This window comes from Corylus avellana, chromosome 8 (genome assembly GCF_965113065.1).
Source record: "Corylus avellana chromosome 8, dhCorAvel1.hap1.2, whole genome shotgun sequence".
Taxonomy (NCBI): domain Eukaryota; kingdom Viridiplantae; phylum Streptophyta; class Magnoliopsida; order Fagales; family Betulaceae; genus Corylus; species Corylus avellana.
Genome location: NC_142497.1, coordinates 22,182,541 through 22,291,349, shown reverse-complemented (window position 1 = coordinate 22,291,349; position 108,809 = coordinate 22,182,541). Strand labels below are relative to the sequence as shown.

The window sequence follows — 108,809 nt, the reverse complement described above, 5'->3', positions numbered from 1 at the left end:
GAAGTTACTAGTGAAAGAATTTTCTATTTACATTGTTATAATATAATTAAATTGTCATATTTACACATTTCTATTATTTTAAGTTTTGGAATAAGTGGTGATATAATTTGGTATCTATGGTATTGTAACTAGGGATCTTTGTGCCCCTAATTGATTGATGATTTATCAATAAATTTATTGATAAATTTGTTCAAAAAAAAAAAAAAAATTGGTATCAAAACAAAGGTCTCGAGTTTGAACATTGTATTCGTCAATACATGTATGTCTACAAAGTCTAGATTTACTTGTAAATATACATATATGCTCGAACATAATACATAAGGAACACATGTCTCGATTTTAACTGAAATATATTGGACCTAAACCGAATCCCAAATTAAAGATAGTAATCACCTATGACATTTGCCTACTAGCATGGAATAAACTCTAATGGTTTCTCCTTGCATAATATAATGATATCATGAATTGTTGCTCAGATAGTGTTGAATCTAAATAAAAATAAGGGAAAAATATAAAATGGTCCCCTAAATTACCAGTTAGTTGCAATTTGACATCTGAAAGTTCAAAATGTAATAAAGTAGCCCTCTAAACTACCAATCAATTGTAATTTGGTCACTCTGTTAGTCATCACCGTCAAATAAGATAGAAAATGCAATATGACGTCGTTTTGGCAATATAAAGTTACTAAAACGCCATTTTGGAAAAATGACCTCGTATTGCTTGAGGAAAAAATTCCTTACACTTACCAAAACGACGCCGTTTTGGTAAGTTTTAAAACCCTAGTCCCTAAACACGCAGCAACTTCGTTTCTTCGTGTTCTTCCCCATTTTCTTCACTTCCCTTCTTCACGCGGCAGTGTATAATTCCGTGTGAAAGAAAATAGTGGAAGACAATTGGTTATCCCTCGCTCCGTGGCAAAAACCAGTTGTTTTCCATGTCGTTTTAATTAATGATCAACTTATGGAACATAGAACGAGTGCAATATTGGCATATTGCCCTCTCAGATTAAATGGTAAATTCTGATCAATTTGTATTAATCAACAAAAGACCGACGCAGAAGCACATGTACTAGTATTTCTCATTTGACCAGAAATAACTTCAATAATTACAAACAAAAACCTGAAATTTTCCATTTTAGTCAAGTGGATGCTTACTTGTTTATTAAGCCCTCTTCTATTTAAATCATTTCTCATTCTCTCTAAAGTCTCTGATTTTCCTTCGATCATTGTCTGATGTTTACAAAGTGGGTTTCTCATGGAGTTCTCCTAAATGATATCGAGGTGAGATTGATCACTTCCTTTCACCATGAATCTCTTTTCTTCTTTTGATCTTTAGCATGTCTTCTTCTCTTTTGGTTGCATGCAACTTGTTCGATCTTCCAAGGTTTCTTGTTTCTTCCCACAAAATATACACAAAGTGTTTCTTTACTTTTCGAATGGAGTTATACACTGCTGCGTGGAGAAGGGAAGTGAAGAAAATGGGGTAGAACACGAAGGAACGAAGCGGCTGCGTGTTTAGGGACAAGGGTTTTAAAACTTACCAAAACGGTGCCGTTTTGGTAAGTGCAAGAAATTTTTTTCTCGAGCAATATGACGTCATTTGGGGGGCCTTAGGGCATTTTAGTAACTTAACCTTGCCAAAAAGACGTCGTATTGCATTTTTCATCCTATTTGATATTGATGACTAATAGAGTGGTTAAATTGCAATTGGTTGGTAACTAGTTTGGGGGGCCATTTTATATTTTTCCCAAAAACTAAATATACTGATTAACCTCAAAAATGTGATGCCATTTGTAGGAAATTAATGAAGGGAGGACAATGAATAATGATATCCCCTTTCTCCCAAAAGAGGGTGGCGGTATTGGCCAACAAGACTCATTTCACTTGTCAACTAAAGTGTATACGGTATATCGATAGATGATGCGCACTTGTGCTCTAGGTTTAGTCTGTTTTGAATAAGCTGGTGGGTTATGGTGATGTAAGAACGCTTATTATAATCAATGAATGAATGGGAATTATTCTAGTTTTTTTTGAAGTTTTAAGTATAGACGAGATTTCTTTTTTTTGAGCTGTGATTCCTATTTTTTTGGGACTCTGCCAAATTGGCCAGTAAGACTCTGATCAACATGAAATTTATTTTTACTTCCTTTTGTTCTTTCTTTGTCGTGTGTTAGTTTACTGAAGACCCCTATTTTTATCCTTCATGCCCTCCTAATCTGATGAATTTTTCCAATTCAATTTGAAGTATGTTTGATAATTTTTACATTCATTGTTTGGCTCATTGATCGCTTTTGAATACATAGTTAATTGAGAGATGTTTTAAATTTTTAGGTCATGAATTAAGCCCGTAAGTAATAAGCTAATTCCGCCCCTGAGTATTATAAGAAGTTAGTTGTGAAGAATGAAATTTCTTATTTACTTGTTGTCTTACCAACATATATACTTTGTTTAGATTTAGGTTAAAGGCTATTCTATGCTCGGACAATGACCCTTTTGCCTGAAATTCTTAAATTATTTATTGAGTATATTTTTTTAGATCTCAACCACTATTTTAAACTAAATATTAATATTTTACTATATTATAAATTATCATTTTCAAAATATGGATAAATATAATGAGTGTTAAAAGGATAAATGTTAACTATATTAACAATCGTTAATATGACAAAATTCCAAGCTGTTTGTTCGAACACTTAAAAATAGATAATACAAGTTTTAAGTCGTTTGTCAGAAGAGTTAAAAAAAGAAAAGAAAAGATAATCCAAGTTGGTTATTAAATCTGTTATGGTCTTATCATTAATGAATTTATGTTGACTTCCAAGTGGCATTTCACAGATTCCAAATTTCACCATCTGGGCAATCACTGTTTGCCATTTGTCATGCTCCATTCATAATGGGTGACGTGGATCTAGCATTACATGTAAAATTACTTTTTAGTCATCCTGGTCACCCATTTATGGATGGATTAAGGATTTTTTTTTTTGTTTCTTCCTAACATTACTCGCAGCCAATAATTAACCATCTTTCCTATGCAAATAGTGGATGCACATGAGCACATTTTCGCATAGTTTCTGCAAGAGAAATAAAGAAGAAAGGAAGAAATTAGAAAGAGAGAGATGAGTTTTCAAGCTCGGCTGTGCTTCTTCTTCTTCCTCATCACCTTTGCCATAACATGCTTTGCTCGCGAAACCCCTTTAGGTATGTTAATTTTTTATTTATTATTTTTTTTTATGATGAAACATTTTCGAGACACATGGCTGCTTCATGTGTGATAGTTATTGTTGGAATTAGTAGCTCATATTAATTTCAATAGAAGGCCAAGTAGACGGGAGCGTTATCGCGACGTTCACGGAGCTGGAGTATTTTGGGGATTCCCTTAATACGTCCATACAAGTAGGGTTTAGAGTTTTTCCTATATATATGTTATGATGTAATCCTGAATCATTAAGAGAAAAATATAGCTGTTTCTCTGCAGACGTAGGCACATTGCCGAATCACGTTAAATCTGTGCTTCGAATCTCTCTCTCAATCTTTCTTTCTTTTCGATTTTATACTGTTCATCAATTATTGTACACAGTAACAACAGTTATTGTATGTTTATAGAGATTGAAAAGAATTTGGGCGTCGAAGACTACGATGAACCAGGAGCTAATCATAAGCATGATCCACCCCATCCTCCTTCGGGTATATTGTTTGATAATGTTTTTATGTCCATATATTCTGTAACATGTAGATCATTTTAGATTATTATACATGTTTTTTGGTAGAGGAAATCCATAAGTTTAATGCATGAAGGCAAGTAAATACGAATTTGGTTTTAGTAAACTTCGCAAGGATAATGTTTATATTCATTTTGTTGACTCATGGATCACCGTTGAATACATATTTTATAGTATATAAAAATATTTTATAATAAATGATGGTTTAATATGATATTCAAACCTGTTGCGCAGAAAACAAGAGGACTTTGTTTTATGCAGACTATGGCGAACCCCATCCACCCGATTCTAGTCATCCAGAGAATGAAAGGACTTTGTTTAGCTTGGACCACGAAAGCACCCATACTCGTCCGCATCCTCCACCCCCTCATTTAGTCCGATGAATGTGCCCGCTTCGCTTTGGAGTATGTTTGATGATCTTTATTACATCCATTTTTTTGGATACATAGTTTATAGGGGAAAATAATTGAAGGGTATAACATTATGTTGATAAGAATTGATTTGAATTTTGAATTCAATCAACAAAATTGTCTCACGTTATACGAAGTTAATTTAGAGGGAATTAATACTGTTGACAGGGGATTATGAGAAGTTACTAGTGAAAGAATTTCCTATTTATGTTGCTAGAATATAAATTAAATTCTCATAGTTACACTTTTTTTATGAGTTCAAGTTTTTAAGATAAAATTGTAATTTAACATGATATCAGAGCAAATGTCAAATATTGTCCATCTCAATTCTAACTAAAATACCGAATTCCAAATTAGAGACAGTAATCACCTATGACAAATGTTGATTAATGTGGTGCCATTTTGCAGGGAATTAAGTAATGAAGGGAGGACAACGAATAACGATCCTCTTCCTCGGGTGGCGGCATCGACTAGAAAGACTAATTAAGATATTCATGATTTTTTTTTATTTTTTTTTCCTTTATTTATTTATTTTTGTCAACTAAAGTGCACACCCGTAGAAGATGTGCAATTGTATTTTGTCATTATAATAAATTTTGTGATTCTCCTATATAATTAAATAAATGTTCTGTTATCCCTTTGTGCATGCTCATGTCCCTATATTGCTAGACCATATAATTTGGATAATTTAAATGTTCTACAGGAAAAGAAAGGCAATTCTCTCCAATAAATGTTAAGCATAATTTCTTAATAATTCAAAACTAAAGCGTTTAAGATATGAAGCAAAATTCAAAACCTAAGAAACTAAAGATTAAAAACTTAATCTATATTTATTGGATTTAGGGAGCACAATATATATATATATATATATATATATATATATATATATATATATATATATATATATGACAAAAAACTTTAATAAATATATGTGAAATAATTGAAAAATAAATAAAAATAAATGCAAATTATCCAATAAAAATGATGTGCTAATGAAATTCAATCATTAGTTTTTTTAACATATATTATTTTATCATATAATAGTATACCAAAATAGAATTACTTACAAAAGAAAAGGAAAGGCATACTCCAGAAACGTGGATGACTAATTCTTAAAATTGTAATTATAAGAAGAAAAAAAAAAAGGAGAAAATGAGAGTAAAAAAAAAAAAAAAAAACAACTGGATCCCTTTCAAATAAAATCAACTGAATCCCTCCACTTCATTTGAACCGGAGAAAATCCTTGTCAACTTTTCATACATTTACCTTATTTACACATGTGGATGGACCATTTATTGCATCACACACTTAAACTCAATAACACAATCAAAAATTAATGAGGAGTTAGTATCTTAATTAATTACATTCGTACATTTACCTTATTAATTAATGTAGGAGTTATAATTTTGTCAAGTACTAACTCCTCATTAATCTATGAAACTCCCATATTTATCCATTCAATTAACCAATATATTCTCATTATTAGTAACACATTTTAATAAATATTTTTAGTAACACATTTTAATTAAAATATGGACCAATACTTACCTATGGTGTGGTTGGAATTCGTTTAGTTTATAAAAACCGCTTGATCTTTCAAAACCCCAGTTCAATAGACATGTATGATGGGCAAGCTTCTCTCTGAACCATTTCAACCGTTTGGGCTTAATTAATCGCTCAAGCCGAATACTTCACAACAATATGGAGATGATATACTTAAAATATGTCACCTAAGTTGGTGTGAAGAATTCATGGTTTGGTTATTAATTCTAATTAAATTCACATTATTGAAGAAAAAATTATCATAAAATCAGGTTTGATGCAGTAAATTCTCAACATTGATTAGATTCTCATCATTCATGGATAGCAAATATCAGCCTTAAATGCTAATTAATCATGTGGGGCGACAACTACAATTTTTCCTGTACAAATAGTGAATAGATTTTCAGTGTTTCTCCAAGATTGAGAAGTGAGTGAGAGAGATAGAGAGAAAGAGAGAGCTATGGGTTTTCAAGCACGGCTGTGTTTGTTCTTCTTGCTTACCTTTCTCATAACATGCTTTGCTCGCAAAATCCCTTATGGTATGTTACTTTTTTCTTTACCAACTACGTTGAAAATATGATCTTTTCATGTCATTTTCTATCGATGGAGTAGGGAGTACAGAAAATAACAAGAAATTGTGAGAGGGCCCTGCTCAGATGGACCCCTTGCCCGAGCAGGAAGTCCCTCCCTGCTCGGGTGCCGGGTAGAGAAACCCCTCTAATAGACAACTACCCAAAAAAGAGGGTTAAAAGTGATAACATAAATCCTCAATTATATTGAATTTTGGTCCACAACAACCATTAGATTCATTTTCTTTGTATTATTTGAATTGACAGCATAAGTTATTACCCGTTTGTGCAGGGAATGCAAGGAGCTTAACAAGTGAGAAGTATGATGATTTCTCAAGGCTGCGATTTCGTTCTCCCCTTCCTCCTACAACAAATGTGAACGATGTCCCAATTGTGCTATATCCTCCTCCCATTTATAATGTAACAGGTCGCGTTCCCCTCCCAATGGTGCGATATTCTCCTCCCCCCCCTCTAACAAATGTGGCCACTTCACTTTTGGGTATGTTTGATAATGTTCATATTCATTTATCGACTCATATATGGATCACTTTTGAATACATATTTTATAGTATCGATTTTGATAAATTATAATTTAATATGGTATTCGAACCTTGTCGTGCAGGGAATGAAGGGACTCATTGACAAAGTCATGTCCTACATCACCAATAGTGTTTCAGTTTAATCACCAGCAATAAGTTCCATGTCAACAAGAGTTCGAATTGCCATCAACAATCCAAACATATTACAAAGTGTATTGGGAGAAAGGGATTCTTGTAATTTTTTCTTTCTCTTTAACCTTTGTCATGCTCACAATTACTTTGCATTCTAGGTCTAGTCTGTTTTGAATAAGTTGGTGGGTTATATAAGGTGATGTAAGGATGCTTATTATAATTAATGAATGAATGGGAAGCTTTAAGTAGAGTTCTGTTTGTGCGCTATGAGTCGTCTTTCTTTTCTTGGGCATTTTACTTTTTAGAAGAAAAAAATTGCATTAACAAAAAAACTTCTAACATAACACACTTATATATAATACACTTAAAATTATTTTTACATTTACCTTACGCCAGATAATTTTTTTAACCAAAAAAAAAAAAAGTACTGTTTAAAATTTTTTATCAAACAAATAAAATTGTTGTTAAATGTTTTAATCATGCAGCAAAGTCAGACCCTTGGGAGACATGTACCTACACTTAAAAAAAAAACTACAATACATTTGTTATATATAGTTTTTAACGGTTCATTTTTAATTTTTTTTTTTTTTTTTTTTTTTATGAGAAAGAGAAAAAAGGTAAAATTAAATTTTGACCGTTGAAAAAACTATAGGACATATGATGATTAGCACCTAACTAAGCCAAATCCTAGGATAATAACATGGCAAAGAATATATGGTTGATAGACTGCAATATTTCGTAAAGTAAGCAACGAAAATCAGTTAAAAAGTTTGCTCTGGTTAAAAAATAGCCCTCTTGAAAGATATTAATTATCTTGTACAGGAAATTATTTTTATAAGATAGAGATTCCCATTTGTTTGTCCTTTTTTTTTTTTTTTTTTTTTAATATTTCATTAACATTTTGAAATCACGACAAAATGTTTGATGATCAAACGATCATATAGCTGATCAAGATTAAAGTTTATGCAATGGAATTATATAAGTCCCTATATGTTCCTTAATCATGTATCAATAAGTTATAAAATAATTATAGGGAAATACTAGGTGTTTTTCTCGTGTCCTACTGGTCCGAAGTAGATATTATTATCTAAAAAATTGATAAGAGAAATGAAGGTCACTTTGTTTTTCTTTTTTTTTTTTTTTAAATTTACTTTTTTAGAAAATAATATACATTAAGACTATAAGAAGTAAGAACACTAGGAGAACACTTAGCATTTTCCATAATTATAGGTGTAGCATTACTCATGAATTTAACCAAAACTTTCTTATAAAATCTGATAAATAAAGAGCAATCAAATGAATTGGGTTAGCAAAATGTTGGTACGTGATCACGGCGGCGAATTGGTGGCAGTAAAATGTATCACACGTTCCTGTATCTCGGACCCTACTGTGGCGGAAGCTTTAGGCGCAAAAGTTTAAATTAATATAAAATAATTAATTTAACTATTTAATTAATATTTTAACGTCATCTCTCAAATAAGAATTTTAGCTTGTATGATGAAATTGAATTTGTGTTGTTATCTTTAATGAAATGTGAGAATATGTTATATATATAGAGGGCATGAAATGGCATTGGTCATGGAAATTGATAAATAACTATCCATCTACGTTTTTGGGGTTAATTGGTGGATGAGATTTAGTGGCAACAAATTTTGTTGAAATATGATATTATGTTGACGTTTGTGAAGAAAACTAAAATACGAAAATAATAATAGATTAATAGATTTGATCCTAGTAACTCATTTCTATTTTAGTAATACCTAATAGCTAGTAAATACATCTACTATCTTAAAACTCCTAGCTATTTTATAGTTTAACGGGCCTCGTTTGCCATAATAAATTTCAGATCCAGCTAAGATACGATAGTGCAAAAGTACTGCTGCACCATGCGATAGCTCAAAACGACTCAGTTTTGGGTCGTTTTTGGCAATAAAAAATTAATATTTTTAAAGGAAAAAACAATATTAAAAAATTTAAACTATTAAACAAATAAAGAAAAAGAAAAAGAAAAGGGGTGGCTCCAGCTTTTCTCGCTGGAGATCCTTGGGGAAATCCTCCAAAAACCATGGATCCGCTTTTCTCGCTTCTTCACCACCATATCCCACAAGCTTTTTAGCTTTTTGCTCTGGGAACTTGTCTATCTCTTTCTGTGAGATAAGAGTGTTGTTGTACTTCATCTTCCAGCCATTTTCATTCTGATTTTGTATTCTAAGGGAAGTCTCTAAAGAAAAGTAATGGGCAGGCCGTAGGGAATGGTATTGCGGTGGTGGAAAATTCTCCAAGCGAGGCGGTGCTGGCCATGGAGGAGAGAAAGACACCTCCTGAATTACACAAAACCCATAAATCAAAGTTTAAGAGAGAGAGAACCATTGGGAATGGTGGGTTTTTCAGGGAGCTGGTAGAGGAGGAAAAGAGGGTTGTTGATGGTGTAAAGGAAACTAAAAGTGGTGGAAATGGGTTTAGGAGGTGGCCGAAACCCAGGGGGTAGTTCCTCCACCCCTTTTGATTTTTCTTTTTCTTTTTTTCTTTTTTTAATAATTTTAATTTTTTAATATTTTAATTGTTGATTTTTTTAATATTTAATTAATTTTACATTAATACTTTAAAAAATAAATTTTGTATTGCCTAGGTCGTTTTGGGCTACCGCATGGTGCTGTAGTTTTGCACTACCGCACCTAAGCCGGATCCATAAATTACCCATCATGCAATTAATTAGGTCATTAAATCACAAACATATAATCAACTTTTCATATGTTTACAGTTTACCTTATCAATTTATATATATAAAAAATAAATAAATCCTTATTATTGTAGGAGTTATATTTTAGTCAAGATACTAGCTCCTCTTTAATCTATGAAAATCCCATATTTTCTCATTAAATTAACCAATATATTTTCATTAATTATTATTAACACATTATAATTAAATAATATTAGTAACACTTTTTTTTTTTTTGACATGTCCACACAAGGGAAGGGGGAGGGGCAGGAAATTCGAGTTAGTGACTTCCGCTTCATAAAACGTAGTCTACTATTGATTAAACTACTTCTTTGAAACATTAGTAACACATTTTAATTTATCTATGGTGCATGTGGCTGGAATTCGTTTAATTACTTGGTCGATCTTTCAAAACCCTAGCTCAATAGACATGTATAATGGGCAAGCTTCTCTCCCAACCATTTCAACCAATTTGGGCTTAATTGCTAAAGTTCAATAGTGAATAATTCACAACAATATGGAGATATGCATTTAAAACACGTCATGTGGGTTGGTGTGAAAAGTAGCATTATAGACAATCCATAGTTTGATTATTAACTCTGATTAGATTCTCACCATTGATGAAAACACCTCATAAAATCCAATTTGATGTGCTGGATTCTTATCATTCAAGGATAGCATATCAGCCTTATATGGTAATTAATTAATCATGGTGGGCGAATTTGTTGTAGGGGCAACTACAATTTTCCCTATACAAATAGTGAACGGTCATGAACAGATTTTCACATTGTTTCTCCAAGAGCAAGAGAGAAAGAGAGAGAGCTATGGGTTTTCAAGCACGATTGTGTTTCTTCTTCTTGCTTACCTTTTCCATAACGTGCCTTGCTCGCAAAATTCCTTATGGTATGTTACTTTTTTCTTTACTCCTACCGTTCTCTATTCGAAGAGGCGAGAGTAAGGGCAATACTAACAAAGGATTGTGAGAGAGGTTCTGCTCGAACGAGCCCTTTGCTTGGGCAGGAAGTTCCTGCTCCGGTAGTGAAGCCTCTCTCACATACCCTTATCACAAAAATAAGGTTGGGAGTAATAATATGGATTTTCAATTGTAAGGGAAATCAGTCCATGAGATCCCTTTTATTATTATTATTATTATTTTTTATTTTTTTTATTTTTTATAACCATGAGATCCATTAGATTCATGTTATTTGTATTATTTGAATCGACTGCATAAGTTAACACCCCCTTGTGCAGGAAATGAAAGGACTTTAGCAAGTGAGGACTTTGATGAAATGCCAAAGGCGCGTCCTTTTCCCCCTCCTCCTGCCAAGGACTTTGATAATATGCTAAGGGTGCTTCCTTTTCCCCCTCCTCCTGTAACAAATGTGGCCACTTTACTTTCAGGTATGTTTGATAATGTTTATATTCATTTTTTTGACTTATGGGATTACCTTTTTGAATACATATTTTATAGTATTCTTTGATAAGGATAGAAATCATTTATGATAAAATAGTAATTTAACAGGATACTTGAACATCGTCGTGCAGAAAACGAGAGGAGTTTGTTCAATATAGACTACGAAGGCCCCCATACACATCCTTCACGGCCACCTCATAATTAATCTGATGAATGTGCCCCCCTTCACTTTGAAGTATGTTTGATGATCTTTACATCCATTTTTTTACTCATTGACCACTTTGGAATACATCGTTTATAGAATCATTTGTTTTTTGTTTTCGTTATTTCTATTCTTATCCTTAATTTGTCCTCTCATGCAGGACACCAAAGGACTTTATAACAAGTGAGGGGAATAAGGGTCTAACATTACACTCATAAGAATTGATTTGAATTTTGAATTCAATCAAAAAAACATTGTCTCATGTAATTCGAAGTGAATTTAGAGGGAATTAAAAATTGTTGATGGGAGATTATGAGAAGTTACTAGTGAAAGTATTTTCTATTTACATTGTTAGAATATAAATTAAATTGTTATATTTATACTTTTCTATCAGCTTAAGTTTTTAGAAAAAATTGTGATTTAATTGGTATCAAAGCAAAGGTCTTGAATTCGAATATTATCTCCGTCAATACATGTATGTCTACGAAGTCTAGATTTACTTGTAAATATACATGGTCGTTACTACATGGAATAAACTCTAATGGTTTCTCTTTGATAATATAATGATATCAAGAATTGTTGGTCGGATAGTGTTGAATCTAAATAAAAATAAATATATTGATTAACCTCACTTGTGATGCCATTTTGCAGGAAATTAATAAAGGGAGGACAATGAATAATGATCCCCTTCCCCCCAAAAGAGGGTGGCAGCATTGGCCAACAAGACTCAGATATTCACTTGTCAACTGCACACTTGTGTTCTAGGTCTAGTCTCTTTTGAATAAGTTGATGAGTTAAGGTGATGTAAGGACACTTATTATAATCAATGAATGAATAAGAATTATTCTAGCTTTTTTCAAGTTTTAAATAGAGATGAGATTTCTCATTTTGAGCTGCAACTTTTTTTTTTTTTTTTTTTTTGGGATTCTGTCAAATTGGCTAGTAAGACTCTGGTCAACATGAATTTGATCTTTACTTCCTTTTGTTCTTTCTTTTTCGTGTGTTACTTTGTTGAAGATCCCCATTTTCATCTTTCACCCCTCCTAATATGATGAATTTTCCCGCTTCAATTTGAAGTATGTTTGATAATTTTTACATCCCTTGTTTGACTCATTGACCACTTTTGAATACATAATTAATTGAGAGATTTTTTAAAGTTTTGGGACAGAAAGCCCCCTAAGTAATAAGCTAGTTCCGCCCCTACCGACTATTATAAGAAGTTAGTACTTGTGAAGAATGAAATTTCCTATTTACATGTTGTCTTACCAACATAAATATATATGCACTCGTCATCCATGTATATCTACAAGTTCTAGATTTACTTTGCTTAGATTTAAGTTAAAGGCTTTTCTATGCTCGGACAATGACCCTTTTGCCTGAAATTTTTAAATTATTTATTGAGTATATTTTTTTAGATCTCAACCATTATTTTAAATTAAATATTAATATTTTACTATATTATAAATTATCATTTTCAAAATATGGATAATTATGATGAGTGTTAAAAGGATAAATGTTAACTATTTTTTTTTTTAAAAGGAAAAACATTTCGGTCTCATTAATAGAAGAAGGATCACGAGCAGAAACGCTCTAACATTACAGAGCAAAAGTTCTGAGAAAATCATAACCGAAGTTACGAGGTTACAAGTCATAGATACATACATAACAATTTAACATTTAATACCTATCCATGACTAATCTTCACTTGTAACAACAAATCTATTCCAGATAGACTCGATTCAATGCATATGTAACTCATATTCCTCGGTCATGGTAGCAGAAACCTCATGCCGAAACTCATCCTCCTCGACTCGCAACACTACAAAAAAAAAGGTCATTAGCAGCGACTCAAAGTCGCCGCTAATAAGCAAAAAGTCGCCACTATTTACTAATAGCAGAAACATGTGGCCGCTACTAATCTGACGGTAATGCTAAATCGCGGTGACTTTTACGGTCACCACTACTGACTTTTTTTTCTACCGCAAAAATAGTTCGAAATGGGCCTTGGGTCGCCGCTATTCGTATATCATTAGCGGCGACTGGTCGCCGCTAATGATATGAGAAAATAAGAAAAAAAAAAAAAAAAAAAGGGTTAAAAAGCTCAATAGCGGCGACCTGGAAGCCGCCGCTATTCCTCTATCATTAACGACGATGATATGAGAAAATTTTAAAAAAAAAAAATTTTAAAAAGATCAATAGCGGTATTGACTTTTTTTAATTTTTTTTTTTTTAATTTTCTTATATCATTAGCGGCAACTTAAAGTCGCCGCTAATGACATACAATTAGCGGCAACTTAGTGGTCGCCGCTAATGATATATAATAGCGGCAACCGTGGAACCATTTTGAACCATTTTTTCTGGCAAAAAAAAAAAAAGTATTAGCGACGACTTAAAGTGGTCGCTATTTTCTTGACAATAGCGGCAACTTTGAAAGTCGCCGGTATTTAGCTTTACTGTCGACTTACTACCAACCACCAAATAGCGGCCGCGTGTCGCCGGTATTTGTAAATAGCGGCAACTTTTTGCTCATTAGCGGCAACTTTGGGTCGCCGCTAATGACCATAATTTTTGTAGTGAGGGGGGAGGGGTGTGGCACTCTGCTAGGGTTTTTTCCATAAATGTTAACTATTAACAACCATACAAAATTCAAAGTTGTTTGCTCGAACACTTAAAAATATTAGTAATACTATAAGTTTTCTTAGAGTCATTTCAAATATGATGTGGCTTTTAAAATCACCGTTGAATTTGAGATGTAATTTATTAACTTTTGATTTATTGATAATTTTAAAAGCCATATTACATTTAGAATGACTCTAAAAAGACTTATAGCATTACTCTAAAAATAGATAATAAAGGTTTTAAGTCGTTTGTCAGAAGAGTTAAAAAAAGATAATCTAAGGTCTTTTCATCATTAATGAATTTATGTTGACTTCCATGGCATTCACAGATTCCAAATTTTACCATCTGGGCAATCACTATTTGCCATTTGTCATGCTCCATTCATAATGGGTGACGTGGACCTAGCATTACTCGGTAATTTTCATTAGATGCTAAAATTCCTTTTTAGTCATCCGTGTCACCCATTTATGGATGAGAAATGCTAAAGGCCCAACTTTTTTGCCCAACAAAAGTCCAACTTTTACCCTTTATTTTTTTTTTCTGAAAAAAACAAAATGAAAAATGGAAAAAATGTCTGAGGCAACCCTATCTATTTTTGGCCTTTCTTTTATTAAGTATTTTTTTTAAAATGAAAAATAGTATTTTTCTTCATAATAATGACATTTTCTTGAAAAAAATGACATCATTATGAAAAAAATACAATTTTTCATTTTAAAAAAAATACCAAATAAAAGAAAGACAAAAAATAGATAGGGTTGCTTCAAACATTTTTTCCATTTTTATTTTATTTTATTTTTTAAAAATAAATAAGGCAAAAGTTTGACTTTTGTTGGGCAAAAAAGTTGGGTCCCTATCATTCCTCTTTATGGATGCATTACGGATTTTTTTGTTGCTTCCTAACATTAGTCCCAGCCAATAATTAACCATCTTTCCCTATACAAATAGTGGATGCTCATGAGCAGATTTTCAGATAGTTTCTGCAAGAGAAAAAAAGAAGAAGAAAGATTGAAAGAGATGAGTTTTCAAGCTCGGTTGTACTTCTTCTTCCTCTTCACCTTTGCCATAATGTGCTTTGCTCGCGAAACCCCTTTAATTATGTTAATTTTTTTTTTTGTTTTTTTTTTTATATGAGGGAAAATCTCTAAGATATAGTTGCTTTGTGTATCCACCTACCTGTGTGTGATAATTGTTGTATGTTTACATAGAGTGAAAAGAATTTGGGCATTGAAGAGTACTATGATGATCTTTATTACATCCTTTTTTTTTTTTAGAATCAACAGTTTATAGTATCCTCCTCTCATGTAGAAAATAAAAGGAATTTATAACAAGTGAGGGGAAAATAATTGAAGGGTATAACATTATGTTAATAAGAATAGATTTGAATTTTGAATTCAATCAACAAAACTGTCTCACGTAATTCGAAGTTAGTTTAGAGGGAATTAAAAAATGTTGACGGGGATTATGAAAAGTTACTAGTGAAAGAATTTCCTATTTACGTTGCTAGAATATAAATTAAATTATCATATTTATACTTTTCTATGAGCTTAAGTTTTTAGATAAATGGTAATTTAACGTGGAATTAAAGCAAAAGTTCTGAATTCGAACATTGTGTTTGTCAATACAGGCATGTCCACAAGGTTTAGATTTTCTTGTAGATACACATATATGCTCGAACATAGTATATAAAGAATACATGTCTCAATTTCAATTGAAATACCGAATCCCAAATTAGAGACCGTAATCACTTATGACATTTGCCTATTTGCAAGGTAGTTACTACATGGAATAAACCCTAATGGTTTCTCTTTGTTAACGTAATGATATTGAATTATTGGTCAAATACTGTTGAATCTAATTAATAAATAAAAGCAATATATTGATTAATCTCACAAATGTGGTGCCATTTTTGCAGGAAATTAATGAAGGGAGGACAACGAATAACGATCCCCTTCCTCCCAAAAGAGGGTGGCGGCATCCACCAGAAATACTCAAATATTCCATAATTTTTTTTTTTCCTTTTTGTGTCAGCTAAAGTGCATACCCATACCCATACCCTTGTATTATGTATGATTTACACTTGTATTATGTCATTAATTATAAGGAATCTTATGATTCTCCTATGTAATTAAATAAATGTTCTGTTTTCCCTTTATGCATGCTCATGTCCCTATATTGCTAGACCATATAATTTGGATAATTTAAATGTTATACAAGAAAAGAAAGGCAATTCTCTCCAATAATTGTTTAGCATAATTTCTAAATAATTCAAAACTAAAGCCTTTAAGATATGAAGCAAAATTAATAACTTAAGAAACTAAAGATTAAAATCTTAATCTATCTTTATTGGATTTAGGGAGCACAAAATAATGGTTTTTTATTTTTTGTACAAATTACATTTATAAGAAAAACCTTTAATAAATATATGTGAAATAATTGAAAACCAAAAAAAAGAAAAGAAAGATAAATGCTATTTTTTTTTTTTTTTGACATGTCAACACAAGACATGGGGGAAGGGAATTCGAACTAGTGACTTCCGTTTCATTAAGCGTGGTCCCAGCCAATTGAGCTAGCTACCTCTTGAGGACGATAAATGTTATTTATACAATTGGATTGACGTGCAAATTCAATCATTAGTTTATATATATATATACCAAAATAGCATTACTTACAAAAGAAAAGGAAAGGCATACTCCAGAAACGTGTATGGCTAATTCTTAAAATTGTAATTATAAGAAGAAAAAAAAAAAACAACTGGATTCCCTTCAAATAAAACCAACTAGATCCCCTCTATTTACCTTATTTACACATGTGGATGGACCATTTACCAACGGATCTAGATGCTCTCCAGTCCATTTGGGGTTGAAGAGTATCCAGTTCATAGTTATGATTTCTTCTCAGAAATCTTAGGGCCACAAATGGCCACATGTCCCACTAATTAAAAATAATAATAAAATATTATTTAGAATTAAAATAAAAAATAAAAAAATAATAATGGGGTGGCCACTTGGCCATAGGGGGTGGTTGGCCGGCCACCCCATTTTTGCCCTAGGGGTGGCTTCGACCTCTCCAGATTGGCCGGTCTGGGGGGCCGTAGCCACCCCATGGCCCTTGGGGGTGGCCGAACTACCCCCATGGCCCTTGAGGGTGGCCGAGTCACCCCCTATGGCCAAGATGGGGTGGCTATTTTTTTTTAATTTCAAATAATATTTATTATTATTTTTAATTAGTGGGACACGTGTCCCATTTGTGGACCTAAAATTCATGAGAAGTAATCCTAGCCATGAATTAATATTCTCTTGTCCATTTTGGCCTGAAGAGGATCCGAATCCCTCAATAACACAATCAAAAATTAATGAGTTAGTATCTTAATTACATTCATACATTTACCTTACTAATTAATATAGGAGTTATAATTTTGTCAAGATACTAACTCCTCATTAATGTATGAAACTCCCATATTTATCTATTCAATTAACCAATATATATTCATTATTATTAACACATTTTAACTAAATATTATTAGTAAAAAATTTTAATTAAAGGACAGAAATTTCATTCAAACTAGTTTGGAGGAAATATTCTTAAATCCATATAAATTAGTGCCAAGTGTCTATAAACATTTAAAAGACACATTAAATTTAGTCTAAGTTAGTAAACTGCTATTAATGAGGTTACGAATTTAATATACATTTTAAATGTTTATAGACACTTGGCACTATTTTACATGGGTTGAAAGATATTTCCTCCATACTGGTTTGGAAGAAATTTTTGTCCCTAATTAAAATGGACCAACACTTATATATGGTGTGGTTGGAATTCGCTTAATTTACAAACACCACTCGATCTTTCAAAACCCTAGTTCAATAGACATGTATAATGGGCAAGCTTCTCTCTGAACCTGCATTTCAACCATTTGGGCTTAATTGCTCAAGCCGAATACTTCATAACAATATGGAGATGATATACTTAAAACATGTCACGTAAGGTGGTGTCAAGAATTCATCGTTTGGTTATTAATTCTGATTAGATTCACATTATTGATGAAAAAATATCATAAAATCAGGTTTGATGCACTAAATGCTCAACATTGATTAGATTCTCATCATTCATGAATAGCAAATATCAACCTTAACTGCTAATTAATCATGTGGGGGCGACAACTACAATTTTTCCTGTATTAATAGTGAATAGATTTTCAGTGTTTCTCCAGGATTGAGACAGTGAGTAAGTGAGAGAGAGAGAGAGAGCTATGGGTTTTCAAGCACGGCTGTGTTTGTTCTTCTTACTTACCTTTCTCATAACATGCTTTGCTCGCAAAATCCCTTATGGTATGTTACTTTTTTCTTTACTAACAACGTTGAAAAGATGATCTTTTCATGTCATTTCCTACCGGAGGATCGAGTAGAAAGTAAGGAAAATAACAAGAAATTGTGAGAGGGCCTTGCTCAAATGGACCCCTTGCTCGAGCAGGAAGTCTGGCCTCCATGCTCGGGTAGAGAAACCCTTTGATAGACAACTACCCAAAAAGGAGGATTAAAAATAATAACATAAATCCTAATTATAGTGAATTTCGGTCCACAACTACCATTAGATTCGTTTTCTTTGTATTATTTGAATTGACTGCATAAGTTATTACCCGTTTGTTCAGGGAATGGAAGGAGTTTAGCAAGTGAGAAATATGATGATTTCTCAAGGCTGCGATTTCGTTCTCCCCTTCCTCCTACAACAAATGTGAAGCATGTCCCAATTGTGCTATATCCTCCTCCCATTTATAATGTAACAGGTCGTGTTCCCCTCCCAATGGTGCGATATTCTCCTCCCCCTCCTGCAACAAATGTGGCCACTTCACTTTTGGGTATGTTTGATATTGTTCATATTCATTTATCGACTCATGGATCACTTAATTTGAATGCATATTTTATAGTATCTTTTTTGATAAACTGTAATTTAAAATGGTATTCGAACCTTGTCATGTAGGGAATGAAGGGACTCATTGACAAAATTGTGTCCTACATCACCAATCGTGTTTCAGCTTAATCACCAGCAATAAGTTCCATGTCAACAAGAGTTCGAGTTGCCATCAACAATCCAAACATATTACAAAGTGTATTGGGATAAAGGGATTCTTGTAATTGTCATGTTCACAATTAGTTTGTTATTCTGTTTTAAGTCTAGTCTGTTTTGAATAAGCTGGTGGGTTATATAAGGTGATGTAAGGATGCTTATTAATTTTAATCAGTGAATGAATGAGAATTATTCTAGCTTTTTTCAAGCTTTAAGTAGAGACGATATTTCTCTTTTTGAGCCGTTACTTTCTTTTTTTTTTTTTTTTTTGGGAATATGTCAAGTTGGCCCGTAAGATTCTGATCAACATAAAATTTATCTTTACTTCATTTTGTTCTTTCTTTGCTGCGTTTCATTTTATTCGATATGGACTACAAAAACCCCCATTTGTATCCTTCACCCCCTCTGGCCTCCTAATCTGATGAATTTTCCAAAGTGAAGTGTGTTTGATAATCTTTACATCCATTGTTTGACTTGATCACTTTTGAATACGTAGTTAATTTATAGTATCAATGGCCGTCTCATGCAGGAAACCGACGAACTTGAATAAGTAAGGGGAAATAAATAAATGGTTTAATAGTACACTAATAAGAATTGATTTGAATTTTGAATTCAATTAACAGAAATTTTATTGTGGAGAGGCAAAACTAAAAGGATGTAAGAACTTAAAATTTCTTGAGAGACTTTATCTATGTGATTGTTTAAAAATTAACCAGTTATCAGAGAAATTGGAAAATATAATAGCTTTAAAAGAGCTGTTTATAGAGAGAATTGCTATTAAGCAATAAAAAATGCTATATTTATCAAATTGTTTTCTGATAAATTAATTTACAAGTGATATATCACTGTACTATAAAATGGTGGCACATTATTATTGCAAACCACCATAACATGTTAATAGATCATAAGTGATCCTCCTTTGATCTCTTAAAGAAATGCTGCATGCTAACGTGTCTCTCTCCCATTCGAAGGACTAAAGTCCCTTGCTCTTGCAGCATCGTATTAGATAACACCTTCCTGAATCAAACATATTTCACAGCTTTCCAGAGAGCAACAGTGCTCTACTCGTAGCCTATAATCGATGACAATAAAAAGGCTTACTTTTTCTAAAAGTAAAATTGATCATAGGACTATTATTATTATTTTTTAAAGATTTTTATTTATTATTTTTTTAAAGTATTTTTTATTTTTAATTTTTTTTGAATTGAATTGAAGCTTGCTGATACACTCGAAAGTCAGAGTAGAGGGTGTCAAAAATAAAACAAAGAATGTTATATTGAATATAATATTACAAAAAATAGCGAATAATGGTGAAAGATGATAACTTCTATATATATATATATATATATATATATATATAATGTCTTAACACAGACCAAATTTTGTCACGTTTTAATGACTAGAGATGACACATCAGCATATAAGATAATAAGAGTGAGTGTTAAAAAAATACACAAGATATTATAAAATAATTTCTACACTACAAAAAAAAAGGCATTTTCTGACGTGTGCTACAGTGTAAAATTTTTGCCACCTCAACAATTTTCTGTCGTTTTATATATAAAACGTCAGTGAAATTTTTCCTGACGTGTGAATAGTAACACGTCAGAAAATTCTGATGTGTTACTGTTCACACGTCAGGAAAAATTTCACGTGGCAAACACACCAACGTCGGGAGGTTCATTCATTTTCTTAAAAATAAAAATTGAGAAAATTGCTAACGTGTAAGGACTTACCACGTCAGAATTTTCTGACGTGGCACAACGCCACGTCAGACTACTCATATATATTGTATAGATAATTGTAATTGGTTTTATATCATTATAATTGCTTTTATCAGATATTTTAAATCATAATATCTAAAATTATTATATATATCAGATATTTATATATAATTATAATTTTATAAATAAAATTATATTAAAATTATCAGATATTTAAATTTATATATATATATATATATATATATATATATAATTTTATATTTATTTCTGACGTGCTAGGTGTTGCACGTCAGAAAATTATATATATATATATTTATATATATAATATATTAATATATATAACTATATAAATATATATATATAATTTTCTGACGTGCCAGGTGTCGCACGTCAGGAAATTACCTCGATTGGCCCCCTTTAGGCGGGATTTTGAACTTCTTTCTCTCTTTTTATTTCCCTCCTCAACTTTTTCCCACTTATTATTTTTTACCTCTTCATTTTTTTTTCCCAGCACATTCTCTCTCCTATCTCAATCTCCCTGCAGCACTTTTTTTTTTCCCAGCTGCTTCTCTGCAGTCTGCACGGCACCTCTAGAGGATGAAGAGAAACAAAAGGTGAAGGGGAAAAATTGAGAAGCATGCAGCAGATCGAAGAAAAAAGAAGAAGAAAAAGAAAAGGAGAAGAGAAGAAGAAGAAAAAAAAAGAAAAAAAAGGAGAAGAGAAGAAGAAGAAGAAGAAGAAGAAGAAGAGGAGAAGATCGATAAGAAGATTTTCTGGGTTTTTCAGATTGATTTTTTGATTTCTTGATGGTTGGTTTTAATTTTTTGAAGATGTTTTCGGTTTGAGTTTTTGAAAATATTTTCAAAAACTCAAACCATGGTGCAGATCTGCACCATGGAGATGGAAAAGAAGAGGGAGAGAGTGAGAAAATTAAATGGAGAAATGGGAGCTAGAGCTGGAGAAAAGAAGAGAGAGAGAGAGAATTGAGAAAAGAAGAAAGGGTGGCCGGCCATGGTGCAGAGAAATGTGTTTCTCTGCACGCGTGAGGGAGCTGCTGTGCAGAGGAATGCCCAAAAAAATGGAAAATTAAAATTTAATTAATAAATTTTTTAATTAAAAAAAAATTCAGAAAAAATTTAAGAAAAGAAAAATTAATATTTTATTTAATTTTTCAATTTTCTGACATGGTAGAATCACCACGTTATAAAATTTTCTGACGTGGTAGAAATACCACGTTAGAAAATTTTCTGACGTTTTACCCACTCACACGTCAGGAAATTTTTTTTCCTGACATCTATGTTTCTGACACTCGACACGCGTCAGAAACGACCCGTCAGAAAAATTTCCTGACGTGTCAGACACTAAAAAACGTCAAAAATCTCCTGTCATAAAAAAATTGTTTTTTTGTAGTGCTACCTAGAATGAGGACACAAGAAAAGCACCTATCATTTATCTTTTCATTTGTTACTCCCTTAATTTTTCCTTTATCATTCCCTCATTGGCAAAGAAAATAACTCGTGAAATTAAAAACAAATAAAAAATTAGATTCTAAACAGTTTGGTTTGAAAAGCGCGTTTCTTGTTTTAAATTTGACATTTTTTTTTTAGGATGTCACCACGCCACCACGGTGTTCATTTGTCAATTAAGAACGGTCTTAAATTAGAAGATAAAATAAAATTGAAAATGCATTATAGTGAGAAACGTTTCTATAAATAGCATTGCCTTACCAAAAAAAAAGAAAAAAAACTTAATTTGTTAGAGGATCCGAAGTCTCTTCACTGGGAAAGAAAAAAGGATTTCTATCGTTTTCATTAATCATCTCAGTCAGACTTAATTTACAGATTATACAATAATAAATTATATAGCAGATTAGTTTTTGCCGACAAAGACACTAAAAAAAACCGAACAAAAGCTAATTAATGTGGACAAACCCGTAAGATTCCAATTAAGATGTAAAAAAATAAATAAATAAAGCGCACTGGACGTCATTTACGCTTCATTGTTGGGAAACAACGTAAAACTCGTTGCTTGAGTGACGTGTGCAGATGTGATCCAAACCCTAGAAATATATATATCGAGGTGGACGCCCAGTCTGGTCATTTCCGTATTATAAAGCTTTAAAGCCATCTCCTTAATTTAACTGTCATTGACTCACTATCACTATAACTATCTTATCTTGAGAATGGATGAGCGTTTGAGGGATGCTGCTAAGCAAGGATGTACTGATGCCTTGCACTCATTGGTGCATATGGATGTTGCTGAGAAAGAAAGAATAAAATGAATGGATGAGCGTTTGAGGCATGCTGCTGAGCAAGGAAGCATTGATGCATTTTATGCATTGATAAAAGAAGATGCAAATGTTTTGGACAGAATCGAAGGCATTCTATTTGTTGAGACTCCTTTACACATAGCTGCATCTGCAGGGCACACCTGGTTTGCTATGGAGATCATGAGGTTAAAGCCTTCATTTGCTAGGAAGCTTAATCAAGATGGCTTCTCCCCTATGCACCTTGCTCTGCAAAATAACCAAACCCAATTGGTGGAGCGGCTACTTGATGTTAATTGATAGCGACATTGTTCGTGTCCCAGGACATGCAGGAGGGTGTGACTCCTTTTCATTACGTAGCTCAAATGGGAAACATCGAACTTTTAACCAAATTTTCTAAAGGCTGTCCGAAGTCTTATGAAGATGTGGCAATTCAAATCGAGAATATCCTGCATGTAGCCTTGAAATATGACAACTTCAAAGCTTTTCGACTCCTGCTAGGATGGATTCTGCAAGCTTGCTTAATTTAAAGATGCCTCATTGTGGGAGAGCAAACTGCTACATTGGGAGGATGAAAAACACAACTCTCTGTTGCACGTCGCAGTATCCAAAAATCAACTCGAGGCAAGTCCTAATTTCCACTCAAGTTTTATAGAGTTGGTATTTGTTGTGCAAAGGATTCAATCTCCAAAAATTGTCTTCAAAATTTTTAGTTAAGCTTTCGGTCGTGTGATAGTTGTTTTTATTGTTGTTCTTGGGGCGAGTGTTTGGATGAGTAATTATGTATCTCTACTTGTCTACGTCTTGCAGGTAGTGTCGTTGTTACTGGATATAGGATTTGTTGATTTAGACGCCAAGACTTTAGAGGGTGATACGGTCTTTGACATCTTGGCCAAGGTGGACAACCAACGGATCAGTGATATGCTCATGCGACGAAAACGTCCTGCCAAATGTTTAAATGCACTTGGATATTGCTTAATATGTTTATATAGACTTGCATATTGCTTATTATTTCCTCTCATAGTACTGCATCGACAACGTCGTATAAATTTGATCCAAACTCTTGAGAAGTGTGGTGTAAAAATACGTCGTCAACAAACAGTTCTAACAGAGGAGAAGCGGAAAGCCCTGTTGGTTGTTGCTGCATTGCTGATAACGGTCACCTACCAAGTAGCACTAAGCCCTGCAGATAAGCAATACAATGAGTTCAACTGCATAGCCCCAGTCAACGCTACCGGGGCCAATCAGCAATTCAACTTCACAGCCCAGAATCCGATCAACGCTACCGGTGCCAATCAGTACTTCAACTGCACTGCCCGCTTCAACGCCAGCAGTAGTAAAGTTAAACCAATCAGAAACCTAGCCGGAGACGTGTTCCTTTGGTGTAACGCTCTAACCTTTTACCTAACAAACTTAGCACTTTTCTTCCTCCCTCCTGATTTTTATAGAATCGTGCTTTTCTTCCTCCTTCTAACCCTCTCTTATGGCTTTTGCTTTTCAACTCCGTTATTAAGTACTCCTATTCTAGGCGTTCTTGGTCCAGTGTTGCTTCTGCCAGTTTATTTACTTCCTTGGATAAGTATTTTCAGACTCAAACATTTTTCTTCCGATATAGAGTGAAAGTGTTTGTCACGCACAGCATGCATGTGTCGGTGGCATGATGCTAATTCCCCAACACAGTTATATATAAGTGCCACCGCAAATCTTCTCTTTCTTACTCACCCGCCATCCATCCTTTTCCTCTAATTAATTATATATTAATTGTTGCTATGCGCAGGTGTTTTTTAAGTATGATTTAATTTAAAACTTTTTTATATAGAACAAAATGTTTGATTGGGCTAAAGACAAACATTAATGGGGCTTTTTTTCTACTTAGTTGGGCCTTATTAAATGGAAAGAAAAAAAGCCAGCCTTCCGACTCTTTTCAACATTGAAATCCACATAAAAAATAAATAAATCTTAAATTAATAGAAATACTTTCTCTTTTGGTTTATTTCCTAACCACTCCATAATCGAGATCAAGACCAAGAGCCGTTAAGCATTAAATATCTTTTATACCAAACACATTAGTATTTATATCAACTATTAATGTCGACATGAATGAATTTGTTTTTATATTTTTCTTAAAAGAGCATAGCTACTCGACCTACTTCTAATTGGCATTTTATAATTTTCTCTTCTATTCATCAAGTCTCATGTCTCCATAACATTTTTTTACATTGAAACCTTAACCGTCTAAAATTTGATCAGCATTCAGTACTCCTCAAACGAAATTCACCGTTTGTTTCACACATACTCAATACAAAAAGTACAACACTGAAGAAGGAAAGACCAAATGACAATAGGGAAAACCCATCTTTCGAAGCTTGTTGTGCAGGCTCCTCATGCACTTCTTCAATATATGCCTCAACAAAGGATATTTTTTTCCAATATTCAATTATCCTTTATAAACCCTAAGTGATACAGGAGAAATTTAAAAAAATTGCTATTTTAATTATGCATGTGTTCAAAACTAGATTCTAGTTCAAAAATTTTGATTGATTTATTGAAAATTTTAAAACATTTTGCTTCCATGTAAACAATTTTTTTTTTTTAAAATAAATAAATAAATTTTGATTTGCTACTGGGTTTGGGTTTTGGAAAATTAGATTCCATGATATTATTAGAAAAAACAAATATATATTTTTGTTTTTAATAATTTTGTAAACTTTAATAACGTGTTAAACTTGACACGTTACTAAAGTCCTAATAGTGACACCCCTTTTTTGGGAATAGGATCCTCTCCATTTTAAAATTCCTCAATTTCCTCTATTTAGTGCATTTTGAAGGGTATTACATTTAATGCACTACCCTTATTAAAACTTTTGGATAACACTACCTTTCAAAATGCACTAAATGGAGGAAATTGAGGGATTTTGAAATGGAGAGGATCCTTTTCCCCTTTTTTTTGACCCGTCACACACGTTGCTAATGACACGTCACTAACTGTTAGTCAATAAATCTCAACTTTTTGTAATAAGATATCCATACCGACGTCAACTCCTTTCATCTTTCTAGAGGGCCTGCACCACTTAGAAAGCATCTCCTTCTAGGACCACCCTAATTATGTTAATGTCTCTAATAAACTACTAAAAAAAAATTGTTAATATTTCCTAATAACAAAAATATTCTTCATAAAATTAAAACAAATTCTTAAAGTTATATAAATAAATAAAAACTAGAAATTAAAAAAGAAACTGATAATCCCAAATGTGAAACGAAGACTTTTTGGTCTCGCGCGCAATATATATATATATATATATATATATGTGACAGGTCTTTGTTGCCATGCATTTAGAACAAATTAATCACGAATCGGTTGGTTGTTGAACATTGAAAAGTGTTATTAATTTCAACACCAACATTTGCATCCCCATAAATGAGCCTGAACGAATTAATGACAAATGCGAAATCAAGATTTTTTGGTCTTTATAGCCATTTATTGTCAAAGCTCCAAAATAGGACGAATTAATCACAATCAGTCAGTAAGTAGTTGGTTGTTGGACGTTGGAAATTAAAGTCTTATTAATTTTTTATTTATTTATTTATTTTTAGGAAAAATTGATCTGATTTTATTAATCAAAAAATCGAAAACATAACAAACCTTACAATGAAATTTTTTTTATACTAAACATTCTTATTTATTTTTTCTTCATATTAATAAATTTTTATTACAATTTCAAGCCAATGCGTAACGGAGCCCTTAAGAGCACTAATAGCCGATGTCGTATAGGTCATTCTCTTCTTTTATATTTAGAAAAAATTTCAAAAAAACTATAAATTAGTGCTCTTCTTTTATATTTAGAAGGAGGAAGAAAAGCACGATTCCTACAAGTTGTATACTTCCTCCTTTTTCCTACAAGTTGAAACGGGATAGGAGAAACAGCGGGGAAGAAATGAATTATTTTTCAAGTTGAACATAAGGTCAAAAACTGCTCTTCTTTGTCTTCATCAACAGCTTTCTTTAATTGCCCATAAAAAGCATCACCAAACAGTAAAGATTCTCGCTCCAAAGCTGGTTGCAGCCTTTGTCGGATGAAGACAAAGAAGAGCAGCTGTCTTCTCATCAACAGCTTTCTTTATTCACGTCAAGACTCATGTGAATACTTTGAAATTTCTGTCCTTTTTTTTCTTTTTCTATTTTTCTGTCCATTTTGAAACTTCATCATTGTTCCTCGAAGTTGAATAAGGAGGTTGGAGAAGCAACAGTGAAGAAATGAATTATTTTTCAGGTTAAATAGAAGGTCAATAATTTGAAAAATTATTTCTTTTTGGTGTTTTTGTATTTTTATGATTTTTGTTGTTGTCTATAATTTTGTTATTAGGTACGTACTTATATATAATAGAAATGAGTGGAAATGAAACCATAACAACATCCAACTCAGTACTCGGCAGAATGCAGAAATATTTGGTGAGTTGCAACCATGCATGTTCACCAATTTACTTACATTAACGAAAGAATAATAAATCATTAAAAACAAATATTTAAATAAAAATAGTACAAATAAAGGTAAATCCCAATAATTACTTTTTTAAAAAAAAAAAAAGAAAAAGAAAAAAAAGGAATAAACACTCTAGCATTTCTCAAAAAGAATAGACGATGAGAGTCTTCGTCTTCGTCGATCTTCAGATAACCATGTGAGAATGAATTAGTTTCTACAGAAGGCTCGTCTCGTGAAAAGAAGTTCCACTTTCACTTACTAATTTTACAAAAAGCAATAATGAGAAAACATCTTTCGAGTCAAAAAAGCAAACGCGGTATATAAAGTATAAACAGACGTGCCCACATCAAGAAAGATGCATGCATGGTAGGAAAGTGCACGAGAGAATTCAATATGAATTGTTGAATTAATATGATTGCAATAAGGAATCAAAAGCTTTTCTTCTTTTTTTTTTTGGCTTCACCGAGATAACAAAACAGGAGAAAACAATTCATACAAATATAGAAGCTTTTTTCTGATTATTCTAAACTTACCTCTAATTAAAAGTGTGGGGAACACAATGGTGCTGCCCATAGTGCGAATGTCTTTGAAGGTGAGGAGGACGCGTACTGATTACAGTGATCTTTATTTTAAAATTTTTATTTTTTTATACAAAATATTCTCACTTTTTTTCTACATCAATCAAATCTGTTAGAGTTTCGATCTACTTATTTTTTTTAAGTCCTTTGCCAAACACAGCCTTAGGGACTATGAGTGTGTTTGGCAAAGGACTTGAGAAAGCCTAAGGATGATGGGAGAACTAACAGTGAAGAAATGAATTATTTTTCAGGTTGAATAGAAGGTCAAAATTTTGAGAATGATTTTTTTTTTTTTGTAATTTATAATTTGTCAATGAGTACTAATTATATATAGTACAAAGGAGTGGAAATAAACCAAAATAACATCCAACTCAGTATAATGCAGAAATATTTGGTGAGCTGCAATGAGCTCCTTGCAGATTTATTAAAATTATATTTTTGGTTATTTTAGTGAGACAATTTAATTAAAGTGCCTAAAATTTTTACTTTTTCACCTCACAATTTTTTATTCAAAATAAATAGTGAGCGAACAGTATTCACTAAATATAATAAACAGTACTCACTAAAAATAGTGAGTATTATTCACTAACAAAATGACTAAAAAATAATATAACTTTTCTCTCTCCTTCCTTATTCTTTGAAAAAGTAATATATATATAAAAAGAAGTATTTGAAAAAAAATACTTAAATTGAATAGTGAAAATTGATAGTTAAAATAGTGAGACTACTATGAGTGGTCTAAAACTGTAAGTTATTAAAATAGATAAAATGTACTTTTGATTATTTTAGAGAGTAATATTTAATGAGGCTGATATGAATGCTCTTACAAATTTAATCTCAAAGAAAGAATAAAAAATCATTAAAAATATATATTTAAATAAAATAGTACAAATAAAGGAAAATCCAATAATTATTATTATTTTTTTAAAGGAGGATGAAAAAACAATTAGAGAACAAAATGAATAAACACTCTAGCATTTTTCAAAGGTTAAAGTCAATAAACCTTCCTCAAACTATCACACAATTGATAATAAAATATTTAAACTTTTAATTGTGACAATGTTCTCTCAAAACATTGTCAATGTCTCCCCAAAACTAGCAAATGCCCCTATATATTTCTCAATAAGACAAAATACGCCTATAAATTCAAAAAAAAAAAAAAAAAAAGGTTTTTTGAAAAGTGAAAATTAAAATTTAAACAAAAATTTTTAATTTTTAAAAATGGAAATTGTTAGTTAATTTTTTTAAAAAAATGAAATAAAATTTTCAATTTTTATAAAAAACCCGAAATTTTTTAATTTTTTTCTTATAAAAATGATTTTTTTTTTTTAGGTTTTTCTCGAAGTTTTAGTATTTTTGTTTTTATTTTACTAAGGGTAATTTTGTCATTGGAAAACATTGACAATTTTTGATAGTTTGAATAGAACATTATCAATTGAATGTTAGTTTAAGAAGTATGTAAATTTTCTTTCTCAAAATGAATAAATGATGAGAGGCTTCGTCTTCGTACCAAAATTTTTTGGCCAAGTGGAAACATCGTCTGTTATATGATTGATGTTAATTACAAACTTTAAAATGTTCAATGTTTGAACTCAAGCTTCTATGAGTTTTATGACTCTCGACATAGAACTCAAACAAACTCTAATTTACCAAAAAAAAAAAAACAAAATTTTATTCACACTTCATACATTGGAGACTTCTCCATTCATTTAAATAAAGATATTCTTGTCCTACAAGGGGTAGCTTTATTGGTAATGGACCACGCCTAATAAAGCGGAGGTTACTAGTTCGAATCCCTCCTCCCCCTTCATTTGTGTGGACATGTCAAAAAAATAAAAAATAAAATAAAGACATTCTTACATGTGTATTAAATAACAATTAAATAACCACATTAAATGAGACTATTCATTTTCTGTAACACTTAGAAAGTGAGCTTGTGGAATGAACTTTGGTAACAATTGAAACGGATGGAAGTGTAATAGACTTTGGACTTTTGTGTAATTTTCTTATCTGTTGCCGGGTAGAACTAAGATTGTTCTGACGGCGTATAAAAATAGCAGAAATTAAGAATTAAAGATAAGAAATGAAATTTAGGAAGAGGGAAAATAATAAATAGGGAAGAGAAAATCACTAAGTGCTTCAAATAAGCAAACAGATAAATAACTCTTAAATACTTAAATTTATTTGATAGTATAAACCAAATTTTTAAAAATAACAAATACTAGATACCTTTATATAAGATAGGCACATCTTAAATTAACAAGGAAAATGAAAAGCAAACATAATTGGGAAATGAAACAAATCATAATAGGAAATGAAAAATCTAATCCTTATTAAAGAAGGAAAATATAATCATAATGGAAAAAGGAAAACCTAGTCCTTATTAAAAAAGAAAATTAAAACACACATGCATAATTAAAAATAATAATTTTGTCAATTTTCTCCAGCATCATTATAATAATTAATATAGAAAAGTAAACAAATAGTATCAAAAAGTGAAAAAATTTTGTTTTTTAGTTATATTTTTTTATTTAAATAGTAGTAAAAAGTTAATAATGTAATATAAAAAATAAAAATATTTTTTTGTTGATTTTTTTTTAAAATGAGATAAACAGTATGGTGATGCATGGTATTGTTTGTTGAACACCACCTCATCACAGTGTTTGAGAAAGTTGTAGAGAGTAAAAGGTTTCAAACTAACTTTTTGAAAATGGACGCAATATTTTCGAGTCCTTTAAGAGCACTAATAGTAGATGCCTTATAGGCTATTATCTTTCTTATATTTAAGAAAAATTTCAAAAAAAAATTTAAAAACCTATTCACGTTAGATTTCTTACATTTAACCGACCCTTAATAATTTCTACAGTATTTTTCAATGTGTAAGAAACCAAAAGTGATTTCTTACACATTAATTTAAAATAAACATTTTTTTTAAAATTTTTTTGTTCTTTCCTTAAAATTGTGTTAAGATTTTATGAAAAATATAAAGATAAATAAGAAATTTAAATTTTGTAAAAGAATAATATTTTAATAATATAAAAAAAAGTAAAAAAAAGAATTATAAAATATATTTTGATAGAAAAAAAAAAAAGTAATTGTACCTTATACTTAAAAAAAAATGAATGAAAAACTGTTGCCATTGGTCCAATCCATGACATATTCCACGTTTCCACTGCTACCCTGTTGCTTTTTTAGTAGCTGATGATGCTTGCTAAGCAAGTCAGGTACGTTTACTGTTTAACAAAGTTATTATGTAACAATACACTTTTGAGCGTCAACAATAAAAATTGCCCTTCGAAAGCATCACCAAAACAGTAAAGATTCCACTCCAAGTTGGATGCAGCCTATGAAGAGAAAGAAGACTAGTCTTCTCATCATCTCATGAGCAGCTTTATTGACGTGAAGACTCATGTAAATACTTTGAAATTTCTGTACATTGTGAAACTTCCTCTTTTTTCCTACAAGTTGAAACGGGATAGGAGAAACAACGGGGAAGAAATGAATTATTTTTAAAGTTCAACGTAAGGTTGTTTGTATGGACTACGCATCATCCAAACAGCTGAATAGTAAGATTAATTGCCCATAAAAAGCATCACCAAACAGTAAAGATTTCCGCTTCAAAGCTGGATGCAGCCTTTATCGGATGAAGACAAAGAAGAGTAGTTGTCTTCTCAATCAACAGCTTTCTTTATTGACGTGAAGACTCATGAGTCATGTCAATAATTTGAAATTTCTGTCCATTCTGTTTACTTTCTCGATCCTTGTTCCTCGAAGTTGAATAAGGATGATGGGAGAAGTAACAGTGAAGAAATTAAATTATTTTTCAGATAGAATAGAAGGTCAAAATTTTGAAAATGATTTTTTATTTTTTTGGTGTTTTTATGATTTCTGTTGTTGTCTATAATTTTTTGTTGTTTTATTCCAAATAGACTAAATATTAGATATGAATAATCAAATTTTTAAAAAAATTTATTTAACCACGGTAAGAGATAAACCTTCAGATCAAATTTATTCAAACGGTGAAAGTAACCCCTCCCACTCAATTATTGGTCCTCGACTTAAACGCCGGAAAAGCACAAAACAAAATACAAAAAAAATAAAAAATAAAAAATACTCGCAATCAGTTATCACCGCCCACCGACAAAGCTAGTAAGATCTAAATTATCTAAAAACTAAAACAAAAGAGAAAGATCGTAGAAATTTCGCGGAGTTTTCTTGATCATCTTCATCTTCACCTGATCCTTTCTCTCTCTCTCTCTCTCTCTCACTTTCCCTCCTCTCAACCCAAAGTCTCTGTTTTTCGTTACCCAGAATCTAAATCCAAGTCTCGGACATCAAACATCAAACCCAGAAACTGAGCGTTAAACCCATTTTGTTGACATCCTTACATTTCTCAATTGTCCGCCACTCTTACCCACCAAACCACGATTTCTTTTGCAAACTTCCCCGCCATCCCTCTCTATCCACCACTCTACTACCCATGGACCAAATCATCAGTGTCATACGACGATGCTTGCCTTTCTGCTTTCCACTGCCAGAAATTGAATCCGAAGACCAGAACGAGGCCTCTCAGGTTGTCGGTGTCGAAGGCCAAAACGAAAACGGTAACGTTTTCAATCATTTTTATAAAAACTCAAATCATATATATTATATGTCATTTACGCATTCAATGGATGATATGGTTTAACTTTAGACTTTCTAACTTCAACTACAATCCAACTCTCTTCTCTTTCTGCTTGCCTTGTTCCAATATTAATGTTAGAGGAATTAAGTTCAGATACCACTGAATCATCATCATCGTGTCCTCTTTAGTAGCGTGTAACTGTGCTTGGAGGATCCAAAAAGAACTGACGAAGAAAAATAATGAATTATCGTAAAAATAATTTGTATTCATATTTATGTTTAGTAAATGATCTTTCGCATTTTTCAATTTACTTTGCACAAATATCCTCCTCTTAACTTGCCGAGTTTGTCTCCTTTTTCAGTCCAATCAAACTCGACCACCGGAAGTACCTCCTCATCTTCTCAACCTGGTTTGGACCACGACGTCTTCCTGAGTTTCAGAGGTGAAGATACTCGTAAGAATTTCATTGATCACCTCTACACTGCCTTGGTGCAAGTTGGAATTCGTACCTTCCGAGATGATGAAGAGCTTCAAAAAGGAGAGACCGTCTCTACCGAACTACAAAATGCAATTCGTCGATCAAAGGTTTCTATTGTGGTGTTCTCCAAAGACTATGCTTCTTCCAGGTGGTGCCTTGATGAGCTTGCAGAGATTGTGGAGTGTAGAAAAACCGTAGGCCACGTTCTTTATCCGGTATTTTATCATGTGGACCCCTCGGTTGTTCGAAAACAGTCCGGAACTTTTGCTGATGCTTTTGCTCTGCATGAGCGGCTTCATACCGATAAGAAGAGGGTGCAAAGGTGGAGGGAAGCTCTTACTGAAGCTGGGAATTGTTCTGGTTGGGATCTCCAAAGCCTTGCAAATGGGTAATGCTATGGACCCTTGTACTTTTTATGCATTTTTTTCCCTTTTCTTTTAAATTTTCGTCAAAAAAATTTTAAAAAAAAGGAAGGCCTTCAAACTATTATCCAAACGGCAATATCTTTCTAAACTTTCAATTTGAAGAATGTTCTCTCCAAAATACCAAAAAATTGTCGATGTCTCCAAATGCATCAAAAAGACAAAAATAACCTTATATTTTTGTCAAAAAGACAAATATCCTTGTACATTCGAAAAAATAATATTGCCTTTTTTTTTTTGTTTTAAAAGTTTCTACTCCCTTTTTTATTTTAGAAAAAGAGTTTTTCTATTAAGGTTATTTTTGTCGGGGACATCGAGAATTTTTTGTCATTTGCAACGAAACGCCAATGGCTTACGTTTGGCAGTTTTTCTTTGTCATTTGTAATTGTCTTTCACGATTTGGAAATTCAGAGACTTGCATCTTCTACTTCATGTCTTTTTATTCCTAGAAACATGAAACTGGTACGCCTTATAATTCGCAAATGTTATTTTCAGTAATTGAATAGATCCTGATCATGAGGAATCAATCACACTCCTCAAATTAAAGAGCGAAATCCAAACAATAAAATGAGAGAAATGTCTTTTCACCCTCCAACTAATAAAACAAACGATAAAAAAGAGAGAATTTAAAAGTCAAATAATATGTTATTCCTTTAAATGGATTTCTTTAATTATCTTAAACAACCAAACAAAAAAAAAGAAAAAAAAGAAGGAAAATATCCCTATGTATTCAATTCTATTCTACACCCTGTTAATTCATCAATTTTTTTTTCCTGTCCGGTGGTATGGCTACTTGTTTTGTCAATCATAACATAAAGATAGGCTTGTGACGCTTGTCATGTGTTATTTAACTCCACTTATTAACTTTTCGTGCTACAAATTCATGGGGATGGGATCCACATGTACTTTGTGGATGGCTAAATCGTTTTACTCTCTATAAAATGGTTAATGGCTTTGTCCATGAAAATAAAATAAAAATATTTTATGGCATATCGTAAAATAGACTTGATTGATATTCTTAATTAATTTGATATAACTTAGATGCTTGCTATGGCATCTTAGCTAGTCTCTGGGATGATTACATCTTTTTGTTTCTTCTTTTTCTTTCCTTGTACCTAATTTATTGTTCTATTTTCCATTTGATTCGTGATAATCAGGTATGAATCAAGATTTATTAAAGTCATTGTTGAAGTTGTATTGTGTAAAGTAAACCCTGCTCGCCTGCATGTTGCTGAGCATCCAGTAGGAATAGATTCTCATGTTAAAAATATGGAAGCTCTATTAGATCTTGGAACAAGTGATGTTCGCATTGTGGGCATCTATGGGTTGAGTGGAATTGGTAAAACAACCATAGCAAATGCTGTGTACAACAAAATATGTGTTGCTTTTGAAGGAAGTAGTTTTCTTTCAAGCATTGAAGAAAGTGCAGAAAAGCCCAATGGCATTGTTCAGTTACAAGAACAACTTCTTAACGATATCTTGAAAACAACTTTGAAGATTGACAATGTTAATAAAGGAATCATATTGATTGAGGAAAGACTTCATCACAAAAAAGTTCTTGTTATTCTTGATGATGTGGATGATTTTGAAAAACTACACGCATTAGTCAAAAAGCATTGGTTTGGTCCAGGAAGTAGAATCATTGTAACAACTAAAGATGAACAATTGCTACGCAAGTTGGGAGTAGATAAAAAATATAAGGTTAGAGAATTGAGTTCTTGGGAGTCGCTTCAATTGTTTAGTTGGCATGCCTTTGAGATGCCCAATCCGGAAGAAGATTTTGCAGAGCTTTCGATTGAAGCAGCGGATTATGCTGAAGGACTTCCTTTAGCTCTTGTTGTTTTGGGTTCATTTCTAAAACGAAGAGGTATTGCTGAATGGAACGGTGAATTGAAAAAATTACGAAGAACTCCTCATGAAGGGTTGCAAAAAATACTTAGAATTAGTTTTGATTCACTGGATAGGTATACAAAGTACATATTCCTTGATATTGCATGTTTCTTTGTCGGTATGGACAAAGAAGATGCTATCAAAATACTTGATGGTTGTAATTTCTATCCCGGGATTTCTATCCCTATTCTCAATCAGAGGTCACTTGTGACAATTGAGCACCAAAAGAAGTTGAAGATGCATACTCTAATTCGAGATATGGGGAGGGAAATTGTTCATGAAGAATGTTCGAAAAATCCAGGAAAACGCAGCAGGTTATGGCTTCATGAGGATGCCTTAAATGTACTAAGCAATCATTTGGTAAGAGGCATATGCATTGTTACTTGTAAAAAAAAAAAAGGGGCATATGCATTTTTACTTATCAAATATTTAGACAGCATTTACATATATAAACACTTGCACATGCTTCATAGCTTGAATATTGAATCGAACTTTAAATTCAAATCTTCCCAAAATCTAGTTAGATAGTGTACAACATTAAATGGTATGCAATCGCGTTTTAAGCAATTCTAATCTTGTTCAATTCACTTTAGTTTTGGTATTTAACTTATGGTGAGAATATATAGGCCTACTTTAATTCACAGTTGTTATTGCTGAAGCCAAAAGCAGCTGTTGCTAATCCAACCATTTATTTTGCCAGGGTTCGGAGACAGTGGAGGGTCTTATCATAAATCTCCCTGGACATTTGAAAACTGAAGCATTTACAAATATGGTGAATATGAGATTGCTCCAAATCAATGATGTAGATCTCATGGGATCCTATGAACATCTCTCTAAAGAGTTAAAATGGCTTTGTTGGCATAAGTGTCCGCTGAAATCTCTACCACAGGATTTTCAGCTAGAGAACCTTGTTGTTCTTGACATGCAGCACAGTAATCTCGAACAAGTTTGGGAGACGAACAAAGTATAACAAATCTTATTGTGCTTTTTTCACTATTTTAATATCGAATCTATAACTAACGAGAATTTTTTTTTTCTTTTTATTTATATGTTGCACAGATATTCAACAAATTGAAGGTCCTTAATCTCAGCAATTCTAAATCTCTCACTACATCACCTGACTTTAAACAAGTCCCACAACTGGAGAAATTAGTACTTGAGGGTTGCACAAGTCTCAAGGACCTTCCAAAATTCTTAACAGCCCCACATCTAAAGAGTATGAGTCTTGAAGGTTGTACAAGCTTGGTTAAGATTCGCAAGTCTATTGGACTTCAAACAGGACTTATTTTGCTGAATTTACAAGGATGTGAGAACCTTAGGAATCTTCCAAGTAGTATTTCTAACTTAAAATCTCTTAAAACTCTTGTCTTGTCTAAATGCTTTAGTCTTGCGAAATTACCAAAACGATTGGAGAATATGATGGCTTTAACGGAGTTGTATATGGAGAACACTGCTGTCAAGCAACTACCGTCCTCATTCCTCCATTTGAGTAATCTCGAAATTTTATCATTTTCTGGATGTGAATGTCTCATCGAATCACCAAAGTTTTTACGAACCTCACGTCTAAAGACACTGGTGCTCGAAGGATGTACAAGGTTGGTTGAGATTAACGAGTCCATTGGATTTCTAAAAGGACTTTATCACCTGAATTTACGAGGGTGTGAGAATCTTAGGAATCTTTCGAGTAGTATTTGTAACTTGGAATCTCTAATAATCCTTGATTTGCAGATGTGCTATAAAGTTGAAGAGTTACCGGAGCAATTGGGGAATTTGACGGCTTTAGGTATCCTATATGCGGGGTACATTGCGATTAAGCAACTACCATCCTCCTTTAACCTTTTGGAGGATGTCCGACATTTATCTTTTGTTGAATGTAAATATCTCATCAAATCACCAGTGTTTTCAAAATTCTCAAATCTATCGTCACTGACATTTGAAGGTTGTACAAGTTTGGTTGAGATTCACGAGTCCATTGGACATCAAAAAACTCTTTATATAGTTGATTTAACAAGGTGTAAGAAGCTTAGGAGTCTTCCAAGTAGCATTACTAATTTAGATAGTCTTCAAATTCTTCGTTTGCGTAATTGCTCAGAACTTGACAAGTTACCGGAACAATGCGGGAATATGCAGGCTTTAGAGGAGTTTGATGCAGATGGAACTGCTATTGAGCAACTGCCATCTTCGTTTAGTGATTTGAGCAATCTCAAGATTTTAAAATTACCTGGATCCTCACCCAATAGCTCCAACTGCATGAGTTTGATGTCCACTTTTAAATTATATTCATTGATGGAGCTAGATCTCAGTAACCGCAATTTGTGTGAAGATGAGTTTAGCATTGAGTTTGAATGTTTATCTTCACTTGAAAATTTGAAATTATCAAGAAACAATTTTCGTAACCAACCTACTTTCATCAGCTGCCTTCCTAACTTAAAAGCATTGGATTTGAGTGAGTGTACTAGTCTTCAATCAATTTCACTTCCGGGAACTGTAATAGAATTGAATGCAAATGGCTGCACATCATTGGAAAGAATTGATGTTCAAAGAATCTCAATTTTGACGAGCAGTTCAAAATATTTAGACGTTGACAACTTCGGAAATTGGGGGTCGTGGTCGATGTTTGCCCTTTATAACTGCCGCAAACTGGTTGAGATTCAAAATTTGGAGAGGTTGCGATGTGTACTAAGTAGTGTTATGATGGGACGCTGCAACAGTCTATCATCGGAATCTAAGAAAAGTGTTCTCCAGGTTCTCTCTCCTCTCTCTCTCTTCTCTTCTCTCTCTCTCTCTCTCTCTCTCTCTCTCATTTTCTTATGCAAACACTTTTTTGAAATAGATGATGTGCAAGGCAAAGTACTCTTGTTCCGTTCTCTTACCCGGAAGTGAGATTCCAAATTGGATTAGCCATCAGGCAATGGGTTCTTTAGTATCTTTCCGTGTACCTCCGTCTTTGGATGGTCATGAAATCAGCAAGATGCGTTTATGGATTGTTTATGCGGCAAAGAAGGAAGCACCTGCATTGGGTGATGGGTGTTGGTTCAAGTGGAGATTATGTTATAAAAGTTCTAGAGACCAGTTCAACGATTGGTATTACTTGAGGGCATGGCAGGATGGCAGAAGAGCAGCAAATTTTAATATCTTTGAAGATCATATACTTGTACTAGTGACGGCTCGGGGCCGTCGCCTTTGGTCCGAAACAAATAGAATTAAGATGAAAAGTGGAGATGAAATAGAGGTCGACATGGGTATAGTTATAGGGGACAAAACTTATGGGTGTGGAATTTATCCGCAAATTGTGGATGTGAAGCGCATTGGAATTGATTTTGTACTTGATGGCAATGTGCCAAGTGTTGGCGATGTGCCAAGTGTTAGCGATGCTGATGAGATCTCTGAAAGTGAAAGTGAAAGCGAGGAGGATTCACGATTGTAGCCATCTCACCAAATTCAGACCACAATTCCTCCCAAATATATGGTAGCCACATATCCCTTGTTGCCCCTTTTAATTAATTAATTTTTATTTTTTATGATATATTATTTTATTATTATTTTTTTCTTCTTTTCTTTGTAGACAGACAATCGTGGCTGTTAAAAAAGCGAATTGGTGAAATGCATGAGAAACCGTTTTTGGCTGTCACTCAAATTCCCTCACAGACCGCATCTGTCTGCCTTAAGCTGCTGCCACGCATTCATTCCTCACCACTGCTCCTGCGCTTGACTCGTCCACTCAAAGATCTAGCACGGAACTCGAGTCTAAAACCAAAAATTATAGAAGCCTTGTTCATCTTCAAAATCTTGTATGGCTTGGTTCAATGATTTCGATACAGTGATACCACTTTTCATTGTTCACTCTCACAATGACTTGGTTCATAAGCCCTAATCCAAGTCTCCAGCATCAAACCCAGAAACAGAGCGCCGAACCCATTTTCAGCACATGAAGGGCCTCCACACCAAGCTCTATGAATCGTATGTGTCTCCTCGGAACCACATGGTGTTCGCGCCACTCCGGGCCTCCACCTGCGTTGGGACCCTGGAGGCTGGAGGTCAGGTCCATCGCCGAACCAACTAGCTCGCAGGATCCAACGCACCATATCTCTCGTGAACCCAGGTATTCCTTCTTCTTGTCCAATTTTACGGGCATCGATGGCAATATTCATTTGTTATGTCGGCTTTCCTTGTCGGGTTTGTTAAATTGTGGGAAAATACCAGCTTTTTGTGCTTTTTGTGACCATTGTGTGAAAAAGCTCTTTTTAGAAAGTTTCATTGAATCGTAATCAAATGATGAAAAAAAAGAAAAAGTAAAATTTGATTGAAGTGAAATATGGGTATGGCGAAATTGTATGTAAATTTGTAATTTTTATTTATTCTTGCGTAAAACAAATGTAGTCTTTTTGGGAAGGTAATGGTTAAATCTGACGGAAGTGTTCAAATTAAATGCAATTAAAAGTTTAGGGGTTCAAATTGAAAGATTTTGAAATTTGGGGATCTTCTCAAATCGCGTGGTAATTCAGGAGTTTAAGTGAAGTTACCCCTATTTATTATGTAGAATTATATAGAGTTTGCTTTTAAGCTATAATAAGTTATAGAATTCCATTTGATTCTGTAACTATCTCTTGTTGGGTACAATCTGCGAAATAAGAAAAAGTCGAATTAATTTCATGACCAAAGTTGAAGGGAAAACCAGTTGTCTTCTGCTTATTATATTTGAATAATATGATAAATCCAACAAATAGTCTGGAACACGCATGTGGGTCTATAATAATCTTGGATTTTGGAGTTTCATCAAAGGCTCAATTGTAAGAAAATTTGGTCTTGGATAATTGAAGGTGCACTATGAGTTATTGATGGACCAGACACCTTAGATCCGTGGAAGTTTAAGATTGCATATGACAAATAGGTAATTGTTCTTGGATTTGCAGGCGAACGAGATATTATTTTCCTTTGATGATCGCCTCAGGCACTATGCTACTAAACAGTTGACAAGGGTAAGAGATGCATGATCAATGGGAAGAGCTTGTTTGTCTCTATCTTAAAAATGCCGTCGTGGACTATGTATTGCATATTCTCAAATTAGAAGTTTGTCTAATCTTTGTTGTGGAAGATTATGTTTAACTCTTTGGAAGTTCCAAAATCTCCAGGTGGAAGGGTAGTTACTAGTTCTTTTTGGTTCATGACAATGCATTTCTACATCATTCTCAGTCCCATATGAGGTTTCTCTAACTCTTGGGACGATTGGCTGGGAAATTCTGGAAATCTTTTTGTAGGTATTTAGGAAAGGCACAGTTATGCTTTACTAAACAGTTGACAAGGGTAAGAGATGCATGATCAATGGGAAGAGCTTGTTTGTCTCTATCTTAAAAATGCCGTCGTGGACTATGTATTGCATATTCTCAAATTAAAAGTTTGTCTAATCTTTGTTGTGGAAGATTATGTTTAACTCTTTGGAAGTTCCAAAATCTCCAGGTGGAAGGGTAGTTACTAGTTCTTTTTGGTTCATGACAATGCATTTCTACATCATTCTCAGTCCCATATGAGGTTTCGCCAACTCTTGGGACGATTGGCTGGGAAATTCTGGAAATCTTTTTGTAGGTTCTTAGGAAAGGCACAGTTTTGCTTTCGTTTTCCCTGACACCATATTATAATGCGTTCACCCATCAAATCAAATTGGATTTCAGTATTAGTATTCAGGTAAATTGTCAATTTTAGACTTGAAAATAATTGTTCTTGCCTCGTATACATCACATTTTTCTTGTTCATTTTCTGATTTGGTTTTCCATTGGATGCCATCATGTTTTGTTATATCACAATTTCATAATAAATTCTGTTATTGATATTCAAATTGGTAGGCATGCTTTGAACAACGAGTTAACAAATCCTATTCGTGTTTACAGTATTGGTGTTGATGAGTGGTTACGCTTTCCTTCCGTGCGGGATGTGTTTGCCACTGCTGATTGCGGTGGGTTTCTTGAGAGTACTAGAAAATTAACCCTTCCAGCTTTGGCTCAGGTAAGCTACATATCTACGACCAACTTTTTTTTTTTTTATGTGAAGATATTAGCAATCTTCCTAGCAAACTATTGAAGTCAGAGATATCCCTGATAATTAAGTCTTTTTACTCCAAACCTCCAGGGGCTACCACCATTAAAATTGTGGTGGAAAAAATAGTTTGATGCTTAATATTTGTTGATTGCAGTGTTGATTTCCCAAGATGCTTGTTCGGCCAGATGGCAATCCTAATATGAGATTTCCTATCATGATTGAAATAGTGATCTGGATTTTGAGTGGCCATGGTATTTGCATAACTAAATATGCTATTATGTTTCTCTTTGGCTGGCAATTTTGGTATTGGCTCTTTAATATGCCTCCTTTTGAGTTTTCAAGGTTGCAGAGCGGCAGGGGAAATATCTATCACATCGATTAGAGCTGGTGGAGGTCATGCCAATGGAGCAAATGACATGGAACTGGGAGATCCATTTGTTTACAAGCATCTAGGAAGCATGGCAGCCATTGGCTCTCGTAGATCTTAGGTAGAGCAAGGTGAGTTTTACAACCTTGGTGTTTGGTTGTTATATTAGCATAATCTAGATTTTGGAGTTAAAAGGTATCTTTATCTTCTTGTAGGAGTCTATGCCTACATTTCTTCTCCCCCCCTGTTCCTGATTGTTGGATGACTGGTTTGCGGAGTCCATATGCTAGTGCAGTTTGGCAAAATGACTTTGCCGCCACATCTCCATGGTGTGAATCCTGTCTACGATGAATACCCACGATTGTTTATAGAACCATGCAAGTGAATTCTTTTCGTTCCACTTCAGAGCTCCAACACTTGAGATTTTGTGGAGAGCATTTTCAGAGAGGACAGCCATTGATTGGACTGGTGAACCGGCATTGCAGACTGCATAACCTTAACTGATACATGTTTTTGTATTATTTCTTTGGTTTTTCGGTAAACAAGAAGTATGAATTAATTAATTTTGCTAGAGAAATGAACTACTAGCCTTTATGGATAACAAATTGAAATAATTTCCCTAGCAGAAAATCCAAGTTCAATTAAAAGCTTAGGCAGAACCTGTTTGGATCTGATAGGATATGTTACTGGATTGGCATCGCTATTGGGCTCACAATAATGAGCATCCTATTGGAGTTGCTTCAATAAAGTTGTACGAGAATGCGATACCATGGAAAAAAATTTTATTTACAAAATCAAATATTGAAATATATATATATTTCTTCTATTTTGTTGTAGACAATCGTGGAAATTGTTTTAGTTAATGTGAATTTTACGGCAGGAATTTGTTTTCAGAATTCTTGTTTCTTTTGGGTTCTCAAATTGCAGGACTTTCTTTTTGCTATGAACCTTTTTTTTTTTTTTTTGGCCCTGTTGGATTTTATTTTATTATTATTTTATTATTATTTTTACTTATTTATTATGGAGAACTACATTGAGTTTGCATTTAAGCTATAATATGTTATAGAAATATTTCATTTGATTCAGTAACTAACTCTGGTTGGCTTAAATAAGCATATAGAAAAATAACTTATTAAAGGAAAAGTTCAATCTTTATTGAAAAAAAAAAATTAAAATACACATGAATAAATAATAAATACACACTAATGTCGATCATCTTATGCATCATATATTAAGTTAATTGGACCATGGATTGATGCAATAGCAATTTTTCGCTGGAGGCCAAAGGGGCACAGAATATGTGAGTTGGTTTATTTGGCGCTCAGCATATCTGACGCGTGTTATATAAGCTGGAGGAACCGATTTTTTGTGTCAAAGAGTTTAGATTTTGGAATTAAAGGTGTCTTTATCTTCGTGATAGCTTGTTTGCGGGGGTGTATACTACTGCAGTTACTACTTTTAGATAAGTAGTCGTGGCACATGTTCTTGGGATATGTTGAGAAGAGAGCAAATGAGTATGTCGCCTGCCTTCATGGTGTGCGAGTCCATTTGAATTCGAAGATTTTGAGAGAAATAGTATGAAATTTTTTTTATTATTATTTTTTTTCTTCTATTGATAAACTGAGTCAGAGATTCCAAAAAAACAAAAGCTTTGGCCTAGCATTTAATCTAAGCTTCCACAACAGTTTCCAGGAACTCAATTCATCATCCAAAGAGCTGAGAAGAACCATACGATGGACTGATACATTGCCCGAGGAATCTGATATATTGACCCTACCACGAGGGACAAGGTTGAAGATAATTTGCGCTACATAATTACATATGACGTGGCCTCTACTAAGGTATTAGAAGAAGAAGAAAAAAAAGGCTACTTTTGAAAAAGTATTAGGTAGCTTTAGAAAAAGCAGAAGATAAAGCCCAAAGCATCACATGAAGACAACAGAAGAGGCAGATTTGAAGATAATTAGCGCTACATAATTACATATGACATGGTCTCCACTAAGGCATCAGAAGAAAACAAAAACAATAATAATAATAATAATAGAAGATAAGGACCAAAGCATTGGATGAAGAGAAAGAATATGGGTGTGTTTGCAAAGAACTTGAAAAATGAAGTAGATTAAAACACAGGGGTGTGTTCGTGAGGTTTTTATTAACTGCTTTGTAACCGTTAATCGCTAATCGTATTAACTGTTAACCGCTTTTAAAAGCAGTTTGTAAAAACCGCTAACCGCTTAGTTAGTGAGTTTTTAAAAACTACTAACTGTTAACCGCTTTTTTAATATATATATATATATATATATATATATATAATAATTATATAATTTTATATAATATAGAATTGCAAAACAACGTAGTTTTGCACTTTTATATATTCATCTCATCCTGATAAATTAGAGTTTTACTTTGGGTTAGGAATTTGATCATCCTGATGATTTTCATATAATTATGTTTTTTTTTTTTTTTTTTTTTTTTTTTTAAGCTGATAGCATTTGGGTTTTTTTAGGTACCCTTTACATTTTTTTTTTTTTTTTTTATATGGGCTTATTTTGGAGCAAGCCCAATGTGGTATATCGCAACCTATATGCTTGTAAAATAGTGTATATTTTGATGCCAAAAAGGCATAGAAAAGGCCAAAAGGGGCAAAGTAAGCCCAAAACAGAAAATTGGACCAAAAGGCAAAACTAATAATAATAATTGGAAAAAAAAATTTAAGTGAGCCCAAAAGAAAGCTTAATTCTCAAATTCGGCCCAAAAAGAAAGCCCAAACAAAGCCCAAAAGCAGTTAGTAAAAAAAGCGATTAGCCGGATGTGGTTAACCGCTAAACGGGAGGTTAACCGCTTAGGCGGTTAATTGCTTTGCGGTTAGCGGAAGCAGTTAGTAAAATGTACTAACCGCTTAAGCGGTTGCGTTTAGCGGTTTTAACCAGTAACCGCTAACCGCAACTGCATGATCACCCCTAAAAACACAACTGGAATTTTAGCAGATTTAATTAAAATAAGAAAAAATAAAAATGTTTCGTATGAAAAAGTTTTTTTTTTTAAAAAAAAAATTGTTATGTAGTGATTTTTTATTTGAATAATAATAAAAAATGATTGATATGATATAAAAATGAAGAATATTGTAATTAATTTTAAGAAAAATAGTACGGACTTTTTTCTAATCATTTGGCAAACACACCCACTAATCTACTCATCAACACCTTTATCCACGAGAAGACAACCTCAATCCTCTAGACACGTGTTTAGGAGCTCAGCCTACTTTTCTCTAAATTAAGTGAGAAGAATTTTGTTTAAATCGGTCTATAAATTTATTATGTGTTTTTTCTATGACTTTTTTTAATTAATACGGGAGAAATGTATAGTCTTATTAAAAAATTATAAACTTCTCACATATTTAAAAAATAAGTGATAATACAATAGATTAGGTTAAAGAAAACTTCTCCCTTCCAAATTTTTTAAAAAAATTCTGTTTATTCTTAAACCCCCTCCTAATTCTTACTTCTGCTATAAATCACCATATTTGAAGTTGATACCCAATAGGTGTAAATATTGAAGCTCAAAGGTTGCGTAAGTATAAAAAAAGTCCAATTATTGAACCAATCAATAGATGGTGACAGCCAGTCCTATTTACTCTTATTACACAATCTTTCAACTTGTTAAGGAAACCAAAATCTTTACCAGTTGACTACTGGAGCCATCTCCTTGAATCTAAGAAAACTCGAATCAGTGGTTGCAAATAATTGTGTTGTCTATGCAAATAGTTAGCACAAGAAGCGAGGTTATTGTGCACCATTTTTGTTTCTATGCATCAGTATCTAACGGTCAGATTACCCGAGGAAAGCAGCATCAAACAGCACACAGCTGGATATATGTAGTCTTTATCGGATATGTTGACTTGACCCAACCACAAGGGGAAGAAGTCTGAAGATAATTAGCGCTACAGACACTAAAAGGCATCCAAAGCATGGGATGAAGAGAAAGAAGACTAGTAGTCTTCTCATCAACAGCTTCATTCACCTGAAGAGATGTGAATACTTTGACATTTCTGTCCACTTTGAAACTTCCTCCTTATTCCTACGTGAGAAGTTCGCAAGCTACCAAAACTGAAAATGACTCTACAGTCCTACAAATTGACAAAAGTATTCACTCGTTATGCGGTATAGACAGACAGACGTGGCCCACGTGAAGAAATATGTAAGGAAAGTGCATGAATGAGAGAGACGGAGAGCAGTTACATGTATCGTGTTTCGCTGAGCTTTCTTCATCTTCACCTAATCCCTTCTCTCTCTCACTTTCCCTTCTTTCAACCCCTAGTCTCTGTTTTTCACTATCTTTGATCAATTTATGATAGTTAATTCTAACAATTAAATGATGAAAAAAAATTGGGACAATTGTTTGAACTGAAATATGGGTGTGGAGAAATTGTACGTAAATTTGTAATTTGAATTTATTACTTGGTAAAAAAAAATGCAGTCTTTTTTGGGCAATGAGGTACTGGGCTACATTTTCGGAGGGTTTTCAGCAATTTGTATTGCAGGAAATTGTTTCAAGAATTCTTGTTTCTTTTGGGTTCTCAAATTGCGGGACTTCCTGTTGGGTACTTATAAACTGACTACTAGCTCCTTCCAGAATCGATGTGGGATAATTTATCCAACTCACACATTGGGCTCTGGGTCAGAGCAGCAATAACTCGTTTCTCCCGTGAGCTATTGGGCCGAGACTTGTTGGTAAACGTGGGCTCTGATACCAATGTTAGATGGTTTTGGGCTTCTTTCAATTCCAAAAGCTAGCTCAAGAGGTCTCTCAACCCAACAAACTAGCTCAAAAAGGTAGGTCAATAGGTGAGACTTTTTTTCGCACTTATAAACTGACTCCCCTTCCACAACCGATGTGAAATAACCACAATACTTCCTTGTTATGCACTTTTCTTTCGTTTTTTTTTACCCTGTTTGATTTTTTACTTATTTATTATCTAGGACTATATTGAGTTTTCATTTAAGCTATAATAAGTTATAGAATTCCATTTGATTAAGTAACTAATTCCTGTTGGGTACAATCTGCAAAATAAGAGAAACTCAAACTAATTTCATGACCAAAGTAGAAAGAAAAACAGTTGTCTTTTACTTATTATATTTGCATAATATGATAAATCTAAGGAGTAGTCTAGTTACACACATGTGGGTCTATAATAATAATCTTAAGAGTTTAGAGTTTCAACAAAGGCTCAATTGTAAGAAAAGATGGTGTTGAATAATTGAAGTTGCACTGTGAGTTTGTGAGTTACTGATGTTGATCCCTCTCCTATTGTTAACCCTCTAGAGCTTCCAAATCTCCTCAAAAGAAAACAACTTATTGTTAGATATTTATTATTTTGTGATCCTTTTCTACTGTAATGTTTCTTGATGGCCCGATTTTGTGATCCTTCTATGGTTTAGCAGGTAACTTCTATGGTGCTCCTGTTCTCACAACAGTGCTCCATATGGAAAATTTATTGCCTTTCTACCAAAACTGAGGCAGAGACCAACCATTCTAGGGCCTGTTGATGATATCTGTGAAAGATTGGACCTCTTCAATGAGCCGGCCTTGGATAATTGCTTCATATCAAGAATGTTCCAACAGTTTCCAGTCAGATGGTGGTAGTGTTCAAACTTGCATAACATAAACAATTAGGCACGAGAGCTTACTGGAGTAGAATGAGAAGGGATAGTTCTCGTGTTTAAGGAAAAAAGAGAAAATCACATAATACTGTGAGAAAAATAAGTGATCAAATCCCTTGGGGCTTGATCCCATGCAACATATGGCTTGATCCCACTGTAATGTGTCACTTGTAATGCACTACACGTACTCTTGTGTAAGATCTTACTCGAGCTACAAGGATGACTCAACATGATTTGACATATATTTGTTTTTGAGTGGGTCGGACCGGATCTAAAAACTCAAAAATTTCTCTTAAAAATAACTTTAATATTTTTATTTTTTACATCACATTAATCACTTTTTTATTACTATTCAAATTAAAAAATTATTACAAAATATATATATTTTTTTTTCACTTTTTTATATAAAATACCTCTATTTTTTTTTTCACATCAATCAAATCTGCTACAGTTTAGGTCTACTTTTTTATTTATTTATTTTTTTTCAAGTCCTTTGCCAAACACAGCCTTAGGGACTCTATGAGTGTGTTTGGCAAAGGACTTGAGAAAAGTAGTGGACTGGAACTATAACAGATTTGATTGATATGAGAAAAAAGATAAGAATGTTTTGTATGAAAAAATGAGAAAAAAAAAAATTGTTTTATAGTTATTTTTTTATTTGAGTAGTAATAAAAAGTGATTGATGTAATATAAAAAGTAAAAATGTTGAAGTTGATTTTGAGATGATTAGTGGAGTTGACTTTTTTTTTTTTTCTTCTTCTTCTCTATCCTTTCTGGTCCTTTGGCAAACAGATTCTAGGAGTTGTGATGTAAAAAGTGGTCGCCAATTGTTTTCTTGGCTCCGTTTGGCCAAAAAAAAATTTCAACTCTCAACATTTACTTTTTACATCACATTAATTATTTTTTACTATTATTCAAATAAAAGAAATTACTATAAAATAAAATTATTTCAATACTTTTTCATACCAAAAATTTTTATTATTTTTTTCCTTCATATTAATCAATTTTTATTACAATTTAAAGCGGATGCGAAACGGAGCCCTTAAATTAATGCTTGCATTGATTCCACAGTTCCACTGCTAACCTTGTTGCTTTTAGTAGCTGATGATGCTAAGCTTTTAGTAGCTGATGATGCTAAGCAAGTCGGGTTTCCTGTTTAACAGAGTTGTGATGCAACAACATACTTTTGAGAGTCAACAGTAAAGATTGCCCGAGGAACGCATGAAGACAAAGAAGAGTAGTTGTCTTCTCAATCAACAGCTTTCTTTATTCACGTGAAGACTCATGAGTCATGTCAATAATTTGAAATTATTTTTTTTTGGTTATTTTAGTGAGGCAATTTAGTAAAAGTGACTAAAATTTTTACTTTTCAACCTCATCATTTTAACTCAAAATAAATAGTGAATAAACAATATTTACTAAAGATAGTGAATATTATTCACTTACTAAATGAATAAAAAATAATATAACTTTTCTCTCTTTTCATATTCTTTGAAAAGGTGATATATATATATATATATATATATATAAAGAATATTTGAAAAAAAAATATTTAAATTAAATAGTGAAAGTTAATAGTTAAAATAGTGAGACTATTGTGGGTGTTCTAAAACTGTGAGTTGTTAAAATATATAAAAATGTACTTTAAGTTATTTTGGTGAGTAATATTTGATGAGGCTGCTAGGAATGCTCTTACAAATTTACTCTCAAAGAAAGAATAAAAAATCATTAAAAATAAATATTTAAATAAAATAGTACAAATGAAGGAAAATCCAATAATTTTTTTTAAAAAAGGAGGATGAAAAAATAATTAGAGAAAAACATGAATAAAAACTCTAGCATTTCTTAAAGGGTAAAGTCCATAAACCTTCCTCAAATTACCACCAGATTGACATTAGCATCTCTAAACTTTTAATTGTGACAATGTCATTCCAAGAGTAACAAATGCCCCTATATATTTATCAATAAGACAAAATACTCCTATAAATTCAAAAAAAAAAAAAAGTTTTTTTTAAAAAAGTGAAAAAAAATTTAAATGAAAATTTGTAATTTTTTTTAAATGGAAATTTTTAGTTAATTTTTTTAAAAAAATAAAAGAAAATTTTCAATTTTTGTAAAAAACCGAAATTTTTTATTTTTTTAGAAGTTTTAATATTTTTGTTTTTATTTTACTAAGGGTAATTTTGTTATTGAAAAATATTGATAATTTTTAATACTTCGAACAAAATATTGCTGATTGATAGTTTGAGAATTACGCGAATTTTCCCTTTCTCAAAATGAATAAATGATGAGAGGCTTTGTCTTCGTCTCTTTCTCTCTCACTTTCCCTTCTTTTTTTCAATTGAATAAAAGGTATTTTGTTTTTTTCTTTTTTGGTTTCACCGAGATAATAAAGTAGGAGAAAACAATTCAAGCTTTTTTTCTTCATCGTTATCTTAAGCTGATCCTTTCTCTCTCGCTTTCCCTTCTTTCAACCCAAAATCTCTGTTTTTCGTTACCCAGAAATCCTAATCCAAGTTTCGGCCATCAAAATCCAGAAACTCAGCGTTAAAACCCATTTTGTAGACATCCCCACATTTCTCACTTCTCCCCCAAACCACGATTTCTTTCCCGAACTACCCCCACCTTCCGTCTCTATCTACCACTCTACCACCCATGGACCAAATCATCAGTGTCATACGACGATGCTTGCCTTTCTGCTTTCCACTGCCAGAAATTGAATCCGAAGACCAGAACGAGGCCTCCCAGGTTGTAGGTGTCGAAGGCCAAAACGAAGACGGTAACGTTTTCAATCATTTTTAAAAAAACTCAAATCATATATATTATATGTAATTTACGCATTCAATGGATGATATGGTTTAACTTTAGACTTTTTAACTTCAACTACAATCCAACTCTCTTCTCTTTCTGCTTGCCTTGTTTCAATATTAATGTTAGAGGAATTAAGTTCAGATACCACTGAATCATCATCATCGTGTCCTCTTTAGTAGCGTGTAACTTTGCTTGGAGGATACAAAAAGAACTGACGAAGAAAAATAATGAATTATCATAAAAATAATTTGTATTTATATTTATGTTTAGTAAATGATCTTTCTCATTTTTCAATTTACCTTGCATAAATATCCTCCTCTTAACTTGCCGAGTTTGTCGCCATTTTCAGTCCAATCAAACTCAATCACAAGAAGCACCTCGTCATCTTCTCAATCTGGTTGGGACCACGACGTTTTCTTGAGTTTCAGAGGTGAAGATACCCGCAAGAACTTCACTAATCACCTTTACAGTGCCTTGGGTCGAGCTGGAATTAATACCTTCCGAGATGATGAGGGGCTTGATAGAGGGGAGAGCATCTCTAGGGAATTACTCAATGCGATTCGTAGATCAAGGATTTCTATTGTGATTTTCTCTAAAGGATATGCTTCTTCTACGTGGTGCCTTGATGAACTTGCAGAGATCGTGAACTGTAAGAACACCATAGGCCACACTCTTCTTCCCATATTTTATCACGTGGACCCTTCGGATGTTCGAAAACAGTCTAAAACTTTTGCAGAAGCCTTTATTTGGCATGAAAAGCGGTTTCAGACTGATATGAAAAGGGTGCAGAGATGGAGGGAAGCTCTTACCGAAGTTGCAGAATGTTCTGGCTGGGATCTTGAAAGCTTTGGAAATGGGTAATATGTTATAGACTCTTCTACTTTTTCATGCATTTCTTTTTATTTTTTCTTTTTTTTTTCCTGTCCTTTTCTTTTCTTTTAAATTTCAGACAAAAATTGATAAAAAGTAACATTAAGAAAATTAGTGTTTGAGTTGAATCAATTGATGGTTTTCTATTACGTGCCCACTTTATCGGTGTATCTAGATGGACAAACCTTTTTTCTAGAATTACCAAGTTTAGGATTGCTTTTAAGATAAAATATCGTACACATGAGGAATGACATTGTAAACCGTACTTCGCGTGAAATAGTTATTGACTTTTTCTACTAGAAGAAAAAAAAATTTTGTTATGTCAATAGAAGAAGAAATTATATAGAGATATATTTAAAGGATAATTATCAATAAATTTGATAAAGCCTAATTGTTTGTCATGACATAAAATAATAATATTTTTTTTCTTCTTTTTCTTTCCTTGTGCTTACTCTTTGTTTTTTTTTTTTTTTTTAATTATTGAATCATAATAATCAGGTATGAATCAAGATTCATCGAAAAAATTGTTCAAGAAGTCTCGTGTAAAGTGAACCCCTCTCACTTGAATGTTGCCGAACACCCAATAGGAATGGAGTCTCGTGTTGATGATATTAAAGATTTATTAAATCTTGGAACAAGTGATGTTCGCATTGTGGGCATTTATGGAATGGGTGGCATTGGTAAAACAACTCTAGCAAAAGCTGTCTACAATAAAATATGTGATGTATTTCAAGGAAATAGCTTTCTTTCGAACCTCAAAGAAAGTTCAGAAAAGCATGGCTTAGTTCATTTACAAGAACAACTTCTTAATGATATCTTCAAAACAAATTTAAAGATCTGTAATGTTGATAGCGGAGTCAGTATAATTGAGAAAAGAATTCAAGGAAAAAAAGTTCTTGTTGTTCTTGATGATGTTGATGACTTTGAAAACCTACACAAGTTGGTCAAAAAGCAATGGTTTGGTCAAGGAAGTAGAATTATTGTAACAACTAGAGATGAACGTTTGCTAAGTCAATTGGAAGTAGATAAAAAATATAAAGTAGAAGAACTAAATCATTGGGAGTCTCTTCGATTGTTCAGTTGGCATGCCTTCAAGATGTACAATCCAAAAGGAGATTACTCGGAGCTTTCGATTGAAGTAGTGAAGTATGCTGGGGGACTTCCGTTAGCTCTTGTGGTTTTGGGTTCTTTTCTTAAGGGAAGAGCCATTGCTGAATGGAAAAGTGAATTGAAAAAATTACAAAGAACTCCTTATGACAAGATTCAAAAAATACTTAAAATAAGTTTTGATTCATTGGAAAAAACTCAACAGTACATATTCCTTGATATTGCATGTTTCTTTGTTGGTATGGACGAAGAAGATGCTATCAAAATATTTGATGGTTGTGAATTCTGTCCAACGAGTGGTATCCCTACTCTTATTCAGAGGTCACTTGTGTCAATTGATTACCAAAAGAAGTTGAAGATGCATAATCTAATTCGAGATATGGGGAGGGAAATTGTTCATGAAGAATGTCCTGAAAATCCAGGAAAACGAAGCAGGTTATGGTTTCACGAGGATGGCTTAAATGTACTACGCAATCATTTGGTAAGAGGCATTTGCATTTTTACTTAAAAAAAAAAACAAATAGAGGCATATGCACTTTTACTTATCAAAAATAAAGGCATGCATTTACATATATAAACACTTGCACATGCACATGCACATGTACATAATATAGTGTCATGTAGGTATGCATGAGAGATTGCCTTTTTTCCAACCATGCTTCATAGCTTGAATAGTGAATCAAACTTTAAATTCAAAACTTCTCTAAATCAAGTCAGGTAGTTCACAACATTAAATGGTATGCAACCGCGTTTTAAGCAATTCTGATAATGTTCAAATCACTTTAGTATTGTTTTTTAAATTATGGTGAGAATATGTAGGCCTACTTTAATTCAAAGTTATTCTAGCTTTACACAATATGAGAATGTGCATTGCTAATCCAACAAGCTATTTTACCAGGGCTCGAAGAGAGTGGAGTGTCTCATCTTAAATCTCCCAGAACAATTTAAAACTGAAGCATTTAGAAAAATGAAGATTTTGAGATTACTCCAAATCAATGATGTAGATCTCATGGGATCCTATGAACATCTCTCTAAAGAGTTAAAATGGCTTTGTTGGCATAAGTGCACTCTGAAATCTCTACCACAGGATTTTCATCTAAAGTACCTTGTTATTCTTGACATGCAGCACAGTAATCTCCAACAAGTTTGGGAGACGGAGAAAGTATAACAAATCTTACCGTGCTTTTTTCACTATTTAAATGTTGAATATATAACTAACAAGAATTTTTTTCTTCTTCTTTTTATTTTTTTATTTATATGTTGCACAGATATTCAACAATTTGAAGGTCCTTAATCTCAGCAATTCCAAATCTCTCATTAGATCACTAGACTTCTCACAAGTCCCACAATTGGAGATATTAATACTTAAGGGTTGCACAAACCTCAAGGGCCTTCCAAACTTCTTAACAACCCCACATCTAAAGAGTATGAATCTTGAAGGTTGTACAAGCTTGGTTGAGATTCACGAGTCTATTGGACTTCAAACAGGACTTATTTTGTTGAATTTACAAGGATGTGAGAACCTTAGGAATCTTCCAAGTAGTATTTCTAACTTAAAAAGTTAAAATCTCTTAAAACTCTTGTTGTGTCTAAATGCTTTAGTCTTGCGAAATTACCAAAACGATTGGAGAATATGATGGCTTTAACGGAGTTGTATATGGAGAACACTGCTATCAAGCAACTACCGTCCTCATTCCTCCATTTGAGTAATCTCGAAACTTTATCATTTCGTGGATGTGAATGTCTCATCGAATCACCGAAGTTTTTACGAACCTCACGTCTATGGACACTGATACTCGAAGGTTGTACAAGGTTGGTTGAGATTAACGAGTCCATTGGATTTCTAAAAAGACTTTTTAGGCTAAATTTACGAAGTTGTAAGAAGCTTAGGAATCTTCCAAGTAGTATTTCTAACTTGGAATCTCTTGAAATTCTTGACTTGTGGGAGTGCTATAAAGTTGAAGAGTTACCGGAGCAATTGGGGAATATGACGGCTTTAAAAAGCCTGAATGCAGGGTGCACTGCTATTAAGCAACTACCATCCTCCTTTAACCTTTTGAAGAATCTCGAAGATTTAAGTTTTGTTGGATGTGAATATCTCATGAAATCACCAGAGTTATCAGAAACCTCAAATCTATTCGAACTGACATTTGAAGGTTGTACAAGTTTGGTTGAGATTCACGAGTCCATTGGACATCTAAAATATCTTGGTTCACTTGATTTAAAAGGGTGCAAGAAGCTTAGGAGTCTTCCAATTAGTAGCACTTCTAATTTAGAATCTCTTGGAAATCTTATATTGTCTGACTGCTCAAAACTTGACAAGTTACCGGAACAATGGGGGAATATGAAGGCTTTATCGATGCTTGTTGCAGACGGAACTGCTATTGAGCAACTACCATCTTCCTTGGGTGATTTGAGCAATCTCGAGAATTTAATATTACCTGGATGTGGAGGAACATCCTCATCATGGATATCATCCGATAACTCCAACCGCATGAGTTTGTTATCCATTTCTAAATTACGTTCATTGATAGAACTAGATCTTAGTGACTGCAATTTGTCTGAAGATGAGTTTTGCATTGAATTTGAATGTTTATCTTCACTTCGAAGATTGAAATTATTAAGATACAATTTTCGTATCTTACCTAGTTTCATCAGCTGCCTTCCTAACTTAGAAGCATTGGATTTGAGTGAGTGTACTAGTCTTCAATCAATTTCACTTCCCACAAGAGTAATAGGTTTGAAAGCAAATGGCTGCACATCATTGGAAAGAATCTCAATTCTGACGAACGAGAGTTCAGGATCTTTAGACCTTGACATGATCACCGTGTGCGAGTCAATGTTTATCCTTAATAATTGCCGCAAACTGGTTGAGATTCAAAATTTGGAGAGGTTGCAATGTGTACCCCGTTCGGTTCACCTGGGAAGCTGCAACAATCTATCATCGGAATCTATGAATAGTGTTCTCCAGGTTCTCTCTCTTCTTTTTCTCTTCTCTTCTCTCTCTTTCTCTTCTCTCTCTCACTTTCTGATGCAAACACTTTTTTGAAATAGATGATGTGCAAGACAGATTACGTTAGTTCCGTTCTCCTCCCCGGAAGTGAGATTCCAAATTGGATTAGCCATCAGGCAATGGGTTCTTCAGTATCTTTCCGTGTACCTCCGTTTTTGGATGGCTGTAAAATTAGCAAGGTGCTTTTATGCATTGTTTATGCAGCAAACAAGGAAGCACCAGCTTTGGGTGATGAAATTTACTTCATTTGGAGATTATGTAATAAAAGTTCTAGAGACCAGTCCAACGACTGGTATGACGTGGGACGATGTGAGCTTATAGAAAGAGCACCAGATTTTGATATCTTTGAAGATCATATACATGCACAAGTGATGGCTTGGCGCGATACCTTATGGTACAGACGAAATAGAATTAAGATGAGAAGTGGAGATGAAATAGAGGTCGCCATCGATCTACATACACGATTCCAGGGAAGAGGTTGTATGCGTAGAATTGATCCGCAAATTGTGGAAGTGAAGAGGTGTGGAATTCATTTTGGACTTGATGGTGATGAGCCAAGTGTTAGAGATGATGATGAGATCTCTGAAAGTGAAAGTGAGGAGGATTCACGATTGTAGCCGTCCCTCACCAAATTTAGACCACAATTCCCCCCAAATATATGGTAGCCACATATCCCTTGCTACTCCTTTTAAATAATTTATTTTTATTTTTTATGATATATTATTTTATTTATTTTTTATTCTTCTTTTCTTCGTAGACAGACAGTCGTGGCAGTTAAAAAAGCGAATTGGTGAAATGCATGAGAAACCGTTTCTTGTTGTCACTCAAATTCCCTCACAGACCGCATCTGTCTGCCTTAAGCTGCTCCCACGCATTCGTTCCTCACCACCGCTCCAGCTCTTGACTCGTCCACTTAAAGATCTAGCACGGAACACGAGTCGAAAGCCAAAAATTACAGAAGCCATGTTCATCTTCAAAATCTCATATGGCTTGGTTCAATGATTCCGGTACAGAGATTCCACTTTTCATTTTTCACTCTCACAATGACTTGGTTCAGAAGCCTAATCCGAGTCTCCAGCATCAAACCCGGAAACAGAGCGCTGAACCCATTTTCAGCACATGAAGGGCCTCCACACCAAGCTCTACGAATTGTATGCGTGTCTCCTCGGAACCACATGGTGTTCACGCCCCTCCTGGCCTCCACCTACGTGGGGACCCTGGAGGCTGGAGTTCAGGTCCATCGCCGAACCAACTAGCAGGATCCAACCCGCCATCTCTCTTGAACCTGGGTATTACTTCTTTTTGTCCAATTGTACGGGCATTGATGGCGATATTCATTTGGTATGTCAGCTTTCCTTGTCGGGTTTGTTAAATTGTGGGAAAATTCCAACTTTTTTTGCTTTTTGTGAACATTGTGTGAAAAAGCTCTTTTTAGAAAGTTTCATTGAATAGTAATCAAATGATGAAAAAAAGAAAGAGTAAAATTTGATTGAAGTGAAATATGGGTATGGCAAAATTGTATGTAAATTTGTAATTTTTATTTATTCTCGCGTAAAAAAAAATGTAGTCTTTTTGGGCAAGTGAGGTATTGGGCTATATTTTTTGAGGGTTTTAGTTAATGTTAATGTTAATGTTACAGCAGCAATTTGTATTGCAGTAAATTGTTTCCAGAATTCTTGTTTCTTCTCGGTTCTCAATTGCAAGACTTCATTTGTTATTAATTGTTTTTTTTTTCTTTGTTTTTTTTGCCATGTTGGATTTTCTTACTTATTTATTAGGGTAACTTCACTTTAACTTTTGAATTACAACACGATTTGACAAACCATCAAACTTCAAAACCTCTCAATTTGAACTCCTCTGTCAGATTTTAAACGTTAAAAGTGAGATAATAGCATTTATACCCCTAATTTTTTTATAAAATTCCAAATTTAATTACCTTTAGTTCCAAATTAAAAAAAAAAATTTAAAAAGTTTTTTTTCAAAAAATCAGGAAGATTTTGGTCATTTTAGGGGTAAATCAGGGAAATTAATGGCTAAATCAAACAGAATGGTTTAAATTGACGGCAATTGAAAGTTTAGGGGTCTAAATTGAAAGGTTTTGAAGTTTGGGGGCCTTCTCAAATCGCGTGGTAATTCAGGGGTTTAAAGTGAAGTTACCCCTATTTATTATGTAAAACTATATAGAGTTTGCTTTTAAGCTATAATAAGATATAGAACTCCATTTGATTCTGTAACTAACTCTTGTCTCTTGTTGGGTACAATCTGCGAAATAAGAAAAAGTCGAACTAATTTCATGACCAAAGTTGAAGGGAAAACCAGTTGCCATTTGCTTATTATATTTGAATGATATGATAAACCCAACAAATATTCTGTAACACACATATGGGTCTATAATAATCTTGGATTTTAGAGTTTCATCAAAGGCTCAATTGTAAGAAAATTTGGTCTTGGATAATTGAAGGTGCACTGTGAGTTACAGATGGACCAGACAACTTGGATCCGTGGAAGTTTAAGATTGCATATGACAAATTGGTAATTGTTCTTGGATTTGCAGGCAAACGAGATATTATTTTCCTTTGATGATCGCCTCAGGCACTATGCTATTAAACAGTTGACAAAGGTAAGAGATGGATGATCAATGGGAAGAGCTTGTTTGTCTCTATCTTAAAAAATGCCGTTGTGGACTATGTATTGCATATTCTCAAATTGAAAGTTTGTCTAATCTTCATTGTGGAAGATTATGTTTAACTCTTTGGAAGTTCCAAAATCTCCAGGTGGAAGGTTAGTTACTAGTTCTTTTTGGTTCATGACAATGCATTTCTACATCATTCTCAGTCCCATATGAGGTCTCTCTAACTCTTGGGACAATTGGCTGGGAAATTCTGGAAATCTTTTTGTAGTTGCATAGGAAAGGCAGTTTGCTTTCGTTTTCCCTGACACCATATTATAATGCCTTCACGCATCAAATCAAATTGGATTTCAGTATTTGTATTCAGGTAAATTGTCAATTTTAGACTTGAAAATAATTGTTCTTGCCTCCTATACATCACATTTTTCTTGTTCATTTTCTGATTAGGTTTTCCATTGGATGCCATCATGTTTTGTTATATCACAATTTCATAATAAATTCTGTTATTGATATTCAAATTGGTAGGCATGCTTTGAAAAAAGCTTAGGCATTACGACAAGTTATCAAATCCTATTCGTGTTTACAGGATTGGTGTTGATGAGTGGTTACGCTTTCCTTCCGTGCAGGATGTGTTTGCCACTGCTGATTGCAGTGGGTTTCTTGAAAGTACTAGAAAACCAACTCTTCCAGCTTTGGCTCAGGTAAGCTACATATCTACGACCAACTTTTTTTTTTTTTTTTTTGTGAAGATATTAGCAATCTTCCTAGCAAACTGTTAAAGTCAGAGATATCCCTGATAATTAAGTCTTTTTACTCCAAACCTCCAGGGGCTACCACCATTAAAGTAGTGGTGGAAAAAATAGTTTGATGCTTAATATTTGTTGATTGCAGTGTTGATTTTCCAAGATTCTTGTTCGGCCAGATGGCAATCCTAATATGAGATTTCCTATCATGATTGAAAAAGTGATCTGGATTTTGAGTGGCCATTGTTTGTGCATAACTCAATATGCTATTATGTTTCTCTTTGGCTGGCAATTTTGGTATTGGCTCTTTAATATGCCTTCTTTTTTGAGTTTTCAAGGTTGCAGAGCGGCAGGGGAAATATCTATCACATCGATTAGAGCTGGTGGAGGTCATGCCAATGGAGCAAATGACATGGAACTCGGAGATCCATTTGTTTACAAGCATGGCAACCATTGGCAGATACAAGGCTCTCGTAGATCTTAGGCAGAGCAAGGTGAGTTTTACAGCCTTCGTGTTTGGTTGTTATATTAGCATAATCTAGATTTTTGGAGTTAAAAGGTATTTTTTATCTTCTTGTAGGAGCCTATGCCTACCTATATTTCTTCTCCCTCCCTGCTCCTGATAGTTGGATGACAGGTTTGCGGGGGTCTATATACTAGTGCAGTTTGGCACGTTTCCTTGGGATATGTTGAGCAGAGTGCAAATGACCTTTTATAGAAACCATGCAAGGGAATTCTTTTCGTTCCACTTCAGAGCTCTTAACACTTCAGATCTGGGGAGAGCATTTTCAGAGAAGACAGCCATTGATTGGACTGGTGAACCGGCATTGCAGACTGCATAACCTTAACTGATACATGTTTTGTTATTATTTGTTTAGTTTTTTGGTAAATAACAAGTATGAATTGACTACTTTTGCTAGAGAAATGAACTAGCCTTTGTGGATGACAAATTGAAATAACTTCCCTAGCAGAAAATCCAAGTTCAATTAAAAGCCATCTGATAGGAAACTGGATGCAACTATGAAGTTCATCCTCAAGGAGATGAAAACTCATCTCCTTTTCGCTAGTGGGATCACAATAATGAGCATCCTATTAGAGTTGCTTCAATAAAGAATAAATGTGCACCACCTGAAGCACAGAACAACCAAGTTCAATAAAGAAGAATAAACAAGGTTTCCATTGTTGTCCAAATCAATCACAAAACAAACTAGAAAACTAAAGCACGACACAAGAAGGAACTCTAAATAGTTGGTAGATCCTAAGAACCTAATACCAATTGTTAAACTAATCCAAATGGATTGTTAATTAGAAAGACAAAACAAAGGAGGCCAAGCCTTAGATACCCTGCTTAAGCATTGAGCGAACCTGCATTGGAAGACCATAAAGCCGTATAAACCCAGCAGCATCAGCCTGATCATAGATCAAGCTGTCTTCAAAAGACGAGACATCTTTCCTGTAGAGGCTATTAGGGCTACTTCGGCCTGTTACATTAACAGAACCTTTGTATAGTTTGAGTTCAACTGAACCTGTGGTAGACTCGGTAATCTTCTCCATGAATGCATCCAATGACTCGCGGAGTGGGTCGAACCATCTGCCTGCATACACTAGCTCTGCATATTTGAGGCCTTGAGGGCGAGTGAATCTTTAACTTGCATGGTTTCTCGATCAATAGTTAAAGACTCCAACTCTCGTACAGCGGTGAAGAGGATTGTCCCACCTGGAGTTTCATACACTCCACGGCTTTTCATACTAACAAGTCGGTTTTCAACCATGTCAACTCGGCCAATTCCATGCCTTCCACCAATCTTGTTGAGTTCTGCAAGTAGAGATGCCGGAAATAGCCTCTTCCCGTTGACTGAAACAGGAAGACCCGATTCTACCCCGATTTCAGCATATCTACGGGGAAAGAAAAATTATAAAAATTATAAAAATTTGAAAGGAAAACTTACTCTGGTACACTCGGTGCATCTTCTGGGTCCACCGTCAACATGTACATATCCTTCTTAGGCTCGATTGCCGGGTCTTCCAGAATGTCACCCTTTAATGGCATAGAATATACACATATGAGAGAGAGAGACAGAGACAGACAGAGAGAGAGAGAGAGAGAGAGAGAGGTGACCAGGAAAGCAAAAAATGAGCTCATCTCATACAAAAGTTTCTGAGCAACATACACAAACCGAGGAGCTAGACCAATTAGAAAAGGCAGAGGCACATGAGAAGACAGAGGAGGAATGACTGCAGAAGATGAAGTAGTGGACAATTCAATTGCATTTGCACCATAGCAAAATAGGGAAAGGAGAGGTGAATATTACCTCATGGCTAAGGTGCCATAAGTTCCTGTCCCGGCTGTATATGGATTGTTTTGTGACTGGGACGGGCACATTATGCCTCTTAGCATAATAAATTGCATCTTCTCTTCCCCTCTAATATCCCATTCCCTCCAAGGAACTACAACATTTAGCTTGGGATTCAGAGCAAAGAATGTAAGCTCAAAGCGAACCTTATTACACAAAACAGCAAGCGAGATTCATGTAAGACAGAAATTCAAGAAGGGGTCATAAAACCTAGAGCTCAATCACAAGGCATGCCTGATCATTTCCTTTTCCTGTGCATCCATGAGAGACAGCATCAGCTCCAACTTCTATGGCAACATCCACCATGGCCTGTTTTTTTTTTTTTTTAATGAAATTGTATTAAAGAAGTAAATACATACAAGTCCAGACAGAAAAAGAAAAGAAGCTTCTTCAACAAAAAAAATAAAAAACTAGTACAATGTAACAAAGTTCAAAGTATGAGCCTACGTTTGCAATAACAGGGCGGGCCATGGAAGTTCCCAGCAAGTATTTCCTCTCATAAATAGCACCAGCTCTCAAGCAAGGGAATACGTAGTCTCGCACAAATTCCTCCCTCAAGTCTTTCACCACTAACTGAGAAGCCCCACTGGCTTTAGCCTTTTTCTCCAAGCCTTCCAATTCCTCTACACCCTATGAATTTTTAGCACACAAATAAAGACAAGAAGGAGGCCAATAATACAAGTGGTCAGGAGGAAATGAAGAGTATCATCTGAAAACTGTAATATTTGTTACAAACTGTTAGTTCTTGTGTTGGCTTAATTCAGTTCCAAAATGCAGATGTTACTGTTCACGGCTCAAACACTGATATAGAATACTCAGAATCCAATCTCTACCGTTCATAATGTAGATTCATGTGTTATGAACGTCCCTGCAAAATTTCAGCTCAATCGGACCACAAACGCCTATCGAGCGGAGTTGTTGATGAAAACTGGACAGTCCGGGTCCGGACCTCCAGAAGCCGGGTCCGGACCCCATTTCTAGAAACTTGATTTTTCAAGCAGGGTCCGGACCTCAATTCCCCGGGTCCGGACCCCAGTTCCCGAAAGTGCATTTTATGAGGCCTGTCCGGACCTCAGATCTGCAGGGTCCGGACATGGCTGATTTATTAGGTTTATTTGTCTATTTAAGCTACGTGAGTTTGCCATTTACAACTACGTATTTTTGGAGAGCAAAATCAGAGAGCTTAGAGAGAGATATTGTTCTAGATTATTTGAGAAGGGATTAAATACGTGAAGCCAATCGGAGTTCCGGTGAAAGGAAATCTTATAGAAGAATTGTGCCAGATGTTCTGGAAAGGGCTACTGCGGTAGAAGTCAAGTGGGTCGCTTGTCGTGTACAAGGAAGAGTAAATTGCAAAGGTTTTGTAATTCTTCTTGTATTCCTTATTCTTCTTATAGTGGATTGATTTCCTGGGTTTGGCTGCCCCGGAGAGGTTTTACATTTAGAGAGTTCTCTAAATGGTTTCCTCTTCGTAACCAAATATCTGTGTTCTTGATTTTCATTACATATCTGTATTTGGTTGATTATTGATTGTTAGGTCAGATCTTATTCCGCTTAATATTTGTGAATCACCTAGACATTTGAATAGGTGTCGTTTGGAGTCGTTTTAGAATTTTCACAAACATTCATTTTTTAGTCACTTGAAAATATTTTATCATTTGATATTATCTTCATGAGTTTTTATGAGAAATAAAAATCATCTTTAACCATTTTGGTTTATAACCGTTTGTATTTATTACTTGGTTATGAGATATAACTTTTATGACCGTTTGTATTTATTACTTGGTTATGAGTTAAATAAAAATTAGTTTTAATTGATTTTTATAGTTTTGAATGTTAGTCTTTAACAACTTTTATTATAGTTTGACCATTTGATTATTAACAAATGTTTTACCCTTTTTTGGTGTTATGTCATTAACCCATTGATTTCCTTACCGTTTTATAACCGTTTGGAGTTAATATGTTTTATTGCATTTTATAACAAGTTTTATGCTTGGGAGGTTTTTTAACGTTTTGACCGTTTGTTCATTAGATTTCCTTTATGACATACTTTCCAGCACTTGTATATATAGATATACTAATACATTGAAGGAAAGAACATATATGAGAGAGAGAAGAAAAAAAACACTTCTTTTCTATCTAAGGCTAAGGCCATATAGTGTGTTGCAAAACACTTGTTTTATGGCATAAAGCCATATGCTATATTATTGGTTTTTTTTTTTTTTTCTACAAATAATATTCTGAAGTCCATCACCAACTTTGATAATTGGGTTGTTCTATTACTCTTCGTTATTTGGAAGTGCGTCCTTAACGAAGGTAGACGCTATAGTCTAATCCTGGGAGGTTGCATGTCAAAGGATCCGATCGCACCGAGTTATACACTCCGGGAGGCACGAATCAACCTTTAAGGACAACGCTTTTGCGTGATTCTATAGGACATTGTGAGATCTTTCCATACTCTACTTTTCATCTCTTGTATTTCATTTATTTTATTGTTAATTTTTATATTGCAATGATTTTATATCAATGAGAATTTGTGCACCATCCAAAATTATTTCCAACAAATACCTGACCAACATCCGCAGTGAAGCAAACTACTTCACAGCCGTAGTTCTCCCTGCAATGGGAAAGTTAGGAACAACAAAAACTTGCATTATTAGAGCAGCATATAACATTTAAAATGAAATGCGTACTAATTATTAATACCAGAAAACGGGGAGTACGAAACAGGAAAGAAACCTTAGCCAAGGGACAATAACAGATGTGTCTAAGCCACCACTATAGGCTAGAACAACTTTGTCCAGTTTGCCACGTAATCCTCTAGCCTTTGTAGCTTCCATAACTGCATCTCGTGGCCAAATCATAAGAAGCGTTACAAAAAACAGTTAAATCTCAATCAATGCATTTAAAAAAAAAAAAAAAAGACTAGCTTTAGTAGGTCATAGTATAAATTTGGTGTTTTGCATCCTTCAATAAAAAGCAAATACCTTAACTTGAAACACTAAAAAATAACATAATCCAAATAATTTTCTTTCTCTTGTCAAAATTCTTTATAGACAAAATACTCATAGATAAAACCACCAGAGCCGTCGTGATTGGTTTTAGAGACTCCAATGTTGAGAGGTAGGTGAGGGTTCTATAGTGTGTAGTGGGCGTTGGCTTAAAACAAATAGAAAAGTCCATGAGATTTATTTGAATTAAGGACATGTGTTGTCCCCAAGAGGTAGCTCAATCGATTAGGGACTACGTCTCATGAAGCGGAAGTCACTAGTTTGAATCTCCCCTCCCGTTCCCTCTTTTACCTAATGTCTTATTGTCTTTTATTGAAGTCCGTAAAATAAGGTTTTACACCACCACATCCTAATAGAATGGACTCTTTATAAATAAATAAATAAAATAAAAAATAAAAAACCAAACTTTTTGACTTTTTTTTAGAAGAAAACCCCTATAGTCTGGTCGGTCTGCAAACCACACCTTTGACAGCACCCAATCACCATTTACCACATCATCCATTTAACAAACATGCAAAAAATGAAAATGAGCTCACCCACACCAAATCAAAATGAGAAATACCCAACGAACCCAGAAAAACCCACGCCACGACGCTTGAGAAACACCCGACGTGGGTCTGGCCTGAGACCCACGACGTGGATCTCTAGCCAAACCCACGGGTCTAACCCGCCCAAAATCCGCCTCAAAACTTGTTTCTAATGCTCAAAATCTATTTTTAATGCTTCAAAACCCATTTTTAATGCCTCAAAACTCGATTTTGGATTCAAAACTAAAACCTAAAAGTGGAAGATTAACCCTTTAGAGATTTTATCACCCTAAAGGCCGAAAACCGGCTCCGGAGAGAGGTGCGAGACCCACGCTGTGGGTTTGGCCAAGTTCACGAAGGGGTCTGGCCAGACCCCTTCACCAGTTCTTTCATCTTTTCCTTTTTTTTCTTCCTCAAAGCAATCCAGTGCATTAGGATTTATGTTATTTTGGTGCATTTTTCAAATTTTTGCTTTGGTGTCAGTTAGGAATTGGGGGCTGTAAAAGTGATGTTTTAAGGAGGCTCTTCACCAAAGTTAAACTCTTTTTAGAAATAAAAAACACTTAAACTGTGCCCGGACAAACGGGTTTGAAACCCTACCCAAGGCCTAATTTATGACCCGAATAATTTTCATCTCCATGCCGCCGGGTTAAACTTATGGGTTTTTAAACCCTACTCGTTAGCCAGAGACCAGTGCTGCCACCACCTCACGCTGAATGTAGCGTTTTTGTCAGTGCCACCACTGTTTACCGACGAGACAGGCGGCTTGGACCATCCTCAGCCTTCCTCATGCGGTGGGGCTGCTTTGCCGCCTCACAAGATGGAAAGCATCTTTGGGCAACGGCCGTCAAGCCTCATGCGGTGGCACCTACGACTCAAGTGGCGCTAACGAAGGTCCTATCTCCCTAGCATTGTCGAACGACGCACCACTGTGTGACACATAAACCGTAACACCCAACGGAGACACCCAAATCCTGGGCAACCACTCCAGATGTTTGCTCATAGTCACAAAGGATGCGGTGCAGTGCTTCGATGAGCACGAACACGAACCTCAGCCTCCATGGACGTGACGTGACGTATGCTCTTAGTGTCTCATGCAAACTGAGAATCGACAACAAACCTTAATGCCGAGCAAAATAGCATACAAAACATGCATTATGCTAAAATATACAACGAAAATCATTCAAAATTACCTTCTGCCATGTTTAGTGAAAAGTGAATCAAAAAACTCAGCAACAAAATAACGTAATAGAGAAGCGTCTTCATCGTGCCTACTAATATCTAATTTATGAAATATATACACCGACTTTATTTTTAGGTATACCATTATACCAGCTAATATCAATGAATAAAAATTACAATTAAAATCAAGGGTTAAATTCACTTTACTTTTGAAATTTCAGGAATTTTTCAATTCGAATCTCAATGTTTAAAAATTGGCAATGTATCCCCTAATGTTTCAAAAGTTTTCAATTCAGACGTTTTGTTACTTAATTTCGTCAAATTAGATGAAAATCTATAAAATTATGTAATTACCCTCAATGCTTTTTTTCTTTTTCTTTTATTTTTAATTTCGGTCCAATTAGATGCAAATAAGTAACGGGGGGTCTGAATTGAAAATTTTTAAAACATTAGGGGGATACATTGCCAATTTTTAAACATTGGGGTTCGAATTGAAAAACCCCTAAAACTTCAAAGGGTAAAGTAAATTTAACCCTAAAATCAATTATGATTTTGATCCCGTAAATAATTAGGAACCTTTGCCAACCTAAGCCCCCAATTAATAAATATTAATGAAGATTTATTCCATAAAAAAAATATAAGGCCTTAATTATAGTCAATATTCTTTAATTAATGCTCAAAATTATGGTAAATAAGTAATTAAAAAAAGGCATTACTATCGTTTGATTTTCTTAACATCTTTAACATTCCTTTTTTTTTTTTGAATAAAACCTCTTTACTTTTCATTATGCATTTAGTTGCCTACTGTATATCTATGACATAGATTCGCTTGAATCAAGATACAGTAATCTCCTCCACATTACCGATTTCCTCAACAAACTGGGCTTTTGGCTCCAAATCAATGAACTGGTTGGACTCACTAGCCAGATGTGATATGCTAACCCGCCCCTCACGCTTAATGTAGTCGGCAACAGCTTTCATTTCTTCCTGTGAGATGTATATGTATTTTCCTCTATCATCCATGACACCAGAAAGTCACCCCATACTTTCCAGGGAAGTAATCCGATTGATACATTCCTGAGTGCGTAACTTGAATTCTGCAGCGAGATCTTCTAAGGGAACACATTTGTAGTTCTTTATGTACTCCACAAAATTGGAAAGCAAGTCCTGTTTTCCATCTTGTACTTCGCTTTCTGTAGTGCCTTCAGCATCAAATGAAAAATATCCTTTCCACTTCTCAAACTCTAATGCAGCAGCTTCCTCCTCCCTGGCCTTACGAGCCTTTGCTTCTTCTTCCAGCATACGCTCCTTCGCCTCACGCTCCTCATCCTTCCTCCTCCGCATTTCTGCATATGTCTTGTTTACTATACCTTGAAATATCTCTTGCAGCTTGTTCAGCCTGACGTTGTGCTTCCCGCTCTTGCCGTTTCTTTTCCTTCTTCGTTGATGCTTTAGCCTCGCCCACAGCAGCTTCATCATCACTTTCATCAACAATTTCTTCAACACTTGCTCCTGCAGCTGATGTACTAGCTCCCGCAGCTGGCCTCTGACGCATTCGACGAGCACCAGTAGCTCGTACAACTGTTTCCCTCCTTGGAACCTCATGTTCTTCTTCATTTTCACCCGGGGTTCGAGAATCATGACGGCGTTTCCACAGGTATAGTGGAACTAATGCAGCAAAGAGAAGCACAGAGAGAATCACAACAAAAAGTACGTTCCTCCATCTTTCAATTCAGACTTGAAAATTCTTCGAGAAGGAAGTCAGAGTGATACGGGTCGGGTCTGGACGCTAAAGACGTTTACAGAGGGAGAACATGCTGCAGAGAGAATTTAACCATCTAGAGAAAATAACAGGACAGAAACGACGTCGTCCGTAGCACTCTACGTTTTCTGTAACATCTTTAACATTCTATTCTTGAAACAAGTGTTAAAATAATTGATAACATTCTATTAAAAAATACTAATAATAATTGATAACATTAAATAAGGAAATCAAATAATATATTAACATCAAAGTCATTCTTAAAATAAAATTCTCATGCAGAGATTTTTTTTTTTTTTTTGAAAAATCGAATGCATTTTATTAAAGAAATAACTTAAACACAACGCTTTAAGAGATGTTATCAAAAATACAATAGAGAACTTTCTCAATAAGATGTTGTTTCATGCTTAAAAATAAGGCTTCTTTTACTATACAGCCGAGGATGAAACTACACGCAGACAGGAGTGGGCCATGGCCACCTCCAATTTTAAATTTTTATTATTATTATTATTATTATTATTAAATATGCTTTAAATGTGAATTTGGGCCTAAAGTTATTAGTTCGGCCAGACCCATTAAAAGGCAATCCAAAGTTAGGCCTTGGACCATAAAAAATGGTTCAAAACTTTTAAGTTTTAATACACTTTACATTCTCGGATTAAATTGAAAATTGAATTATATTAAAAAATAATTATTTTTTATTTTGTTTATATTTTCTTAACATTGAATGAATACTAATTTTATTTTTTTTATATATTAATTTAGTCTTTAATTTTAATATATTTTTCATCAATTATTTAGTCCTATATTTAATTATTTTTAATTCATATTTTGGCCTCTTCTAGTCACTACTCATTGTTAACTGTAGGAAAAGGTGCAAGAGCAGAACTATAATATTTCGTTTTGGGTGGGCAGAATTTTAAACAAAAATTTGGGGGCAAAAACTAATTTTTAATATATATATATATATATATATATATATATATATATATATATATCTCATTGGAAACAAAATGGTGCTGTCATAGAGGGAAGATCTTTGAAGGTGTGGACGGATAATTACAGTGATCATGTGACAATTGAGATAAGGTTGACAGTGACGGCTAGGATACAGTATATGAAAAATATATAATATTTTTTTTAGAAATGCCGGGTGTTTTTTTGGGTTTTTTTTTTTTTTTTCTCTTGATTTTATGTAAAAATTATTTTACAAAAAATAAAAAAGAAAGTTGCTCTTATTTTTTTCATTTGGTTTTTATAAAATAATTTTTAAATAAAATGGAGAGGATACAAGGAAAACACTAGAAAAACACTTAGCATTTTTCTATTTTTTTTATATTTAATATCAAGTTAATATTAACTACTTTTTTTTATTTAAGTGTTGACCATATATTTGTATTTACTCATTATCTTATAAATATGGACATTTGTATTGTAGATAAATAAGTCAATGAGCACAATGTAGTTCTTAGAGTTATTTCGAGTGGTAGACAGGTGTCTAACCACCTATAAGTTACTTGTGTTATTTTTCTCTACAAGTTAAGCAAGTCAATGTAGTTCTTAGGGCTATTATGAGTAGTGGATGTAGGTGTTTAATAGGGGTGGAAAGATTAACCGTTCACCAACTACCTATCAACTATTATCAAACCGTCACTGACCAACAACTAACTTCTGACGGTCATGAGGAGGAATAAAAATATTGTTTTGATGTTGGTTTGGTAGGCGGTAGAAAAAATAATAATTTGTCGATTAATCGAAAATTAATCAATTTTTTAAGTCAACTTCAAATTTTATCTGGTAAGTTTTCTTATTGTGTTTGTCTAGCTAATTTGTAGTTGTCTGTTTGGTCTGTGATCCATGGATTTACTTTTTTTTGTTCATTTATAAAGCATATGCTTTATTGATTATGTAGTTAAAATGACGTTGATACATCTTAATATAAAAACTTGTAATCGACTTAACCGACCACCTATTAATTGAAAAAGTCAAACCTATTCCTTATCGATATGAAGTCGGTTAATTAAATGACTTAACCGACTTCCACGGTTTGATAGGTGAAAATGTCTCTATCGACACCAACCAAACCGATACCACTCCTAGTGTAATGTCTAATACTGAACCACCCATAAATTCCTTGTGTTATTTTTTTTCTACAACCTAAGATATATTTTCACGACTAAGAGAAAAATGCTAGTCACATTTGTGACGTTTCTTCAAAAAAACTAGTTAATTTGAAATTTTTTTAAAATTCATTATAAAGCTTAATTTCACTTATAATTAAGCAATATGTGACTCATGACTATTTTTATAAATTACTGGACTTTATATAAATTATTTTAATATGAAATAAGGTGTTACAGTTGCATTAGCATAATAAGATAAATGTGTGACGAAATTGACGAGAATTTTAGAATTTTGTTATTTGAAAGCGTAATAATTGAGGTTATTTGTTAGGATGGCTACTGTTACAGTCTTGGCGGATAAAAAAGGGAATTGGTGAAATGGATGAGAAACCGTTTCCTGCTGTCACTCAAATTCCGTCACAGACAGCATCTGTCCGCCTTAAGCAGCTGCCACGCAATCATTCTTCACCACCGTGACCCAGCCACCTCTGGACTCGCCTGCACAAAGATGTAGCAGAAAAATCAAGTCAAAGCCAATAATTACAGAATCCTTGTTCATCTTCAAAATCTCAGATACCGATACAGAGATACCCATTTGAACAGAGATTCTTCCACAATGGCTTGGTTCAGAAGCCTAATCCGAGTCACAGGTATCAAATCCAGAAATAGAGCGCCGAACACGTTTTCATTGGCTTCTCTGGCGAGCTTGAGCACCTGCACCGAAGCCACCAATAAGTACTCTGGCCTGGGGCCGACGGTGCCATCGGAGAAGCCGAGGGTGGTTGTGGTGGGCTCCGGGTGGGCAGCTTGCAGGCTCATGAAGGGCCTCGACACCAACCTCTACGACGTCGTCTGCGTGTCTCCTCGGAACCACATGGTCTTCACGCCCCTCCTGGCCTCCACATGCGTGGGGACCCTGGAGTTCAGGTCCGTTGCCGAACCCATCAGCAGGATCCAACCCGCCATCTCTCGCGAACCCGGGTCCTACTTCTTCTTGGCCAATTGTACGGGCATCGATGGCGATAATCATTCGGTATGTTAGCTTCCCTTTTTGGGTTTGTTGGATTGTGGGAAAAAGATTTTTTTACTTTTTGTGAACATTGCGTTTAAAAAGCTCCTTTTAGAAAGTTTGATTGAATAGTAATCAAATGAGGAAAAAAAGAAAAGGGGAAATTGATTGAACTGAAATGTGGGTATGGAAAAATTGTAAGTAAAATTGTAATTTTTATTTGTTCCTGCTTTAAAAAAAGTTAGTCTTTTTGGCTGTCGTGAGGTAATGGGCTACAGTTTTGAATAGTCTACTTACACATATGTGGGTATATGGCAATCTTGGAGTTTTGAATTTCACAAAGGCTCAATTGTAAGAAATTTGGTCTTGGATAATTGAAGGTGCATTGTGAGACTGTTACTGATGGACCAGACACCTTGGATCCGTGGAAGTTTAAGATTGCATATGACAAATTGGTTATTGCTTTGGGGGCACAGCCCTTAACTTTTGGAATCCAAGGGGTGAAAGAACATGCGATTTTTCTTCGGGAAGTTTACCATGCCCAGGAAATTCGTAGGAAGCTGCTCCTAAACTTGATGTTGTCTGACGTGCCTGGTATGCTATTGCAATAAGGTTTTTTTTTTTACTTGAATTAAGAATGAGATCATATGAATTGAAAATGCTACTATTGAATTTGGGTTGGAGGCAGGCATTTCAGAGGAAGAGAAAAGCAGACTTCTACACTGTGTTGTTGTGGGAGGTGGTCCCACGGGAGTTGAGTTCAGTGGTGAACTAAGTGATTTTATCACAAAAGATGTTCGCCAAACACATGCGCATGTGAAAGACTATATCCACGTTACTTTGATTGAGGTTTGCTTAATAAAAACTTGAGCTATGAGATATTCTTGTACAAAGATTTCCTTTAAACTATTTTCTTTATAGTTATTGCTATCCACACAATCACCTTGCTTGAAAAAGGTTCTGTATTTGCTTCGAGGCATCACTATAACTATTATTGTGACAAAAAACCATTGCATTCTTGCAAAAGATGTTTTGAGGAAATATTGAGTAAATTGTTCTTGGATTAACAGGCAAACGAGATATTATCTTCCTTTGATGATCGCCTCAGGCACTATGCTACTAAACAGTTGACAAAGGTAAGGGATGCATGATTAATAGGAAGAACTTGTTTGTCCGTGTCTTAAAAATGTTGCTGTGGATTATCTATTGCATATTCTCAAAATGAGAGTTTTAGTCTGGTCTTTGTTGTGGAAGATAAAATTGTCAATTGTAAAAGGTAAAATCCAAAAGGAACCATTTTTCTCTGAAAGGAACTTGGAGCTTCTCCTAAGGATATGTAAGACACCTCTCACTAGCAACAATTGGGATATTCTACAACTGTGGACATTGCAATCATTAACCCCCCAACAACTAATCAACAACAATCCCCCCCCCCCCCCCCCCCCCCCCCAAATTTTAGTTATGGATCTATTCATTTAGTAGTTTCTCTCAGTCAGGAGTTCGTCTTGTCCGTGGAATAGTCAAGGATGTTAAAGCTCAGAAGTTAGTTCTTAATGATGGCACAGAGGTTCCATATGGGTTGTTAGTGTGGTCTACGGGTGTTGGTCCCTCTCCTCTTGTTAACTCTATGGAGCTTCCAAAATCTCCAGGTGGAAGGTTAGTTACTAGTTCTTTTTGGCTCATCACAATGCATTTTTACATCATTCTCAGTTCCATGTGAGGTTTTTGACCAATTCATACTTGTAGTTATTAAACTGTTTTGATGGGGGAAATTTCCTATTCTGGTAAAGATGGTCCGAAATTAATCAATAAGGTCTCTCTAACTCATGGGACAATTGACTGGGAAATTCTGGAAATCGTTAACCCCCCCTCTCTCTTATTTAGGTCAATTTGAGTCTTGAAAATCTTTTTTTTTTTAGGTCAATTTTAGTCTTGAAAATCATTGTTATTGCCTCCTATACATCATATGTTTCTTGTTTCTTTTCTGATTTGGTTTTCCATTGGATGCCATAATGTTTGTTATATCACAATTCCATTGGATGCCATAATTTTTGTTATATCACAATTCCATAGTACATTGGTTTTTTTTCGCTTTTTACTCCGCATATCTATCTTATTCATATTCAAATTGGTAGGCATGCTTTGAAAACAGCATAGGCATGAGAACGAGTTAACGGATCCTATTCGTGTTTACAGGATTGGTGTTGACGAGTGGCTACACGTTCCTTCCATGCAGGATGTGTTTGCGATTGGTGATTGCAGTGGGTTTCTTGAAAGTACTGGAAAACCAACCCTTCCGGCTTTGGCTCAGGTAAGAACAGCCTTTTTTCTTTTTTGTGAAGATATTAGTATTCTTCCTGGCAAACTGTTGAAGTCGGAGATATCCTAGATGATTGCATATTAGTGTTTGCATATTTCATGAATCAATAATATCCATAACATCCCACCTCATGTTTTGGAAGGTCAATCTTATTACTAAGATAAGATGACTAGTTATGTTATATTAAATTAGGGACTGAATTAAGTCTTTGTACTCCAAAGCTCAAGGGGCTACCCCTATTTAAATAAGGTGGACAAAATAGTGTGATGCTTGATATCTGTTGATGGCAGTGTTGATTTTTCCCAAGAAGCTTGTTCAGCCAGGCAACATTTCTAGTGTGAAATTTCCTATCATGCTTGAAATAGCGATCTGGATTTTGAGTGGCCATGGTTTTTGCATAAGTGAATATGCTATTATGTTTCTCTTTGGCTGACAATTTTGTTACTGACTCTTTAATATACCTCCTTTTGAGTTTTCAAGGTTGCAGAGCGGCAAGGGAAATATCTATCACATCTATTAAATAGGATTGGTAAAGCTGGTGGAGGTCATGCCAATGGTACAAATGGCATGGAACTCGGAGATCCATTTGTTTACAAGCATCTAGGAAGCATGGCAACCATTGGCAGATACAAGGCTCTCGTAGATCTTAGGCAGAGCAAGGTGAGTTTCTAGTCATTCCTGGGCCTTCTCTTTTGAGCTATTAAGTTAAATTGGACCATGGACTGATGCAGCAGCAATTTTGCAGGAGGCCAAAGGATTATCCATGGCAGGATTTGTGAGTTGGTTTATTTGGCGCTCAGCATATCTGACCCGCGTTTTGAGCTGGAGGAACAGATTTTATGTGGCAATCAACTGGCTTACAACCTTCGTGTTTGGTCGTGATATTAGCAGAATCTAGATTTTGTAATTAAAGGTATCTTTAATCTTCTTGTAGGAGTCTATTCCTACTTTTCTCCCTCCCTATTCCTGATAGCTGGATGGCTGGTTTGCTGGGTGTGTGCTACTACTTGCAGGTCAGCAGCCATGGCACGTTTCCTTGGGATATGTTTCCTTGGTGTTGATGAGTGCAAACGACTATGTCGCCACATCTCCACATATACATCTTCATGGTGCGAGTCCTCTTTGAATTCGAAGATTATATCAAATAATGGACCTTTTTCTGGCACAGGGGTTAAGTGAAGAATACCTATTATTGTTTTTTTTTTTAAAACTACCATAACAGCCCACCTATTCGTTCCTAATGAAGTTGGGGTGCTGCTTATATGATACATACAATGAAGTTTTTCTTTTTTCCTCCCATGTATCTCTTGTTCGTTCGTATTTTTTAAGTTGTTTTTATGCCCTGGATCACAACTGTGAAAAAATGATAATGAAATATAATCCTCTCAGATTGATCGAGATGATCTGTTCTACTTTCTTCAAGTATCATCATCTATTCTCACAAGCTTGCGTTTATTGATGGCATATATTGCAGGGGCCAGAGCTCCTGTGTACCTGGGTCGGACCAGTGTTTCTTGTATGTTTTGTGTGTATTTGAATTGCACTTTTGTGCTTTTTTGTAATATTTCCGATTACTGGCTAACTGGTATTGCAGACTGCACAACCTTAACTAATGCATGTTTCTGTATTATGTAGCCAAGCAAAAGCTGGCACAAAATGTTCGGCTTTTCTCTTAATTCAAATCCATATATTATTCTATGGGGCAATGCTTAGCGAAAGAGATAATCCTTCACCACTAAATTATTGTGAAGCATATTTGCTTGGCATCAATGGTGGGTTAAAACGCCTCAAAGTTTTCAAGTCAATTATATGGCTTGTGTCTATATATATATAATTTTTTTCTGAGCAATACAGGGGCGAATTCCTAAAATAAGATCTTGTCAATCAAATAGCAGAATAGAATGAAAACGAACATTTATAAACAAGCCCCAGATAGCTGAAGCTTTTCAAGTAGTGGTTTCTCTATGACAGAAACATATAGATTTTTGATACAAAGATGGAAACCTAATTCGATGACATTCTATTAAGATTTGAGCAAAAGCAATCCAAGTGACTATCCAACAACTCCCACTTTGGACGCATTTTTGCACCTTCGATCACATTGATTGACCCTCTAAATCCGGCTTGTGAACTACGACCACAAGTTTCCTAGGCCGTCTACAATTCCCGTGGTAGTCAACCTTTTGCTGATGAGATCTTTCAATTCAATTTCGCCAGGAAACCTGCCCTCATTCAGTTTAGAGAAAACCTACAATGTACAGAGCAGTATGAATGTGAGAATACTGCAATATCATTGACACACTGCAATGTAGTTAGTTGTCTAAAGAGAAAAACATAAGTCATGGTGAACCCTCATATATGCACATCGTATCAGAAGTACATTGAAGAAAGCAAATGAAGAAATTTTAACCAACATAAAATTCAACTTTCAAGCACATCAAAGCAGGATAAAACGTCATCCCTGGAAATGGCATAAGCACAATTAACACAAAGTTGGAGTCTTTAAATGCTGGTATATCAAAGAGTAGCAGATTGTGAAGACCGACTACTAACAATATCATTGTATAACGGTGGATATGTAATCTGAAAACCTTTTAAGACAATTTAAAGCCTAGTGAAAAGAACCAAACGTCCAATCCATGGACATACGCTCGATGGTTACAGCCAATTGTTTGCATCAAAATCTGGTGTACAGGATGTGGTGAACACAAATGTTGACTGAAAATCTTTTTGATACATTTGTAAATGCACCAAAGGCATCATCATATATTTACCGTATTAAAAATGAGATTTTTGGTTCAACATATATTAGAATAAAACATATGACAGAGAAAAGGTTACCAACCAATTCATCGTTGAGGTAAACTTCAAAAGCCCCAGAGCTCTGCAGGAAGGACTGTGCTGCATTGCCAAGAAGCCAGAAGGTTGCAATGGTCCCAAATTTATTTGCACGCAAAGAATAATACCAAGCAGGCGGTGCAATAACTCCAAGCATAGGAAAAATGTGTTCACCCGCCACTACAATTGCAACAGCACCTATCTGAAAAAACGGAACCACTTTTGCTAGCAGACGCTTTGGCAAGCTCGGTGGATAATTTGCAAGTACAACATCAATTCCAGGGAAAGCAGTGTCCAACATCTTCTTCATTGTCACCGCAGTCCCCCTATGAAATGTAACACAAAGCAATGAATTAGAAATATAGTTTAGGTATTCACATGAACAGAAATACACAGAGTTATGATGCAAAGTTTTGCAACACTAGCACACCGCCAACCACGAAAAACTCAAAAGCATTCCAAACTAGTTCTAATTAACTTCCAATCATAGTTCCCAAAACAACTTGTTGATAGATGAAGCCCATGGATAGGCAATTACTTTTTTTCCTTGATATTTGTTGTTTGTCAAATTAAGTGATTGCAAAGAATAATTTCACAGGTTTAGAACAGAATCACGGATACCCACAATTAGATTTCAGATGATCAAGGTGTTCTTTTTCTTTTTTTCTTTTTGGATTTTGCCCATAAGAATCTATAATCCGTAACACTAATTACAATTGAAAACACCCAACATGCGCACCATAAACATGCAAGAAATTAAATTCTATGATAACGAAGAATGTAATTCAATCTAGACCCACCAATCAGAAAGCACAAAGCCACCACTAGCAATAAACAAATCGCCAAAATCAAGCAAAAAAAGAAGAGAGGAAATTTAAGATACCTGTAAGAGCAAGAAGCACAGAAGTTGATGTTGACTGTGTTGCCAAGACCGATCCCTCCAACACCGCTTGTCTTCTCCAATACAAATACAAACAAATGAACTTTAGGGGAAAAAAAAAAAAACCCATATGGCATAAACTCATGAAATTATATACATATATAAAATTACCTGTGAGGGAAAGTCCAGGTTTTCTTTGGTAACGGATGGTGGCGGGAGGTGGTGGTGAGAGTGAGGGATGGGCTTAGGCGGTGGCGGTGGCGGCGGAGTGAAGAGGGTTAAGAGATCAGAGAAGAAGAGGAGGAGCGGTAATCCCAGCAGAAGCAACTGTGTCCGATCCATCGCTCAACACAAACAAGCACCAAGAGAGAGCGGCCGACTGAAAAGCTGAAACCTGGGACCTGAAAATAGCTGATGTGACTCTATTGCGTCCGCTTCCGCGGTCTACTATTTCCTTTTTCTTTTTTCTTTTTTTTTAAGGTATTTGTTTTAACTATTTTTTTATTTATATTTTTTTTTAAGGAAAAATTATTTTAGTCTCATTAATTGATGAAAAATGACAAGCATAAAACTCTTACATTATAAAGCGAAAGCTCTAAGAAAATTATAGCCGAATCTACAAGATTACAAGTCATAAATACATACATAACAATCTGACATTCAAGAACTATCTATGACATCAAAATTCGTTAACTCATAACTAATTTTTAATTGTAACAACAGATTTGTTTCAGACAAACTCAACTTAATGTATAAGTAGTTCATATTCTTCGGACCTGACAGAAAACACTATGTCAAAACTCATTCTCGTTAACCCGAAAGCCCAAAATAAAAAATAAAAAAAAATAAACATTTTCTATTTAATTAAAATGTTAGATTAGACAACGAGAAATAGCCGAGGAAAAAAAATTAGGAAGAAGGTATCAAGAGATTTTATTAGTTTAATTAGTTAAAATTAGTATAGTTTTAAACTATACACTTTTATCAGTGAATCTTTCTCTCTTTTCTTTTCTTTTTTTTTAATACAAGCAATAAGATTGACTCCATAATATTTGTTTTAGTGAAGTTATAATGGAAGAATCACCTTGTGCTTTGACCCTTTCCTATTTTAAGATTTACATTTTTTTATTTTTCTATCAAATTATCTCGTGCTTGGTCTTTTTTCAATTCAATGCCTCCATCTCGTTCCGTCAAATTTATCTGAATTATATAAAAATACAATTATGTCCTTTAGATTAAAATTTTTTATATATATTGCAAAAGCATTGAAAAATGAGGATAAGTGAAAGATTTTTTTTTTTTTCTTTTTTTTCTTTTCTTCCTAGCCCCACCTTCACAGCTCCATATCCAAAAGTGATTTGTTCAAAGTCAAATCAAATCAAATGTGCAGATAAAATTGGAAAAAAAAAAAAAAAATCCATAGGATTTCATGCAATAGTCTTTATTACTTTGTAATAAGACAACCGAGTTGTCCGAGCAATTGGACAGGAACTAGGAAGTTTCTAATAAGTGATTTTTGTTTTATGATGCGTGATTTTTAATTAATTATACTATTTTTTAAAAACATTAAAAATGTAAAAAAAATTTATTTGAACAAGTAAGTAGGGCTAGCGTCCATAGAAAATTTTTTGTTTCGCCAAAATGTTGGTCAAGTTGAAAATTTTGCTAAATTTTTGTCCTGACACCGATAGTCAGTAAAGTCGGTATATGAAAAAATTGAAAATTATCAGCAAAGTCGGTCGGTAGGCGGTCAATAAAGTCGGTTCGGTTAACAAATTTTATTTCGCTTACCAAACCGAATTTGTCGAAAAGAAAAAAAAATGTTTTGCCTACTGCCCATTGGTTAATCGGTGTCGATAAAAGTTGGTCGGCTATCAATCCGTAGGCGGTCGAAAGTCAGTAGGCGATAAATTTGCCCAAGCCTACAAGTAAGGTTAAACATTGAGAATTTGAGAGTATAATGCTCTCCATTTGAAGTGAAATGAAAAGAATTTATTTTATGGTCTAAATATTGTTTTATTACATTTAATGGGTAGATAATTTCATATTATTTGTTAAAAAAAAATTATATATATATATATAATATGGACCGTCAAAATCTCAAGAATAAACCCATAAAAAATTATCTTTTTTAGTCGTGTTTTCAAAAAAGCAAAAAAGAAAAACAACCGTTGAATGAACTACGTTTAGTCTTCCCTCAAAGTCAATACTCTGACTCTTCCTTCCCACGAAGCTCCAAGCCTCCAACGCGGTGCTTCGCAGAGATAATGCACAGACCCCAAAGACTCCATCTAAATTGGGAAAATTGCACAAGAGTCAACCAACTCTAGCATGCCACTCTCGCCGTGAAATGACGTCGCCACAACCGGCGCATCCATCGTCGACGTCGGCGGCAATAGAATCCATCAAGCGCTCGCTCTCCGAGCTCTGCGTCTCCGCCGACGAGCACCGTTTCTCGTTCGAGAACCCTCGCCGGTTCTCGGCCTTCGCGAACCGACTCCAGGTCCTCCTCATCCATCAGCTCCTCCGCTCGGTCCAGTCGTCGGACTCCCTCCCCGCCGCTGCAACCACCGCGCTCAAGGGCGTCGCCGCAGACCTCAGCGCCGCCGCAGAGACGACGTTGCTCTACGCCAAGCGCAGCAAGATCTTCGTCCTCGTCCACTGCCAGTCCCTCCGCGAATCCCTCCAGAAGCACACGCTCGCCATCGCCGCGTGGCTCGCCCTCCTCGACTCCGCGCTCGCCGACCTCCCTGATCTCCGCAAGAAAATTGCCGATCTCTCCCGAGACATGAAGCAAGCTCAATTCATCGTATCTCTCTCTCTCACGCACTTTCCCTTATAGAATATATATAGTGTACGGATTTCTTGAATCGAATTTTAATTTTTTTTGGCAGGTAACAGAGAACGAGGAGCGAGTGCAATGCACGCTACAGAAGGAGGGGCAAGGGAGACGAACGAGCAAAGCAGTACAGAGCGCGATAATCATGGACTTAGCGCGAGCTCTCGGGATCGACTCTGATAACTTCTCCGAGATATCGGCGCAGGTCAAGCTCTTCAAGGCGGATCTGACTCAGTCCAGTTCCGTGTTGGAGAGGCGGATTCTGGCCTCTCTCGAGACGATTCTCAGCAACCTCGCGGTCCAGCCCGATATCGTGACGCAGAAGCTGGATTTGGATTTCGAAGAATACGACTCGGTATCGGTGCCGCAGATATCGTTGCCGTTCAAGAATTTTCTGTGTCCGTTGACGAAGGAGGTCATGAAGGAGCCGGTGGTGCTGGAGTCGTCTCAGAACTACGAGCGCTCCGCGATCAAGTACTGGTTCGAGCGCTGCATAGAGGACGGTCGTGACCCGAGCTGCCCAGTCACCGGGCAGGTGCTGGAGTCGTTGGAGTTGAAGCCGAATATCGGGCTGGCCGGCGCGATTGAGGAATGGGTGAACCGGAATATCGAGGTACAGGTTAACTCGGCGGCGCAGAGGCTTGGGGAGGAGTCAATTTCGGTGGATAATCATGATGGCCTTGAGAAGGTGCTGGATAGTGTGTACAAGATTTCGGAGGAGTACCCCAGTAGTAGGTACAAAGTGAGGAATGCTGGGATTGTTGAGCTTGTTATGAACTTGCTTAAGAATAGTTCCAAGAGTATTGGGACACATTTGAGGAGCAAGGCGCTTATGATTTTGCTTACAATGGCCAAGGATGAAGAAAGCAAGGTGAGAGTTTACGTGGGTCTTGGTTTGGGGTTTTCGCATATTGATTGCGTAGCATTTTTGTTAATCTTGGGATTTAGTTGATTGAAATCAAATAGTTCTTGTTACTTGTAAATTATCACTTATCTCAAAAACCTAAACTGATAAGAGATGATGAGTTAAATCACTTAACTATTATTCTAACTTGCATATTCCTATTGCGCATTTCACAATTTGCTTGTATTTCTAAGAGTAAAACATAGGGATTGCTAAGAACTAGTTTGAAGTTGAAGATTAACAGCGTTTTGCTGTGTAATCTGCTTGAAAATTCAATACCATACATTTTAAACTATGTCAGATACTATTATCTTAATGTCACCTCCAGCGAATAGTGTGCAAGTTACAACCATGAGAAATATGCAATAAGGGATGTATTAAACTGTTGTTAATTGATTGACAACATCTTGGGTCAATTATAGAGAACCATCTGTATGGTCCTTATGCAAGTTGAATGCATATACCAACAGAGAGTACAGTTCTTATTTGTTAATTGTTTATTGGGGTTGTTGTTCTTTCCTTGAAGTTATAGTTTTCATGTTGAAGTGCTTCTTTTCACATTTCTTTCATTGAACACAATTTTGAAAATTACTTTTGTAATGCAGTACATATATTCTGGATATGTATCTTCGAGGAAGTATTTGTTTTCTTTATGCAAATATTTTTATTTTTTCTGGGCTGTAAATATTTTTCTTTCCTAGGGCCTTATGGTCTCTGATGCTATTGTTGTAATTTCTGATGATATATGTCACACTTATGTAGAAAATAATGCTTGAAGATGGTATCACTAGATTGGCCATACATAGTCTTATTGGGAGCTCAGAGAAAGAGAGAGAGTATGCTGTCAAGTTATTACTTGAATTCTCTAGGGATGAAGCTTGTTGCATAAAAATTGCATCAGAAAAAGGTGCTTTAGTTCTTCTCTCAAGCATGGTAGGAAATCCGGAGCATCCTGCTTTATCCAATCTAGCCGAGGAGGTCTTGAAGCAGATGGAGAGGGTGGAGGATAATATTCAGCCTTTAGCAGTAGCTGGGAGATTTGAACCCTTACTTAGTCGGCTTTGTGAAGGTATGCCTTATGAAGTTCCTGTTTCCGTGGTCAATAAATAGTTATATGTGATGTCATATATGTTAAGAGAGTACAAAATTACTTTGTAACTACCATTCATTTCTACGTAGCACTGTATAATAGTACGCAGGGAAGAGGAGTCTCTTGAGATATTCGTCTTACTTAATATCAGCTGCACATTTAGTCTATAACAGATTTTTACAATCATATATTTACATTGGAATGTGGATGTTTTATTGGAACAGGTTCTGATGATGTAAAAATAGAGATGGCATCTATTTTGGGTAGGATGACCCTGACAAATACCAGCAAAGAACAAATTGCAAGGCAAAGTGCTCGAATACTAGTTGAATTGCTATCTAATCCAGATGGAAGGGCGCCAAGCTTGCAAGCATTGTGTAACTTGTCAGGGTTTGATGACAATGCTACTATCCTTGTTGACTGTGCAGGGCTTCCAGCTCTTACAGATATTCTGTTTGCAAATCAGGATACTTCACCTGACTTGAAGGAATTGGCTGCATCAACAATTGCCAACATTGTTTCAAATCCAGGGCACTGGGAGTTGGCATCTGTTAACAAGGAAGGACATTTAATGCAGTCAGAATCATTTATATTTAGTCTTTTGGGGCTTCTATCTGGTGTATCCCTTCAATGCCAAGTGTCTATTCTCCGTATCCTATATGGAATTGCATCATCTCCCCAGGCATCAGGTAATTCCTTGTTGGCAAAAATTTGTGTTTAAAGTAATTTTATTCCAGTCACCATGACATGTCTTCGTGTATAGGCAAAAATCTTTCTCTGGTTTCACTTGTTTATAGGAAATAAAACTGGGAAACAGATGTAGCTGATGCCATTGGAAGGGCATCATGTCAGCATGATTGTAATACTAGGAAGCTATATTTTTGAAAACTGTCCATATATGAAATTGGAGTTGCTTTGATTATCTCCTCAAAAGTGGTCTTTTAGAAACAAGATAAAAGGAAGAAGCCACTGTCCATCTTGAAGTACAGAATTTTTTATCTGAATACTCGCATCTTCTGCTGTAACCATTATGAAATAGGGGTTGTTAATCTAGTTTCCTGGATCATGACATTCTTCAATTTTATTCATCTTTATCTTCTCAGCAATTCTTGTAGCCTCTGGATTTGCAATTCTTTTCCTGAAAGCCTATAGTTAGCTTTCTTGTTGACTTCTTTTTGTTTCTGCTAAATCTTGTTACTTATCATGTTTATGGGTTTGCTGTTTAAATTGACCTCAAATTGCAAAACAGTAGGTGCAAAAATTTGGAATTCATGGTAGGTCAATATATGCTGTGAATTAAGTTTACTTTTTTCAAACTGTGTTTCATATTGACATGCTAAATACTTTAGATGGGACCTGTTGAATACAATTGCAAAACGGAGACGATTCTCCTGCATTTATATTAGGGTTATCCTGCCTCATTACATGTGATACCGATACCTTATAGAATGGAGATTTGGGTTTATTATAATCTAATAAAAATAGACCACATTTTCTATTTTTGCAGAGTTGGTAACTTCTAATATAAAATCTGGTAAAGGCATCAAAACCATTACATCATTTATTGAACACCCAGAAGTTGAACACAGAATTTATGCTTTCAAGCTTACAAGAGTACTCTCAGAAAGGTTTGGCCAAGATCTAGCAAGTGAGCTAAGACCTAACAAGCTTCCCCTGTTCAAAGACAAACTCTTAGACAACCAATCTACAGAAGGTGAGCGATCTGATGCTGCATGTATACTTGCTAACCTTTCCCTATCATCAGAAGAAGTGAAAACACTACTAGGAGCTAGTTTTGTAAGATGGACTGTTACTACTCTCAAGACCCAAAGGCGCAGCTCCAATGGGAGGGTTTCTCGACCTGTATTAAGGATGGTGGAGGGGCTTCTTGGACTTCTACTTCACTTCACAAGGAGTCTTGATTTGCAAACTCTTAGTATTGTCAGAGAGCATCGCCTTATGACCATTTTCTGTGAGCAGCTTCAGTTTCCTTCAAAACCAAGAGTGAAACAACTAGCTGCCCTTGGATTGAAGAACTTATCGGAGTGTGGAAGGTCACTTGCTGCTGCGGACTCAGAACCAACTCCTCCCAATGGATTCTGCTCTCCTTTAGTATTCATGTGTGGGAGGGCTTCTAATAAAGCTTCTGGATGTCCTATACATAATGCTGCATGTGAAGAAGATAGTCAGTTGTGCTTGCACAAGAGCAACTGTATCAAATCCCTGGTTGATCTTCTTGCAGATGAGGACACTGGTGTTCAGATTGCTGCAGTGGAGGCCCTTTCCACCCTTGTTTTAGATACCTCTAGCAGTTTCAAGAGAGCAGTTGATGAGCTTGAACAGCAGGGTGCAATCGATGCCCTGATCACTCTTTTCACCGAAGTTAGACCCGGAGAGCTTCAAGAGAAAACAATTTGGATTATAGAGAGGATATTGAGAGTGGAAAACCAGAATCAGCAGCTGGGGCTCAACCAGTCTTTGGTTAGGGCATTGGTGGAAGCCTTGAAACATGGGAATGCCAACACAAAGAGGCATGCTCAGGATGCCCTAACCAACCTAAAGCAGATATCAGGTGTTAGTGGAAAGGCCTCTAGTCAAGCTCGGTCATGGAGGTAGCTTCCGGTGACAAACCGTGGTTATACACTTGCACGGTGTCGATGTTGTATAATTAAACGATAATCTCACCCTGTATAGTTAGTCAAAACTGGCCCAATTGTATTCATTGTTGTAAGGAATTACTGTATGATGTTTTTTAAGGTATCAGTCAAGTTGTTATAGGTTAAATCCATTCCTCTCTTTCGGGAATTCTTAATAATCTGAGATTGGAAATAATGGTCTGGGATGGGATGGACTCAAACTGTTAGGATTTACTGCAGGTTTGCTTCATAATGTAACACGTTTTGTTATTTGTTAAATCTGCTCAATTGCATTCTGTGTGAAGTTCTTCTCTCTCTCTCTCTTCAATTTGGTTCATAATAACACTAATTAAAACGATAAAGGCCATTGACCACTGTTGGTGTCATCAACTTTTGGTAAAGATCCTAACCATAAGCAATTTTGCATAATTTGAAGTCTCAATACAAACATGGGTTTTAACTAAGCGAGAAAATTTAGCTTGACTATTGTTAACCTTAGTCAATTGTGGCGAAAGTTTCTGTTTTCAGATATTCTTAAAACTCTACTTTGATTCAAACATTTGTGATCTGATCAATGGTTTAAGGACTCGGCCATGTTTGTTAAGAGAGGCGAACATAATGAGCATATATAAGGAGGGGAGGACCCATCACTATGTCTGCATTCACGTACCTTTATTTAGGGTGCGTTTGGAATTGCAATTTCGCAAAAATAATCTGCGTTTTTAAAAGATATCACAAAACATAAGACATTTGGTATTGCGATTTAAAAAGCACTTAATTTAAAATAAAATAAAAATCTACGATTTCTATAAGCAGGCTAGGGGTGCTTATTTGAAAAAGCGCGAACTTAAACCAAAATTTCGATTTCTCATAACAAATAGTTAATAAAAAAAATACTTTTTAACATGTTTTACCAAACGACTTTATGATTTTAAAACGTAGCGATTTAAAAAACGCAATTTTTAAAATCGCGTTTATTGAAATTGCAATTCCAAATGGACCCTTAGACTTTGTTAATTTACTTTTTCTCCTACTCTCACTGACTTAAGCATTGGAGATGATTCTAACGAACCTCTGGTGAACGTTTCTAACATTCCACCTTCTTTTCAGACTTATTATAGTAATGCTTAGTGTGTGATCACCATATCAACAAGTTGCAATTCCTTTTCCACGATGCATGGATTAATTCAATATATTATTTGGTGATAGTAAATGTTAAATTATTAATTAAATTATTAACTTTACTCATGTTTTTGTCCATTTCAACAAGCGAGAAAAAGTATTAAAATTCAATTAAATTATTGAATTTATTCTTCTTATCCGTTTAAGTTTTTAGAACAAATAATAATTTAACGACAAATAATAGATCCACTACTTGGCCGCAATTTTGGACATACCAAAACAAGAAAAGGTCGGTGTCGTGATGTTTTCAAAACGACAAAAGTCGCTGGTCGCTGTCATCTCCATGCAAGTTTTTAACAATGTTCATGTGTAAATACAGTTTTAACTACTGTAAGATTAACAATTCACTCTTGGAGTCCAATCATGTTTTGTCTCTTGTCAATTCTCTTTTTCTCGCATGTTCTCTGAATCCAAACACTTGGCAATCAGATTTGACGATTTGGGTTCATTGTATTCGCCCTGTGAGCAATCCATCCAAAGGGAGAAGGCGATGGCTTCTCAGTGTCCATTCTTTGCTTAACAAAGTGCAAATGACAAGAAAGAAGTGGTGTTTCCTTGTCGTAGTTAAAGAACAAACACAATTTTCCGACCCAATACAAGATTGTCCCTCTCTCTTCAACAGCTATGAATTATCATAATCATTATGCTTACGAGAACGCGGCTTTGTGTGTACCTTCTTTGAACTTTGAACTCTCCCCTAACCTACATATCGCTTTCGGTTTTCGTCGTGTTAGAATATTTGATATTATCCTTGTTGATTTATTTTCTTATATGTTCTAAGGGTCAAATTTGAAAAAGAGCAAGAAGAAATGGTTCGATCCTCGTATTTTTATTTCTTTTCTCTTTCACTACTTATAAATTCCCTCTATTTATAGAAACTATTGTAACATAATTCACAACAAGCTATTTCTGTTTTGTTCTCTCTTCTCTCTTTATTTAATAAGAAAAAAGAAATGTTAAGGATTAATATTTTTTTTATATTTGGCTCATATTCTCATATAAATCAATCATTAGATTTGTGGATTTACGTGGACTTCACATAAGTCAATGATAGATCTCACAAATCTAATGGTTAATCTATTAAATTTGTAAAAGAATATGAGTCAAAAATTTATTGATCCCTAGCGTTTCCTCTTACTTGAACTATGCTACTGAAAACCCTACCTAAAAGACACAAAGAACAATAAGCCTAGATAAAAGGAGAAGAGCGGTAGCTTGCTTAGGTATTCTCGCATTTTTTTTATATAACAAATACCAATGAATGAGTTACAAATCACTTTGATAAATCTCTCTTACTAAAAGATTTGATATCCTAATTTTCTTTTTCTTTTTACAGACTTAAATATTAGAAGTGGTTACACCGTAGCTAAGAACCTCTACGACCCTTCGTCTTTCCTGCGGGCAACTCTTCGTTAAAGTGCTTGGCGTGCAACTAGATTGTCAACCATATAAAAGACTTTTAATGTGTGAAAGTGTGAAGGGCTTCTCTCTCCCATCATACTATAAGACAAAAAAGGTCAAGGGTGTCCGTACAGATCCCCAAAAATACCTGAGGTGTGAGATCCACTTGTTAGCTTCCTGGCCATTGATCATGAAGCTGAAAAATCCAAAATACGAAGTGCACTGCAGCTTCTTTAAATTTATTTAAAACGACGACCCAAGATCTATCGAAGCATAAATGCAGCACATTGAGATTGGGAGGTTGATGGTACAAATAGGCCTGCGAGAGGATATAAATAATCACATTGAGATTGGGAGGTTGATGGTACAAATAGGCCTGCGAGGATATAAATAATTGCAAATGGGTGCATAAAGAAGGGCTTTGGAGTCGTTTCCATCACTATTTAGGCCATTCAATGAGTATATAGGGGAGGAAGTGGTTAACTTGATCTGTCCCGATCTAGGGTTAGATTGGCCTAATTTGTTGAAACTAGTGATTCATATTCTCTCGTACATAAAGAATAATATTGGAATATTAGCGGTTGGCCAAGTAGATGGAGTGGACTGAACAGAATGAAGCGTCACTGGTATTTTTAGATTTTTCAAAATACGTTTATACAATTACCCGCACTCTCCTGTGCACGTAAGCACCCTGTCGAACCACATAAATCCGTGTCTTGACTCTCTCTTTTCGATTCCATATTATTCATCATTGTTGTACACAGTAACAATATAATTGAAAATTTGGGGAGTACATTGTTAATTAATGTGGTAGTTTGATGAAAATATATAAATTTTTCCCTTGTTAGTTATTACCATCTATTAGAATCATTTCCTATTTTTTCTTCCAACTCAATCTTCTAAATTTGACCACTTGCGGCGGTGGTTCAATAATCTCAAAGTAATTTTCATGTGGTTAATTAGGCATGCACTATGGAAAGAGTTCGAAATCTGAAATGTGAATCACCCACTGCTGATTAGTGTTAACGACCTTGGGTCACACTGATATCCTAGTAGCTAGGGCTGAGTCATGTTATAGCTCAATTAGTTTTGAAAGAGCGCCTGTAATTATTTGTTGTCTAGATTCCTTCCGGGCAATTCTAGACTTCTAGTTGATCGTTCTCCCTACCCTTTTAATTAAAATATATATATTGAGCACTTAAAAGATACACAACCTAGTAACAAACCTACGTGAAATAATGGATCTCACGATGATAATGAAAAGTTATTCTAGCAATATATTAACCTTATTATTAAGAGATCACTTGCAAAAATATACACCTCTTCATTTTCTTCTATTCTTTTTCTCGTTCTTTATTCCTTTCACCCAAACAAAAAGTAAAATACCATCATGGTTTCATTACTGTTGATTAGACCCTCATTACTTTGAGAATTAATTTATTATATTTATTTATCCCCCGATCTTGCTTCCAATCTGTAGTCATTTTTTTAAATTCGTTTCAAATTTTCCTTTCTCTATATTCTATGCTTTAAAAAACAACTAAAACTATGAACAATTAGCCAATTAGGGTTAGTTGATTAAAAAGTTATATTAAATACATTCATGCAAATTGACTTTTTATTTATTTTTAGGTGTTTGCATGTTGTAATGGGTTTCCTAAGCTTATATTATTATTGTTTTGAAAAAAGAAAGCAGCCCTCTTTTTTTTTTTATTTTTTTTTTTGACATGTCTGCACAAGAGAGGGAAGGGGGATTCGAACTAGTAACATTCACTTCATTAAGTGTGGTCCCAGCCGATTGAGCTACTTCTTGGGGACAAAGCAGCCATCTTTTAAAGAGCCCTAACTGGTTTGAATATTGAGAAATATCATGTATTAATTGTCACCATTGCATCGATTTATCTCTTTAAATTGTGATTGCCTATTCAGATGTGGAACATGAATTAACTCTTTTTTTTTTTTTTTCTACTGAGCTTAGTGCAGAACATGATTACACCACATAATTAGTATGATTAATTGGAATTTGTCGAGTGCCCACTAGGAATTAAAAACCCAAACTTAAGTGTTTGTTTATTATTTAGCAGTTTTAAAATATGAGTTTTGAAGAAATAATAATTTCAAAAGAAAGAAGTAATTTTTTTTAAAAATTACAATTGAGAGTTTGGTAAAATCGTAATTTAGCTTTCCAAATTGTGCACTTTTGAACACGCTCTCTCTCGTCTACTACACAAAAACGTGATGTAAAAAAAAACCTTTTTAGAGTCTAAAATATCCCAACTACACTCCAATCCGAGGTCTACCGTATAACACTCCTTTTTCTTAATCACCTACGATTCACAAAAACACAAGGCTTTATAGAGACCCGCCGGGCTACTCCAACAAGGATTTTGATGCTTAAATTAGTATGGGCCTTTAGTGAGGGGTTAGGAGAAAATATATATTGTGTGATGGTTTTTTAAAAGAGTCTAAATTATTACCTGATTTTGGTGCTATATATATATATATATATATATATATATATATATATATATATATGGTCTGTTTGGGCTGTACAAGGCTTTTCCGGGTTTTGAGAATCCCGACCCCTCTTCTTGTGCCACGCAAGCTATCATACGATGGTGGCCAGGGATTTTGACCCCTCTTCTCTAGGGGGTGTCAAGGCGGTTACGGTTAGCGGTTATTGGCAATAACTGTTAACCGTAACCGTCTTAGCAGTTAGTAAATTTTACTAACCGCAACCGCTTTTTCAAAATTGAGCTTTTTTTTTGGGCTTTTTGGGCTTCTTCTTTTTTTGGGCGTTTTTGGGATTTTTTTTTTACCCTCAATTTTTTTTTTTTTTAGTGTCTTTTTGGGCCCAATTGCTATAAAAAGAGCCCATATTGAAAAATCAAAAATATTTGACCCAAAATTTACATTTACTTGTACTTTAAAAAAATTTCCTTAAATATTAAATCATAACCGGTTAACCCTTTTTTTAAAAAAATAATAATAATAATAAATAAATAAACATTTTAAAAAAAATTCAACACAACATATAAAAAAAAAGGTTCAGAATTCAGACAACTGTCACAACATATAATGATAATACATTAATACTTAAATTGTGTTTATAAGTAACACATTGGTCATTGTTTAATCCAATATCAATTACTTAATTTGATATTATACGAATCATATCATCATTGTACATTAATAATATGATTCACTTGAAGTCTTGAATAAAGTATTTGAATTGTCATTTAATCATATAATTAAGTATTAATATTATACATTTATATTATTCATATGCATATGTAGACATATATAGACTTATAAGTTTATAACATACATTGAAAATAAGTCTCTAGATATTTAATTATTGTATTAGTATGAATTGATATACTTATGAGTTATGTCATATTATATATGTATAATTTGTTATTATATAATCAAATGATTTAATGATCAATTGATCATGTGATATAATCATATAAATTACAGTGATAATATATTAATACTCAAATTGTGATTTAATTATTTTTTAAAAAAATTGTGATTTAATGATCAAGTAATTATATGATATAATCATATAAATTATAGTGATAATATATTAATACTCAAATTGTGATTTAATTATTTTTTAAAAAAAAATTGTGATTTATTGATCAAGTGATTATGTTATATGTATAAATATTTTTATAATTATAATTATAAAAATATATTATATAAAAAGGCGGTTAGCGGTTACGGTTAGTAAACCCAATAACCGCTAACCGCTAGGCGGTTATAGCCGTTTGGCAGTTAGCGGTTAATACGGTTAAGCAGTTAGCGGTTAACGGTTATAGCGATTAGCAGTTAGCGGTTAGCGGGCAATTTTTAACCGCCCGCACACCCCTACTCTTCTCGAGCCACATGAATTGTTTCATGATGGAGTTTTAGTCGAATCTGTCATTTTTCTCATAAATGTGGACTGCTTTTTTGAGGTGAGAAGTAACCTCCCTTACTCTCGTCATAAATGCCTCGAACTCACTATCCCTATAATAAATGTGGACTGCTCTTCCAAGCGAGAAGCGACTTCTCTTACAATTTTCATAAATGCACCGAATATGCCCCTTCTTTAATAAATGTGAACTACTCTCCTGAGGCGAGAAGCGACATTTCTTACCCTCACCATAAATGCGCCGAACTCACCATTCCTATAATAAATGTGGACCAGGACCACTCTCCCAATACGGGGGATGATTCCTGTATCTTTCCCATAAATGTGAGCGAACTAGACTCAGGCTATACTAGTTCAGTCGACCATTCTCCTCCATATTGCAGAATAAGGTCTCGTGTGAGCCCTGAGTCTTATCCTCTTGAAGGGTTTGACTTTGGCCCTCTAATGGGCATGAGTCATGCCCACCCGAATTGGATCCAAACCTAACAACTCTCTTACAAAATATTTTTCACGATTTTGTTTAAAAATAAGCCTAAAAATCCATCCCTCTTAAAATTACAATAGTCGCATTGATTGTTACAGTGACAATCGCCAAATTACCCAGTGATATGATTGTACACTTTTAATGGCTTATCATTTTTATTTTAAAAAATATTATTTACTATATTCTAGTATAACTCTCGTATAACTAGATGGTGCGACAATAAAAATTAACCTTTGCGTTAGCACTTTTAAAAAAAGAAAAAAATTTAATATTATTCGTTATTTTTCTTTATAGACCGTAAATCGGTAAAGATATAAGAATAATATTATTCTTTATTTTTCTTTATAGAAGTTACAATAATCGACTCTTTCTTGTCGATTGGCTCCCGAAGGCAGCAAAAGCGAAAGCGCTGGTCAGAGTAGCATGTGGGAATTACTGTTGGGAAGCTGGTGTTTTTCTTTTTTAAGGCAAGATTAAACTCCATTAAAACATAAGCAAATTACAAGAGGGTGGTAGCCCCCACCAACAAATTACCGACCCTAAAAGCCATGAGAGTGAGAGAGTATGCTTGGGATGACTTATCAATGGCAACAAGGGTACTTGGAGGCCACAAAAGAAGAGGAAGCACTGTAAAATACAAATACGGAGCTCTTGACAATGAGCTTTTCAACCAATGTCCCACAGAAGGGGTGCCCGACGGACGAAGCTCAAAAGCCATCGATTTATTTTGCCTTTCACATCAAAATGAAGGGCACTTGTAATAGGGGTAGCCGGTAAACAACAGAAAATAATAACAAAACCAATCAGTCCGCAACTTCGGCGGCGCGTGAGACTCACGTGTGAGGGAATATTATTGAGAGGGGAGCGCGTCGGAGGTGGAGGTTGAAGGTGGCAGGTGGATGGCAGAAACCCAAATATGTCATTCAGAAAAGGCATGTGGGTAGGGAGAGGGACAGTAGAGGGAAAAGGAGGGCGGTGAAGGCAGAGAAAGGACCAGCAAGTGGTGGCAGAGGAGGAGGTAGAATTGTAAAGCAACTAAAGTAAGAAAAAAGAAAGTGCATAGGAATAAAGGAGGGGAAAGGGAATAGAAAAGAGACAAAGCCATTTCCTCCTCCCAATGCACTCACGAAAGAGGCATAAAGGGTCTCATGGAATGATGGAGAGAGGCTTTTCTCACTGAGAGGTTCTCTCACAAGTTCCTAAGCAAAGCTGGTCGGTGGTCTGTTTTTGGTGGTTTCTTTTGGTATTAGTGTTCTAACTGTTTTTAAAAAATAAAATAAAAAAGTTAATAGTTCCATCCAAAATGATTAGCTGACTGTGTTTATTAATCATAATTTTCTTATTTAAATTTTTAAAATAAGTAATACTTTAATATTGGAGTGTAATGTAAGATCGGGCTTTAACTTTAACTTTGCATCTTTAACTTTCATTTCAATTAAATATTTTATGTTTTTGACTTACAAGACATTGAAGTAATTGAATGATTAAGATGGTGGGTAAGTTAATGAACGTACATATACGAGAGAGAGAGAGAGAGAGAGAGAGAGAGAGAGTGTGGTGGGATGTTTAGCAGCAATAACTTGTTGAACATGAAGCCCTACTTTATGGGACTAGGATTCATTTAAAGTAGAGTATTTTATTATATGGTTATGACTTGAAGTTGGTGCGGCTAATAGTATACATAATGTCAATGTTGGAGTGTAATGTAAGTTAAAGCTTCAATCTTAACTTTGCGTCTTTAACTTTCATTTCAATTAAATATTTTATGTATTTGACTTATGAGACATTGAAATAATTGAATAATTAAGATGGTGGGTAAGTTAATGAACATACATATACGAGAGAGAGAGAGAGAGAGAGAGAGAGAGAGAGAGAGTCGTGGGATGTTTAGCAGCAATAACTTGTTGAACATGAAATTAAACCAGACTCTACGGGACTAGACTTTATGGGACTAGGATTCATTTGAAGTATAGTATTTTATTACATGATTATGACTTGAAGTTGGTTGGCTAATAGTATACATAATGTCAATGTTGGCATTTTTTAAAAAGTTTGCACATTAGATTCACCAACTTTTAATCCAGACATTTATTTCAAATGAAATAGAGACAATCTTTTTGGTATCTGAATTTTAATGATTTTTTTTTTTTTTTTTTGTAACATAGATGGTACATGTCCTATAGGTAAATATGGAGATAGTACATGCGTCTATATTCCGTTCATAAAACTAAAGGATCGATACGTCAAACCAATCAAAATATGCCATGTGTCCTATGTCCCAATAAAAAAATTAAAAAATGAAGAAAAAATTAAACAAACTAAAACCTTTTCAAAATGAGTGATAATTTGATGGGCTAAATTATATTTTCTCATATATTTATAGGCTAGTGATATATATAACACTGGCGTGCATAAACAGTCATGCACGCCTGTGTTATTTAATTATAAAATGTTAGTTCGATACGTCAAACCAATCAAAATATGCCATGTGCCCGATGTCCCAAAAAAAAAATTAAAAAAACTAAAACCTTTTCAAAATGAGTGATAATTCGATGGGCTAAAGTATATTTTCTCATATATTTATACGCTAGTTATATATATAACACTGGCGTGCATGAACAATCATGCACACCTATGTTATTTAATTATAAAATATAATTAAATAATTATTTAAACAGTATATATATATATATATATTATAACACTTGCATGACTGTTCATGCACACTAGTGTTATGTAAATCACTGCTCATATTTATAAACACCCTTTATTTTAATTGGCTTTGTTTGAAACACACTTCCCTTTTTCTTTCATTTTCTCTTTTTAAAATTAAAATTAAAAATTAAAAAAAAAAAAAAAAAAAAAAAAAAAAAACAGACTAGTAATACTAAAAGCCTCTAAATTTTGATTAAAATGTGATTTTAAAAAGTCACATCATTCTTAAAGTGACATAAGAGTAATTTCTAGAATTATTTTACACGCATACACACATCGGAATACTTTTTCAAAAAAAGAAAAAGAAAAAAAAAAAAAAAAAAGTCAACTTTTAAAAGGAAACATTATAAATCAACCTATACTAAGAATATAAATCCAATAATATCAAAGCTCATAATATATTCGGAACATATTCTGAATATATTCTAACACCCTAAAAAAAAAAAAAAAAAAAAAAGGCCTTCAAGTTTTCGACCATCATGCCCACGTACTATAATCAATTCACAATTTCCTTGTACATGGCCTAGTTTCGGCCATGATCCCTAAAATAATAATAATAATAATAATAATAATAATAATATTTTAAGGGCAGTCCAGCAGGTTGGCAATTTGAAGCAGCTACGGAAATTAGCATAAGTTGTATAATGATGGTGTCTGTGGGGGACCGGAAGGCCTGCAACTTTGGAGGCCACTCCTTAAAAAAGTCGGCATATTGTGTAATCTTGGTAACCCCCTTGGACCATGTGCAAATCCTACATACATGTGTTTGTGTAACCGTTTCTGTTGTGTAACACGGCAAGTAGGGCGCATCCAGAGACAGATTCTCTCAATCTCCTGTGTGTTTCCACTCTCACGTGCGCATCTATCCCTCCCTCCATTCATTTCATATCTTTCATCTTATATATATAAAGGCCTTGCCTTGTGTAGACCTTTCATCTTACAAGTTACAACCAACCCCCTGCCTGTCCACATTCTCGATTAGGTCTCCAATGAAAGAACCAGTGCTTGAAGAGATGGAGAATGCAGGAGGGTTTGGTAATGGCTTTCATGGGATTCCTGGAAAAGATGATTTCGACCCAAGTGCGCCGCCTCCCTTTAAGATTGCTGAGATCCGAGCTGCCATTCCCAAGCATTGCTGGGTCAAGAATCCCTGGATGTCTCTCAGTTATGCTCTCAGGGATATCTTTGTGGTTGTTGCATTGGTTGCTGCTGCAATCTACTTCGATTCTTGGACCTTTTTTCCGCTCTATTGGGCTGCTCAGGGAACAATGTTCTGGGCTATTTTTGTTCTTGGACATGATTGGTAATCGCTTACTTTTCTGCATTCTTTGCCTTCCATCCTCTAACTTTCTTGTTTACCATTAATGCATTCATTCATTCATTCATATACTCTGTTTTACAATGTCTTCTGTTTCGATTCAACAGTGGCCATGGAAGCTTTTCCGATAACCCAGAGCTAAATAATGTGGTGGGGCATATCTTGCATTCTGCAATTCTTGTACCCTACCATGGATGGTGGGTTTTCGTAACAACTTTCATTTCTCAATCAACTTTTTCAACCAATGAAAAAAATGTATGCTAATCTCTGAATCCTACAGGAGAATTAGCCACAGAACTCATCACCAGAACCATGGGAATGTCGAGAATGACGAGTCATGGGTTCCGGTATTATCTCTCTTCTATTATAATAATTTTAGAAAAAAAATGCATATAATTAATATATGGGGCTGAGGTTTTTTTTATCTTCAATTTGTAGTAATTCTTTTTTCATCTTTCCCAGTTGACTGAGAAGTTATACAAGAGTTTGAGTTACAGCACCCGATTGCTGAGATTCACAGTGCCTTTTCCCCTGTTTGCATATCCTTTCTACTTGGTGAGAAAGCTTGTCTCTGTAATTTCAAATCTCGTGTGCTTGTCATGGTCTAATTTTTTTCCTGCTGGATGAAATCTCAGTGGAGTCGAAGTCCAGGAAAGCAAGGCTCCCACTTCAACCCATACAGCAAACTGTTCACCCCCAATGAAAGGAAAGATGTGATAACTTCAACCTTGTGCTGGTCTGTAATGGCTGCTCTACTTATCTCTCTATCCTATGCAATAGGCCCCATTCAAATGCTAAAGCTTTACGGTATTCCTCACTTGGTGGGTAAAATTTCTTTTGCCTGCTGATAACTTCATAGAATTCTTTACATTTCTCTAATTGTAATGTACTTATTGAACACTCAATTGTTCACAGATTTTTGTAATGTGGCTGGACCTTGTGACTTATTTACATCACCATGGTTATGAGCAGAAGCTTCCTTGGTACCGCGGCAAGGTACTCAAAAATGTCTTTGTTCATCTCCCAACTAATTACTATTAACCCCTCATGAAACATTAGATCTAAGGTTCAATCCCATTGAGTGCAAACAATTCCGCGAAACCCCAAATACTCCGGTTATCTAAAAAAGAAAAGGCTTCATTATCTTTCATGTTTGTATCTTGACAGGAATGGAGCTATCTAAGAGGAGGGCTCACAACAGTTGATCGTGATTATGGAATGTTCAATAACATCCACCATGATATTGGCACCCATGTTATTCATCATCTCTTCCCTCAAATCCCACACTATCATCTAGTGGAAGCGGTGCTTAGCTTTTTTCTCTATCACCTCAGCAAATTATTGTTGCATTTTAGTAAAAGAGTTGATTCTTAAAGTTTTAATGCTTCTTATGCAGACTAAGGCAGCTAAACCAGTGCTTGGAAAGTACTATCGTGAGCCAAAGAGATCTGGGCCTTTTCCAATTCACTTGATCAAGAATCTAGTAAGAAGCATTGCAGAAGACCACTATGTCAATGACAATGGAGACATAGTCTATTACCAGACTGACCCTGAGTTGTATAAATCTTCCCTCAGCAAGCCTGACTGATTCTTGGGGATGAAGTTTTGGCAGTTGTTTGATAACCATATTTCTAGTTCAGAATTGGTCCATTGATGTCTGTTATAAGCTAGGGAGACTTCAATTTGTATCTTTTATTTCCAAAATTATGAGATCTAGATCCTCTTCTTTTCTCCACAATGGAGAAAATGATTGTTATGTTATGATGAACTTTCAAATAGTTGTATTTTGATGATAAAGCATACCTTTCTCTAAGCTAATATTTGGTATGATGTTACTGCTTTAATGAGGTACTCGAAACCTAATTGTGTTAAGGCTCTTTTCGAAGTTTTGGGTGTGTCTTGTCACTCCTTTTACATAAAGAATATGTTAAAGTGGAAAGAATAGATTTAGATTTTGTGCAATAAGCTTGTCCGGGCATACAAGCAGGTGCTTCGTAAAAATAACAAGATAGCTCTATCGCACGGGATCCCATACTAAAAAGGTCATTCTTTCGAGGAGACAAGTTGTAAGTAGAATATATACATCAAGATGGGTATATTAACATCTTTTTGGTGCTTAGATTACTGTTTGGGCAAAGGCTAGAAATCTTGTGGTTGTGGATACAGCCACTTGAGATCTATTTCGTTTTTTTTTTTTTTTTTATTCTTTTCTGAGCCACCACTTGAAAATTAGAAGATCTAGTCTTCTTGATACTATACTTAACTAAAACTATTCTAAGAATATTGGCAATAAAATTGCAAAACTTGAAATATAATAAAAAAAAAAATGCAACAGAAATATTTTGACATATATTCGACCATATTTGTTCAAACAAATCAAAAAGGTAAGCAACATAAATCTGAAGAAATTTAGGAAAGCAGTCTGGAAGAAATATCAGCAATAAACCCTAACTTATTGCTGAAATACACGTGCTATTTATTTAGAAATTTTCTCCAAACCAGTCTAGAAGAAATATCCTCCAACCCATTTAAAATAGTGCCAAGTGTCTATAAACATTTAAAACGTTAGTTTAAGTTAGTAAAGTGCTATAATGACCTTAAGAATTTAATGTACATTTTAAATTTTTATAGATATTTAACACTATTTTAAATGAATAGGAGGATATTTCCTTCAAACTGGTTTAGAGGAAATTTCTGTCCATTTATTTATAAGCCAAGTTAGGCACGCTCAATCAAAATTTTACCTCGTTTATTCTTCACATCAAAGAGGGAAAAAAATCAACTCCAATTATAATTCTACAAATAATTACTTATTTTGAATAAATCACTAAACGCCTTAATCTGTGTCTAATTAAACCATACGTGACATCTGAATCACACTTTAATTCACGAGATTTATAACACATGGTTCCCCTCAATTTCAACCAGTTTTGTGCACCATCTTTAATTATTATGAGATTTTTAACACATGATTGACATGAGTCCTGTTATATGCATGTGCCATTACCTCAACTTTGGCTATCAAAAGATTCAAAACTTACCCCATGAGGTGAAGCTTGAAGATTGTAAATGAGTGCATTAACTTTACCCAGATACACCAAAGAACTTTTGGTGAATATGACAAATCGAAGGCAGAGAATATGACAGAAATTCTTAATTATCTTCCTAGTAAAAGATGTCTGACACCTTCATAATTCATTGACAGAGGGGGGAGGGAAAAGCCTTTTCATTTCTTTTAAAGTAGAATCAGAGAACTTTTGACATTATTAACAAAAAGCTTCGGACATGGTGGATGGCATTGGCATGCCCACTACTTTCTTGCTTTGTAATGGGCGGTGAGAATATCAACAGAGCCTTTTTCGAATAAAACTTCCCAAAAAGAAAAGAGATGGAAAGACACTAGATTTCTTTGTTTTGAGGGGTGTTTTTTTAGTTGTAAAAGTGTTATGGTGTGACTTAAAAATAAAAATTATTTTGAATGATTTATGAGTATTTTGTGTATTTTGTTAATGTTTTTAGGGTAAATATATAATAAATTTATGAGTCAACGCGTGAAAACTAAAAACATCTTCAATTTTTTTATTTTTTATTTTATTTTTTTTTTCAATTTCAACTCCGTGGGTCAATCGAAAAGATATCTTAAATCTCTCTGTTATATTTTCTCATCAAACATAGTCTCGACAACCCATTATTAATGTTTTGGTCCCTTGACGAGAAATTTTAATTCTATCCCTAATGAAATTGATGGTTACCAAACATGAGAAATGGGTGTAAAGCGTATTTAATGTAACCAATAATGGAGAAGAGATTGTGCATTGAAAAATTAAGACAAAGTGGATTAATTATTGTGGGCTTAACTTCTTGTTCATGTCTTCCTAACTTCTACGGTTCTACCAATGTATTTTAAGACCCCCAAGTCATGTCAAATTCTCAATCTTATACTCAATTACGCACGTATCTAGGCACCGATGGATGGAAACAATTAATATGGAAGCTTAGCACGGCATCCATTTTGCATGTTTTCAGAGACATGGCACATAGCTAACTCTCAAAACACTCAAGACACAGCTTTCTGAAACATTTGAAGTCAATATTAGATATCTCAATAGATGAGAAATCAAACTATATTAATTACAGGACCATAAAGATTGCCAAAAATCTAAGTCAACAATGTTTTCAAGTAATCAAACATTTTGGAGTTTGAACATGGTACATGCTCTTAATCTTCCTGGAAACAACCAATTCAGCCGCTTGAGATCTTCCTATGTATTAGAACATGGAAAGAGGGGTGAACATAGCATAGTACATTCATTTTTCACGGCCTCAGCAAAACGATTCATTTTGGAATGAATGGACAGGCGTTAGAAAATTGGGAGAAAATGTAACGGAGAGATTTAACACACCTTTTCGATTGACCCAAAGGGTTTAAAAAAAAAAAAAAAATGAGGGTGTTTTTAGTTTTCATGTGTTTTCTCAGAAATTTATTATACATTTACCCATGTTTTTATTTTGAAAAAAAAAAAAAAAAAAAAAGGGAAAAATAAATAAAAGTTTAACAAACGGAGCTATTGTTGCACACTTGTGGGGAATCCATTACCACCTATGGATGTGTTTCTACTTTCTACCCCCACAAACCGTTCTTTTTCTTCTTCTTCTTCTTCTTTTTTTTTTTATTTTTTTTATTTTTATTTTATTTTTTTATTTTTTTATTTTTTTTTTATTTTTGAAGTTGAGAAATATTATATACTGCATTCTATGATGTTAGGCTGATATGACAATGTTGATCATTCTTTTTTAATTTTTCCTTTTAGCAATGATTTATTTAAAAACCGATAATCATTATAATATCAATATGTTTTATAAATAAACATAAATGTATGGAATATAGATGGAGGAGTAAAATGATAAACCATAAATAAATAAATAAATAAAAATTTCGACACTTTTGAAGAAGTAGAGATTTTCGGCTGCCAAAAGTCAGCCAAGTGTCTACTAAGTGATTTTTTTTTTTTTAATTGAAGAGAAAAAAGTTTACAATGGGGATTATAGATGACCGAATTTGAAGCATTAGCACTAAATTTAGGATGACCGAATCCCTTTATGGTGATACCATCCCTAAAAAGTTAACCTTTCATCCTTAGGTTTTAGTTTTGAATCCAAAAACTAGTTTTAAGACATTAAAATCTAAATATTAACTCATAAAAATTTAGCTAATAAAAAAAAAAAAAAACAACACAATTTTTATTTCAATTTTTTTTTATTATTATTATTTTATTTTTTAGAAACAACTACGTATTAGACCACGTTTGGCTGCCTCAATTTGACAGCCGCCTAGACAGACTCCTTTTGAAGACATAAAAGAGAAATTTGAGTAAAAAACGTAAAACACGAAAATCAAAAAGATAGTTAACCCAAAAGCCGAGAATTAACAACATTTTTGGAATTAGAAATCATTTTTTATGTGAAGTTTAAATCTCGATGAACGGATTCCAAGGCTACCCACCCCAGCATTTTTGGATGAATACTATTAATTGTGAAGCTCAACTTTCAGCATGCATGTGGTCCGTACAGTCAACAAGAGGACAATTTCACCACATTTTATTATTATTATTATTATTATTATTTTATACACTTGAGAATATTGTGTAGCTATTATACCCAGCAGCTCCCTGCCTTCTTTTTTGTCATTTTTCTTTTCACATAGTTTTATTTTGCTATGAAGAAATTCCTTTATTTTAGTCTATTAAATTAATATGTCCCCTAAAAGTATAATAGAATAAAGAGTTCATTTTATGATTCAAATTATTATTATTATTATTTATTTTTTTGCTTTCAACTTCCAGAATATCAGGCCCAAGGATGTCAATGGGCCAACCAAGCCGACCAATGCCTGGGTCAGTGGATTAAGCCCATAAGATGAGCCCAACTATCATGTATCCAGACTCCCAAGACAAACTCCAAGCTGCATCCTCGTTGGTCCAAATATTCAGTGGACACTGTTTTGAGCCCGGTGACCAGTAAATGCAGTTTAAATGGTCATAAATAAATTTTGTTCTGGCTTTTGGGCTTTTGAGTGCACAAGCCACAAACTCTCTTTGTTTTGTTTGTTTTTTTAGGCAAGATAAATTCATTACAAGAAAAGAAAAGTACGCTTGGGTTCCATACAATAAAAAGGAAAGCAAAAGAAACCAAAAATGGGCTTCAATAACTTCTTATTAGTCCAAATAATTGTGTTGTAGTTCATGGGACAAAGTGACAATGCATTATAGTTCATGATGGCAAAGTAACGCGAAGTGACGGATTGACCGTCTGAGTTAACGACTTTGACTGACAGAAAGGGGTTTTGAGCACAAAATGATAGTTTATAGAAGCAAAATAGTACAGTTGACAATTCATGAAAAAAAGTGTCAAAGCGTTATAATTCATAGAGGCAAAAGGTAGTTTTCCAGGGTATTTTTATTCTCACATTCTCACAACAAGAAACAGTCGAAATAGTTGGAAGTAATGAAAAATCCCAAATATGAAATGGGACCAAAAAAATGGATGTCGTCATATAACACAACAACTCAAAAACAACAGAAGGAAGGGCTACGTAAGCCCCACTCCTCCTTTCAATACTTTTTGCGATCCCCAACAACAAAAGCATTCCACAGCAGCACTCACTCTTTCTGCCTTTTTTGGGGCAAAAACAACGAGTCAGTGGGGGTGGGGTGGGGGGGAACCTCTCTAAAGTGGCTTAGCTCAGTTTGAACAAACCACCAAAAAGTCAGTTTCTTCGGCTGCAAATTGCGAAACCCAATAGAGTTTGGTCACCCCACTGCTCGTAGGACACCCTTATTGGATTGCTCATCTCATCATGTCGCCTCCCCCTTAATACTATTCACAAATATAGTATACACAATTAGATTTTCCATTTGCTCCCTCGTGTGTAGTGTTGCACTTATAGCGGGAATTTAGATGTTAAATTGTCCTAATTCAAATCCCACATATAAGACAATTCATATGAAATTGTTTATCTGAAAATGGTTCAACAATTCAAAATTTATTTAAACAAGTGAATTTAATATAAACTTTCCCACGATGTGATGCCCAAACCAAAATGTTTGAGATCTCAATTCCTTACACAAAAGTGTCATGTTGACAAAAAACAAAAAAATTGCACCCATTTTCTCTTGGTTGGAGCTACCCTCAACGGCTCAACCCCAACTACAATATGGGGGGTGGTCGGGCTACGTAACCACTAAATCCGAGCTGTTTGGTTGTGGCCACTACATGGCACATCGAAGGTAACTGCAATCACCCCTCGAGGTGGCGGACCACCCTAGGCTCATCAATGGCAACTTGATGAGTCTTGGAGTAGTATGTCACTTTAAGAGGCTCTAGTGGCGGTGTAGAGGTTCAATAAGGGAGGCTGGACAAATATATTTTTTAACAAATTGCCCCATCATGTAACTTTTTTTATTTTTTTGAAAGGATAATGTCATATTAGGACAGATATAATAAAGTCGTAAGTCTATTTATTTTTTAATAAATAATGTTATTTAGTAAACTCTTATACAACTGAATGACATGATTGTAAGAATCAATCCTTAAATCTTCAAAAAAGAAAAAAAAACTAATCTTAAAACTAATTTTTGCAGTCACTGTTACGATCATAGTGTTGCACATAGGTTAAGTTTAATCTTAACCATATATATATAAGTTGTTGAGCACCTTTTACTTGTAAGCTGGTTTTCAATAATGAGTTTTACCCAAAGTTTGTATAATTTGGTATCAAAGCTAGTTGGCCACCATGTTAAGTATATGATAAAATAAGTTGCGGCATAGTGGTCGAGTCACGAAGAAGGCGACCTATATGCCGTATTAAAATGTCTTGCTACTATGTATGAGTATAATATTAAGTCATTGATTAATACTGATAAAAAAGTAGAGTTACCAAAAGAGAAATGACTACCATTAGGTCAGTGTCGATAGAGTGAGCCGTCATGAACGTCGGCTGCGGAGTGTAGTAGTATTTTACGATCCTAATGTCCCATATGAGTTAAGTCTAATCTTAACTGTGTATATATAAGCTCTTGAGCACTATTCTTTTATAAGCCTATTTTTAAAGATAAGTTTTACCGAGAGTTTATATCAGTCACATCGTCAAATTATAAAGGATTCTGCTCAATATAATTACTTTTTTTCTTGGCACTATAGCAGTCATAGATAGACAACTAAAGGGACCCTCTTTTGCTGCATTTCTTTAGCTGCAAAGAGCAGTGTTAGTACGATAAGGCACCCAGAGAGGGTTGCTGCATGTTTGAGCCATACGCACAAGACAACAAATTGCACAAATTGACTTTACACCGCGCGTGGAAACATATTCCTGAACACCCCCTTTCACCACTTCGCCAGTGCCCAACATTCAAACGCAAAGCCCGCCACCTCTCACACTCTCTCCCAGCACTTTTCTCTGTCATGGAACAACAAATTCAAATCTCTCTCTTTTTCCCCCATTGCTTTTTTCTTTTTCTTTTTTTTCTTCTTCTGTAAACTACTACTCCTTTTGCTAGTTGAAAGTTGAAAGTTGAAATTCCACAGACCCAACTCACTGTTTCTCTTTCAAAACTTCATCATGAAGTTGTTATCTTCTTCTTCTTCTTCTCCTTCTTTTTCGTCGTCTTCCTCCTCTGCCTCTTTTGATGTAAACATGTGTAATTCAAAGAGTGCCACTGCCGGGTGTCTCGCCGGCATATTGCGCAGAATTCTCTGCTCTGGTAACCTTCCTACACACCCTTCAGATCAAATCAGAGAAGCTGATTCTGTGGTGTGTGACAAGGATCAAGAATTGAAGGCCGCCAAGGAGTGTATAGAGAGATTCGAGGCCTCTGCCTCGCCAGGGATAGTAGCAAGGCTGATGGGTTTGGATTCGATGCCGGAGATCAACAATCTGTTGCAAGCAAGTTCGAAACCGAATTCAATTTCACGTAGCCGATCCTTGAACTCTACGGATCAATTGGCGGGGTTTGATTCAATGCAGGGGCAGCATCGGCGGGTGAAATCCACGTTGTCGTTCCGAGAGATGCCGACATTCCTCGAGCTAGAAAACGAAAACTTTCTTATACTCAGCTTCGAGACTGGAGGTGAGAATAAAGAGTTAAGATCAAAAGGGAAGAAATCTGAAATGGGTTTTGGAGAATTGAAGCAAAGAAGAGCAGAAAGATGTAAAATGGGGGAGAACAGAGCAGAGAGGGTGTCAGAAAAGAAGAAGACGAAGAACAACAACAACAACAAAGGATGTCAAGAAGCCAAAAAGAAGCAGAGTAAGAGAATCTCTGATAATGGCAAGTCTAAAGGTTCAAGTATTACTCGGTCTCCTTCAAAGAACTCCAACGAAAAACCATACGGTTCCCCGGAAGCAGTAAAAACTTCCAAATCCGTTAACCAGAAGGAAGTCTTCCATGGAAGGAAACTAAGTGAGAGGAAAAAAACCAGTCTTTGTGTCGTTCAAAACACAGAATCTGAGTGCAGCTCCGAAGATTCGAGCCCTGTTTCTGTTCTTGATTTTGCCCATTTCCTCACTGATCCTGAAATCCCAATATCAGGTTTGTTACTTTTGTCTTTCTAAAGTAGAAGTTTTTCCATCTTCAAATGTGCAAATTCAAGAACTTTACTTTTCAAAATTTCAGAGTCGAGTTTGGCCGATTCAAAGTCACGAAGGAAGTTATCGCCGGAGCTTGAAAATCACAAGCAGCAATCTCCACGAAAGGACAGTAATCTAATCGGCGATGAGCTAACAACAAAGAAAGTTGAAGGCAAATATCATGGAGCAAAGAAGAAAGAGTGTCAGAGTCAAAACTACGTGGATATGTGGGATGAAATTTCCAGGCTGACTGGAGCAGAGTTGGTTGGATCAAATTGGGTATACAGGGGAATGTGGAAGCATGAAGATATTGGTGCAAGTTGTGAGCTTGAAATTCTTGATCAATTGTTAGATGAATTGGTAGGTCAACTATCTGGACTTCCATGAAAAATTTGAACATGCAAGAGTTATATAAACCTTTGTAAATTTCGCATTGTCAATAAACTCAACAAAGAAATTTTGTTTCATTTTGTTTTTTCTTTTCTAATTCTTGTTTTCCGCTCTCACCATGAAGTGGAATTTGAATATAAGTTCTATGAATCGATAAGTTTTATTAGTAGGGCTAACAACTTTTTACACAACTTCCAAACTCGATTTGAGTTTAACATAAAATTAACGGGTTATGATTAAGGGGTCTATTCTCATTTAATTAAATAGGCGGGGTTATGGTCAACCTATATAAAATTAACGGGTTATGATCCCCGGCTAACAAGTTTTATTAATAGGGCTAACAACTTTTTATACAACTCCCAAACTCAATTTGAGTTTAACATAAAATTAATGGATTATGATTAAGGGGTCTATTCTCATTTAATTAAATAGGCGAGATTATAGTTGACCTATATAGTTTTAGAACAAACTTTTCCTCCAAACTGGGTTGGAGGAATTTCCTTCAACCTATACTATAAAAGTGACATGTATCTCTTGAACATGTGAGATGCACATATTTTTTTATAGTAGGGATAAAGTTGGAATACATTTTATTAAAAACTCATGTGCATCTCTCATGTTATTAAAAAAATAGGCATATGTCACTTTTATAGACTAGGTTAAAAAAAAATTCTTCAACTCAGTTTGGAGGAAAACAAACTTTGTCCATAGTTTTATACTCATATTTTAATAAGACTTGAATCTGACACACGACATTTAGGGTTGAAATTTTTTTTACACGAACCTGACATGAAATTAGCAGATTATAATTGAAGTGATTGACTTGTTTAATTAAATATGTCGAGTTATGATTAACTTATTACGACTCAAATTCGACATGCAAATACAAATTGTCAGTTAAAAAAAAAAAAAAAACTTTATTATTATTCATTTTAATCTAGTTAAGGTTAATAATTGTTTTTTTTTTTTTTTTGTTTTTTTTTTTTTAGACGAGTGATGTGACAACATTTTAGTCGTTAGATGCTTTTATTTAAAAATGGAGCTACCCCTATAAATAAGAAGGTTGCCAATAGGAGGGAAGCCGGGGCCAACCAAAATCATTAGTGGCGGCCGAATGTTCCCAACTTTTGATAATGAAACTAGAATTTGAATGATATTAATGTACCTTAATATTTAATCTCATCCTGTTCCTAGGCACATCTCTAATCCTAGTATTGTGTATGTTTTAAGAAACCCCTTTTTTTCCTTAAGTAGGCACATCTGGGAACCCACCAACCCAAAATAATGCTCCACTAGACTAACCAATCATTACTATTCTGATTCAACAACCCCATCATAATTAATAACGTCTCTTTTGCAAACTTAACTGGCAAAATTCAAATAAGCCAACTAAGAGAATGGTTTTGAATATATACATAAATATAAATATATCAAAATCTTATTGAATTTTGATCCGTTAGGCTATGTTTGGCAATGGAATGGACTTAAAAAGTCGATCCGTACTGTAGCAAATTTGATTGATGTGAGAGAAAAAAAATAAGAACGTTTTGTATAAAAAAGTGAAAAATTTTGTTTTGTAATTATTTTTTTATTTGAATAATAATAAAAAAAATAATTGATTTGATGTAAAAAAATAAAAATATTGGGTTAATTTTGAGAGAAAAAGTGAAAAAAAAAATTTGAGGTTTTGGGTCATGGGTCTTCTTTCCAATCCGGCCTCTTGCCAAACATAACCTTAGTGATTTTAAAAGACATTTATAGGTGTAAAAAATGAGAATAAATGTATCATTCTTCTAAATATATATACACGTTGACAACCACAAAAGTAACCAATAATCTGCAAAAGAGTTCAACTTCGTCACCCATATGAAGTATTCCCAAAATGTTTGGACTACTACGATTTTTACTACAATCCTATACAAATTTACGTGGCCGTTCATATGGGTGTCATATGGTATATGACGTGGATGAAAACCTTAACTATCAAATTTTGACTGATAAATTTAATTATTTAAAAGTTAGATGAGTGTCACATGAAAATTTACCTAACAAGTCAGTTTGTAAGAAATTTACCTAACAAACTATAAAAACAAAGAAAGACGGTGACCCAGTGAAAACTTCAATGTGAGTTGGTAGAAACGTAGAATAATTATATATGCACTTGCCTTCTGTTCTTTATTCTCGCCAGTGTTTAAGCCACTATATCTTATACCTAACAAGAAAAGTTGATCGAGACACCAAGTTGGGTTGCCAAAGCCTGCCTTTTTTTTAGTGCTCAACAATCTCCCCCGTGGAAAATTACGGAGCCAATGAATCTCAACTTTTTTAATGCGTAAAGTAATACGCAATATTCAGAGAATCGTAAAGGTAGGACAATGGCATCAGAGGCAAAAGATGAGAGAAAATGGAGGTGGAAATATGCCAAGCTCCAGCTAGAAAGTTGAGATGAAATTGGCGTCCATTTTCAATTTCAATTGGTTCCAAGAAGATATCGTAGATAAAGGATAATTCATTGGTTTCAAAGAGTAAGAAAGCACCATGGTGACATTAATATAAGAAACATGAATATTATTATTTATCAAAATAACAGCTTGTAATTGATACATAGGTAAAAACCCCACCAACATATAAGATAACCCCATAAATTAGTATCCCTACAAATTCCAATAGCAAAATGAGATATTAAGTTTAAATGGATCAGCATCTCTAGTTTCACTCACGAAAAATACTCAAGGCTTCAGAGATCTTTCTGCTTGGGTAGAAACTAAAATGAAGAGAAGAATGGCAAAACTAAGACCTATTATTGTGAAGAACCTAATAATTGTATGAGCAGAAAACCTTTCATCCTGCCCAACTTCTTTGTTTTCTCCCAATGGGGGGTACATTCTTTTATCCCCCTTGCCAGTTCCTCTATCTAAATATGATAAATATCAATAAAGATTAAAAAAATGGCAAAAGACTAGTTAAAAGGTTATGATAGAAGCAATTTAGGGGTTAAATATGCTTTTATGCCACCAGCTGCTCCTGTTCCATGTACAATTGCTCCACCCAAGCCGGAAGCATCTCTGATCCTCCAGTGTCAAGATGACACTGCTGCTGCTGCTCCTTCTCAAAACCTAACTGCCCAGGTTTCACAGCCGGGGCATCCTTCACCAGGGACTGAACCCAAGAGACATCCGGCTCATTGACAGTTGCTGGCATCGAGGCTGCAGCCGATGCATAACTGCCGCCATTGCTTCGGAACCCAAAAGAAGCAGATTTCCTAAGCTTGTTCAGCTCTTCTCCCTGGAGTCGCCAGTCCAATTTTCCATCAGGGGAGCCCCAATCCGAAAGGGCAGAAGGCATTAGAGAAGCAGAAGCACCAGGGGAAGAAAGGCCAGAATGACCTTTCACAGAACTTCGCTCAATGAAGCTCTGGCTCCGCATTGCAAAAGCAGCTGACCTTGCATTCAACACTGTGGCTGCTGATGCACCAGATGGGTCAACCCCAAATGACGATGATGCCCTCACAGGAGAGGATGAAAGGCTGGTACCATAGCTTGACCGGAGCTGCTGGCTCATGTTCTGGCTCATGTTCTGGCGCATCTTCATCCCAGTAGGAGATTGCAACTGGGATGCTGAGACATCCATTGAAAGTCCCTGTAATTGAGGCAAAAGGGAAGGATCCAGAGATCCA

At 34.6% G+C, this 108,809-nt stretch overlaps 10 protein-coding genes, 6 long non-coding RNA genes and 2 pseudogenes across 21 annotated transcripts in view; 14 read left to right on the top strand and 4 right to left on the bottom strand.

The window, feature by feature from the left end:
- The first annotated feature begins 3,619 nt into the window (after positions 1-3,619).
- On the top strand, positions 3,620-4,611 carry LOC132163330 (uncharacterized). Its single transcript, XR_009438277.2, has 3 exons — positions 3,620-3,683; positions 3,953-4,122; positions 4,537-4,611. It is a non-coding gene; the product is annotated as an uncharacterized LOC132163330 (long non-coding RNA).
- Positions 4,612-6,080: 1,469 nt separating this feature from the next.
- LOC132164715 (uncharacterized) lies at positions 6,081-7,169 on the top strand. Its single transcript, XR_015913033.1, has 3 exons — positions 6,081-6,209; positions 6,532-6,738; positions 6,862-7,169. It is a non-coding gene; the product is annotated as an uncharacterized LOC132164715 (long non-coding RNA).
- A 3,249-nt stretch (positions 7,170-10,418) lies between these two features.
- Positions 10,419-12,073, top strand: LOC132163785 (uncharacterized). The gene is made up of 4 exons (XR_009438331.2): positions 10,419-10,532; positions 10,881-11,030; positions 11,175-11,278; positions 11,897-12,073. It is a non-coding gene; the product is annotated as an uncharacterized LOC132163785 (long non-coding RNA).
- A 6,005-nt stretch (positions 12,074-18,078) lies between these two features.
- On the top strand, positions 18,079-19,126 carry LOC132164732 (uncharacterized). Its single transcript, XR_015913036.1, has 3 exons — positions 18,079-18,192; positions 18,513-18,719; positions 18,842-19,126. It is a non-coding gene; the product is annotated as an uncharacterized LOC132164732 (long non-coding RNA).
- A 3,807-nt stretch (positions 19,127-22,933) lies between these two features.
- LOC132163781 (ankyrin repeat-containing protein BDA1-like) lies at positions 22,934-24,538 on the top strand (annotated as a pseudogene).
- A 7,552-nt stretch (positions 24,539-32,090) lies between these two features.
- LOC132163779 (TMV resistance protein N-like) lies at positions 32,091-38,569 on the top strand (the record flags this gene model as incomplete). Its single annotated transcript, XM_088518839.1, has 7 exons — positions 32,091-32,581; positions 32,963-33,467; positions 34,659-35,751; positions 36,092-36,355; positions 36,451-36,553; positions 36,623-38,136; positions 38,225-38,569. Coding segments are annotated over exons 1-7 (3,948 nt in total), but the record flags the coding sequence as incomplete, so codon positions are not given.
- Positions 38,570-40,409, top strand: LOC148584286 (uncharacterized). The gene is made up of 3 exons (XR_015913046.1): positions 38,570-38,860; positions 38,957-39,493; positions 40,305-40,409. It is a non-coding gene; the product is annotated as an uncharacterized LOC148584286 (long non-coding RNA).
- A 471-nt stretch (positions 40,410-40,880) lies between these two features.
- On the top strand, positions 40,881-42,440 carry LOC132163784 (uncharacterized). Of its 2 annotated transcripts, XR_015913045.1 has the most exons (3): positions 40,881-41,391; positions 41,579-41,922; positions 42,007-42,440. It is a non-coding gene; the product is annotated as an uncharacterized LOC132163784 (long non-coding RNA). The 2 variants fall into 2 exon arrangements; XR_015913044.1 differs by lacking the exon at positions 40,881-41,391 and having other exon boundaries at positions 41,409-41,922.
- Positions 42,441-49,891: 7,451 nt separating this feature from the next.
- On the top strand, positions 49,892-56,097 carry LOC132163774 (TMV resistance protein N). The gene is given in 8 exon segments (XM_059574145.2): positions 49,892-50,230; positions 50,612-51,119; positions 51,631-52,720; positions 53,138-53,401; positions 53,508-53,798; positions 53,801-55,210; positions 55,294-55,913; positions 56,010-56,097. Coding segments are annotated over 7 exon segments (4,263 nt in total). The 5' UTR covers positions 49,892-50,106; the 3' UTR covers positions 55,870-55,913; positions 56,010-56,097.
- Positions 56,098-56,251: 154 nt separating this feature from the next.
- LOC132163776 (internal alternative NAD(P)H-ubiquinone oxidoreductase A1, mitochondrial) lies at positions 56,252-59,574 on the top strand. Of its 5 annotated transcripts, none has more exons than XM_088519331.1 (6): positions 56,252-56,593; positions 57,807-58,033; positions 58,153-58,248; positions 58,468-58,582; positions 58,963-59,118; positions 59,205-59,574. In XM_088519331.1, the coding sequence occupies exons 3-6, from the start codon at positions 58,202-58,204 to the stop codon at positions 59,256-59,258; spliced, it is 372 nt and encodes a 123-aa protein (XP_088375457.1). In that variant the 5' UTR covers positions 56,252-56,593; positions 57,807-58,033; positions 58,153-58,201; the 3' UTR covers positions 59,259-59,574. The 5 variants fall into 5 exon arrangements, with proteins under 5 accessions (XP_088375457.1, XP_088375455.1, XP_088375458.1 ...); XM_088519329.1 differs by having other exon boundaries at positions 57,714-58,033; XM_088519328.1 differs by lacking the exon at positions 56,252-56,593 and having other exon boundaries at positions 57,394-58,033.
- Positions 59,575-59,775: 201 nt separating this feature from the next.
- LOC132163154 (argininosuccinate synthase, chloroplastic-like) lies at positions 59,776-63,818 on the bottom strand. The gene is given in 9 exon segments (XM_088519234.1): positions 59,776-60,253; positions 60,256-60,520; positions 60,574-60,662; positions 60,937-61,047; positions 61,050-61,124; positions 61,213-61,287; positions 61,426-61,608; positions 63,547-63,595; positions 63,718-63,818. Coding segments are annotated over 9 exon segments (1,242 nt in total). The 3' UTR covers positions 59,776-59,959.
- A 2,640-nt stretch (positions 63,819-66,458) lies between these two features.
- LOC132163773 (DDRGK domain-containing protein 1 pseudogene) lies at positions 66,459-67,404 on the bottom strand (annotated as a pseudogene).
- Positions 67,405-69,989: 2,585 nt separating this feature from the next.
- Positions 69,990-74,310, top strand: LOC132163766 (internal alternative NAD(P)H-ubiquinone oxidoreductase A2, mitochondrial). The gene is made up of 9 exons (XM_059574138.2): positions 69,990-70,616; positions 70,973-71,186; positions 71,281-71,441; positions 71,663-71,728; positions 72,085-72,248; positions 72,789-72,903; positions 73,393-73,572; positions 73,658-73,825; positions 73,926-74,310. The coding sequence occupies exons 1-8, from the start codon at positions 70,200-70,202 to the stop codon at positions 73,808-73,810; spliced, it is 1,470 nt and encodes a 489-aa protein (XP_059430121.1). The 5' UTR covers positions 69,990-70,199; the 3' UTR covers positions 73,811-73,825; positions 73,926-74,310.
- Positions 74,311-74,809: 499 nt separating this feature from the next.
- Positions 74,810-77,064, bottom strand: LOC132163767 (selT-like protein). Its single transcript, XM_059574140.2, is given in 5 exon segments — positions 74,810-75,053; positions 75,056-75,160; positions 75,758-76,076; positions 76,634-76,704; positions 76,802-77,064. Coding segments are annotated over 5 exon segments (711 nt in total). The 5' UTR covers positions 76,973-77,064; the 3' UTR covers positions 74,810-75,008.
- Positions 77,065-78,804: 1,740 nt separating this feature from the next.
- LOC132163627 (U-box domain-containing protein 44) lies at positions 78,805-84,395 on the top strand. Its single transcript, XM_059573990.2, has 5 exons — positions 78,805-79,439; positions 79,525-80,340; positions 81,136-81,442; positions 81,688-82,152; positions 82,971-84,395. Exons 1-5 carry the CDS (start codon positions 78,981-78,983, stop codon positions 84,077-84,079), a joined length of 3,156 nt encoding a protein of 1,051 aa, XP_059429973.2. The 5' UTR covers positions 78,805-78,980; the 3' UTR covers positions 84,080-84,395.
- A 10,242-nt stretch (positions 84,396-94,637) lies between these two features.
- LOC132163977 (omega-3 fatty acid desaturase, endoplasmic reticulum) lies at positions 94,638-96,956 on the top strand. Its single transcript, XM_059574369.2, has 8 exons — positions 94,638-95,103; positions 95,226-95,315; positions 95,399-95,465; positions 95,581-95,673; positions 95,754-95,939; positions 96,034-96,114; positions 96,286-96,423; positions 96,515-96,956. The coding sequence occupies exons 1-8, from the start codon at positions 94,790-94,792 to the stop codon at positions 96,704-96,706; spliced, it is 1,161 nt and encodes a 386-aa protein (XP_059430352.2). The 5' UTR covers positions 94,638-94,789; the 3' UTR covers positions 96,707-96,956.
- Positions 96,957-103,688: 6,732 nt separating this feature from the next.
- On the top strand, positions 103,689-105,210 carry LOC132164416 (uncharacterized). Its single transcript, XM_059574924.2, has 2 exons — positions 103,689-104,705; positions 104,790-105,210. Exons 1-2 carry the CDS (start codon positions 103,736-103,738, stop codon positions 105,128-105,130), a joined length of 1,311 nt encoding a protein of 436 aa, XP_059430907.2. The 5' UTR covers positions 103,689-103,735; the 3' UTR covers positions 105,131-105,210.
- Positions 105,211-107,686: 2,476 nt separating this feature from the next.
- Positions 107,687-108,809, bottom strand: part of LOC132163458 (zinc finger (CCCH-type) family protein) — a 3,338-nt gene continuing 2,215 nt past the window's right edge. The window contains exon 2 of the mRNA XM_059573756.2: positions 107,687-108,809. This exon is cut by the window's right edge and continues 1,507 nt beyond it. Within this exon, the coding sequence (XP_059429739.2) occupies positions 108,140-108,809 (670 nt within the window). The 3' untranslated portion in view covers positions 107,687-108,139.

Bases quoted from the DNA above. Each gene is read 5' to 3' on its own strand.
- LOC132163977 (XM_059574369.2), top strand. From the start codon at position 94,790: ATGAAAGAACCAGTGCTTGAAGAGATGGAGAATGCAGGAGGGTTTGGT. The intron at 95,316-95,398 runs GTGGGTTTTCGT...TGAATCCTACAG, and splicing joins CTTGTACCCTACCATGGATG to GAGAATTAGCCACAGAACTC. The intron at 95,674-95,753 runs GTGAGAAAGCTT...ATGAAATCTCAG, and splicing joins TTGCATATCCTTTCTACTTG to TGGAGTCGAAGTCCAGGAAA.
- LOC132164416 (XM_059574924.2), top strand. From the start codon at position 103,736: ATGAAGTTGTTATCTTCTTCTTCTTCTTCTCCTTCTTTTTCGTCGTCT. The intron at 104,706-104,789 runs GTTTGTTACTTT...TCAAAATTTCAG, and splicing joins TCCTGAAATCCCAATATCAG to AGTCGAGTTTGGCCGATTCA.
- LOC132163776 (XM_088519331.1), top strand. From the start codon at position 58,202: ATGCCTTCACGCATCAAATCAAATTGGATTTCAGTATTTGTATTCAG. The intron at 58,249-58,467 runs GTAAATTGTCAA...TCGTGTTTACAG, and splicing joins ATTTCAGTATTTGTATTCAG to GATTGGTGTTGATGAGTGGT. The intron at 58,583-58,962 runs GTAAGCTACATA...TGAGTTTTCAAG, and splicing joins CTCTTCCAGCTTTGGCTCAG to GTTGCAGAGCGGCAGGGGAA.
- LOC132163627 (XM_059573990.2), top strand. From the start codon at position 78,981: ATGACGTCGCCACAACCGGCGCATCCATCGTCGACGTCGGCGGCAATA. The intron at 80,341-81,135 runs GTGAGAGTTTAC...ACACTTATGTAG, and splicing joins CCAAGGATGAAGAAAGCAAG to AAAATAATGCTTGAAGATGG. The intron at 81,443-81,687 runs GTATGCCTTATG...TTATTGGAACAG, and splicing joins ACTTAGTCGGCTTTGTGAAG to GTTCTGATGATGTAAAAATA.
- LOC132163766 (XM_059574138.2), top strand. From the start codon at position 70,200: ATGGCTTGGTTCAGAAGCCTAATCCGAGTCACAGGTATCAAATCCAGA. The intron at 70,617-70,972 runs GTATGTTAGCTT...GGATAATTGAAG, and splicing joins TCGATGGCGATAATCATTCG to GTGCATTGTGAGACTGTTAC. The intron at 72,904-73,392 runs GTAAGAACAGCC...TGAGTTTTCAAG, and splicing joins CCCTTCCGGCTTTGGCTCAG to GTTGCAGAGCGGCAAGGGAA.